This window comes from Pocillopora damicornis, chromosome 3, assembly GCF_964200805.1.
Source record: "Pocillopora damicornis chromosome 3, jaPocDami1.2, whole genome shotgun sequence".
Classification (NCBI taxonomy): domain Eukaryota; kingdom Metazoa; phylum Cnidaria; class Anthozoa; order Scleractinia; family Pocilloporidae; genus Pocillopora; species Pocillopora damicornis.
The window spans coordinates 1,593,635-1,733,207 of NC_142672.1; the positions used below are offsets into that span (position 1 = coordinate 1,593,635).

Genomic DNA, 139,573 nt, shown 5'->3' on the forward strand with positions numbered 1-139,573 from the left:
TATTAAGTTAGCGTAGCAATAGGAAAAAAATTAAAAGGACAGATGACGCAAATATATGGAACTCTGCTCGAAAATGAAGACAGAAATAATTGGAAGAGACTTAACGGAAAAGAAACTACTCTCCTGCACTGGTTCCGCTGTAGTCGAGGCTTAACGAATTACGAATAAATTAGCAATGGAAACAGGTTTTCCACGTATCCCTACTATTTAAGACCGTGAGGGAGGAAAGGGAGAGGCACTTATTTGATGGGGCACTTTATTGACATTATGGCCTAGGGAATGAGCGCTCATTCGGAGGGGGGGGCGCTTGTTGGAGCGAGGGCGCTTATTCGAGGAAATACGTTATTTCATTACTTATCATTTTATTTTTTGACGCTCGTATGATACGTATTAAGGCACTGAAACTTTAAAACTGCTTCTTTTTATGATGATCAGATCATGCATAGACACTGCAACGCTTACACCGCTTCCCTTAAGATAAAAACACGATGAATAGACACCGCAACTTTAAAACTGCTTCCTTGTTGACAACCACATGATGCTCAGACACCGCAACTTTTAAACTGCTTCCCTGTTGACAACCACATGATGCACAGACACCGCAACTTAAAAACTGTTCCCTTGTTGACAACCATATGATGCACAGACACCGCAACTTTTAAACGGCTTCCTTGTTGACAAACACACGATGCATAGAAACCGCAACTTTTGAACTGCTACCTTGTTGACAAACACATGATGCGTTGACACCGCAACTTTTAAGCTGCTTCTTTGTTGACAAACACGTGATGCACTGACACCGCAATTTTTAAACTGTTTCCTTGTTGAAAAACACATAATACATAGACACCAGAACTTTCAAACTGTTTCCTTGAAATGCTTTTCCTATAAAAGTTCGAAAGTAGAAGGTGGTTTCTTAAGCCAAACCTTACAAAGGAAACGGAGCAAATGTCTCATGTCACAGTTGCAGTCATTATAACCAATGCAAAGGGTGATATTTAGTTACAGCTTATATTTTCATTATATAACCGCCAAGATACGTGTATATTACATATTGTACAGTTTATACAAACTTCATGAAGAATCGTTTTATCTCATTCCATTCTTACCTGAACAGCTAAGCAGCACTCTTTGCATGTAGAGTTCTGTTGATCGGTTTCCTCCATTTCTGCCTTGAATACCACTGATTTGAGCAGATACTTGATTCCAATAATACTAAAATAAAACCCATACAGCCATTTGATAACAAATACGCACAGAGCAAACATTATACAATGTACATTCACTGTAGAGTCCTGATGTTTCCCGAGACGAAGTCGAGGGAAACGTCAGGATTCGAGGAAAAAACAAAACTAACTAGTTTCCCGAGGGATCATACATTAAGTGCTTTGCTATATATTTAGACTTTCCCTTAAATAATCATAGGGAAAAAAACGTGCTGTTGTATTCGGTGCGCGGGCAACAACTGCGCAATTGTATCCCGGTCGGGACACATGACCAAGAATCAACCAATCACAGTGCTCGTTTTGTTGAGTGAAAGTCTAGGTATATAACAATGCTAATTATGTGATAAGAACAATAACTGCACCAGTTTCATATATCTCAGCCGGCAGATAAAGTACCTGAGAACAAAATCGGTAGACCTGAGGTTTAACTCCCTCTTCAACTCCCTGTATTTCTGTTAAAAATAGCATGCATACATGGGTTTCTTTGTTTAAATTTGATTCGTTTGTTTCGATGTGATTTTTGTTTTCATTTTTTTTCACGTTTAATATTCGGCTTAAGATGATTTTGATTCTAATCTTTCTTATTTTCCGTAGATATACATTTCATAATTCTCAGCCAGTGTATATTCAAAATTCCAATTGCTTCTAATATCTTTACTTAAAGTTGATGTGTTTAGTGACTGAAACAGCTCAAACGTACTTCACGAATCGTCGATAACTCTAATTTATTTCTTACCTAAACAGTTAAGCAGCTCTTTTTATATTTAAAGCCCTTTTGGTTTGTCCACTAGATCGCTGACATGAAATCCAACTTCAATATATTTGCAGTTTGATTCCAGCAAAACAATAACTACATCTTTATCACCTGCTGATCACACACTCAAGAAGCAAACAAAATACAATGCTTAGTACGAGAAAACAATGACTGCACGAGATTTGACAGCAAAACACGTATATTGGAGGTTTGAATCCCCACAAGTGTCAACCAAAAGTTTTAATTTCCGCCTGTATTTTATACCGAAAATACACGGTATTATTTTTAATTCCTCCGTGAAAAGTCGACCCACATTTTTCTCAGCTCAGCTGGAAGAGCATTTTATACCAATATTGGAAAGTCTGAGGTTTGAATCCTCAGGTACATTTACCCAAAATGTTTCTTTCTAATAAATAAATAATTGACATTTAAACAGGGTGACCCCTTCAGTCACAAGACTGGTATCAACGGGGGCCCTGCTGTAAGGGCATTTCGTAGCAAAGTTGAATGAAATGAGATTTGAATCCTCACAAAGGTCGACCCGAATTTGTTGTTCTGCCCAGCAAGTAAAGCTGATGGCGAAGTTTAAGGTGTAAGGTTTTAATCCTAACAGACGTTTATCCAGATGTTTTTTTTTATTCTGCTCAGCTAATAAAGTAATGGGCAGTTTTCTTGGGAAATACTTTGGATTAAGATATCATAGACAATTAGTTCTTATGGTCCCTCTCAAGCTAAGCTCTGGAAGCTTCAGTCGCCATTATTGAGTTCTACTGAGACCAATTTGTCTCATTGTTCAGTTAAGAAAGTATTCCCCTGACTTTGAATGCCAAATGTGCCGGAGAAAAGAGAAAATACAATCCCTGCTTGAATACAGACACTGTCCTCTGGTGGTTACAGCCGACACCTGAAATGGGTCAAGACCTCCGGGTTTGAGACCTATGTATCGACTATTCTCGTTTCATCAAAAACAAAAAACAAAAAAAGGAAAAAAATGATACGAGCTTACGCCGAGGTACCAGAGGGCGAGACCGAAGTATGGGCAATCTGCACTGCACCTCTCCTCGGGACGCGAAAATAAACAAGCACTGAGTGGAGTGCACGAAACTCTCCACCCAATTGGGATCGCCTTATTTGGGCTGACTGCTTGAGGTTCGAATCCTCAAAAGGGACTCAGATTAAAATATTTCTTTTTCACAATCCTATATATGGTACCATTTGATTTCTGCGCTCCTAATTGTCCCCTGGCAGTGAAATGTCTTTCCCTGGAACATGATCCTCCAGCTGGAAAAGATAAAACATATGAATAAATTACTAGGAATTTATAAGAGAGGGAAAATCTATTCACAGGAAATCACATCATGTAGCACATTAACTTGACATCAGTCTAAAGGGCTGATCACTTCGAAGCTTTAACCTCCCCCCTTCCTCCCAGGTAGCCCACGGACATTTCAACATCGTCTGTGTCGGGGGGTGGGGGATTTGAAACTGAAGTGTTACGTCTTTCCAGCGCAATACAAGTGTTATGTTTTTTAATCTAAAGCTGTTTTAGGTAAATAGCTCACTTTCGCGAGTAAATGGCTCAGAAGAAAAAGTCTATTCGGTCCAGTCTGGGTTTTAAGGCTTTGTCCATAAGTAGAATGTCATGATCGCTGACTTTGCCTTTTACAAAAATATTGACCATTAAATCCTGCACTTTGGTGGAGTATTTAAACACAATTTTTGCCCTAAGGGAGGGGGGTACGGGAATTTTAACTGACCAATCGGTAAAAGTTATGATGCCTGGGGGTGCCATGGGGGTTGTTGAAGCTTTGAATTGATTAACGCATAAACGATGCTTTATTTGTTCAGTAAAGTGCAACTAAGATTAATTCCATCAAAATGATTTGCAAATATTACTCTGCTAACTGAACAAGGGTTTTGACTTTTATTGTTTCAATTTTTCCATGATTTCTCGAGAAACGCTTTGTGTGTATTTACATTTCATTATTGCCTCTGACAAAGTTGCAGTCCTCCATCAGTTTATATAGAAAAATTTTGCAGGTTTCTAAGGCTAGCTTCTCCTTCAAAAAAAAAGGTACTTTGGAGTCTGTTTGGATTTATTTTAGAGCATATTTCATCGTTGGGTCCCAATCTTACTCTTGAATTTCATAACTTCCAAAATTCCCACCTAAAAATAAATAGCACATCTATGTCAGGAAGGAATAAAACCCCGGCCCTTTTCGAACATGTTGTTCGAATGGCCAGGAACATTTACCTTGGTCACTGCCTTTCCAAATTAGGAGTGTCCGCCTTTGTAATCACGCACAAGTTCAGCGACTCTGTTTCAATTAGAACTGGCTATGTCCTACCTCTGGTAACCTTGAACAAAATGGAAAAAGTATTAACTGTATAAATAAGAAATATCTCTTTACACATCAAAATTATGGATTTTCGTAAAATGTCGAAAGCATTGGTAATAGAAAAGACACATAGAGAATAATGCATGGACGCGCGTAGATAGGAAACGGAATTCCTCTTCGAGTGTTTAACTCGATAACGTGTGAGTGAGAAGTCGGGTTGAACACGAGAAAAGAAATTCCATGTCTACAAGCAACAATGTATTATTCTGTTTATCACATAAACCCAATAGCCCTCTACGTACAAGAATAACCGACTTCATTAATGAATGAAAATAAATGAGTCGACAATCCCCGAATAACAATCGTAAATTGCGTTGGCGCTAACTCTTAAGATGGAAAAATGCACTGAATCACGATTATAAAAACAACAATGGTCGTAATTTTCAATATACAAAATTCTCAGTTATTGAATTACACCTTACCGACAGAAGAAATCTTTTAGGTACACGGCCAAAATCGACCGGGGCCAGTTGTCGATTTTCATTCTCAGCCGCGAGAAACGCCATCACCAGAGCCACTGAATACGTAACTTTCGGCTTTTCTTTTCTATATTTTTTTCTTCCACTTTTAGGAAGGTTTGAACCTCACTGTCTGTCGGTGATATGGATTTTTTAGCGTTCTAGCCGCCATAATCCGAGAAAGTTCCGACAAACTACCTTGTATTGAGAATCGTGAAGGCTTTGACGTTGATTCAGCAACCTGACCGAGTGGCGCGAAAAGCGAGTGACGTGTGAGCAGTTGATTGGTGATATCAAATACACGTTGTGACAGCTTTTCTCAACGCTGAAAAACTTTGTATAACTTACTATCCATCACGCCTATGTGGCACATAGGGCAGCAACGAAATCCTTCTAACCCTGCCTATCTTTAGCCAGTTTTTCAATGGTGCTCCAGCTGTAATTGAGCCCCCTTAGTCTCTTCTCTACTGTCCTCCGCCAAGTTGTTTTCGGGCGCCCTCTGCTTCGTTTGCCTTCAGGTGTCCAGTGCATTGCAATTCTGGCTATGTAGTTACTGGCCTTCCGCATCACATGACCGATCCACCTCCATCTTCTCCTGTTGACAAGTGTACGAATATCCTCCTGCTTAGTTTGCCTCAGTAGCTGGTCGTTTGATATTTTCTGAGGCCAGAAGATTCTCAGAATCTTCCTGAGGTTAGCTGTGTGGAAGGATGCTAGTTTTGAGAGGTCCTGTTCTATCATTCGTCAGCATTCCGAGCCGTAAAGGAGAGTTGACAATACGCAGCTCTGATAGATTCTAAGCTTCGTCTTTGTGCTGTAGCTTGCTGACCTCCACACTGATCTTAAGCTCATAAAGGCATTTCTTGCTTTGTTCAATCTACTTTGTATATCTACACTAGTACCCCCATCTTGGCAGAGCACACTTCCGAGGTATGTGAACTTGTTGGTGTATGGAATTTCCTGTCCTCTTACCCTGATTTTTGTTGGGGAAGGGAATTAACACACATGGCCTCCGTCTTCTTCAAGCTAATTCTCAAGCCGACCTGGTTGCTGAACATGCTGAGCCGGTTTGTCTTTTCCTGAATGTGCTGTCGTGTGTGGGAAAATAGGGCTAAATCCTCTGCGAAGTCGAGGTCTTCGAGTATAGTAAAGGGGGTCCATCTTTTGCCTCTTCGCTGATCTTCCATTGTTCGACAAAGGACCCAGTCGATAGCAATATTGAATAGCATGGACGACATGACACATGGCACAATCTGCCAAAGACTGTCCCTGTGAATGCTGTCAAACGCTTTCTCATAGTCGATGAAATTTACATACAACTCCCTGTTCCACTCAGTACATTGCTCAAGTATGTTCCGCAGTGTGAAAATATGATGCGTACATCCACGCCCCTTGCGAAATCCAGATTGCTCGTTCCGCAGGAGGTCGTCAACAGCTTGGGTGATGCGCTGACCTTGCAAAAGATTTTACTCGGCACAGACAAAAGGGTAATTCCTCGCCAGTTGTTATAATCACTTAGAGACCCTTTCTTTGGTATCTTGATTATCACTCCTCTGCTCCAATCTGTCGGAATTTCCTCCTGCTCCCAGATCTTTGTAAACAAGGGGGTCAGAATGGTTGCAGCAAGCTCAGGGTCTGCTTTAAACAGCTCGGCATTAAGATTTTCATGGCCAGAAGCTTTTCCATTCTTCAGGGAATTAATGGCTTGGATGATTTCCCTCCTAGTTGGAACGTCTGTGCTTTACAATCACGTTGGTTGTATGGCATTTACCTGTTATGATCATGGTGACCTTAAATATTGTTCCTTGCTCATTGCGTGCAGCTGCCTCCTCTGCCTGTGGTGCAAGTTTCTCTATGTACTTCCGTTTATCTGCTCTAGTTCGGCGTTTCACCTCTTTGTTCGCTGCCCGATACATCTCTTGATGTCTTTCTTTAAGCCGTTGGGATTTTTAGTCCATAACTTTCTTCTTTAATCTCCGTCTACTTTCAATTACTTTCCAGATATCAGATGACATCCATTCCTTTGGCCTCCGCTGCCTGCAGCCTAGACATGTCTTGCTTCTATCATTGTAAGCAGTAACAATTTTCTCCCAGTTCTTGTTCACCCCTTCATCGTTAATATCCTCCCTTCCGTCTAGTTCCGCAAGAGCCTCGAATCTGTTGCGCACCTCCAGGATAAAAGATTTTCGCACATTTGGGTGTTTCAGTTGGCTCACATCGAAACGGCTGCGCCCCTTGGTTAGACGCTCTGCACTCTTTAATTTCAGTTTAAGGCAGGCTGTTACAAGATGATGGTCACTTCCAATGTCAGCTCCTCTCCTCACCTTGACATCCCGAAGGGATCTCCGCCATTTTCCATTGATCAACAGGTGGTCAATTTGATTTCTATCCCTGCCATTCAGGGAACACCATGTGATTTTATGGATCTCTCGGTGTGGAAAAAGGGTGCCCCCTATCACCAGATTATTAGTTGTGCAAAACTCAACAAGCCCTTCTCCCTTTTCATTGATGATGCCACTCCCGTGTCTTCCCATCACTCTGTCACTGCCTGAGTTATCGGCACCAACTTTGGCATTTAGATCCCCCATGATGATGATAAGATCTTGCATTGGGACCTGCTCAATCTCTGCCTGGAGCCTGAGATAGAAATTGTCTTTCATATCATCTTCACTATCATTGGTCGGAGCGTAACATTGAATCAGGGTCAAGTTATTTTGCTTTCCTTTCAGCCTGGCCTTTATGAGGCGACTATTAATAGGTTTCCATTCCAACAGCGATCTATCTGCTCCTTACTTCAGAATAATTGCCACGCCTTCACGATGTAACTTATCATCCCGCCCAGAATACAAACCGTCTCGCCTGACAACGTCTTTAATCTCCCTGTCCCTGTCCATCTGCTTTCACTTACGCCCAATACATGCAAGTTATACCGTCTCATTTCTGTTGTAACCTGTGCAAGCTTCCCAGTTTCATACATGGTACCTACATTCCAAAAACCAATCCTGGTCTTGGTTTTTGCACTCATCATTTCCAACTTCATGCCAATAGTTTCCTTCTGGCTTTCACCACTGGTAGTCATACGGTTCGAAGACCTTGGAAGGTCTGCGTGCAGGATATTGGTTGTCTTCGTTGCTGTTTCTGTAACAAATTCTTTTTACAGGATAAGGTTGTTAGCCTTAAGCCTAACCCCCATGCCTGGAGGGCCGTGGGACTGTCTTTAGTCTGGACCCTACGCCTTGACCTTTCCGGCTTAGGAGGCCCTACTAGGGGTGTAAACACCCCCGCCGGCATAACTCTTGGAGTCGCTGGGACGCACAAGCCACTCAGCCACGACGAGGCAACAGTCCCAGTGAGTGGTCTTTGTATAACACCGTAGTTTATATGATAAAGTTTATATGATGTTACATCATTCATTTACATCTACTCTGTTTTTATATAAAATATAATATGTAATTTTGTTTAAAATTAGATATAGGTAACGTGATGTTTCTAATAACATCGAAATCTACGAAACGTTGTTTGAGCACATTAATATGCATTCCGCGAAAACAATTGAATCGTATAAAGTCGGTGTGGAAACTTTCTGCCCATCTACGTCCCGCACTTGTTTGCTATTCCTTTGGTGTGACATTTTAACACACAGCAACTTTCTGATAACAAATTGTTTCATTTACCGTGTTGTAACCTGGAGTTCCAATACTAACAAACGCTTCAAACTAGCCCAATGCTGTTGGAAGTTGTGAACTTTTGGTGAAGTTTGAATTTGAAGCGTGATCAGTTCGCAAGAGTTTTATCATAAAAGTTTTGACAAAACTCGTCCAAGTCTCGCATCTTGGCTGTTAAAAGAACTGCAAGATGTTTTTAGCTATCGTCCACCAGGAATGATAAAGACAGTCATCAAATGTAATGGTGACATGAAGGATATCTAATAAATCCGTCCTTTTCCAGCGTCATAAAATAAACAGTCACCGTTAAAAAATTCAAAAATTACCATTTTGGATGAGGTGCGCATGACAGTAAAAAAAACTTAGTGGAATTCAAGTAGTTTTACGTTCAAAGGCGCAAAATATTCGCACGCACTAATGATCGCTAATTATTTCAAATTCTACCTCTGCAACACGTTTTTGTTCCCTTTTCGCATTTGCATAGCGGTGAAAAATTTCTCCCCCTCTTTGACCCGAGTGACATGTTTTTTTTTTCTTTTTAGCAAAGACGGCTTCATTTGAATGATGCCAAGGGTCTAAGAAAGTCAACCGCTTAATGCAAGCTGGGGCGTGGAGGGGGGTGGGGTGCGGTTGTAATTTAATACATGATTTTAAGTTTCCGTTTCAGTTCATAGAACAGTGGACGCAAAAAAATTATGCGTTCTGGCCTTGTCTTATATTTATCAGCACTCCAAAGCCCCAATCGCAAGCTACGTGTACTAACTTAGTAGACTTCTGAAACATTTCATGGTCCTCTCATTTTAAACCAAAACATCCGTCTTAACCCAGACACCATTTTTTAGGTTACGTCGAGTGTATCGATACCATCTATCTTGTAATTGATTTCCTCAGATTTACTTAACAACAGGCAGCTAGAGAATACATAAGAGAGCCTTATTGAAGGTTCAGGTAGATTTAATCACGACAGAGCCAAAATCCTCCAACTCCCCCTCCCGACAAAGGGAGGGGGAGTTGTCCCAGGCGACAAACTGAGCTTCACCTTGTAAAACATCTGGCCTCGAATGTGCGAAGGTTGTAAAACGCTATCCATAGGATAAATCTCTATCCGTTGGATAAAGCTATTCGTCTATCACTTATCCGCCGGAAAGCAATTTATCCGTTGGATAACGTTATCCGCCCTTCATACAACTGGACCCTGAAGACCCTCAAAATTAGTAAAAATATTGATACTAATAGTAATTTGGCAAAGATGACTTCTTGATAAATGATAAGCCTTGTAATGAATGACTTAAATGAGGAGTTTAAACCAGATCTGACTACTCCATCGACGAACAAAGAGAACAATCAATACAACTGACCAATCACATTGCCTTACTCATTTCTAATTTATGATTCGTTTGAAAGGTTATCTGCTAGGTAAATTCAATGCTGTTTCTGCGCATTCCCACGCAGTATTTTTGTCGAGAAATGGGAAACGTGTTTCGAATAAGTGAGAAATTTTAGCTTATATAGGAGATAAACGGATTTCATGGTGACTTAGTGCTTTCTATTGTAACACTGAAGTTGACTTGGCGATTGATCGTTCTTTTCAAGTGCGTAGCAACCTTCGTTAGCAACTGAACAGCTCGATTGACAACACTTGAGGATTTCATAAAATCTGAACCAGGAATGAGATCATAGGTACCTTGATCCAGCGAAATGTCTTTTTATCTGGCTTTCAAGGTATTTTGTCGTTGGATTACACCCTTATAAAAATACAATTTTGAGCTTTCGGACGAGCCCCGTTGTGTCTTCGAGTTGAGTGGTCCAGCTCGGCTTATGTAAACATGGATGAATTTGATGAAAATGGTTGGGCTCATGTACATCACGCAGCTTGCAATGGCTATTACAAGAGTGTTAGTCGTTTCATAAAATCCAGAGAGGATCAATTAGAGCTTGAGACTCAAGATGGACAACAGCTGACTCCATTTCTACTAGCGTGTATGAACGGCCATGTTGACACCGTACAACTTCTGGCGGAAGAGTTGGGTGCTAATCTCAAGGCTAAAGATCGAAAACTGTTTGGCGCTGTGGAGCTTGCAGCATTGAAGGATCACATTGGCGTTTTGGAGTATCTTTTAAAGTTGGACAGTCCAGATCTCGAAGTGTGGAAAAATCTTATTCGTGGTCTGTCGGTAAGTGATCTGGAGACATCGTGCGCTAAAGCACTAGTGGAACTTACGAGTGAGGGAAACTCTGATCATTTAGAATCGTTTTTAAATGCTGGAGGAGTCCAAGCTCTCTTAGGATTATTGAAAAATTCATTATCCAGCGTAGAGTCAAATATATTTGCTCTTTCTGTGTTGCTGAATCTTGTTAAGGACGAAAGAGGTAAGGAACAACTTTCTAAAAGCAAAGCTGTTCCTCCAATTATTTTACAACTTACCGACACCCCACGAGATGTTTATCTTCCTGCTACAAGGCTGCTTGAGGCCTTGGCATATAATGATGACAACAAAGAGGCTACAGTTAACAATGGTGGAATAGAATCATTGGTGAGGTTACTCCAGCACACCGAGGACGAAGAGGTGGTGGAATCAGCCCTAAGTACATTAAGAGTGTTATCCATCTCAAATTCTGAGGTACAAGCAACTGTGGGGAGTAATAATGAAATATGGAACTCGCTGGTCAGCTTGCTAACAACAGTGAAAAACAAACATGTGCTAGCTGCTGTGGCGAAAACAGTGGGTGCTATTGTCAAGGGAAACATGGCTAATCAAAATGCATTTGTGGCTAAAAATGGAGTTCAGCCATTGATGGAATTGATGCGGTTGCGATCAAGAGAATGTCAATTTGCTTCAGTTGAAGGAATTCATGCACTAGCAGAAGGTAATGAGGGCAATCAGAGAATTGTAACAGAACATGGATGCGTTATGATGCTGATGCGACTGTTGAAGCGATCCAGAGCAGCTGATTTAAGAACCCTCACAGCAGGAGCACTCTGGGCAATTGCTGGGGAAAAGAATGCACAGAGACGGTCCATTGCAGCAGAAATTGGGATTAACCTCCTCATTGAATTTCTATCTGAGAATTTACCTCAGAGCTTACACTTCATTGGCTCAGAAGCTCTTGGTGTTCTTGCAGAGGGAGTCAGAAACAAAAGGGATGAAATTGCCCAAGCAAATGGTGTGATGCCATTGGTTCGTCTTTTGGGGAAATCCAACACACCAGCATACATTATCCTAAGTGTGCTACAGACATTACGCGCACTGTGTCTCTGCCTTAGCTTCAGACCTCATATCCAAAATCAAGATGCTGTTACCAGGGAAGGGGGCCTGAAATTTCTGATCAGATACATGGTGCAAGCAAGACAGGACATTATCAAAGCAGAAGCTGCCTATACTCTTGGCTGTGTTTGTTTGAGAAACTCTACCAACATGAAAGCAACACTGGATCATAAGGACTTCAGCTTTGTTCATATTTTGCGACAGCTTTATGATGATGATGAAGAGGTGCACCTTCTTGCTGGAGCTGCACTCTCTGTTTTTGCTTACAATAATGTGGCCAACCAAAGAAATATTGCAGTGTCTGGGGGAGTAAGGTACCACAGCTTTGTCCCATTCTTGGAGCAGAAAAATGAAAGGTTAGCTACCTATACAGCATTTCAAATGGTGGTTTTATCCCGGATCATTCCAGATGAGGACCAATCTTTGACCTCAGCAACTGGAATTAAAATGTTGGTGTCACTTCTTGACTCAACTACAGAAGACATCCAATGTGCTGCTGCAAATTTTATTGGAGGACTTGCTCATTCAAGAGCAGGAATTCCAGGTGCCATTATCTCCATAGGAACTATCCCCATACTGGGCAAACTGTTGACATCACAGTATGAAACTGTGCAGGCAGCAGCTGCAGTTGCCCTGGGTTACTTGAGCTATGACAGTATTGGGGAAAGACAGCTTCTAAGTTTGTGCCGGCATGATCCTTTTCTTTATGAAGTTATTCAGTTTCATGCAGGAAAAGTGAAACTGTCTCGACAATTTGTTGAGAGATGGCAACACTGCAAGAGAATTGGTCTTCCTCCCATAATGTGAGTGAAACTATTTTTTGAGTGTACCACTGATCTATGTAGTTTATGTGCATGTCCTATATGATTGTTTCATGTAGAAATTGCAGTGAAACAGGGCTGTTCTTGTGCTCCAGTCATGAACCCAAGTCTCACAGACTTCTAACTTTTACTTTTAAGCAACCTGTTTGATTACTTGTACACCCTAATTTGTATTAAAGCTTTCTTGAACAAGGAACCCCCAAAGCTTTTAAGCAAGAGTCTTCAGGCACCCAGTGATTCTTAATAGAGCACAGCTTTGTAACTGTTGAACATGCATGTTTTTTAAATTACTCTCAACTGGTTATTTTCATTTATTTCCAAATCAAAACTTCAAACTGGCAGGGAATTCTTCTTATTGGTCAATTTTTCACAGAATTTTTGAAATGTCAACCTTACAGCTTTTCCTTTGCTAAGGTAGCTTAAGTTTTATTCTGAAACAGTTATTGCAGCCAAGCCCAGCAGAATTAAATAATGTTTCTAAGAAATTATAATGAGACAATAACAGTGTACATAAACGCAATTCATCTCGTCTTTTTAATGTAAACTTTTTCATCCAATGTCTATCATTTTTGTTGGTAAGAAATGAGCAAATTCACATATTTGTATCAGAAATATGTGTAGTTTAAGTGATTCACATCGAGAGATACAATTACAATGATATTTAGAAAATTATTATTTGGCTGATTAATGTTTTATTTCTTTTTTCTTTCAGGAAAAAGCCTGATCCATTTCTGTCTGTGGGTCAGAAGATGGTAACAGCTCATTTTGCACTGGATGCTGAGCAAACATTTACAGTTGCCAGCACTAATGATTCACCAGTGGTTGCCTCAGATGGATTGCCGGAACGGAAATTATCTGCCACAACCAGTATGAGAACTGGTACAATTTTGAGACTTCCAATAGCATAAAAACTGGTTATATTGATAGTAGGATGAAAAAAAAACTGTGCTTGAAATGTGGTCAAATAGTTTTCTGTAAGTTAAGAATATATTCAATGCTGAAAGCCTTCTATAACTACCTCATGTATCAATTCAAAAAATTATATTATCTTAGGACATTAAGATATTCACTATAGTACTGGGATTCCATAGAAATTAGCATAAACTTTAAAGGATTTTGTGAAACCGTGGTGCTGCATCAAATGAGTTGATAGCGCATAAAGAGTTTTAAAGCTGATGTTTCAAGAGTTATCTCTTTGCCATTTGCTCTGAGGAAGGGCGAACACTCCAAACATCAGCTTTGAAACTCTTTACAGCAGCCAACTTACGTTATCAACTAAGTTGATAATACTAAATTAACCTGTTAACTGTGGCTACAATCAGGAAGTGCATTGTTGTTCTGAAAGTCATATTGTGTCGTGTAAGCTGCAGGATATGATATGAATACAAACCCAAGAGAAGTGCTGTATTTGAGCTTCTGATTCTTTTTCCAGTTTCTTATACATCCCAAGTGCTTCTAAACAGTTGACATTAATCCACAGCCCCCTGAGTTGTGCATACTTGCACAGTTAATTTAGAGACCATAGATGATTTCTCAAGCTTTTAAGTCAAACAGATTAGCTGATATTGTAATTTTATGATGTTGTAGTACTTTTGTTAATAACTAACTTCTTTGGACCAATGCCAGTAGGCCAATTTCTGCAGAATCTCTCCATGTTGAACATTATTGTGCATTAATTAAGAACAATTTGATGTCCTCTTTGTTATTCATTTTCATTTATTCAGTATCATTAGAGAGTGTGTTGTGTTTGTAGTGATTCCAGAGAAAGAAAAAAAATTTTAGACAATGAGGTTTTCAGTGAATTTTCATTCTTAAGCTTTGTTTAAGTGCTGCATTTTTTGTGTGAACAACGGTTCCTCATACTTATTTGACTATGAAGATATTTTAAGTGGTTTAACAATTTACAGAACTTTGATCATAGTCTTTAAGTAATACAACTTATTTATTCTGATATCTTGTACATGTATTATATATTTAAATCTGATTAACTGCGGCTAAATAGCCTTTTCAAACATAAAACATTCTTTGTACATACATGAGCAAGTAAATGTGGTTCATACATTTTGCAAACTGAGATTGTTACATGTACAGTGTATGTAAGGATTTAAAAGTTCTTAATTTGTAACTCTCATACCATTGAGTTAGTAGTGCAAGTATTAATGAGCTTTTTCAACATGACTTTTTCATAAAGTGTTATGTACAACGATAAGAGTATGTCTTATAATAAAAAGAGACGTTAGATATACAGCCTGTGACTACTCCTCCCTATTCCCTATAGTCAACAAAGGTAAAGTGGTTGGTTTATTATCTTTTAATCAGACTAGGTAGATTGCTTGCTGTACAAAATTGACTTAGAATTAAAACCCAGCTGTAGTTTCCATTTTAAACATAATAGGTTTTTGTATTTTATTCATTAAATTTGGGGGACAGTACAGGGGAAAAATAACAATATGCACATTGACCCTCAGTTAGCTGTTAATTTAATCCCCCCCTCCAATTCTGCCCACCATGATAAGCCCCTGTCTAGGGGTGGGTGAAATCTTTCCTTTTCTTTGGGTGAAAGGACTAGACCAAACAACAGCTGTATCCTACATGTAGGATGTTTGGGATAACCTGTCTTGTGCCACTGTTTATTAAATCAAGCCACAGCATTACTAGCAGCATAGTGAACCTCTGCTTTCACTGAATGTTTTAAAATTTGAAGTAAATGGAGAGTGAGGAACTTCTGTTTGGGTGTGCCAACATCATGAAAGTCTAGTGTTCCCACAGTACTGTAATACTTTCCAAATCAGATGGAGTTCACACATTTAAGCTGATTGTCAGGCAAATACATGTAGATTGTATTTTTAGCTGCCACCCTTCGCAGCAAACTGTGAAACGCTGACTAACTGCCTAGATTATCCCTCAGTGCAATTTTTGCAGCCATATACAGTTTGTTCCCATTACAAATATTATAAGCCACCTCAGTGACGCACTGTGAGGCACTGATTTACAACTTCCAACAAATGAGTGTTTTCCAAAGCTGCAGCAACTCGTTCTTTATCAGCCAGCTGCTTGTTTACTGAAGAAGAAACAAAGGAACAAGGGAATGCATGGTAACAACACAAACATCAAAATAGTGAACCATGATTCCCACTTGCTTGAGGGGAACGTTGCTAAAATGTCGTCATAGAAAAACAGCAAAAAAAGGAAGAGAGAAAAGATAAATAGGAATTAATAAGCATATAAATCCCCTTCACACGATCTAAATCTGTTGTTACAATTTCCACCTGCTAGAGATGGTTAACACATTAAAGTAAATTTTAACTAATTTATGATTTTTTCCTTTCCTTTTTACCTATTTTTGAATCAGTGGAAACATCATTAATAAAGGGTTAGTCCTGGCATGGGAGAAAAAGATTTTCTTAATCAGTTTGTATGTCATTAGTTTTTGCTGTTTCATTTCTGTCTTTTTCTTTGACATTGTTAGTGTAACAAGGTATGCAAAGTTTTAAGGGGGTAAGTTTCCAAAGAAACTGTGGTGCTGCATTTGTGGGAGAGTATTGCTCTGACAAAGGGCTAACACTTGAAATGTCAACTTTTTTACTCTTTACAGTGGCCAGTTTATGTTTTCAACCCAGTTGTTAACACTAAATTACATGCTATGCAAATTTTTATTTGAGTTCAATTGGGGATAAGCGCAGGTGGTCATTACATCTGTCTGTTACCTCTTAAGTTTACACCCTAGCATCAGTATGTATATTGTCTACATTTTCTAACTGGTGCTTATAAGGAGAATTTGTTTAACAGTCAACAGCTTTTTCAGTTGATGACCATTTCCTTTATTTTCATGACCATAATGTGAGATTCAAGGGCAATATTGTAAGGAGAAATAAGATGCTAGTCACTATCAGAGGTCAGATGGTTGACTCTTTAAAACCTAACATCAGTATGCATATTCTCCATACTGTTCTCTATACATTTTCTTAAGTGCTGCCAAGGAGAATTTGTTTAACAATTTAAGCTTCTTTAGCTGGTGATCATTTCTTCTATTCTCCTGACATTAGTGTTAGATTCAAGGGGAATATTACTAAGAGAAATTGGATGCTAGTCATTCCTTGGGGTTAAATGGGTTAAAGGAGTTTACACTGAATAAACATAGAAAAAAAATCCATTACCTGCATCTTCTGAAGCATGGGCACCAGGGGTTATGTTGATATCAACCTGGAAAATAACAAGTTCAAAAATATTACTAAACTAAAAGTAAATGACCATGACTCTTGAATACTACCTGTCTAAAGAAGTACTCATCAGTGCCTGGTGAGTAAGAGAACTTTTACTTGAGAAATGTTTAAATCAAATATCACGAATACCAAAAAAGAAATAGGTAGCAGGGTACAGCATCATTGGATTTATTCCTGAAATTGACATACTTTCTTAAAAAAATTTGTTTTGTCTTTTCTCTTATTTCCTAAGAAATCATCAAGAACGAGTTTCAATATCAAGGTAAATGCAGAATAAGCTTGGTTACCAGGGGTTGAGTACAAATTTAGTGCTGTAGAGCAAACATTCCTTTTCAGAGATATATAATTTCTCTATTGATGTCACCAGTAAGTTCCTCACAGGGAGCTTTTGACTTCAGAATACAATCAGGTTGAGATCACAGGGATTTAAACACAAACAGGAGAAATCTGTTGTTACAATATGGATTAAATTAGCACAGCGTGAGATCTACTAAATAAAGTATATTGTACCTTGAATCGTTCAGGCAGTGATCTTAAAAGCTGGACTCTTATTGCCAGACCAATCAGGGTTGCCATGCTACAGTGAGGAATTGTTGGGGTGAACTGAACTTTCACATAATTATTTTCATCATCCACCTCTACTAAAGACTGCTCCACAACATTCAGCTGCTCCAGAGTAAGAGGATGTTCAGGATCATTGATAGAACGAATCAGATGTTCCTTCAGTAAAGGTAAATAGGAATTTATCATTGTGGCCAGATCACTTAAATTTTTTGCCAGGTCACATCCACGTCAACCTATTCACACCTTGTTTAACACTTCTGTCATGCTAGTGACAGTAGAAAATTAGAGCATATACAAACAAGGGCACTCAGAGCTATTTACTGCAACAGATCATCAAGTTATGATAAATTACTGAATACAGCTAATCTATGCACCCTGCATAACAGATAGTTACAGGATATAGCTGTTCTTATGTACAAGACAAAAAACAACATTTGCCTAAAATATATTGCAGACCTTTTCCAAATGGCAAACACCACATTTTCACTGAGAAACAAAGAGTTTGCCATGCCTAGATTCAATACAACTACACATGGAAAGTATTCCATCAGATACATTGGCCCAAAGGTGTGGAGTCTAATACCTCAAAATATAAGAGACCTTCCTGCACTATTTGTATTTAGGCAGCGTATTAGAAAGCTTGATTTAAATCCTTACTGGCCGATGCTCAATGTTCTGATTGTATTTTATGTCGTACTTAATAGACACTTTAGTATTTCATTAAGTCTATGCACATGTAAATAATGTCATCCACTACATACTCGTTTTGTCAATTGTAAACAGTGTTATCAATTTTAATTAAAGAGGTATAATAACTGATATTTTAATTTCAATTTATTCATGGTGTCCCCATTTAGTGATTTTTTACTGCTATTTCAGTTTGACACTTAAATAAAGGTATTCATTCATTCCTTCATTCATTCAAGTCAACAGTTTTAGACAAATACAAGTTCTAGTTAGCACAGGGGGTCATCTTACTTTCTCTTTCCGACAATTTGCTTGTAGTTGGCATTTAACTTCTGTGGTTTTCTAGCACTTAGCATCATTTTATGTCGACTGTCAGTAACTGATTCATTGTTGCATGTCTACGATAAATTGTTTTATAACAAGAACCATAGTTAGTAGAGGAGACTACTAGCTATGCAAGAACTGAACATTAACTATTAATTTTGAGAGAGAGTGTCTCCACAGCTGTTCGGTCACGAACCAAAAAGAGACTAGCTGGCTTGTGAAAATTTTTGGACTAAAAAACAAACTCTTGATTGACCAAAAATCCTTGACGTACATGTATAACAATCAAATGGCACTGTCACTTTTAAGCGTGACAGTTCAGGCGATAGAACGAAAGCATTAAAATAACGGATCAAATTATGAGAGAAGCCCGTTGTTAAAGGATATCAAATACTTCTCGTTCATCGATCTTGTCCACAACATCCTCATTTTCTTCGTCAGGGAGAACTTCCCGCTCTGTTTTCTGCAGGAAAATAGTCGGGTTTGCGTTTTCTAAAGTTGTCGCCATTTTGAATACCGCTTCCCATTGAATGATGGGACTGTTCTTGCACTAATGACGCCTGTTTGGATTTAGCTCATCCACAGGACTAGCTATGCCAGACAAACGTATTTATATTTATGAAGCAAAGGAGATCTCTCTGATTGACCTTCGCGAGGTAAAGTTGTAAAATTTGTACTTCTTATCTAGCCTGCGAACGAGCCCTTATTACGAGTACTACAGACCGCGCGTTTCTCCGCCCGCGGGAATTTCGAATTTGTGGTGAAGTCTGGGGAGAGATTTGTCGGGATCTAGCACATCAGTAATAGCTGTGGTTCCCTTGCAAACTCGCGTTGCTCAAAGCATCATACTTTCATGATGGCGAAAAACGCTCTTGCCGAACACTCATAACGAAGACCTGCGTGCGGGCTGTGTATTATGTGGAGATCACTTTCTTCTCGAATTGTATGCGACCGTAGAGAGAACATGGCAGGAAATCTTACAGTATGTTTAATTCAAGTAAGATGTTTTATGTGGTGGTAATACGTTTTACAAAAATCTCTGAGAAAATCAGGTTGATACATGCTTAGATCCAAATCTATGTCACCATGTTTGAGCTTAGGAAATTACCTTACATCAGTAACACAGTTAGCCCTAGACGGCTGGCTTATTTATTAGACTCAAGTGAAACAGTGTTGGATTTTTTATACTGACGTAAGACTCTTCTAGTACTCCAGCGATGTACCTTTATGATCCTGTACGGTAAAAAATTTCTTTTTCAAAGTTGGTGCATTTACACTTCCATACTTGCATTAAATTTTATATATTTTGTTTTTATCTCAGTCAAATTATGTGTGAATGACACAACTACAGCTATAAGTATTTTTCATCAAAAGCTCAGACCAATTTTTTTTTAATTAATTTGTTATGGCAAGCATATTGTTAATCTTCCACTCTACTCAATTACTTTTTTTTCTCGTTTTCCATCTGCCTTCTCTCGCATTATCTCTCTCTCCCTCTCTGTCTCTCTCGTACTTCTTCTTTCATTTCCTTCTTTGAAAACAGCAAAATGTGACTGAGTCAGTCAGATAGTAGGGTGAATGGAAAATAAAAAAAATGGCCGTATCTCTTTGTTATTTGAAATTAAAATAATTATACCACACTGCATTATTTATTTATCAGCAATATTCCCTTTTGAGCTAGGCGGACATGTTTGGCACTGTGGAGTCGGCGGAGGTGGGTATGGTATTTTTGACAGAGGACTCTCAGGTCTCTTCGCATCATTCTCATGCCCCTTGTAATCACCATCGATAGGCTGGTTGTCCTGTGGAGCTGTAGGAATCTTGTGTAACAGGTAGCCTTATAGGATATTTGCGTGATTGGAGAGCTTTAGTAATCTTTGGTTGCTCACAGACTTCCCACTGGTACAAAACAATTTTGGGAAAAAAGAGATCTTCAGTCACCGCGCTTGATTTTCTAAAATAGTTAGGTGTTCCGGGTCGACTTTCCGGAAATTTGCACGAAACTAAAACCCTTGCTGGTGGACCTTTACGGGCCAAATATTGTCTTTGCTGGTCGAAGAGATCGACGTTTTTCAAACCACTTGCTTGGGTTTCTCTTCTCTTTCTTGTTTTTCTCTCTGGTGTGTTAGGCTCTTTCTTCTTTACTTCGGCGCTTTGCGGTTTCTTCTTCGAATGGACGCTTAAGAGCCTTTCTCCATCAGTCTCGGGTATTCTTTCCAGAGACGAGTGGAAGGCGTACCGAGAGAGGTCGATGTTCGCTGTCGCTAAGTTAGCAGTTGTACATGCAGGTTCATAGATGAGATAGTCTGCACAATTGATGACTGGCTCCCTTTTGAATTTATCACCAGTGTTTTCGCGTGGAGAGAGAGCAATGTTTGCCACGTTTAAAAAACCGGTTGGGTCGGGTGAACTAATCGTTCTTTCAAGTGGAGGGACGGCGGTGGATTTTTTCTGTAACTTGGGAAGATTCACGCCGTTGCACGAACTGTTGTACCTCTTCTCGGTCCTTTGCCCTGATCTCTCTCTTTTGCATTCGTTGACGCCCTTGTCACCACAGAAAAGGGGAAGACGATCAGAGACCCTGTTGTTGTTCTCAGGAATTGAATCAAGTATGTCGATGACCTGTGATGACTTTTTGTAATCATTTATTTTATCCCCAAACGAGGGCAAAATGCTTCTCTCACGCATTCTCAAGGTGTTTATAAACAAATCACGAAGTGAACAAGGATTTTTTTGTAATGAGTTGAACTGCCTCTTCAACTTTCGCTTCTTTCCAAGTGTTCCGTAAGAATGTCTTTCTTTTGCGAAATCGTCTGGCTGTTATTATCTGTTTGAAACTCAGATAATATTACTATTTTATCACTCTTCCTTCTTTGCTTTTATTTTTGATCTGCGAAGTAAACAAAAATGTCTCCGGTTCAACATGGAATTTAATTCCCGTGAGAAAATGCAACTGAGATGGGTAACATCGTTGACTCAAACTCTGAATTAAATTGGGTATCTGGTTGCTGTAACTTGTTTTGTATAGAAGGTTTGTAGATAGCTTGTGGTGAAACATGATTCCTCATTTGTATGCCAATAATTTACATTTCTAACATCTAAAACTTACATTAATATCCAAAAAAACGAAGAAATTTACCACCAGTGGGTAGTAGAAATACGTCGAAGTGTGAGAGGTTTGCGTCGAGTTTAAAACACTCTCAGCTCTAGCTCTAGCTCTTGCTCTTGTTGTGTACAATGTTGTGTTGTTGTGATTCACCTTAAGTTTATCCGCAAAATCAGGCCCACCACTGAGAAGTTGACTTGTTTCATAAACATTTTAGAGCAGGTGATATTTTGATCTGTTTATTAAATCTCAAGTATTCTTGGTCAAGTGTATTTGTAAGTTCTGAGTTCGTTTTTTGTTCAATTAGCATATGTACACATCTTTATGTGTCATTCACACTGAATAATTTGTCTATACTGCTAAGGTAAAAAATAAGGGTGACATAAACAAGACCTCATATTGATACAAATAGTAAATAAAGAATCTCACAAAAAGGTAGCTCTATTTACTGTCCTGCTCTTAAAAGTCGAAAGATTGTTTTTTTTTTGTTCGTTATACAATTAGATAAATAAGATAAATCGGAAGTGTACAGAACGATAACATTCTTGACGAACTTGTTATTTTCGATGCTTTAAGCAAACACCAAGTTTCTTTAAACCGTGCTTTTATCTTCAAGCTGTTTTCAAATTTGTCAATAACCCCGGCAGCAAACAGCGCAGTCAGCGCAGTGAGACGCCAAGTTTCAACACTTAACAATTAGACTGTTTACGTATCTATGTCTTTTTTCTCTTTTCGGTATCTCTAAGTAAAAAATGTATTCTTGACATGATTATGAAAACACATCAATCAAAAACACCAAAATAATCTGCAAACAATAATGTTCGACGCCTTCAGTTTTTTTAGAGGAATGAAATATTTTGGAGGGCATTTTGAAGATGGAATTACTCAGAAATTCCCATCCAGAGTGAAATTCATTCGGTGTTTATCGACAGATATGAGCTAATGGCTTTTGTTTCCTCCTTTTATTCTAACCTTTTGATGAAGAATTTAAAAGATGGGCTATCTTAAAGGTAGCTCTAAACGTTTGTGCGCAAAAGCGGGTTAATTCCTGCGAGCTTGAGAAACAAAGACTTTTAATCATGTCGCCAGAAAAGGTGAAAGAAATAATTAGCTTTCATAGATTCATCACCTGCATGGCTATCGACACTGGTTTTGTTATTGTTTACTCCAGTTTTTTCCATTTTTGTTTCGTTCCTCTACATCTTTCCCCATGCTATGCAGTCAGAAATGATCGGAATATATTTCAGCCATAAAAAAACAGAGACCTCTTTACTTTACTTAAACTTGAAAACGAACTTCACGAAGCTACGTTTCGTCATTCGTCAGGAAATTGTCGTAAAGAAAAATCAGAAAATCAGTTGAAGGAGAAGAAACTTTCGCTTGAGAGTGTTTCGGTTTCTAGAACTCTCGCCGAGTCACTTAATTGATTACTGTGGCGAGTAAGAACTGACTGAATTAGCGTCTCAAAAATGCGCTGTTTTCGATGGCGCAGTAAACAGCTCAATGATTCGAGATGTTTCGATGCCTGATTGGAGAACTGGGTCGACCTATGGAGTACAGGTGTGCTAATTAATTAAGCTCTCGAGAAAAACAAATTTGAAATTTAAAATAAAATGGCGAAGTTTCCTCTTCTCGTTCGTCTGGTGTTTTCTTGTTCGATCGATGTCGCATAGTAAGAAAGAAGACGATCCGAAAAAAATAAAATCACCGCCAAGGCTCTAGTTCAGTGCACGCGGAGGCTTCAAGAACTGGTCAAAAACATGCGAAAACACAGTGTGAGAAGCAAAACACCTTTAACATGCTTCTTCGATGTTTTTCACATGTCTTTCTCATGACAAATTTCATGTACATATGAGTGAAATATCCATGTGAAAGAATTACAAAAACCGTATGGAGACCGCGCCTAAACTTTACCTTTACGAGAACCCGAGTACACGCAGATATAAGTTTGGTTTCTACAGATGTTTCGCAAGAGGCATCGCTCGTGTTATAAAGCCAGTTTCCCAGGCCTCACATCCAAAACCGATGCGTTATGGCTTCGGTTTTAAAGAACATGTGCTTTATCCATTCATTGCCTCTTTTTCCTTTTTTCCTAGATCGCTCGTAAAGAAATTCGAGGCTTTTAGAGATTTCAGTTATGTACACGCATACGTTTTTCATGTAAGCCATGAGTAATGGAATAGATTTTCAAGTTAGCAATTGTATTGACAAATGTGCGCCACAGAGGGATAAGGACGGAAAGGGAGGGGAACGTAGGGGGAGGCGGGGAAGAGGAGCGTCTAACTATCTCCGACTCTGGAAGAGAATTTATCTCCGCAGGTGAGCTGTAATTGAAGGAATTGCAGAAAAGAAGCCTGAAAAAATTCAGGCTTCGATGGGATTCGAACCTTCACCTCCAGAAACTAGTTGGGCGCCATTAGCGATTGAGCTACGAACTATATTCTTTATTGAAATATTACAAACAATAGTTTATTTCCAACCTGAGTTGGAACTTCTGCCTTCTGTCTTTAGTATTCTCCAATTTTATGGCCAATGTCCAATACTTTATATAAACATCACTGCATTATACAAACTGTTTGTATAGTGCGGCGCACTTCAACTGAGTAAGTTGTTAGTTGATTTGAGAATACCAATAAACAGTCGCGTGCTCTCTAAGACTAAAATGGTCTTAATAACGTGAGTACCCAAGATGTATCATGGCTCATCCTTTTTCACATTAACTTTTGAACTGTTCATATCGTCACGCTGTAAAGTAATTCTCATTTCAGTTTTCTTAACTATAATGACTATTTCTGTGGATCTGTAAGAACTATTTCGTATTCTCAAGATCTGATTAGAATTTTTCCTTTTTTGTTGAAAATAATTTTTGTGTCATATCAGGATAACTCCCTGAAGTTGATGAGTTTCTCAGCGTTTTCTCAACATTTACTTGCTTTGGATATAATTTCTGATTCTGAAAGGATTAGATCTACGCTTTCCGCCTCTGAGAGTTACAATGCTGGTGAAGTGAAGTCAGTTACAAAAGTCGCCATGTAGAAGGGTTAACAAAAAAGAAGCACGTTCAAGTATTTTGGCCGTCATGAAGTGTCCTCCTCATCGTCCGAGTTAGACATTGAAGGCGGAGGGACTGGTGACCCGTAATCATAAGAAGTCAATTCATTAAGGTGTACTTGAAGTTCAAAGGGAGATATCATTCCGTTTCGAGCTCGTTGGTTTCTTTTAGGGCTCGCGCTGTGAGTCTTATCGACTTTTCTGAGTGATTGCGAGGGAGTTTGCCGAATATCTAGCTGAGGAAGACGTCCATCGTTTTTAATTTGTCGAATGCCCTCGCGAGGCAGTGCACTCTTGGCGCGTTCATACGTGGCCCTCGTATCCGAGTTTGAGCCGCCCGCAGCTCTGCATGAAGAACAGAGAGGATTCTGCGGGTTAAACGAGTTGTTCTGCGCATGTTCACATCCAAGCCATGCTCGATTAACATTATTTAGTTTCCTTCCCGTCACAACAACGCTATCGCTGACCGATGAAATTGGGCGAGTGTGGGCTCTCTCAGTCCTTGAGCCTGCAAACTCGGGCAGTGACCTCGTGTTAAACTGGCTTGGCCTGTCTAAACTGTCTCTTTCCCCCGTTGTCTTGACAACCTTTGAAACGGGTGCCAAAATTACAGGACCCTTTACGCTTAAAGCAATTTCTCCCTTCGTGGGTCGGGCATAAGCTGCTATTGGTCGAGTCGGCGGAATGTGGGTTCGGGATGCCTCGAAAGGATCCTTTAATCTTCGAGTCAAACATTTGATGAGGTTTTGAACGTAATCATCCCGTTGCTTATCTTCCTTTTCTTGCATTACAATAATATCATCAGACAACATGGCGTCTTGTTCTCCTTTCTCGTTTCCGCCAACAGTTTCCAAACTAGATGTACTGTTATTTTCCCCAATCGTTTCATCGTCGGACATGCGGGGTGTCTCAATCATAACTCCTATTGTCGCCCCAGCCCTCCCCGCTGATGTCACCTTGTTTCGCTCAAGAGTCTTTCTTATTTGAACTTTTGTGACAAAAGGAGTCATGTCAATGCCCTTCTTTTTATTTAACTCCCTTTCCAAGTTACTTTTTCCGTATTTAAGGCGTATTTGTCTTGCTTTATCATCCACTTGTTTGGCTTTAACTGACATTTTGTTACATTGCAAAATTGAATTTTTACTGGCTGCTTTCTGGGATGGTGCAGGACTACGATAATGTCTCATCTGACTAGAACGCCCCTGGTTTCGTTCCCAGCCTGTTTGGAGCCATGCTTGGTCCTTCCGTGAGATCGTAGCCATGGAAAGGTGGCAGATGTACAGGTCTGGAAAAAATGAGAAAGTTGTTATCGCAAGTTCTAACTTACATCTGAGTCTATATGAATTGGAATTAGCCGAATGTTATCTATTAATAGGAATTCGTTATGTTATTCGCCAGTTTCAAGTCTGTACAGATTTTTCGCGACATCGGTAGTTCTCAAAATGGCCAATTCATGTCTATCAACCCGTGCATTTTCCGCGAGAATCGCCCGAGGAGGTCTAAATTGTTGTTGTTGTCACTGGTTCCCTAAAGGAGTGCGGTTCTTAAAACGCGGAATGTATATGGAAGAGCCGCCGTGAAGTGCTGCAACCTTTTCAAGCGTACTTTCTTCTGCAGGGCTAAAATTATCTCGTTATCTCACCAATTGAGCGAGTCTTGTGAAATTATTTTGATGTGAGTCAGAATTATTCATAATTAGTCGAAAGTGGTCCCGTGTAGCTCTGCGTACAGTGAATATTTTACCTCTTCAATATTGCAGTTGTACGATTCACACTTGTACGAGCGACTTTCCGCTTGCACGTATCAAAACACTTTAAAAGTTCATAATGCCCTTGCTAGTTGGTTATCAGACAGTAATGTATGTTTAATTATTTATTCGAAAAAAAGAACTTTATCCGGTTATAAATTTGCGCAGTTTTTTAATTAACACGATCGAATCTGATCGACGATTAGGCGCAAAGAAGTTTGTTAAAGGACAAATGCATACATTGTTAGTTAAGTGGATTTACTTTGTACTCAATTTCCTATAGAAAGGATTTCCTATGTAAATGAACGTAATAAAGAACAGGAAAGTACAAGATTATTTGTCGAACAATCCGTGGATGCAGTTCATGAATTACCGTCAAGTGGTTTAGCTCGTCTGATCAATGAGAGGTGTTCCTAAAGCTCTTTATACAGGTGGATTTTTAGGCTTTGTGTGCGAGCATGATTAAAAGGAAAAAGCCGATATGATTTTCACCTCTATTTCAGATTCTATTTCAGCAATTCTATTTGCATTTCTTGATTAAAAACCCTAATTGCGCTCAGCAAGTTTTGACTTTGAATTCAACCAGCAAAACTAGATTACACGAAAAATGGAAATCTCTAGTTGATTGGTTATCGGTTTTTCTCTTGTTACCACAAAATGTTAATGGAAAAAAAAAGTTTCGCGGGATTTCAATTTTTTTTGTATTGTGGATAAAATTAGCAACATAAAACAAAGATACTATCAATCTGTGTTACGAATATTGTTCTTAGTATAACCATTTGTATACCTTTAATAAACAGTGTTTATTTCTAGTGAACTTTCTTCAAATTTCGCAGTCTAATGCTTGAGTATACGTTGGCTTCAACCTGGTTTCATATGGTCATACAATATTCAATTTCGCTCCATATTTATCAGATTGCCAGAAATTGTAAAACAGCATTTGTTTCTGAATTCCCTTTCAAGCACCGATTTGGCAAAGTTCGCGATTTAAGATGAAACTTCAAGAAAAGTTTCAATATCATTTCACAGCCACCTGCAGAGATGTAACCTTGGAGATTGTCAATGTAAAAATTTCAATCGAACTTGCCGGCCAGTCACTGTTATCCAGCGAAAATCCCTGTTCCGACATAATCTTTTCAAATTTGTTTCTTGTTTCATTAATATTCCCCTGAATGAATTTTCTGTTTCTTTTTTCGTTTCTTAGAAACAGAAGTTATATAGATTCCTTTATACACAACCTGCTTGGGACTCGAGGCAACCCTATCACAATAAAATATCATAGATGTTTTTCTTCCTATTAGTTAAAAAGTGCTGTAGAAACAAACTGTCCGCCCATAATGCTTAGATTCGGTAATATTTTTTCAAGATACCCCAGTAATTGTATGCGCCGTAACGATAATAATCGTTCTATTACAGAAGCTATCAAATTCAAACATTTGCTTATCATGAAATCAGCTGAAAAATTGAGATAAATGGAATAAACGGGAAACTGCTCATCAAACATCGACGGAAAATAATGTACGCAAGTGTATAACAATACAAAAAGCATAAAAGTTTGGGGCTTGTATTCGGTATTATTTATAAAAGAAGCAATCTTTCAAAATTTTTCTGCCTTCAGATTGTGATAGAAAAGTAGCTGGTTAAAGGAAAATTACCTACCTTGTAGTCAGAACGTCGCGCGCGAAATATAAACCCGTCAACTTTGTTTGCCAGAAGTCAATTAAAATTTTGAAGTCAAAAACTTAAAATTCAAACGAACCTAATGCCTCATGTACACCTGCACTTAGTGAATTTACGTCTATATTACATATTAAATAGTTCCGTTCAAAACATCTTACCCCCTATGCATTAGGGATGAAAACAACACTTGCGATTGGCGTTGTCAAGCCTTCTAAATCATTAATCACTTTTTTTTTACCCTGCAATTCTAATGGAAACCTTGTCTACTTTTATATACAGCCGGTCGATTTAAAACGAATCATTTGAATTCTTATTTCTATGGCCTTCTGTGCGTAAACGAAACGTAAAGTGCGCTTGCAAAAATCGACACTGAAATATTCAACATCAATATTCATTGTTTATCGCTATAAACACGAAAACCAATTTCGGCATTTTTCCTTCTCAGGACAACAAAGTCCACCACGGGAGTTTTCTTTTACCTTCGCTCCAAGAGAACTTACCTTTCCAGTCCAAAGGAAAAACATAGTTATTTTTAGAAACTGAAAATTTTCATTAAGCTAAGGAGACTGCCTTCGTCCGCGTATTGGTTGTCATGGAGATACGATTGATAATCATGAATCACAATTCGGTGGGTTTTACACAGGGTTCATTTTTATAAGGAAATAAAACCCTTTTGAAACTCGCTAGCGAATTGTGGTTTGTTCATCTTCTGTTAAGTCACTTCTCTTTAAAAATGTTATAACCATTTTCAGTCGGCTAGATCTTTCTGTATTTATGTAAAGTAGTGGAAAATAAGAAAAAAATATTTTTTTCTTTACATCTGGATTAAAAGAAACCTGCTGGACAAGAAAATTAACACAGTTCTCTGCTTGATGCGACTAAGAATCGCCATCTCACCCCCACCCCTCCCCCGCTCCTTGCACGCCGTGGATCCCTATCTCATTCAACATTTTAAGTCAGACTTCTTTACCGAAAAACCTATCGATAACAAGTTGTACCCAGTAATTTAGAACTCAAGATTCTGACTCGTGAACGATTTCGAGTTCGAGATACTGCGCTTTATGGCGGGAAAAAACGCAGCAACCGTCAATATTATAGGTTAAAGTTTAGTGAAAATGGCAAAGGTAAAAATGAACACTACCAATACCCCAGTGGGTTTAGAGTTTCTCCCAATGTCAGTGCTAAAGGTTATAGTGATGCTTGGTGAGGTGCTTCGATTCTCGCTGTCGAGCTCGTTCTAGAAGACCTGGGTACGAATTCGGAGACTCAAACCACAAGGATCGACGAAGGAGATTAGAGGCAAAACCAAAGGGTACAAATAGCGATGCGATTAACTGAAAATACATGGTATACTTTGGCAATTCGAAACATGGCTAAGCACACTCGCAATCAACTCGTTTTAGGTTTGTGTCTGTTACTTGAAGGTTGGATTTCGGTTGTATATGTATTTACCTCGTATTTTAAAATAAGTGTTCAGCCATTATTTTTATCTCTTATGCTTATCTACTGCATTGCAAGAACCTCGAATGAGTCAGTTTTCATTCAACAACGCACAGTGTTCTTTTCACTTTGAAGTAATGGTCGACCTACCGTGGTGCGAGGGAAGCCATATTTGTGTTGTTGTTTCGACGTGAGTTTAAGAATGCCAGTCCAGTTCTTTATTGATGAACTGCGAAGTAACTGTTGTCCTTGATATTAAAGCCTTTCCTGTGAACAGAAAAATATTAAGATAAATTTCGAAGAGACGAAAATATCTCTTCTTCCGTTAAGTACCTGTTGGTCAGTTCCAAAACTGCCATGGCGAACACGTTTACATCGAGTCACGAAATTTCTATCTCCTTCCAAAAAATCTGCTTCGAAGCACAAATGTGTGAATGATAACTTCTTACAATGCTTCAAATCTTCAGGTTTATGTTTGACTGCTCAATAATTTTCACCATCTCAACCGAGTCCGTTCCATGTTGTTTTAATTCTCGGCTTATTTAATGACTTCTATTTTCATTTCGTGCACAAACTATGGTGCACAAAAGCCAGTCGCGATCGGATTATTGCTTTTGTTATTAAAACGGTCCCCTGTTTGTCATTACCTTTTTGTAATTTGTCTCGTTAATTTGGATATCATTTTCCGACAGAAAACAAAGGTCCATCAAACATGGCTATTGAAAACGAAGAACTATAAGAACTACTGCACTTTTTTATGTCGAACGAATTGGAACACAAGTTGTCGTGATGAAATAAGAGTTAATTTGATAGGTTTTCGCGCAGAATCAGGAATTTTATCACTACGCTCGGCTGATTTGGCAGCAAAGTAGGTATGTTCTACTTTATTCGTCTGATTGCATCACAAATGTTGTGGAAATAAGTTAAATTTCAGCAATTTGTTGAAACTTATGAGATCGATACGGTTTTAGTACTAGCAGTGAATGTGTTTATATTATCTAATAACAAGTGCCATTTAAGTTACTTTTACAGCATAATCAGATTAAGTCCTTTGAAGGAAGATAAATTTCAATATTTGAAATAATTTTGAACGTAGCCTTCGAAGCAAAGTAAATACACACAGTTAGGAATGTCACATGGAATTTCAGTTCTGTTATGGAGTGAACAAGTGTCTTCGAGGCGGACTCTTACATTTCTTCGACCATTCTTTATCCTAAACTTACTAGTGGAGGTATTGTTCAAATCAACGCTTCTAAAAAATCAACGGTTCCAAATAATTTAGAATACTGCACTGATGTAACATATATTCCAAGGAAATTTTTGCATGCATATCTTGAGATTAATACGATGCAGTCAGACTGCACAACGATTTTGGCTTGCAAACTAGACGTTGAAACTGAAGAACTCACGCGTTCTCCAGACTGGCTGAATAAAAAGCTCAGTCCAGAACAATCATGTTTCATTGAACAGATACGCAGTAAACATTATTATTATTACATATTATCCTGTTGCTAAGCTTTCGATTTAAGAAATGCAAAAATTTAGGTAGGTCTCCAAACCGTTACAACGAAACGTTCTCTAGTTACCTTGCAGATGCAGACATCTCTGTTTAGTGATCGACTTTTTCCTCGGTAACAAACACAGCAGCTGATTCTAGCTTAGATGTTATGTTATGTGCCTATTGTGAGTCGTCTGCTGTTTATGTTTCCTTGATGATGAATCGTTCAAGCTTGGCTGCTTTTCTTAATCGAACGCGGCGCATGTCACGAGATCATTAATTAGAATTTGTTGTGCGAACTTGAATAAAAATGCACAATAGCACCTGTCTCGAGTTCAAACAGCTAAATTTATCCTTCAACACGTACACGTCGACGAAGCTTCTATGTTGGTTTGGAATACGATAAGACTGAATCTGAGATTCTTCCTTTGAAATTTCCCATCACATAAGTTTAACAGAAGAAACAAAAAATTATTTCGAAACAAGATATGTTAGGAAAAGCATGCGACGAATTCCATGAATAGTGAAACATTACAGAAATTGATGAATACAAAATCGTAAAGATGCCTCGCGACTTTTTTAATTAACCAATTTTCCTCGCAAATGTTTTGTCCTAAGTCGGCTTATGAAATTTGTCCGTGAGAAAATGTTTTGGAACTAGTTTTTGAAGCCTTCTCGCCATGAACGCTCTCCAACATGCAGCCAGAAAGCGGAAGCTCTGAGCCTATAGCTCTCATTATTGTGTTCAAAGGCTCTCACTTAATCATATAAATTTTCATCTTTCTTTATCATACCTGTTTTGCATTTGGAAAGGCAAATGCTTTAACATGATTATGATCCAACAGTTGTGTATCTGAATAAAGGTGAAGTGAAAAGGTCTGTGTCAATATTGGCACCATTTCTGCAAAGGTACCTGCTAAAGTAAGAGCACGGTACGATCTGGACAGCGGATTCCCACGTGACGCTCGCTCAAAAATCTGCTATCTAAGTCACTCAATTTATCAGATCAGAATTATCACCAAAAATGGATAGAGAGAGAGAGAGAGAGGGAACCCAATTTCTAAAGGTTAGTATTTGTTGCAGATAACTCGCAAAAATGCTTCTAGATTTTCCGTTTTGCGTTAGGGGGTGTCTAAGATAACTTGAATCGGTCGACAAAGGATCTTCCTTTAACTTGAAAAGAAAAAGAATTGGCACAAATAGTAATTTCTTGTTCATTTCTTCACGCAATCTGTTAACTGAATCTCAGAAGATCATAATTATTTGGAGCAAAAAAGTCAAGGCCATCTTATTTCCAACTGAGTTATCCCACATCAATTTATTACAGCAATCGTCACAAAATAATTTTGTTGCGTTTTTTTCTCTGTTTCTTCACGCAATCTGTAAACTAAATCTCGGAAGATCATAATTATTTGGAGCAAAAAAGTCAAGGCCATCTTATTTCCAACTGAGTTGTCCCACATCAATTTTTTACAGCAATCATCACAATATAATTTTATTGAGTTTTTCTCTCTGTTAGAATTTGATGTATCACAAGACATGCAAGTGTCTAGGGAACAGCCTGCGCAGAAAAGATGCGCGTTAGTAATGGTCTTGAAAGGTCAAGCATGCACTCTCTAAGTGACTGAAACACCTCCAGGCAAGCGTCAGCAACATGAAAGAGGACTACAGAGGACGAGTTTGAAGTCGGAGAAGAAAAAAGGGCCTATTTTCACTCGATTTTCATGAAAATCAGTTTATGTTCTTCTCCCCCGTGAGATTTGGAGAGCGCGCTGTTCGTCACTATTACGAAGTTCTCACGTAACAAAGGAAATAAACTCATTTCTTCAATGCTGCTCTTAGAAACTGTTTGTGAGTTTGTTTCTGTGCCAAAATCATAGATATTTGCGCTGATTTTCGCGAGTGGTGTCCTGAAAATCAAAAAATGCGTCAATGCGGAGAATTTCTCCAGTCAAATAGTATAGAAGAGGGAAAAACCACCGCGATATATCGAGAATTGAGGATAGAAGGCTCTGCTGAGAAGAAAATTACCTTGCCGAACATCCAACCTACAGTGATTCAGTCGCTGCCAAGTTGTCAGCAGACCTTACCTAGCTTATGACCCACGGAGAAGTTTGAGAAGTCTGCCCACCATACCACCAAAGGCGAAGAACGCGCCAACAAGACCTAAGTCTTCAGTAAAGAGAATGCTACCAAGTAATCCCACAGCGGAAAACGTAGCCCTGTCGTGTATCAAAGCAAACGTAGCTACCTCAGTGCACCAGCTTTTACCGACTCTTCCATCCATTGGAAAGCGAGATGCTTCGTCATTCGAGAAACCGCAAACAAAGGTGAAATCGACGGTGAAACGATTACTGCCGAACATCCCCATGCCGGAGAGGCTCTCTCTGCCAAGAATTGAGCCGACTGTGGTGAAGGCACAGCTGAAAGGCTGTTCGCGACGACAACGTTTCTTGCCGAGTGTTCCTGTGCTTCCAACGATTAAGGGACAGCTATCGCCAGTCCTTGAAGAAATGGAGGCAACCATGGAAGGTGTTCATACGGCGGAGGGCGAACAGACAAAAGGAGTTCATCCTGTAGAGATTGCTAAGTCAAAAGTTCACAGTCCCGCGGAAGGGAACATGTTGCAAAGTCGTGAGATGAAACAGAAAGATAACAGTCTGTTCGATCCGAATGAGGAGGTGGAGGCACCAAAGGCTGCATTGGAGTCAGCGGGAGAGGAAAGACCTCCGAACCAGAATGATTATTTGCCAGAAAATTACAGAACAAAGAGGATAGAAACGAAACAAAAACCAAAGAAGATTAAAAAAGGGAACCAGAAATGTCTTGAGGAACAAATGTTTCCAAGTCTTAAACCGATTGACAAAACATTTTTGGAAAACCCTAAGACAGCACTGGAACACCATCCGGGATTTTTGGTAGCCAGGAAGACTGCAATAATTAGGCCAAGGGATAAAGCGCATCTGGCGTTCTTTCACCCAACAAAAGAGCTGCCTCACAGAATCCCTAAACTGCCATTGAAAAAGCCATTGCCTAGCTTTAGGCAGACACTAGATGAGTTCCCTAGTCGCCAGCCAAGTATAGAAAAAGATAGCTCAGGATTCACTGGGAACCGGCAGGCCAAGAGCCAACAAATTTTACGAACAGAGGGACTGCGTAGACTGCAACATACAATGGGATACATAGGTGCTTTGGTAGCCAGGGAAATGAAATCAAGTCTGCTTGGAATTTCGGGGGAGCAACCTCAGACGAAAGATCAAGAGACAGCAGGGGCGCCAAGAAAGACAACATTCAAGTCTTTCAGCCCACAAAATGTATTGGTAGAAAACAAGTTTTCAAGAACTTCAGCGTACAGGGGAACGGAAATTTCGGTAGAGCAGGGTGAAGCGCTATCACGTCTCCAACTTCCACTAGAAAATATTCCTTCAAAACCTTTACAAAAGCAAGCTAGGCGAAGCCAGATAGCTACAGAAACAGGATTGATACCTAACGTGAAGCCCCGTCAAAAAGAAACGCCATTGAGCTTTCAACCAAAACCAGGAGGTTATGCCTTTCGTAACATTAAACACGGAGAGTTCGAACAGCTACACCGTCTACGACTTGTGGCAAAACGAAACTGGGAAAAAGAGGGAGAGTCTGGGGGCATCTTGACCGTAAAACCAGCTTTACCCGGCATTCAGTCAGACAAAGAAAACGTGACGAAGGCAAGACCTCATCTATCACAACCCACGATAGAGAAAGGCCCTACAAGTGCTCAACCGAGCGCCAAAATACAGCAGTCTAAGTGGCGAACGAAGGCGTGGCGAAATCCTCCAAGCCTACAACCGACCGTCAAACAAGTCCTGCCCAGCTCCTCAAATTACGAATTATGGTAAAGCAGCCTTTGCCAAGTGTACAGCTGAAGGAAAATCACACTGTCATACAACAAGATTTTCAACCAATAATTAAGGGGAGAAAGCAGATATCCCAAACAGGACATTTGTCGGAAGATGAATGAGAAATGTGATAAATATTACTATGACCAAATGTTACTTTTTGTATAATTTTCTGATACGCTTGTTTGACGCTTTCGAGCAAAGTTCACCACCTTTTATTGTATATAGAAATTGTTGAGAGATCAGGACGTTAACAAACGAAAGTTATATCTCCGAGCCTCTAAGAGAGGCTCAAAAAAATAAGTTCATTTGCAACACCTAACCTTCTTATAGAGTATAACAGGGTAATTCATGGTGTTATTAACTGAGTTGATAACGTAAATTGGCCACCGTCAAGAGTTTAAAAGCTGACATTTCGAGCGTTAGCCCTTCATTAGAGCGAATAACGAAGGGCTAACGCTCGAAAGGTCAGCTTTTAAACTCTTTACGGTGGTCAATTTACGTAATTAACTCAGATGATGATACTTAATGACCCTGTCTGTAAATTTAACCAACATGATTTTTCGAAGGGGCTAAGAAATGCAAGTGGATAGAACTAACAAAGCCGGAAAAGCTGGTCAACTTATTGCCATCATCACTTGTTCAAACTAAATACATTTAAAATATTACAGAAAATATCATAACTTGGAAAAAAAGGTACTCTAACAATATAAGTGTAACTAGATTGGTTGAATATTTGTGGCATCTCTAAGACAAGTATAATAGTTTCCGACCCGTCCACGTCGAAATGAGGATCAGCTTTGATAGTCACAGGTTCAAATCCGCTCAAATGCCGTAATTTTTTCAGTTTGCGGCGATTTGCATTTCACCGAATAAATTATTACATGTATACGGCATTTCTTTTGAGCGAAGAAAAATCAACAAACGAATTGGATTTTAGGACAAAGTACATATTTCAACAAGTCACTATGCAGACCTAAACGTAACAACATACAAATAAATATATTTTTTCAAAAAGATAAAAGGATCCTCTGCTAGCACACAAAAGCAGGATTTCATCGCATCGTGACGTACGAAGTTGCATAATTTTTCATTGATTTACGGGGGGGAGGGACGACGGCCATCTGGGCGTATTTTGAACTTTTAGATTTTTGGTGAAAGCAAAGCGCGATCGATCTTTTTTTATATACTTTGTGAAGAAGGTTTATTCGTAAAAACTCCGTTTTCATTGGTGTGCTTTATTTAATCCTCATTGCGGTTTTACGAAAGTCAGTTGTCGGTGGCCGAGATGGCGAAGAATTCACCGCGTAATCTTCTCTAGTCAAAATCTAGTGATCAACAAGCGTTCTGTCTTAATTAAAAACCGTACAGCCACTTTTGTGTCATTCTTTCTTCATTTTTGCTCTTTTTTTTAATGTTACTAATTACAAAGGATTTAAATTGGTTATACAGTTTTTTTCTCCCTTTAATTGGCGTCTGTCAATATTTCAATTACATTTGACGACAGTTCTTGGAAAAAGAACAGGGATCTGCATTCTCAATTCCGCCGGTTCGCTACTAACAAACTCTGTGTAATAATTAGACAGTAATTTATGTTCCCGCGGAACCCAGACCAGAAAATGTCTTAATACTCCTTTCAATTCCCATATTTGGCATCTGTCAAGATTTTAATTACCATTTGACGGTTTTTGAACAAATCACAAATCTAAATTTTTAAATTGATTTAATTGGGAACATGACTTAGCTTTTAATTGGCTTGTATTGGGAGTAAGATCGGAGATTTCCTGTGTGATCTTAATTGTAGTAAACAGATCGTTACGTTTTGCGTAGGTCTCAGGAGGCAGAATATAAACCCTTCTTCTTTAACAAAGGCGAAAGGCGGAAGTTCAAACATACCATTTTCTCATTGTAGGAGAAGTTTCACGTACTTTCTTTACTATCAAGTTTCCTTTTTCGGCTCAAGAAACGGCATTCTTAAATTATCAAATCAAATTATTCACTCTGCAGATTTACAGAACATTATCACGAAAAAGATCTGTTATATCGTTCAACTATCCATCGATGGATAAAACCCATCGTGATCTAAACGTAAACTAATGGATATCAACAATAAATGTAATAATGTAATGAAATTCTTGAGATAAACTTTTGTTCATACTCATTGACTCCATATATGGTCTTTTTTTTTCTCATGTTTATATTTTGGGCTTGAATTATAATTCCAGCTGCAAGCTAAGTGTCTTATCAACTTTTTAAAAGGAAACCGAGAATGCACCTCAAGTCGAGTCTCAGATCGGCCGAAGTTTGAAATTGAAATTAATTTTTCAAATCTCTAAGAAATATATTCTGAAACATATACCGCGATTAAAATTATTCTTTACATCCTTGTCAAGACATTTATACACTCAAGATGATAAACAAATTGTCTTCTAAAAAGCATGAACTATGATGAGTGATACGACAGAATTATTTATTGCGGGTCGAAAATAATGCTCGTCTGGAAAAACTGAATATAAATCTAAATTTTGCAATTAACAAGCTCCACTTATTTGAGAGAATCTCAACGCGTACCATTGTTAAAGCCTAAGTTTTCTTCCATGAAAACGTTTCTTTAATTAGGTATAGAAAACGCTATTACTATCAATTCCACGGGTTTAAAAGTTGAAAATAAAATCGCCAGAATCGACTCTAGACGCTCGGAAGATTATGCCGGAAATGCTAAAAAATAAAAACTGGATTTTGGTGAGCAACTCCAGTATTTAACAATAATAAAAATTAATGATACATCAACAACAACAGCAAAAAAGCGGTATTGGTGTCACGTCGCATTTTGGGCGCCATATTGAATCGTAAAAAATGTTGTATTCTGTCTGTCAGGCTTAAAAGTCTTTTGGGATTAAAAAAAAAAGGACGGCATATCCATGGAAATCGTTAAATTAATAAAATCACTTCAAATAGGGCTCTTCTGCCGGCAAACTTTCATTCGTTGTTGCCTGGTTTATGACGGCCTCAACTTCATCTATACTTGCTTGAAAGTGAGGCTGTATAATGACTTGGTGGTAACATTATTTGGTACCAGTTGTCTCATTCACAGGTCGGCTGTCGGTGTTTCTAAACAAACTTGCGTAAATTGAGCGTGGTCACTTACAGGAACTTTCGTTCACCGCCAAATTGACGATCACCGAACAAAGCGACGATCTAAAGGTAAGATCGACTAGGTAAAGTCAAAACAATACTTATAAGTCTATCATTTAAACCGCATCCAGCTTGCCATAGCACAAAAATTTTCGATCTCTCTTAAAGTAACATCGTTTACTGTTACAAACAACATTTTCCATTACAGTTCTTCATGTATCAACGCGAAATGTGTTTTCATCCCCTTTAGATTATTATACAGACACAATAATTCCTAACGTCTTTTCTTGGAATTAATGAAATAGAGAACGAAAATTAAAAAAGCGCGAAAAAACCTTTCGAGTCGCTCCCATCGGGCGGTTTAGACGCCAAACTAAGAGGTGTCTCGGAGAAACGAATTTGCGTTTTGCCTTTGAATTGATAAAACACTTAATGGCTATCACCTGGCGTTGCGATTCGCAGATTAAAACTTGAACAAAACTTGAGACAGACTCCCTAATGATCCATTCACTTTTAAGAAAGCCTGAGCGCTGTATGCGCGAAGTTTTATTTTTGAACAGTGAGTGTTCTAATTACGATTGGCCCGTTCATGTTGTATGCTTGAAATCGCAGCATGTGTTTTTTCCCTTTGCTATACAACTCTTAAATGGATTTTGTAGCGTGTGCTGATATTTCCATTTGTAGCCGTATGTTTTCCTTCTCATATCCAAGATCAATGAAAACGATTTATGCTGTTTGAAGTTGCGCGCGAGCGTTCGCTCACATAATTCTATTCGATTAGTATGAAAAATGAATCTATTGCTTCATAATGTCGGAGCGGGCTTGTTGCAACGAATACATCCGATGAATCCATCGCGCTGTGATGTTTTTTTTACCTCCCGAGTACAGTTGTGAACAACAATAATGACGAAACATCTTCCTTAAGTTTCATCACGCGAAACATAAAAGTAATGTAATATCATCAGTTTTTGTGTTTCTCAAGTAGTTCTGTCTCTCTTTTCCCGGGTACATTTGATAAAAAAAAAAAACAAAAATAACCGGAAAATCTAAATTTATGATTGTTGACTTCGCTGCTGAATTTAAAAGCCGTTTCTACTTGTTGTGAAAAGAGAACCTATCTTTAATTAATCTTTCTTCCGTCCGAAGTGGACTAAATTCCCCGCAAAAATTGCCTTAATGAATTAACCCTTTGGAAATGCAAAGCAACTGCGCTCGAACAAATTACCTTCATTCATCAAACAAGGAAAACGTCAAATATTCCATCGGCTTTTAATATATTTTAGCCTTTATTAGAAAGTTAATTTAGCCGGAAACTGCAAGGATATTCTTTCTCTGTGGCACAAGATACAAAGCTTAGTTCTTGTTTAAGCACATTTGAGTTTTAGCACTACAAAACACACGCAGCGCGCAGTGTTATTCAACGACTGCTCCGTGGGGCAAAGTGTGTGGGCGACTCGGCCTGTTGTCATCATTGAGAAAGACTTGACGATTGCAGCTGTTTTTGTGGGCGGCATCGATCGTCACGGACGGAAAAAAAGCAAATTCACGTGATTTATAACCAAAATATTACCTCTAAGAAAACCACAACATACATCGAATCCAATTGGAAACTTAACTTGGCAGATGAAAAAGCTGAAACCCTGAATACTCTGTGCTTTTCTTTTCGCGTGTACAAGCACCAATCGCCAATATATAGGTGATTGGTTTCAAAACAGAAAAGTTCTTCAACGCTCGTCTGTTGCCCAAGGCAACCATTTATAGCGGCGTCTATGCAAAAGAGAGTAGTTTTTAACTATAGTTTGACAGATTTGAAATCAATATCTATGAAGATTATGTATGTTGCTTCGTACGCAAAACGGAAAGAAAATAGTTTTTGTTGATGAAAATCTGAGATAAAGACGATTCCGATTATGCGGCATACGTTTGAAAAGCTTAGCCTTTGTATAAATATTTTGTTTTATCATAGGAACCCAACTTGACTGAGACCAATAGTGGGTTGTAAGAAAGCATCTTCAATGCTTTTAAACATGACCTAAAGTGAATTTCACACAGCGCAATGTTTTCATCTCTTGGGGCTTGTTTCGGGAAGTTGAGGTTTCGAGCTTTTGTGAATATAAAGATTTGGCCCAAGGAAACCGTCAAGCACCGAAAAATCTTCGACACTGATTAAAAACGATCAGAAAACAAATCGAATGAAGCTTTTTACATTTTTTATATTCTTATTATTTTTGTATGGCCGCAACAAGCATTTCAGCGGAAAATCGATATGCAGTAAAGCCATGAAATTATAAAAAATACACAAGAATAACAAGAACTACAAGGCTGAACTAGGTAACTTTTCAATATAATTATGTCACGTCTCCAGTTAGTTGTCTCTACGTCTATCCTACAGCCGTTATTGGAGTTCAATTTGAAACATGTTATAGCCCGTTTTGTATCATAACTCTGTTTTTGACCCCCCATTTGTGATAAGTTATAAGTATTGGCTGTGCTTGCAAAAATCGTGCAAAAATCGCGCAAAAATCGCAAATATAATTCCCGCACTATGCCAGGACGGCTTCTTTAGTCTGAGGAGAACTTGCAATTCAAAAGCGTGGACTAAAAGGTGAAGGAAATTGATTTCCAGCGTCAGAAATTACGCGTGCATATCTGTCTTCCCCATGTAGGAGCTAAATGAGGCGGTGTAACGGAAGCGCGCTTTTCTTCGGGCGAGGAGGTTCGGAACTGAGCCTTAACTGGGCTCACTGTGTTGTTGTCTTGTACAGGAAACTTAATTTCACACGGCCTACGTCAACAAGAGAGTATAAATGAATACCATCAGACTGTTAGGGAAGGGTTCGAGTTAAGGTCTGGATGAGAACCACTGGGAATACTCCTAATCGTATCACGCTGCGGAAAAAGTGGTCAGCTCATGAATTCATAGTCTCCTTTGGCCCTTAACAAATTATGTCAATGGTGCTTGGATTGTACAATTTAGAGAGATGGCGGAAAAAAATTATCACTGAAAGCGCGTGCCCCATGCGAGTGACGCGAAAGAGCGCGTTTAGCTGCAAGGAGAAACATATTCTCTCTTTTGCTTTTAAGGACTTTGTGCCCATGAAGAAGGTTTCATCGATTGTGTAATAAATGAAAATGCTGCGTGGTCAGTGACATTCCTCTCGACGGAAATCCAGTCCAAGATTCTCTCTTTGTGCACTTGACCACTCAAGGGTGCTTAGTCATGAGAATGTTGGCATTACATCAAAATTCTGGAGAAAATCTGCCATTAAAAAGATTACCAAAAATACTAAATAGATAGTAGAAATAGTCTGGCCGAGTGATAATTTGTAAAAAAGGAATAAATGAAATAACCGTATGATTTTGCAGTAGTCAGAGGATTCCAGGATCGCACGGTAAAGAAGATAGGGTGGGTGCTTAGCTAAGCCAATCAAAACTCTAAAGTGTTATCATGCATTAATCCAGTTTTTGATTATCAGTGATCGTTAAGGAACAGAAGTCGTTTCTTGAGGCAGAGCAGACTTACAGAGTAGCTGAGTGTACTCAGTAATCTAAGCAGTTATTGAATTAAGCACTGATTTAGTTAATCTTCCATAGGATATAAAACGAAATCCTACGTACACTACTCTCACGTCCTGTATGATTGTAATCAACGTACCCGAGATTTTCAGAACTTAAAGTTCTATTACAACCGATCTAACCATTTAAAGGGCTCTCTTGTATTTATGAGAACTGTGAGTCAGAAATATTTGCAGAACGTTCACTTTTACGGTTTTTTGAACGATGCTGTCACCACATGAAAATATCTTGCCTCTTAACTTAAAGAGAACTTAGATAAATATGTCGAATTACTTGATGATTATAACATAGAAAACTAATTAGATTTTCTTATCTTCTTAGAAGCGAAGAGAAGAAGTTGCTAGATTCCTTGGTTAACACAACTGGCCTTCTTCCAAAATTCTTTATAAGATTATACAGATTTCCATTTAAACTCTGCTCATGTAACAGACTTAGATAATCTCTTTTTGGCTTCGTTTGTCCATGCTTTTCTAGTCTAGACTGGTCTGGCTGAAGAATAAAAAAAAAAACAAAAATAACAACATCCAAACAAAAGTTAATAAATGAAAAATAAGAACAATCAAAATACTCTACAAACGCCAGCTCGCTTTCTTGACTTTTTTTAAACATTGTCCTCTCTTTTCGCTTTTATTACGACCGGTTCAAGGAAGAGGAGTTTTTTATATTAAAAATAAATCAAATACTCGAGTTTCCGGAGAGAGGCGTGAAAGACTGGGATCGGAAAATTACTCGATTCATACTAAGAAGTTTACGCGCATAGGTCATTAACAAAAATAATGCCAGGTACTTCAAACTGCCAACCCACGCGGAATGAAACAAATACGACTGATGTTTAACCGACATCGAGAAAGAGGGTCAAATTTTTTAAACGAAAGGTACTCTCATATTAAAATCAACCGATATTAAATTCTTATCGAAAACCTTCTCTAAGCGTGGGAACTTCACACAATATCTTCGCCAGTCACGCGTTTAAAAGGTAATCATGTGTTTCTTTGGCAGCCACTTCACTGCTTTAGTTTTCGCCCACGGGAGAAAACTGCTTAAAGCAGTCTGTCTATTGACGACGACTGAATGTTTTGTTTTGCCACGCACAAAACTGGTCTCAGCGTGTGAAGTGATACATGCATTTTTTTATATACCGGTTTGAGCATAGCTTGTCTTTCAGATCTTGCGGTGATTCTTTCAGGTAAGCGTGAATTAAGTTTTTCCCTCTTGATTTTGTGCGAAGTCTTTCTGAGTAGGAACGTTGACTCGACACAAATTCAGGCATGTTTTGTTATTTCGAAGATTTCTTCGAGACATAAACTTTATAGACATGTGTACTTTTGCTTTTGTCAATGATGTCATTTTGAACGTCAGAGTGAATTGCGCCTAATTTAGAGAGTGGAAACTCAAATTATGCGTTTTCTTCGGCACAAAAACATCCACGAGGCAAGCGTAACGTACGGCCGGAAGATAAGGAAGTCAAATCAGATATGAAAACTGGCTTAGTTCAGGTTTTTAGAGAAGGACAAATTGCGTCATAGCTCTAAGGATTATCTGGAGGAAGGCTATACCAGCCAAAGTGACATAGAATCGATTAAAGATAAGTTAGAAAGCGCTTCGAATTCTCACCTGAGATCTCGTTTGTCGCATCTTTAGACTAACTGAATTTTACGTGTAGATTTATTCCGTTACCCAATTGACAGTCCGTTCCAGGATTCTTAATCGTAGTTTTGTCAGCACTTGTACCCGTCAAATTTCTTCGTTATTAGCTTGTATATTGTGTTTTGTTGTCGTTTGTAAAATGGAGTTCAACTTCGCCATGACACGTCTCTTCCTGATTCAGTCACTCTGTTGTAACGTGACACTTTCATTCAACACTCACATGTAACGTCACGTTACTTCCGCTGGATCGTGACAGTTGTCTCATGACGTCTGTGCGATATCCCGTATGACGACGAACTAGAGCTGATCTTTAATATTAATACTTACTCACTCGAAACCAAAACAAAAGTTTTGAGAATTCAAATGACAGCTGCCGGAGAAATCGGGACACTGCGGCTCTCCATATGTTAGTTATATCTGGTTAGTAATCGTTATTTCTACATGTGTGTAGAATTCTTGATCGAGCATTTGTCGGTCTCTTAGCTAATTACGATTTCGAGCTATGGTGATCGAGTTACAAACTTGCGCACTTTATTTATTAGGTCTGACAATGCTCTGTTCCATATACTGGCATTTTCGGTATGTTTAACATTCCTTTGATAAGCTGTTCTTTCCTCCAGATTTTTCTACATTTATCAATTGTTCATTTTTTTGGCTGTATTTTTTTTCAATATATACTATGGTGGTTTCCAAATTGCTTTTTGACGTCTGTTAGTTCAAGCTCATACAATTGTTAGGTCGAGTAGTAGTTTGTTTGTGTTTAGATCTGTATTCCTGATAGTCGACTAGAATCGCGTATCTATAAAGTAATTGCATTACGGCACGATTCCCTTTAGCAAATTCAGGGTTCTCAGACAACACGGCGGGTGTTTCAAGTACGATGATGGCCCCTATTCAATATAATCTTTGCGGGCGTGCCAAACATTTAAACTACTTCCTTTGGGGCGAAGTATTGCGGTTTTTTCTGACCAAAAATGTTACCAAGGGAACAAAAGAATTGAAAATTGTTGGGATGAGCCTTTTTTTATGACATTACGAAAAGTATTGCGCATTTGTACCAGAACGCTGCACTTTCAACAAGAAAACAGCGAGGGAATTCAAGTCCTGGTCTATTTGAAAAGAAAGCGAATAACTTCGTTTTCGTCTAGAGGAAGAGGAAAAGAGACTAAAAATATCGCTGAATTTTCCGAATGAGTAGAAGTCAGTTCTACCGACTTGATTCTTAAACATTACGATGTACGAGTAAAAAACCGTAAAATTTGAAAATGATATCGGGCGCTTGAGACTTGCAGCCGAAAACTGAAACGCATTAAGAGTTTCACCTTCTGTTGCTGTCTCTAAACAAAAATTGTTCAGAATTAGCGCATAATTTATATAAGTTTATAAACCACTAATAAGTATAAGCGAAGAAATCATTATTTTTCTCGATGAGCAAGACCACTTCTCACTGCTTGGCTTAGCAGTTTATGGTGATAACTGGCCGATCTCTTCATCTATTGACCACGAATTCTCCCACCTTCATCGGAAAGTTATCAGCCCATCAGCTTACTGCGTCAAAGGCTTTTCAGACTTGTGAAATTGTGCTCCACTTTTTTCTAAAAGCATTTCAAGCATATCTGCTTCTTGTTAGAGTTTTCAGATAAGCATCTCTTGTTTTCCAACCCGAAACAAAGTTGAATTTTAACGCGAGATGCGTTTTATTGTTTTGGAGACTACGGCTGCGTTGTTATGGGAAAAAAATGCCTTGTTGCGTACTATCAAATTTAAGCTTATCCTCAATGATTTACTTACATGAGAGGTTTTACACGCGGATACATCGAAATAGTCATACAGCCCGAGAGTGACGCTCTTCGAACAGTGCAGCTGAAAGATGGAAAGTTGCGATGAAGCTGCGCCAACGCACCCAACCAAAGTGCCTTGGCTGTTCATATGCATGGATGCTTTGATTTTCTTGCCAATGTTTTGATCTTAACTGTTTTGTTTATAAACGGCTAAAAAACCTAGAATAAGAAATAAGCAAACCAAAAATAATTCGAGCAACTTGTAATGGACTCGCGGTGCATGAGACTCAGCTCGCCTTCCATCAGTGTGGTCAACCGCGTTTGTTGCTCTCCTTGTCCTTTCCTACATCCATGAAAATCAACACCTAAAACTGCACAAATATTGACTGCATCTTGGTACACTTACGAGTTCTCGTGATTTTCCATTCCGTTGCATAATCAAACGCTCGCAGCTCCATGTGTAACGACTATCTTGTTAAAGAAACATATAACAGATGTCACTCGGTTCAATATCAATACTCTGGCTCAAAAAAGTTTGTCACATTTCTTATTTTTATCCTATCAGCTTCCTTTTTTCCTACTGCATACTTCTACTTTACTCAGTTTCCAAACTGATTGGACAAGTTCTTTGAAAGCCGAGTCTTCCAGAACCACTTCATTGCTTTTCCCGTTACATCACAGTTGAGACACTACTAGCAGTACTTACTTCAAGTACCCATTTCCGAGACGTTTTTCCCTCAAAGGCAATATGAATTGCACATATGGGCCTTGGTATTCCTTTACTTGGACAAAAGCTGTCTTTCCGTAAGAAAAGTCGAGCCGTTTTATCTCATTAAGAATTTCGATGATGACCTCTTAATTGACAAAATTCTGAATTAGTAATTTACGGCGGCCTTTAATCGTTAATCTTGTCTAAAACCACAACTTAGTCGGAGATTCAAACCGCACTTATTTACGAAGTACTTTTTCTAGAAAACACGCTTTAAGTGTGTTTTTATCTCTCTGACGTGAAACAGTCTAAGGAAACAGAATATTAGAAAAATTGGAAGAGAAACTTGTGGGTGACGATTGTTACACAGGAAACTGGAAAGACTGGATCGAGAAGTACAGTGAGTGTAAATTCATCTCAGTTGTAAGTGATCACTGAATTGAACCTGATCATCATATTGAAAAGCTTCTTAATTTTCTTTTAGCACCAAGAATCAAGGTGCTAATCTCCGTTCTGAACGGTGACAAAAATACCTTTAAATGAAATGGAGGTGCCAAAAGGCGAGGGAAGTCAACATTTTTCATTCCTTTCCCGATCTGTTTTCGATCAAAATCTCCGATGTTGATTTGCCGGCTATGTGAGTTTACAACCTGGTGACATATCGCTAAAAGATTCTGCCGCCATATGTTTTTAGTCACTTTGTTCAAGTCCTCAAAGAGAGACAAACTTCAGATATTTTTTGTTGATATGATTCACCGGCAGATAATTCTTGGCAAATGAAGTTCCCAGATACATTTTCAAGATGCGCGCGTTTGATAAGTGGAACGTCGAGGTATTTCATTCGTTCATCTTACTTATGTATCGATAATATGGGTCTCAAAAATTACTGCGCACAATTCTTTTGCCAATAATTGCCATGAGGTATGTAGTTTTGATAAGTAAAGCCCTCAAGCTGCCATGCTCGCCTTTGTTTAAGTTTGTGGTTTTGACATCTCTCTAAAGACGCAAATTTTTCTCCTCATCGTAATCTAGATAGTATAAATTTAATACATATTCCTGAAATACTCGGCTTATTGAAGCCTTGGGTTCTATATTTCAACGTTGCTAAATTTAATGCGTATGATTTATCAGATATCATTCCAATATCATTTATCGATCGTTGCGTGTCTCGATCTTTTGTAAAAACTTCAATTTAGCGACGCAAAGCGATACTTCGGGACGTTTTTCGATGAATATTATTTCCTGTTCTGAGCGTAAATTTGTCAATTGATGATACTACCAAGTAGAAATTTGTTTTAATTTGCCATCGACCGCGTCTTTTGTTGTATGTAAATTAAGTCAGTGATAACATGTCACGTGACTTGATCACAGACTGTGATATGTGTGGGATTAATCGGAAGGTGTATTTTCCCTTTGTAGAAAAGAAATAGTTCTGCTTCCGTACGTTTAGTGGGATATCCTTGTACACCACGTGAAAACTGACACTCCTATACCCCTACGCGACGAAAGGAATCCTGGAATTCCAAGGTAAAGATTGGGAGACTTCGGTGAACTCATGTTGAAAACGTGAGGGTAGAAGAGGATCGAAAGCGAACTACAAACCGCCATAATTATGGGCGACAACGCAGACAGCGAAGGCAACTTGATTCACTTGATACTGAACGATTTAAAGGTGAGAATTCTCTCTGATCTTGAAAACTTAATTGATGCTCAATTTTCCTAGACAAGCTCAGTTTTAATATTTCAATTTCATCCAGTCTAGCGCCCCTGTTTGGGAAGATTTCGTCGGCAAAGCAAGCAAACTACACTCGGCGCTCAAGTACGTCTCGTATAATTTGGGGTGATTTTTTTTTATCTACATTTAGATCACTCATCTTTTTGCCTTAGGGAATAAAGAGGGTTATTGGTTTTGATATTTATTTGTTCAGGGCAACAGTTGTAGCTGCTGACGCTTTTTTGGACGCTTTTCAGCGAATTGCGGATCTCGCAAATTCATCACGAGGTCAGTTTACCTCTCTTACACTATACTCTCATTTTGCCGCGTATACTTAAACTTTCATTTGCTTTAGAATCTTAGTTATTCAGAAAGAACTCTGCCAAGGTATTCAAGAAGCTTTTCAACAAGATATTTTCTCTGAATTTTTTTTCCGAAAATGAAAAACTACACAAGTCAAAAGCACATGTTGTAGTGAACCATGTCACTCGACGGTTTGGGTTCATTGGGTCACAGTCTGAGCTCAAGATATTTTTAGTCGTTGTTTATTTTGGCAAGGTTTACTTTTTGTGAAAGAATTTCGTGTTCATGTTTGGCTAGTGAGCCATTTTCTCTTTTAAGAACACTCGATAGTTAAATTTTGAAAGTTTTTATCTAGTATTCTCTGAAATCCTCCACGAAAACGCGATCGATAAGGGAATTTACAAATCCTTTTATAATTTTATTGTAATTCAAAGAAATGCGACGGCATGTTGTTTAGTTCTGCTTCTTAGATAGGTAAAATGACTGGATAACAGGCAAATTTGATGTTGAATTGCGCTAAACAGAGTTATTGGCTCTACGAATAAGCGATCCAGTGAATTTGAAATGAAAAATCCAAGAATGAATACAATTGAGGACGTTTGCGCATACAACGATTGCTTTGTTGTTGTTCGGTTGAGAAATATGACACGGTTATGGCGACGTTGCAAACTTGAAATAAACCAGGGACGTTCAGGAAATTCGTACTTGAAATTATTACCATAGCTTCAGCTGTTTGCTCGAAAAAAACATCTGAGAGTACAGCTTCAAGCCATGGTCCGTTAAAAATTTTGGCGCGAGAAAAATCGTATTTTACCGCGCAATTTTGTTCCGCGCCATTTAAATTTTTACGATATTTGCTTGTGTTTACTGAGGGAAATTTTTGTGTTGTTTTTCTTTCTTTCGGCGCATGAAAATATTTTTTCTTTACTATGCTTTCACTGTAAGCAATCGTGATTTTTTCTGCCGTCTTATCAATTTCCCTGCTTCAAATTTGCGGTTTGGTTTCGTTGCATTATTTCCGTCATAAATCCTCGGCCACCTGTTCTGTATTTCTGGGTGCTAATTGAGTTTATGGAGTCTTGAAAATCCGCGTTGTTGAAAAAACACTCTACAGAATTTTGCAAAGAATCGATTGACTTCAGATAGACGAAGCAAAAACAGGAAATGTATGTCAGCCGAGCTCGGAGGTCTATTTTCAAAAAGGAAGCTCTACCGATTAAATATTGTCAAACTGCCAGAACAAATATCTTTTTTCCGTATTTATAATACAACTGCGCGAGTTTTTTTTAAAATCTTGTTTCGATGCGAAAAATGTCGTGCAAAATTTGAAGTTTTTGCCATGATACTGATTTTTTAGAACGAAATGTGTTCACCAATCATCTCCTCTTACGGAAACAGTTAATGTAACTAATCGACCTCAAGATTCTGCGGTGAATTCCTTATTCTGTGTGTTTTTAGAAGATATTTGAAGTTGTTGGAAATGCTTTGTACGAGCCAAAGTTCCTACATTTTATATCACGTAATTTTTTGTCAAAAGTACTTACATTACACCAAGCAATTTTGTTATAAAATTGTCATATAAGTAAGTACCGTGAAATTTTGAATGTGCTCTGAATGTTACTTGCACAGATGTGGAGGTCTGTTTTAACACGACGAAGTATCCCCTCTATTTGACTTTTAAATCAATCACTTGTTTACTACAGCAGATTGATTTTTGCCAAATTTATTTTCCTGTTGGGTGTCTCAGGAAAATTATAACAGTATTGCATCCTGCTGGGAATTTTGTTATTATGTTGATTTGTAAAAAGGACAGGTACTGAAATATACCTTTTTAATTTAATTTTTATAATGGTTGGATTATGAAAGCAGTTACAAATTTGAAAGGCAGGCACAGAGTAATACATACCCCTTAGAACATATGCAGCAAAATAATAATAATAATAATAATAAAAATTTGATTCACTTACATTACCAAAAGGCTAAGGAGAGAATTAATTTATTATTTAGGAATGGACAAATTCTGTTCTGCATATCTTTCGTGTGAAGTTTGTGCAAGGAATTTTATATCTTTGACCAAGCTTTGGTATCTAACAGCAGACATTTGGAAGAGATGTCAAATTAGTTTGTCATAAGTATGAGAGGAAATGAAAATAGAATGTGCATTGAGATGATATCACCAAATTTGTCTTTGGGTGAGTTATCCAAATAAGCTTTGATTAATTGTAAAATTTTGGATTAAAAACTAATTATTTTGATTATCAACTGAAGATTAGAAAATACAGCAAAAAGGAAGCACTCTGTTGTCAAATCGGTTCATTTTTTTTTTTTAAGATTGTTATGTGGGGAAATAGTTAAGAAATAAAGCTGTCTCTGTATCTTGTCTGTTCATAAGGGGACACAAATTTTTATAGAAAATTTGAAAGATAAGAACTTTCTCATTTTATTTCTACCCAGTGTTGCCATATTGGAAGACATAGCTACTTTTAGCAATGACTATCCTCTCATTAACCAAGATGTCACCTTTCCTCTACATGGGGCTGTTGTGCTTAATTAAATACCTCAACTTCCTTTTGATAAGTCCTAGGTTTAAAGAGCCATTAATTTACTGGCACACCTTTGAATCTGTAGTGTTTTTGACCCTCCTGAATTAATTGCGAAAACAGAAATGTTTTGAAACAAAGTTGGCTTGACAGTCATGTCAAAGTGTACTTTTTATCAAGAGACATTTTCAGCTTTGAGTAAAACAGGTATATTGACTTTGGGCATTTATAATTTTACACTTAGATAACTTATGCTTCAACAAATAAGCTATTATCACAGACAAAATGTTAAAAATGCTGTTTATTTCTGTTTAAATGGTCAATTATTCATATCAGAATTAACTAGATTGCGGCTCATATGCAGATACAATCGTGCTATTAGGCTGTATTACACAATGTTGCAAGAAATATTTCCAGTTTGTCTCTTAGAGAAGATTTCTAGTCAGGAAGGAGGGGGTTCCTTTTACTTATCACAAACAAAAAAATATTTTTTTATTCATTTCTACTATACCTAAAACAAAGAATGTCATTCTATGTAAATATTTCTTTGTTCCTGTCTCTGACTTTAAAATTTTAAAATGATGTCATCATAGTACATTCCTTTCCAGTTCACTGATGATGAATGGAGCACTTTGCCAATCATAAATTATTGCTGTCAGTTCTAATTACACTTTTAAAAATTATATTTTTAGACCAAACATTGGTTTCACATGAGTCATTCTGTGAATTGAAAAAGAATGTCCTTTTTTATCCTCACAATGTGACTGGCCAGCGGGTAACTGAAAAACTATTAATTACAGCCTGTACACAATTTTCCCTTATATTTAATCTTGTTATCACTGTGTTGAATGAAAGCAGAAAAACCTTCAGAAAGGTTTTTTTCCTGTGTTCTTAATTAAATTTTCTTTATCATGGCAAAATTGTTTAAGAAATGTTCATTCTAATGATAACAATATGTATGGTTTTAGTCATGCATGCTATGCATAAGGTATGGAGGAGATTTTTTTTTTGTTTGTCGTTTAAGTCACTGAAGTATTCCTCTATGCCTTATTTTGCAAGCAAATTTTAGAATTTCAGCTTTGTATTCAATTTGCCTTGGCTCCAGATTGGATAGAAATAGTTTGTGTTACTTAAAAACCTTTACATGGAATGCCAGACTTGTGGTCACTTAATGGAGCTAAGATGATTGACAACCCATTTGTTTGGTGTCTTATACATTAATCTAGGCAAACAGTGTTTTCTAGAATCACCAGCGGCTGCCCTTTTGTCTGCTTCTTGTTTTTGAAGCGCCAGTTACTTCATCAAAACAAAATAGTCAAAGACCAGTCTTTATCAGAAATAACTTTAGTCTTTGCTTACTCTGTGTAGTACCAAAAAATATTGATTAAAACTGAAAAGAAAGCAGTCAATTAAAGCAAGTGAAATAGATGTTAAAGAAATAGGTGCTTATGTTCTTAAGGGCACTGACTTGTATACTGCCTGCTACTATTAAAAAATTTTTTGATGGCTGGTAACTCCAAAATCTCCAGAGAACAGTGGGCAAATCTTTGTTGTTGCCCTTATTTACCAGTAGCATACATGTATAAACTTGTATGGATCAGAATTGTGTTAAGTGAACAAAATTGTCAGTTCCTAATGTGCCTTATACCCAGTGAAATATTACTGAGCAAAAAATAAAAAATATCCATGTTTTTAAAGTGCTTTGTTTATAGAATTTCAAGCTTAATATATTTCATCAGACAAGGATTACCAATATTCTGGGCCTGAAACTCAGGGCATGTTGGCAGTGCTGTGATCTCAACATTTTCAAAAGTTGGTTGTGATCTGTAAAGAATTATAGAGGAGTTCATGTAGATAGTTGTTACTTTCCATGTAATTACAAAATTTTGTCCATGGTTCATGGACAAGACCAATCTTTGGAGATTGTCATTGACTTATTTTTATAATTAGTGGACTGATTTCACTGGTCAATAACAATTATTAATCATCAATTATTGTACGCCAGGATGCTGCAAAGACATTGGAGGCTCTCTCACAAAAATGGTGATAAGACATCGCAGTGTGGATGGTAAACTCAAAGGATTTGCTGGGTATGTTCATAGGAAATACATGGAACTTAAGAGATTTTTAACTTTGAAATTTGGTAGCTCTGCTTCTTAAGTCAAGAGCAGCTCAGCTTTGTAGCTTTGTAGCTTTGTACCTCATGTAAGGATGAACATAGACTCCCTGAGACTCCTGTGACTTAGGTATCACTTAGGTTATGGATTTTTCAAGTCATTCAGATTGAAAGTGTCATACTATTCAGAGTGGCCTCACAATTAGGCTCAGTTTTTTTACTGGTGACTTGTCACTTAAAAGTCAAAGACTTGCAAGGATAAATTTCAATCTGAAGTTCACTGATTTATTATCCATTTTTGATGACATTTTCAGATTGCTAAATGAGTCACTGATATTTCCTCTGCAAGAGAGGCTGGATGATTGGAAAAAGTCTGTTGTGCAGACAGACAAAGATCATGCAAAAGGTAGTTTTTTCCCTAAAACTCTACAAAATAATTGTTTAATATTTAATGCTCTCAATATAGTTTGTTAAAGAGATATATTATTCTGCTTTCCATAACGTGCTGAAATGACTTGCCATCAAGACATCCCACTACTATTAAAATTTCTTTATCTTGTTAGTTACACTAGTGTCCCTTTTTCACTTACTGACAGACTGGCTTTGCACAGTCTTTGATGGATTCTCTTTTAATTTTTATGTGGTTTTTATTTTTTAAGAATATAAGAAAGCCAAACAGGAACTAAAAAAGGCCACAGCAGAGACAAGTAAATGGCAAAAGAAGGTTAAAAAAGGTGAGTTAGGTGAGCAAAGCCTTTGAATTCAGTTTAGTGTCTTAAAGTATTCAAGCAAAGGACACACCCTCAGAGGATAGCTTTCTGGCCATAAGTCAAGTTGACCATTAGAGGGTGATTTACAAATCCTTGCTTAGTAAGTCACAAAGTTTGTCAAGTGCTAGCTCTTTCTTTTGGTCCTCAGCACTCTTTGTCACAGAAAGAACATAAGATTTTTCAGTCCATGGCTGTCACTCTTAATTGCTGATGAGTAATTTTCTCTCAATTTTGATGATCACTAATTTTTTCTTTTTCTCCTGATTTTCTTTGTTCTATTAGGAAAATCAGAGCACCAAGAAAAGTTGGATGCTGCCATGAAGGTTAGAACTAATATAGCATGTATTTGGTATCAATATTTACAAATTGTTATCTCTGGTTTTTATTAGGCTTCTTAACTCATCACACCCCAACATCAGCATTCCCATTCTCCACACTGTTCTCTTTACATTTCCTATGTTACTAACAAGAAGAATTTGTGTGACATTCAAGAGCTTCTTAAATTGGTGATCGTTTCCTTTTTTTTTGTGACCTTGACTTTTGACTCAAGGGTCATAGGTCAAGGGTGATAGGTCAAGGAGAAATTAGATGCCAATCTCTCTTTTAAAGGGTTAATTGAGTGCCTTTGGCATTTTGATATAGAATTTCCACTGAGTTGAATCCACTTGAATCTTTTTTCGTTTTTCTAAGCAACAATTTGTTTGGCATATAGTTTTCAGTAGTGCTCATTAGAATCTACTCGTACACATAATTTATATATTTGGCATAGTTCTCCTAGAACACAGATTTCAGTGTTGTGAATTTATTAATTCTGTTGCTTGATTTTACAGCAAGCAAGTTATCAACAAGCTCTTTTTGAAGACCAGGAAAAGCGATTCCTTCAGAGAGCGTTGATTGAGGAAAGGACCAGATACTGCATGCTGTCAACTTGTTTTAGGCCAGTTGTGGTAGGTCCGATTATTAGGCCATAGAAAAGCAAATCATCTTTGTTTCCTTGTTTGACTTGTAAGTGCACCAAAAAATGAACGCCGAAATTATGCTTTCGGTCAACTACAAAGTTGAAAATAACCAAAGTTGAGCGCATTTCATGGTAAGTTCTGGAACGTCTGCGCATGGGCCATGAACGGGTTTGGGAAAAAAATTATTGAGGTGGAAAAGTGTTAAGTGACTTACTGGCATCTTACGCGAAACATGTTTTGACATGTTTCGCTGTTAACACATAATTTGAAAGAATCAGGAGATTTAAACTCTTATTTGCCCACAAGAGTTGAGAACAGGTAGCAACAAGTAGCGAAGGATTTTGGCCGCAAAAAATAACCTAATTGGCCACTTGCAGTGGATATGGTAACTGCGAAACATTTTTAAGGAAAGTACAGTAAACTTTGGGACTAATATTCTCTCTTTTTGTCATTCACTCTTGTGGACAGCTGCTATTTTAAATGCAAACTTTATTCCAACTACTTTTACGGTTGATCATGTTTTACGTTTGGGCAAATTAATGTAATATGGTTTTGTTCTCTTTTAGGAGCACGAGATGTCCATGTTAGGGGAACTAGAACACCTTCAGTCTGTTCTCGAGGACATCGTTAAACAAACAAAAAATCCCACCGTTCTGCCACCAGCGGGAGAAGATCTGGTGCGAGAATTCAGATTGTCGGATCATCATAATTACGATGATCAGGTAAAATAAGCGGCGATTAAGTTTTAAATCTGATTGTCACTTCCGCTCAAGTTGAAAAATATCCAGTCACTGCCACCGAGAATAGTCCTTTGCGGGGCTACCCTCGCGTAGACTATTATACCGTATAATCAAATGAGAAAATCAGAATTAAATGCCTGCTGCACATTCGCAGAGAATCAAATGCCTGCCAGTCATACTGTAGACCCTTATAGTCTATAGTTGATAACACCGGCTTGCGCTCAGCATTTCGCTGAGTAGGTGAACCCCCTGAAGTGATGAACACGTAGTTTCTTCTTGCAATACCAGCTAACCATCCAAGCAACTTCTGATGAAAATTGAACAACTTGTCTGTTGGGGTCAGTAACATGATCCGTTAATAATAAATAGTAAATTGTAAATAATAATAATCAAATTAAGGATAATAGGTAAATATTTTATTGTACTGTAACAGTAATGTAAAATCATAATTTAGTATTATCAACTGAGTTGATAACATATATAGGCCACCGTAAAGAATTTCAAAGCTGACGTTTCGAGTGTCAGCCCTTCGTCAGAGTAAATGCTAAGCAAAGTTGTTAGTACTGTATTACTCTGTTATAATCTCCCACCGGCGCAGCACCACAGTTTCTTTAGAAACTTACCACCTTAATATAATTGTCATTATCCTAACTTTTCTCACATCATGTTGTAATTCATTTTTCTCCTCTTTTATTTTAAACTTAAGTCTCCTCCACCGAGTCCAACAGCAACTCTGACGAGAGCTGCAAGTCCGCTGCATACCGGCCGGGACCCCCCTACCACCCCTCCTCCGCCGCCTCCCTCGGAAACGGACCCCTACTACAACGCTTTCAGCCGGCATTATTCATTCTCCGTCAAACACACTCAAACGCGGAACAAGGTCATTGGATCGGTGACACCCACCACCTCTCCTAAGAAAGTCGCGCCTCCGCGGATCTGCGCACGCTCTACCAGTTTTAGTGTTTCTTCGACCTCCTCGCACTCTTCAATGTCATCTTTAGGCTCGTCTATTGGGTCGCCGTCAATTGAGAGCTTCCCGCAGCCGCCAACCCCGCTGCTATCGCCCGGTTACTCGGGAGACTTGCAGAGCGAACCATTACCCCCTCCACCCTTTCCTGGAGCAGTGCCCACCTTACCCCATCCAGGCAAGTCAAGTATTGTAATTGTTTTTGTCAAACTCGATTGGTTGATGATAGACACTGCAACGAAAGGTTCGGTTGTCAATCTTGTGTTGTGTTTACAAGGACTACAAACTTCGAAGGTTTTAAGCGTTCCAGCTCTCTCTGCCGAGGAATAAAACTCTGTACCAGCAAACTACCAGAGAAACCTGTCAAGTATCCCAAGTGAAGGTAGTTTCTGTGTCCTTTGAGCCAAGGATAGAGAGCGGGTCCATTGGGAGTCGTACCAGGGCCAGGTACGAAAGAGAGCCAAAAAAAACCGAGGGTTTCTCTATCTTTGACTGGTGTTTTTTTTTTTTTTTTCGCTGTTTATTGACTTTTTGTGGCTTATTCGTCATGGAGACAGGGATCACTGATTAGTTATGGGTAAAATTAAAGATGTCAGGGTAATACTCAGCAGTTTCTCATTTGGTTTCTTTTCCTTCCTTGAAGGCGACAGAACATCTTGGACAACGTCTACGGACTCCGGGTGTTATTCGTCTTCCTCAGGGGAAAGGTCACCTTCTGCCTCGCTTGCACAAGTATATCTTCCCTCCTCGATCGCGGAACACCCGAGATCCAACGAGCTTTCAGGAAGGAATACCCAGGGCCCTCAATACGCCACGCCTTACGCTGTTAGCAGCACTCGATCACGGTGTATGAGTGAATCGGCTTCCGCTATGTCGCCTTACTACCAAGGAATTGCGCATCGACGTAGCGACAGTGAGACTTCCTCGCAAAGCAGCTATTCAGGCAACGGCGAGGTGCCGGCTGGTGGCATGAACAGCAGCGATTCTGGATATTTTAGTTATGGAGGACGTTACCATCGCTCGAATCCGGAAAGTATACAAGAAAACTCAGGCGGTTGGGCGCCCCAGCAGAAAGCGAAGTCCACGTACAATAGGAGTCAAAGTGTATCAGGGCGACCGTCTGCAGCTCAACAGGCGCATCTGGCAGCTCTGGCAAGTCATGCCGCGCGAAGCAGAAGTGCACCAATGCCTCCCGCAAGGAAATCATCTGTTCCACCGCCGTGTCCGGAGAGAAGGACTGGACTTTCTGATGGTGAACTGAACAAGGAGGATCAGGAACTGGGTGAAGGCGCTCACTCGGATGAAGAAGGGCTAAGTATGCTACAGAAACAAATTCGGCGTCAGAAAAAGCTGATCGAGGCCAAGGCGAAAGACAAAGGCGAGCAGTCTTGATATCAATGAAACTGTTAGAGCTACTAACTTAATCTAAAAAATTACTTTGACGTTTAAGTTGCCATCCGTATCTTCAATAATCAATTTGATTATCTCGCCATGTGAACTTTGTGATTGAAAGGTGATGATATTCACATGCTGCGGAAACAAGTGAAGTGGGATGGTGAAATGACTATTATATAATTACCATATTTACGATAGCGTGTATGCTGTCAATATGGTGCCATATAATGGTTTACATAAAAGGACTAAGGAGACAATGTACGTATGTAAGTAGATATAAGCGGTGGGGGCTTTTGTCAAACCGCGTGATCAGAAAAAGGTTAAATTGTTAAGTGTTAGGTTGGCCATAATCGGCCATGCTAAAGGTTTTATAGTATTTAAAGACGTGCGGCGCGTTTTAAAAAAGTTATCATGTTAATAGTTTGCATAATGTTTCCATTAATAGAGCTCTAAAGCTTTTGTAATGAAATGAATGCTGCGCTAACCTTCCGAGATTTTTAATATATATACTGAGAGCTTTGGGTAGAGATTTCACCAACGGCGCTTATATCAGGGCCAAAAAAAATCATCTTGTCCTGTATTTATAACAACGATAAGAACGCGGTCGCTTAGTTTAACGCCATTATTCCTTTTTACGAACTCTGGTTGTGTTAGATTTGTTTTAAGTTTAGGATGGGTGTTGAAATGCTTCTCTAAAGTGTCAATAGATTTGTCAGTTTGGACGACATTTTTTGTTCAATCGTAATTTAAAGTTAATTTGAACAGTGCCCATGGAAATGAGATTGTTATGTTCAAACGGCTGGTGCTGTTTCTTCTTGACGTAAAGCTAATCGGAGTGGACGAGAACCTTATTCAACGCTGTCCTACAAGTTAGTGGCAGTAATGAAAGCGCAGGCGCCTTCCAAGGTTGACAGGTCTCGCCCAGTCTATCGCTATTCATTTCCATGGATCACTTTTATTTGTCATTTTTTACTTAATTTGAGGCATCAACGATTCAAAAAGATAATTGTTGACCTTTTTGCTATGGAGATGTAGCACCCTTTTCCTAGAAGCCTATGCGAAACGCACTTCACATAATGGAAGGGCACATGCTGTAAATAAGCAAAGATAGAAATTTATATATGCAGGAACAGTTTGCCGCTATACGAGGGCTATGTTGCGCTCTATGATTCTCCAAAACTTGATAATTTTTTTTGGTGGTTCGTCACTTAGAATCCGGGTTGATTTTTTTTCCATTCTCGAACTCCCCTTTTTCTCTCTCGTTGATTCGTGTTTTTTTTTTTTTTTTTTTTGTTGGTGTACACCAGTACACCAACATTTCCTAATCTCCTTCAGCTTATTAGGTTCAATTGTTAGTGACGGAAAAGTTGCCTTAACATTGTGTAACTTGGCCCTCTTATTGTCAGAATTGATCACATTACTGTTCAAATTTTGTGTTCGATTAAATTGATAAAGCGGAAGATTTATCTCATAGTTAAACGGTAGTTCCGGTTGTTCTGATCTATGCGGTTCGTTATGTAATTTCGTACCTGTGCTTGTTCATCGACTTTCTTTTTGTGTAATCGTTCTCAAATAATTCAAGTTTAAGTCGAACCTTCTGCACTTGTTATAAAAAAATAAGGATAGCAAACTTATATTACCGGCCATTGTATCTTAAAGTCTGGAGTTAGACTAAGTGGTTCCAATAAAATAGAGATATCCAGTTTGTTACAGGGAGTTACCTGCCGTAAAAATCTTTTATTACTTCTGTTCAGCCTTTCAACAGAACATACACCTCTGCATACAGCCTTAAATTATCATTAATGCACGTAGCGGCGTGGGCGTCGACTAGCGCAACAGCTTATGCTTGGAAAGTGGGGCTACACGTAATTGCGTGCTGATAAATCTGTCACATAGAAACCTCCCTAGAGTAGGATTCCGTAGGCACTTTAATGGTTATAACTCGTCCTTTACATCTGCTGGTCTATCGTAGTCCAAGCCGTAGACCTCTTTTAGCCGTTGTTTAAACGCTTCCATGGCATGACCAGGTACAGGCAAACTGTCCAGGATTGCCTTTCTTTTCTCTTTAAAATCTTCTGAACGCATCGCGTACTCGTAAAATTGAACTGTCTTCCTAATAGCTTTGTCGAGTGTGTGCGGATTCCAGCGAAGATAATTCCACGCCATTTTAATATCTACCGGTCCGCGCGTCACCGAGGGGTAATAATACGTTCCTCGCTCGCTAGACTTGTCAAATTCTACGTCAGAAACACCAAGATGCTTCGCCGTAATTTGGAGAAATTCCTCCAGCGTTGCAGTCTCGCGGAAGGCTAGGTTGTAAGCGAAGTTGTATACGTTCTCGTCGTACTCGGGTAGGACAATCAAGAGATTTGCGACATCTTCGGCAAAGACGAAACTGAGCGGCTTGTTTTGGAGACTCTTTGGCAGTTCTAAAGGTTTGTCAAAGATGTCGTGGAAACGCATCCAAAGGAGATAGCGCCAGAAGCGATCGGTGTTGTCTCGCATTCCAATGACGTCAGGAAGGCGAATAATCATAAAAGGAATGTTCCATAGTTCGTGTTCTCTTCTGAGAACCTCTTCACCTAGGAGACAAATTCGTCTGCGTTCAGACAATACTTTGAGCTTGTAGAGACGTAGTTAGGGGAATTATGTGCATGCAGGAAGGTTAATGAGACCGCGCGCCGGCTTGCGCGCGGTGCTGTCAAACTTTCTAGCTCGCGAAGAAACATTTGTACCGAAGCGCTTTTGATGAAGGCCTGCTCGCACATTAGGATACTTTTTTAAGTACATACAAATTTATATTTCACATGATAAAAGCGCGCGAATTCGAAGAATCTGTTCCGCACAAATCTTTTCCAGATACTCTATGGCAGACCTTATTTTCCACATGAATACAGCACGCGAAGATTCGTATCCAATACCCCACCTCTCTCTTTAAAAAATCATAGCTACGTCTGGCTTTTAAGTCTGAAGGTTATAATTGAGAAGCCTACTGATGCGAAACACTTAAGGTTGACTAAGCCAGCGAGCAGACCCTTATTGTCAGTGCTTTGGCACAAGCGTTTCTTCGCCTGCGGGAAAGTACGAGGCTGTGAGCAACGCGAGCCATAGAGACGTCCTGTAGGGGTTCCGTACTGATAGTGCCAGACCCTCAGCGAGCTTCTCCCCGATTCGTCTCAAATCTTCCCGCAGGTGGAGAAACGCACGTCCTTTAACGCTCACAATGGCGGCTGGCTCGCCGGCAAGGTTCACTTTGCAAATTGGGTTCACAGATTTAGTACAGACGACACTCAGCAAGTTTCCATAACAATAGGCAATTGTGCAAACGGTTGACGACATTATTATAGCCAACAAATCGACCTAACAGATCGAAACTAACCGATAACAATTTGCGTAAGCTACATAACCTTTATTTTAAGAGGGAAGAGAAGTCAGTAATATCATAGAAAACTGACCAATCGGTTCTTTTTGCTTTTTTTAAGATTAAGACTTGTACCCAAAAAGATGCTTGAAATAGCAAGCAGGTTAAATGTACTCACACTCCAGCTTTGCACTTCCATAAGGGTCCTTCTGACTATAGGCCTCCCTTGTCTTCGGATCCTCTGGGCGCTTGGCATCGTCCTCACGCGTGGGTCCCTCGTGGGAAGGTTCCTCGCAAACCTCATACACAGAATCAGTGCTGATGTAAATGTAACGACGAATCCTGCTACGCATCTTGAGCATAAAATCCTGAGGATGTTAAACAAAATCTAAGAAAGTAGAAATTCACGGTGGGAAGGGTAGAGGGGGGAGGACAGAAACCTTTTCCATATAATTGTCCCAATCTTCAATCTTTACCGTGCCCAACTGGAGGTAGCTGAATTAAGTGTATTAGTTAGTGCTTGCCGAAAAGAGCTCTTAAACAAGGACGGATTGATTCAAAATCAAGACTACTGCAGAGAGACATCCATTTGATATCATTTCAGTAAACATTCGTTACCTGGAATCTTAAATTTTTTAACGTCTAATTTCACTGAGTTCGTTTTAACAAGTGCCAAGCGTCACACATGCGCATGATTTCTGTTAAAAGCACTTTGATTCACCGATTCTGTTACCTTAATGTTCGGCCGCGAGGAAGTTGTCACGCAACGGTAGCTGTAACAGATCACAGTGAAATGTGACAAAGAAATGCACTCCTGTAAGAGCCATGTATCGTTTATGTGCGTGAATTCTGACACGAGCGCTTGCACGGATTATAAAGGATAAGAATACAAGGCCTTAACTCGTTGAATTTTTTAAATTTCATTAACGTTACATTTACGCTATCGTAGAAGAACGCACTCCGTAAAGACCCGTAGAACGCACCGACAGGTTATGTTGCGTTTACAAACAAACAAATTGTTGACAATAAACATCGATATTACATTGTAACAAAGGGTGACTGTTTACCTTAATATCACTAGGTCTGTAACCACTAAAGTCGAACACCACATCAAACATGCCTTTCTCTTGTGTAACATCTCCAAGTCTTTCAGCGCAATCGTTAAACTTAGCTCGATCGCACGGCACGAATTTGACCCAAGGTTTGATTCTAAGAGCAGAGTCCCAGTACCACGTCCCTCGATGCGCGATTGTGATGTCGTGTCCTCTCAGCTTCAACCGAGCCACCGTCTCGCTTCCTAGCATTCCGTCACCTCCGAGAACAAGAATTCGCTGTCGATAACGTGATTGTGCTCCACTGGATGAAGTGAAGCATAAGCACAGTAAAGTCGAGGCCAGTAGAAGATACATGGCCGTGGAGGTCGAACACTTTATGATGGCTGCACTGGTATTAACAAGCGGAGCTTCACAGAAGGGTCTTTGTGAGGTGGCATTTCTTTTACTGTCACGCAACATCCGGTGTGCCTGTCACACGAGCAATCATGAATTCGTTCAAAAATACGCAGAATATTGCTGTATTTAAGAATTTATACACAAAGTAGGAGATCGGATGAAATATGTTATGACCTGCAGACTTATTAGGTCCGTTGCTAAAAAAGTGCATTTCAAACGAAGCTCGGAATAACTCGAACGAACCTTCGCACAGAAGGGGATCATTTTCAGATAAGAGAAAAAACAAAAGTATAATTCATCAATTTTGCTCTGAGTAAAAAAATTAAGATTTGGACAGCCAGAAATTGCATTTTTGAAAGGCGAGTGATTTATTGTCAGAGGAAAAAATTACGATAAAATGATATTAATATTTCGTGACCTTTATCCAGTAGAAACGATTCACTCATTGGGGTGTTGCTGAACAGAAAGTTCGAGGGCTCTAATGAGCTTTGTTCTTCTCCAAACGCGTCTCAAACTTAAGGATGCTGCAAACTTGAAAGAATTTTGCAATTGCATCACATTAGCTTTTTCACCTGCGAAAATCCCCTCTGGAGACGCTGCAGCTATGTGACATGTTGTTCTCTAGTGCACATTGGTATCTTGTCAGAGCTGTAAATAGAGGCAATGGCAGCTATTTGGCCAGATGTCTAACAGGGGTAAGTCAAAATATTGGGTTCACCACGGTTTTATGGTGGATGTTTTCTCGATTTTGTCATAATTATTTCACTTAGCTCTATTATTTTGACTCTGATGCTTTCGTTGTTCTATGTCATTCGTTAACTCGCCAGGGTCCCTCTCCGAGTATGAGTTGAGATATTTCAACTGAAATTACGTTAACTTTGTGTGAACGTAAATGACAGCTGTAGTTCTCCTCCCCTAACATAAAACAAGTTTTCCCAAAATCTTATAATTCATTTCCCTACCTGTTACAATCATAATATTTTGGTGGCCAATATGAAAAGACTGAATCAACTTGAAAATTCCTATCAGTCTTAAAAACAAGGTTATCAAGTTGAATGATTTGGGAACAAACTGCTCAAGGTTGGGGCAAACTTGTTTTAAGTTAAGGGATGAATTCAAAAAAGTGGTCAGGGGCAAGCTTGCATCTGGGCAAACTTACCAGCTACCTATCAATCAGATGCTTCAACCTTCAGCCACTGCATACTACTGATCTGCTTGCCCAGTAATTGTCAATAATTTGTGTGGTCCTTCCAATCACAATATCACAGTGGCATGTTAATGAGAGAAGTACCTTTGGTCAGAATTTGGACATTACCTTAACTTAAGGAAGAAGAAGTCATTAAATGCAAATTGGTTATGAAATATGAGGGACTGTTCAGTTATAGTTGTCTGCTGGGTTTTTGGTACACAATGTTTAGTAGTGTGCCAATCATTTTGAACTAACTGACCAATTATTGAATTCTCTCATTGATCTATTTGTTCACAATGTGTGAGAACAAGAACAGAGAATTGTGTGTGACCAGAAAGCTTCCAAGCAAAACTGCAGCACTGTTGTTTTCTTCTTTGATTTTTGCAGGCCTTATGGAAATGTGAATTTTTTATGTCAGAAGCAGTGTCTGTGACAATAAATTGTGAACCCTTTTACAACCTATCATTCTCAGAGGGAAGTAGGGGTGGGGGTAGGGTGCAGATTAGAAAATAATGTTCTCACTCTCCTCTGCTCTAAAATATATGCAGTACTTAACTTATTAAACAATTCTTAGGGCACTGTCCATGCAACAGTAATATTCAATGTACCTGACAAAAACGTAACCAAAAAGATTGAAGGTAAGAAACTTGTTCTGTTTGGATTGTGTCCACATTTAAAGCTACAGTTGAAATTGCATAATAAAATTGGGCGTTAGATATCATTGAGAATAATTTCTCTGTTTTGGTCTTCTCTTAGTTGTACAGAATGACTTGACAAAGGAAAACGTGGATGCAATTGTGAATGCTGCAAACTCCTGGTTGAAACATGGTGGAGGAGTAAGTTGTTGATCAATTCATTGTTACTGTAAATGGGGTAAGTTTCTAAAGAAACTGTGGTGTTGCATTGGGGGTGGGGGGGGGAGTGTAACAAGACAATTTTTGTTTTATCAACTGAGTTGATAGTGTAAATTGGCCACCATAAAGAATTTAAAATCTGCTGTTTGAGTATTAGCCCTTCATCAGACCAAATGAACCATTGGTTGCGGTAGTTAAGTAAAGAATGCAGAGATGAAAGTGGAGGTTAATTTTACGAATTCCCTTAATTCCAATATGTAAAAAGTGTTTTCATATTAATGTTACCAAGATTTCTTGAATGTTTGAAAATGGTCTAAAATGTGTTTTTTCTATTCTGACAGCCTCCAAAGGCTACAGGTTTGGGACTAGAGACTCCACCTGATCATCTGTAGATATAATTTCATTAATTCCCACTTCTCCACTCCCTCCACCTCCCCTCAGGCCTTAAATAAGCTATGTCACTCCCACTTTACCCAGAATTCATTTAGCCATACAGTTTGTAAAACTACTGTAATTCACTTCTTAATGATAAGTTTCAATGACCCTCTCATTGTGCCAGGTAGCTGGAGCAATTGTCAAAAATGGTGGAGATCAAATTCAAAACGAAAGTGATGAATACGTAGCTAAATATGGTCCCATAAAGACCGGAGGGATTGCTGTTACCAGACCTGGAAGTCTTCCATGTAGTATTTTAATCCATGCAGTAGGTAAGTTCAGTTGTATACATATGTTTAAATATGTATTGCTTTTTCCCGTCTCCATTTTCGTTATCATGTTGTAATTATTCAAAGGTTATGATTTTTGAAATGGAGGGAAGAAAAATAAAAAGATAAATAAACAAGTAATTAAAAAGTGTAGTTGTATGCTTGGAATGGAGTGTTGATTTATTTATTTCAAGTTAAGGTGAGTTCAAAACAGTGGGATTATATGTAAACACCAACTCTATGTTGAAGTAATGCTTCCAAAATTTCATTCATTCCCTTGAGAAAGGTGTAAAAGAAATTCCCCTTAATTTCCCTTATACTTAAAGACACCTGCTTTGAAACTGTTTGGGTTCGATTTTACACTATAAAATAGGTTTAAACTGTAGATTGGAAATCGTAAATTTAAATCTGCTTAAAATGATTTTTTTCTGTTCAAAGAACACTGTGTAATCAAAATATGACAACAGGAAACTCACTGGAAAAATTATTGCATTCTTAAAACTTGCTTAAGACCTTGGGTTTAATCTAAACGAAAATGTCTTTTTAAGTTACTCTCGGTTACGGATCCTTGGGTCTCCATTACCACTGGGAGAACCCTCATTCCAGTTTTCTTTATTGTTAAGTTCTCCTACAAGGTCCTGATACTTGCTAACCTTCTGCGCTTCTTTTGCTCATATCCCCGAGTCGACGGCTGAGACTGTGACGTGACGTACTTGACAGGTCTGCGCAATTTTTTTTTTTTTTTTTTTTTCAACCGCCGGATTATTATCATCATCATTGTTATCAAATGTTATAAGTGTTTTTATACTTCGTTATCATTCTTGATTGATACTGCTATCATTTTTTTCTAATTTTTAGGTCCGGTTTGGATGGGAGGGCAAAAAGATGAAGACAGCAGTCTTCACTCAGCCATGTACAACTCTTTGTCCGAGTGTCATTCAAGGCTTCTGAGCAGTGTAGCTGTCCCCGCCATTAGTAGCGGTATTTTTGGATTTCCTAAGGCAAGATGCGCGAAGATTCTGTTCTCGGCTGTGTTGGAATTCTTCCGCGCTGAGCCCAAGAGCTCTGTTAATCTCGTGCGTCTTACAAACTTTGATAAACCAACTGTATAAATTTTTAAGGACGCTGCAGCTGATTTAAACGAAGAACCCGATATAAGAGTGGAGCTAGGCCAAGCGTCATGAAATTTAGTTCTTTTTAATAACTCTACGCTTAACTTCAAAGCAAACTATATTTAACAATTACTCACCAAAGTGGAGATAAATATCCACCACTTTCACCGACACTTTGGTGAATAAATTTTTTAGTGTAAACCACGCTGATACCAAAAACTTAGTTTATTTCTTTCAATATATCGTAAAATGGTGAGAAATTAATTACGGGCATAAGGCGTCAAGTACAACTTCTCGCTCGTGCAATTCTATGTCGCCATTTTTGCGCCTTTTTTCTGAGTATTTGCGAAACCAAAAGCTTCGCTGCGTTGAAAAGAGGACAATTCTGCTTTTTTCTCATGAGCCTAGAAATAGTTGGATCGTAAATCCGTGGTGTAAAAATGTCATTTAGTTTCGTATGTTTTTATGTTCATAAGGCTGCAGTTGTTAAACTCAAATTTGAGAGATACGTGCCATACGTTTTTTTGGGTAAAAGTTTCGCATGTTCACGCGTACTTACGAACTTTAAATTGGTTAGTAGGGGGACTGAAATGCACGGGGTGGTTTCGGAAAATGGTGTGATGTATTTTTGCATGCGCTTTCTAATTTTTCAAATTGCCATATTTTATTGGCATACTTTAGGGTTTCGTGGGCGCTCAGTAAATACTTATTTTTTAGATACTTCCCCTCAGGTCTCGCCCACGTTGGGCAGGTGTTCAGGAAGACATGTGAGTCGGTATAAAGAAAGATACCATGAGATTAAAAAGCGAAATTGGAAAATGTTTCACGGAACAAACCAAAATTTTCTTTCTGACCATGAATAATTTTGTGTCGCTTTTTACTCTACTTCATTTCGTTCTTTTTTGCTCCTTTAATTTAAGGGCCTTACAGTTTTGTTTTTGTCCATGTAGGCGTAGGGAAAAATTAATTTCAGCTTTATTGATATACTAATCATTTAAGCTTTATGAACGTCCTCGATGAAAGAACTGTATTATTACAAACTGTCAGTAGCTTCTATCCATATGTTTATTTTCAATTCTTCGGCGGTTGGAGAGTCTCTTAAATTGTGTTCCCTTTAAGTAGAGCGCGTTATCGCAAAAAATTGTAATACGGGTGATCGTAAATATTCATCTTGTCCATTACGGTGACTAAGATAGACTAAACCATTTTTGCCTGGCATAGTTGCAAATTATTCAATTCGCAAAATACCATCGATTTGGCTTGAGTGTAACAGCCAAACGATTGCTGCAATATATTTATTCATTCTTTCATTTAAAGTAATCTTCCCCAATATAGTTAAATTAGCTCTTTTGATGGAAAGGTACAATAATACTGACATTTTTGTCGTAAAAATTGCAAGAAAAAGGAAATAATTCTTACTGCATTTAGAATTTGCCAGCAAGTAAAAATCAGCCAGCAGCAACGTTATCTTTTTCGTTGGGCTTGTATCCTAGTTTATTTTCAAACATTTCGTTTTGTGTGGAACAAGGCTAGGCTGTTGATGTTTAGGTGTCTAAAGGTCGTAACTGGACGTTGTAAAAATTTTTTGCTGCACAGCTTTAAAACCTAGGATTAATGCCTCGTTTTTTTATCTTAAAGATCGCAGAAAAGTGAATTGAAATGTCTTCTGCTTTAGCAAAATGCGTGTTTGCTAGATTGTTCCCACATATATTGTTATGGAAATGAAAGAGATATGACAGACACTGCAACAAAGTGTCACTTTTCGGTTGTGTTTTTGCCAGTCATTTTGACTAAAACACCCGACAAATCTGATTAAAAAGGAGACTTCGGAGAAAGGTTTCAAAAGTTGAGTTCTTTCAATAAAATTAATCGTTTTTAAAATGCTTCGTTTCTAGTGTGGACAAATAATAAAAGCGGTAGCTTTTTAAAAAGATGATTTTTCGCTTCCTATCAACATCATCTGGGGTTTCGTTGAACGATAGGCGAAAACTGACGTATTAAAACATGCGCGTTTTCAAAAACGCGCTACTGTGGACATTTAGGAGCAAAACAATAAACTTCACGGTGGTTAAAAAAAATTTGCTTCTTTTTGTTGGTTGAAACTCAGATGGATTCTCAAGAAGAGGATTAGTGTGGTCCAGGCCTTACTCGTCGCTTAGTCAATCGTTGGTCTGTAATTTTGTGAAGGTTCCTGTGTGATCAAGAGGAAATAATGCGACCTTACCTTCACTTGGCCATTTAAGTGGTCTAACTGACTGCATGTGGCAGTTTTCTGTTATCAAAGAAAAAAGGCTGAAGCAAGGGCTGGGCTGCATTGGAACGAATTCAAATATTTTGTAATTTTTCGCGTGGAAAAAAATTGCAGAATATTAAATCCACAATTTCAAAATTTCGGAGGTGGACGCACGAGATCTGTAGCTTTTAACCAAAATTTGTTAGTATGGGTAGATATGTCAATCTCAAAGTAAACGCTTTGGAGGAGCTAAAACATTTTTCGAGGTAAAAATTAGGCAAGAATGAATCGTATTTAAGTCGCTTTCGGCTGTTGTGAAAAATTACTTCAGTAGCCTTATAGATTATAGTTTCTTGGCCTTAAAAAACAACAGCGTTCTCAGTATCGTGGATGCACGATCAGTGGGCTTTTCTGTGGGTAGCTTCCGCTTTTCACTGACAGTTTCCCGATATGCTCTCTAAAGTTCGAAAGTTGAATGGATAAAACAGCATGATTGCTTGATTTGCAAAAATTTGGAAGCCTCCGAGGCAAGATCTCGGCTCCTTTGAAATTTGGCGAAATTTTGTTTCTGCGCAAAAAAATGGGCAAATTTTTGTAAACTCTGGGTCACACTTATTTCACATGACTTGTTGACAAATATTAACAGCTATATACCCAAAAGTCTTAGCCCGGGCCTCATCTAAGGGCGGTCTTTGAACTCAATCGGTTACCATGATCGTACACGAGCCAAAAACAAGTTATCTTAAATTAGAGTCGGAGGAAAAAATTTTTAGGAAACAAAAAAATTAAAGAAAGCAAACAGTCACAAATCTTGGCCTAGCGTCACGCCCCGACGGCGCCGAAGTGATTGGTAGATCTTTCTGAAAGATCTTTCCTTCGATCCCTTTCCAGAAAAGTTGCTCATGTGAAGGGTTTTGTCCATATATAGCAACAAATATGGATTCAAACGAAGGAAAGTAAAATTCAAGAGCGCTCTAGCCTTACAGGAAGTGTTTTTCAGCGTTTAAATTCCGGAATTTTGCCGTGTAGTATATTCAATTAATGTTTGTGTGTGCAGTATCAGCATCAAACAATTTTATTTTACAATATCACCACGTCGTTGATGCCTTTTTATGGTCAAAGGTTAACATTGCGGCTATTTTCTTTCAATATCATGCGTTTTCACTTATGAACTCGAGTTATATCACACTTGCTTTATATTAAATACGTTAAAAATAGCGCAATAATATTTCTTCGTCTCTTGACGCATCATTGGCCTAAAGCTGAGTCATGCCCTTAGCAGAAACTATATTTCAAAACACTCAATTCCCCTGAAAACAAAGCTATTACATGGACCCATCTGGACATGTTATGAATTAAAGATTAGCTGATTTCCTAGACTTGTTGTTTCTCGTAGGACTTCATAAATTTCGCATTTATTAGCCAATTGTTAATTTTACTTCACTTTTCCGCGACGAATAATTGTTGAAGACGCGGCTTTCAGCGAAGTGATAACGCGAAAAGTTTAATACCCATGAAGCCCTGTTTTCCTCAACAGCCCGTGAAATTATTTCCCAGTCGAGAACAAAATAATTTAAACCTCAAGTACTTTGTTTTGAACGAAGTCAAGTTGTTTTTAAGGCCATATGTTTTTGTAGATGTCATTTCCGCAACGTCCTTCTATCGTCACACGCAAACTAAAGATTAAGCCTTCGCTTGCTTCAGCGAATTTCATTGGCTTTCTCTAAAACTCCGTTATTAAAAGCCTGAGCCAAACAAATGCAACTGAAAGTTAGAGAAAGCTCGAACTGCACAATTTTATAGTATTATGCTTTAAAAACAAACTTGCTCGCGTGCGGACAGATTTGTTGTGATATTCCGCGGACTTTGGTCGATCTCGTAAATTAGAACCAGACTGAACAAAAACCTGAAGACAGTCTGTCGGTGTGCGCAAGCAGTTCTGCAGGAGTAAGATGTTGAGATCAGCAGCATTCACCGCAGAAAGTTTACTATCTTGCAGTACAAACAATACAATTGTTTTCGATTAGAAACTTACTTGTTTTGCAAAGAACAGCAATTATATGGGAGTGGTTACCTTACGCTTCGGGCAAATGTTAAAGTTACATAGTTGAAACACGAGAGCATGAAAATAGAAACCGGAGATATTTAAATAGGCTTTTACCATGCACTTTTGAGTTGTTCAAACGCGCTTGATCGTGCTCTACCATATTAAATATATTACACTGATGATGTAAAAACCCTGTAGCACACGGTTCATCGCGTGATTTTCGATTGAAAATTTCGGCATTCAGACAGTGTGATATTCTGTCTGTCGAACAAAGAATATCAATCGTAGTAGATATTGTTGTTTTTTTTATTAATTATTGCAAACGTGCTGAAATTTTTCCTGAATGATTCAGCGTGACGGCTTGTTGCTATCTGTTGGCGCGCCGAAGCACTGGAACGAGCGTCTACACTGCCCTCACAACACGACAAATAGCCTGCGAGGTTGAAAAACAATAGCGCGAATCGATGACAAACAACTAGCGTAATTTTCAAAAGGTTTCGACCGGTACAGCGTGGAAAGCGATGTTTCTCTAACAGCTCCATTTATCCTGACTCAAGCGGACTGAATCGCTGAGATTATTTGTGTTACTTTTTTTCGTTTTCTTGGACGCGTGTGTGAAATATTTTGGAAGATGAAAGTGACCATGGCAAGTTACGTCGAGGATTTGGTAAAGTGCGGGTTTCTTGAAATGAAGCTTCCGCGGAAACAGAGAAAGCTCACACACAAGGCAAGTCTGACTTTGATTGTGATTTCTTATTCTCCTTAAAGTATCTGCTAACTGAGCTTTTTAACAAGAAGTCAAACGAGTATTTTAATATATTCTGTGCACGTATGGGGTGAATAATGACTGCATAACTAATAGTAGTGTTTACTCTGATTTGTGTGAGATATATTCTGTTTTCTTCGCCACATCTGATTGAATACTATTTCAGGTTAATAACCAGAACACACAGATGAATACTTGTCATTAAGCAGGAGCAGGAATTGCCAAATTCGGCGACATTTTCAAACCCTCATTCGAAACCTTACTTTAGTAAACAAGTTGTTCAGCTGCTAGGAAAAGTATTGTAAATTCATCGCCATTTGAAACCTAATAGTGCTAGTTTTTCGTTTGATTGGTTAAGTGTACTTTTGTCTAAGCTCGAAAATGAAACGATTTGAAATTTGTGCGAACAAAAAGAGGTTTCTTGAGAATTTTTTGACAGCAAAATTATCAATTTCATTTCGCGCATGAATTAAAAATCAAATGAAATAGCTATGAAATTGATGCGTTAACGATGTGTCTGCTGTCGTAAAGAACAATCACTCAAACCCCCTTAGTTTTTTCACGTTTGTGGCACATGGATTCGTTTTCTTCCTTCCGCCGTTTCAAAAGCGATGAGTTTTGGCCCGTCTTTGTACACAAGTGTCAACAGATAAAATTATCCATCTAAGCTGTCACAGGTCGCCGGCCTCAACGTGGAACGATATCAAAAACATTCTTGGCAAGGAAAAGAAACGTTATGTCTTTAAAGATGGAGCAGACTAATGCTATTACAACGGCTAGCCGTTTGCTATTAAAGTTGTTTTTCTTATTGTGTCGAGAAAACCTGCAACTGACATTATCGTTGGAGATGAAATATGCATGTGATTTTGAACAATAGCTAAGGGCGAATTACCCATGGAACGCGTAAACACCGAAAAAGTAGAGTACACTTAACGCATATTGGCCTTCTGGAGTAATCCCTGTATTACGTACAAGAAGCACCTCTGCTTGAATCTTACGCACACGAAGTAAATTGAAGCTTGCATTGCAGTGGAAACATATCTTTTGTATTGTGATAAAATTCAAGAAACGGGATTCAAGTGCCTCATTTGCTATTTACCGTCAGCTCTATCATTTTTTTTTGTCTCAAAGAAGTGCGAAAAACATGAAATAGTGAAAAAAGTACTTAGTAATTGCACATCATTGTAAACAACCATGGCTCTCCTGGTCGGTTTTTAATGTCTGAAATTTTCGCAGAAGTGAAATTGTATTACATGTGTAATATCCTTTAATTGGTGGGGGGCAACAAAACAACTTTGAACAAACAGAACAACACTAAATGCAATATTTATAGAAAGCATGTTATGTGATGGCAATAACTTGGTATCATTTAACGCCGCATGCCTTGTTCTTTCAAGCAAGACTTTATCCTTTAGAAGAAGAGTCGTTGATCAGTCAAAAGCTTCCAGATTTTAATTCTTGTTTTTTAAGGTTGAAAATAATAACAACCAATATGTCCTCTTGACATATTTACATTGTCACACACGGAGGGCTGACAAGACTTAGATGCTTATAAACTTGGAAATGTCAACTTGGAAGAGGTTCAAAATTCTTCGCATAGAAATTCACAAGGAATGCACCAGAAGTCAGCCGCAAAAAAAAAGTAAAAAAAATTTGTGCTTCAACCTTAAATTGACGTAATTAATTGAATTAAAGGTGCAGAGGAACAACAACATCTTTGGTTGAAAATTGTATCTCTCCCATTGGTAGTTCAGTCAAGTTGTTGTTTACTGTGGACAGGTTATCGGCAGGTGTTATTTTAATGTTTTTCATCCTACAGCTGGCAGCTATTACAAGGTTGGCGAGCTGCCATGCATGCACATGATTATTGCTTTGTATGAGACCAGTCTGACATCTGTAGTTCAAGCTGGTTGGATTGTCTGATATCCCAAGATATTTGATTGGTGTAAATTTGACTCTCAGTGGAACTAATCAGGCTCACAGATTAACAATATGGAAAAAACAGCAAAACAATTATTATTGGGGAAACTAATTAGTTTGTAGAAAGAATTTATGGATCTTTCGTCTTCACCTTTCGTCTTCATGTGGCCCTAAGGGGTTTTATAAAATTGGTTCCCACCTACCAGCGCCATTAGTTACGGTGTGGTATTTTTCTCTTTTCTTTCTATCTGTATCTACTCCCATGTTGTCTTACAGCTAACTTGCCTTCATCAGTCTGAGAGTATGTGTGGTCTAAGGCTTCATCTCCAGAAGTCACTGTAAATTAGCAGCTGGAAGCCAGAGTTTGAAGTTTAAACCTAAGGAATTGTAGTGCAGACCTAAGCCAACTAACCAGTCGATCCTGAGTCATGCAGACTTAAGCCAACTAATCAGTCAATCCTGAGTCGTGCAAACCTAAACCAACTAACCAGTCGATCCTGTGTCGTGCAGACCTAAGCCAACTAACCAGTCGATCCTGTGTCATTTCTTTATTTTTTATTGTTCAAAACATTTTAGAATTTATTAACATCTTGATTTTGAACACAAGCATGATAACCTAAGAACAGCGTTTTAGGGTAAGCAACCAGTAAAATCTTGAGAAATGGGTATGATACAAACATTTGCATCATTTTAAGGTTTACTGTCTGGATATCGCAGATCAAAAACATCCTCAGCAACTGCATCGAGATATATTAAAATCTCAAATCAAAAGTGCAGCAGTATAGAAAAAAATTGAAGAGGTTTATAGCAGAGACCCCTCGGGACACAAAAACTAAAATTTAAAAAAGTGGTCTAAGTTTTTCAAGGTGTGCAATTACATACACGTGGCTCGCAAAATGCAGTTCTGCAGTCATCCATCTCCTTTGGATGTCTTCACGGAGGGTAATTCTTTCTTATCTACCCACTCTTTTTTTTTTAATTCTCTTTTGCCAAGTCAGGTCACGCACCTTGCTTTTTGCACATTTCAAACATCTGTATGAGATATAAGAGGAATGAGAAAAAGTAGATTTCCTTTATCTTTCATATCTCAAACCCTTGCAACAGAAATGTCTTTGCCAGCAATTTATGATTTTCTGCTCCAATTTGTTAAGCTAGATCTTGGGCAGTGTTTTGGATTCTTATCTTGTTAAAGCTCTCTATTATTCTTTGGCTAATACATTAAAGTGAGGTCAACTTATTTTAAATTCTTTGAGATCACATTGTTTTGAGAAGGTGATATATATTAAAGAAGTGACATAAGAGCAACTTTTAAGTGCTCCGCAAAGTTTTTTTCTGCTTTCAAGAAGTGCAATGGATCTTTCTACTTTATGAGCATCAATGAGCTATTTGGTGGAGGTAAGATTTTAAAAATCTTGAGATTTGACAAAATTTTCTTTTGGTATAATATGAACCAGTTTGTGTTGTACTAAGACAATTATCTACCTCTATATGGGTAAATATTGTTGTTAGATATTAGATATTTCAAGCCCTCATGTTTATTTTTGGTATTTGAAAGCTGGATAACAAGAAAATGGTAAGTCTTGGAAAAATGAGATGATCTGTAAAATTTGATGTATTTCTTCTTTGTTTAGATTTGGAAAAGAAAATGGTTTGTTCTGCGAAGGAAATCTCCGCGGGGACAACCTCGTTTAGAGTATTATCTAACAGAGAAAGCATGCTCTGAGGGTAGACATCGTACAAGTATTTCATTGGAAGATTTAACATCTGTCTCGCATGCTCATTCAAGGACACATAATCACAGTTTTTTACTTGTGGGTATGGAAATCAAACTTTTTCTGAGTGCGGATACTGAAAAAGAGTCACTTGAGTGGATTCAGCTTATTAAAGAACTTGTACTCCCAGAACCAAAGCTGTATCCCTCTGTTCAAGCTGGTGACATTTATGGTGAGTGTTAATACTATTTAACCTTGCTTTTGTGTGACTTGAAGGAGGCAAAGGATGCCTGAAGGCTCTTGTTTCAGCTTGACTATCTCATAGATGTTCTAATCAACTGGCTTGACAAAAAGCATGTTGTGGAGGGACATCAAGAATTATTGCATGAGCCACCAGACTGATTCCCTTATTTGGGCTTGTTTGTTGATTACAATACAACCATGCCCACTTGATCTAAGCCCCTGAGAATGGAGAAATCTTGGCAAAGGAGCCTCTTATAAGTTGACCCTCTTACTGACATGAAGTTTTGTCTGGCCATTTTTTATCTTTTAGTATCTGTTTAAAGAATTTGGCATTTTCCATATAGAAGTATTTGTAATTTCAGAAGAAAATGCTCACAGTAGTAGGAATATTTGAAAACTGGTGTGTTGGTACTTTCAAAAGAGGGATGGGAGCATTATCATTATTTTTTTGATGCAATTTGAAATGAACAATACTGGAGAAAATTTACCGCATTCGGTTTTAGATGTAACTTAAAATTCTCCTACTAAAGAGGGGTAATGGGAGGGTGCAGGACTGGCTCCATGTGGGAAGATTCTGGAGTTTGAAATCACTGTATGACCTGTTTCTGTCAGATTTGTTCATGAATGCACATGAATACATTATTAATGCTCTAATAAGCCGATGTCCTTCTCTATAACTCCCATCCTAAATAAACCTGCTTGTAGCTTCAGATTCTTAAAAAGCCCTTCTGTCTAGCAAGTATTCCATCTTTCTCATCCCTCTTCCTTGCATTAAAAAAAGTTTGCTAAAAACTGCAATATATGTACATTCGGGGATTGTACTGTAGGATTTCACTCTTAATGTTTTCTTTTATTTGAAAATATTAGTCAGTTTTCATTCAAGGTTTTGTAGATTGCCTAACCTACTGCATATGCAGCTTATTAAAGCCAATCAACAGTTTGAGGAAATGAGAGGTTGCCTTGGCAATTTTGCTGTCATTATTAAATTTTAAACAAGACCCCTGTCTGATCAGAAAGTTTATTAGAGCATTTACCATAAAGCAATTCAGAATATTCAGTGAGTATTGAAGATCAGAGAATTCAATTACTACACAGCATTTTCTGTCTGAATTTTGACAGCTCAAGCTGCTTTTTTTTTCCTTTTTTTTTCGGTTACATGAGAACCCTGTTAGTTTGGTCATCCATCCTTAATTCCCCCTTTTTACCGGTGCTCTAAAGAGACAATTACTGTCTGGCTTCAGTACAAATTTGTATGGGTACTTATATTTGCCCTTCTGAGGTGAACGATTATCGCATTTAAGACATCAATGCTGACAAAATGGAATGCACACAAATAGTAACCCTTTGACATTCAAGACCTTTCTTCAAGTGATTATTGTCTGAATTCTTTGTGTTGATATCGTATTTGAAACCGTAGATTAAGTCTGCGAGCCAGAACCTCCTTCAAATATACTCGTGTATTGTGACGACATGTCAAAAGAGTTGAGAGTTTGTGGCTGGTACCACTCGGCCAAGAGATATGTCAGATACCAAACTTAGAGATACATTTACTAGAATTTGTTACACATTAGTTGAGGGTTAAGGGTTTGTTTGCCAATTTTTTAACATATCTGAGGAGTACCTTGGTCGAGAGGAAACGCTGCTTGACACAAGCCAAGAATTATTTGTTCACAGACACTTGACTGACCTTAATCTTTATGTGATTAAGAGACATTTTCAGGATCTACCTGAAAATTTATTGAAATAATTACCCTTTCTTTTCAGGGCTTTATGAGGTAAATGTAATTCCTACAGAGGATTCTGATAGACTTGAACTTACAGGAAACTATCTTATGACAGTTCGTAAGGAATACTTATGCCTTCATAGCGCAAAAACAGGAGAAAGAGTTTTAGAATGGGAACTAGATCATCTTCCACGATTTCGACTGCAAAGACTGTCACATCTTCAAGATTTAGACAAAGTTTTAACATTTCAAGCGGGAAGGTAAGAAAATAAAGTCATTGGTTTGTTGAGAAACTTTTCTGCTGCGTCAGCGGGCAAGTTTATAATTAGCTAGCACTTGGTTGACGTTAAACTAGAAGTCAAGCGCTAATTTTTGGTCGCATCAGAGTGCTCCGACAAAAAACTAGCGCTCGATATGTCGGCTTTTTGAAATCTGATTCGCGGCTCCGTTTTGTTTTCCTTCATGAACTTCTGTTCCATATTTATTGAAGTGTTTTGATTTTAAGATGTAGAATGAGCCCTGCTTTTGTCTTATATACGTGCACTAGCAAAGGATTGATTACATACTGGAAAATATTAGCCTGCTCGCGGGCTCTAGCTTGCGTTTCGTGTACTGGCTCGAAACCCAGAAGCCTCACAACTCATGCCGCAGCGGTATAAACGAGAACTTGCTCGCTGGCTCTCATGAGCACAGTCAAGACAAAGTTCTGATATTATCTTTTACACTTGCTATGTCGGTTACTCAAATTTTTTACTGCCTCGTCATTCCTGGTCAATATGCCCTCGTTCGAAGTTAGTTCACTTGCCTACATCTTTGGCTGGTTAACCTTCATTATGATAGAGGGGGTAAGTTTCTAAAGAAACTGTGGTGCTGCGTCGGTGGGAGAGTATAATAGGTTAATTTAGTATTATCAACTGAGTTGATAGCGTAAATTGGCCACCGTAAAGAGTTTAAAAGCAGACGTTTCGACCATTCGTCCTTAGTCAGAGCGTTGGAGTGACAAAGGGCTAACGCTCGAAACGTCAGCTTTTAAACTCTTTTCGATAGCCAATTTCCGTTATCAATTCAGTTGATAATCCTATATTACCCTTCATTAGTATATGCCACTTAGGTGAATAATTCTTTTCGCGAGAGCTGATTGGCTAGTTCGGACGTGATAAGTAAGCATTATCCACCTCAAAGCAGCGGAAGAAACAAACCGCGTGTCAAGAGTTTAATTTCCTACCATTTATTGGCATAGTCAGAAATAAACTAATTTTTTGGTTTCTTGCGTAGTAAATACTAAAACAATTGTTCACCTCAGTATCGGTGAAAGTGGTGGATATTTACCCCACTTCGGTGAATAATTGTGAATTATTTTGTCAAATGACATTATTAAATGAGACTCCCGTCGGTGCTTTTTTTTGTTTGTTTGTTTGTTTTTCAAAGAACGAATCCAGTTGATGAAATTCACAATTCAAGTCATTTCCCATCGCGATCTAGCTCTGCCTTTGGTCTTCACTTGACTTGTGTCCAGTTTCTTATAGCCCTCATTAACAGCGCTTCGACGGGGGCACCAGCTTTTCTACGCCCGCGGGAAAGTACGAGGCCTTGAGTAAATCTGCAAGGGGTCTGGCACTGAGAATGTTAGACCCCCGAAAAACCTCTCCCCAACCCTTCTCGAATCTTCTCGCAGGCGAAGAAATGTGAATCCTACGGCGCCTGCTCGCATGCTGTTGTAATCCACGTCCTGCGCGAGATTTGAGATTGGATTTAATAGGACACGCAGCAAAGTGCGAAATCCGTAACTAAATCGACTGTGGGCAAATCAATCCATATCAAAGGGCAGCCCGTCTCTTGGGGAAAATGACCGAATACCTTAACCTGCTACTAGAAAAGTATACCGGTAACTTGATCTATAAGAGCGCCTCTCACAGTTATCTTATTCAACAGATTGACTAGCTTTTCTTGTGATCTATTTTTAGGGGCTGTAAAACAGGCGAGGGACATTTTCAATTCCTGACCCAACGAGGGCGAGAAATTTTGGACTGTGTGAAACTGCAAACTCAAAAGCTTGCCAACATGCGGCAACCTCTTCCCCACGAAAGACACAGAAGACCTTCAATAGACTCTGTTCCCTGCACAAGATCGTCTGAAAATGAGACTGTGGATAGTCTGACGAGCAACTCATTTTCTTGATAGTTATTTCATTGGAGCATTTCAGTCAACTTTCGATGTGATGATATCGTTTGCGCTCCTCGCGTTCTCAAGAAATCGACAGATTTTGAGCACTGTTTGTTGCCTTTGTTTTCCTAAGGTGGACAGCGAAATGTACCAAACCGAAATATTCAACGCACCCTCCGAGCTTGAAAGGTTCTTGTGGACAATCGACAAAGGGACTGAGAACTATTATCGCCGAGAGGGGTCGGAGGATTTTGGTTGTGTCACAATGAAATATACCTGATTTCCCCCTTAAGGCTCTGTAGTATTCGAATGATTTCTTCCCCCCCCCCCCCTCCCACTGGCAGTCAACTTTTTATAGCATCCCCTCCCTTTTTATACTCTGTTAAGAACGACTGTCTCTTCCACCCCCCACCCCTTTCTGATGATGATGTGACCCACCCAAAATACTGCGGGCTCCTACCCCTCCGGTCCTTAAATAATTTCAGTCGTTGCCATGGTTTTCTCAAGGTCCTTGGCACTTAAGTACTTCAGCCCTTGACGGAAAGGTTCCAGTGCTATGTGAGACTTGTGCGAGAAATTGTGTGTTGATGAAAGGACGATATGGTTTAGAAGGACAACGAAAAAATGATTCTCATAAGTGTGCGATATGCACTCAGAATTGAGTTGCAAATGGGGCTTAAAAATCCAACCACCTAAAGTGAAATTGCGAAACGTATTGTCTCAAAAATAATTTTCTAATAACAAAGAAACTATCATTTGTGATTATAAATATGATGCTTACATGATATTGATCAACTCCATGGCTCCAATGTAGTCGTGGATAATTCTTTCTCCTTACTTATCTCTCTTGACTTGTGTCGCCTTCCCAGATTTATCTCAACTTTATTTTTTCACATTGAGACACTAATTTGCTTGTGGTGTTTTACGCTTTTTCACTCGACTCTTGGGTTTTCCAAACCTTTTGTTGTGTATGGAACGCACTGTGTTGCTGTGCGTTGTTATGTATGATTGATATGAAGAAATTATTTTCACAAAATAAAAAGTTAAGATACGATCCCTGAGTTACAATTTTGTTTGTAGTTATTTCCTAGAGCGTTTTCAAGGACTTGAGATAACTGCTTTAGTAGGTACAAACCCCAGCCTTTTGGGAAATTCCGCGCAATGACAGACTGTAAATTACGATTATATATAGTCTAAGGTGTGTAAGGCTCTGGTGTCTAGATACTGCTGCTGCGCGGAAATATCTGTTCGCACTTAGCAAATATACAGACTGCTGAATGGATCCTTTGACCGTTCATCGGCTTCTCGCTATGATCTCAATGGTTCAGTAAACTAAATATGATTCTCACGCCAGGGGTTTATCGGGCCTGTCAGCCAGGAGGGCTGTTAGTAAATGACGCAGACTAATAGAGGCTGTCTGAATATGAAATATCCTGTAGATTTCCCCCCTTCTTAGCAACGACAACAGCGCATTCTGCAAAACGCCATCAATCAATCAATCTTCCAATTAGTCAATCAAAATTCTTCACTCGATCTTAATCGAGTTGCACGACTTTCACTAAAATCTTGGGGACGTGCAGTCTAGTCAAGAATAGGATGATTCACCATGGTTCAGTAGAAAATTTCTTGTTACCAGTCAGCCTATGTAGCTCACGGGGCTTTTCAGCATTTGAGAGCAAAGAAAATTAGAGCTGCAGAGCCATGCAAACGAGTGATGAAACTACGAGAGGAAAGAGGCGGATGAAACTTATCTCTTATCATGGCTTCAGCCTTTCAGTCAACCGATTGCTCGCAAAACTGTCAGTAACGCAGACGAGGTACAGTCATTAATTTGGATAATGAGAGTGTTGATATAAGGGACTGAAATCTCCTTTCAGCGCTTCTTATCAAGGTAACCCAACGTCAGCTTACCCCGTCCTGTGCTACAAATCATGCTTTAGTACGTAGACATTCCACACAGCATGCGCTTGTTCTCTGGCTAGGAATTGCAGCAAACCTAAGTAACAATGTTTTCGGGAGACAGACACGTTAAATCTTAAAAAAATTACTTAAGGGAGATTACCTTTAATTTGGAAAACACAGCGGTCAAACGTTGGGCACAATTCCCCACGCAAAATTTCATAGGAAGACATTTGCATATGCGTAGACGTTTGACCGCAGCGTTTCTTTGATCCTCCAATCTGCGGATTCAAAACCTGACTGAGCCCTTAATTTAGACAGACTTGCTAAGATATAATGCTGTCAACACAGCGGTTAACTTTTAGGGCATGTGCGAGGGATTAATTTTGGCCGCCGGCGCGCCGATTTCCCGCGCAAATTTTCAAAGGAAGAGAAAACAAAGTAAGCGAAAGAAAGTTGAAACAACAAGTCGGCGAGAATATGTGGTTGATATAATACTTCCCAAAAATTCCCACATGTCTTGAATACATGAAGTTTCCATCTTAAGTTAAGGAGATAAGACTTGCTCCGATGCTGATATATTCCGTTTCCTGATCTTTACGTGTACGTTCACCACCCAGACTCCATAAAATCAACACATGCCGGGTAAATTATGTATAAAAACTCCTTCTAGTCACAAGAGGCTATCTGAGTATCACTGTCTTTGATTAAAGCTATGACAGATCTTCGGGGTCGCTCTTTTCGTAGGCTTTCGTCTTCCGCCGTTTTCTCGAGTCCTTTGCAGAAAGTTGCCTTCGAGAAAATCCTCATTATCATTAGCGCTGCAGGACACGCGTTACTCCGCCCGCGGGAAGATTTGAGACGAGTTGGGGAGAAGTTTGCCGGGGGTCTGGCACTAGCAATTATTATAGTGCTAGTGCTTAAGACCACTTGCAGACCTCCTGCCGGCTAGTCAGGCTAGTGTCATTCAAGGCCTCATGCAGTTCCCGAGAGTAAAGAAAACACTCGTGCCGAAGCGCTGATACTGATGAGGGCCTGTTTGTAGGCTACTGGGTAAGGGGAAGGGTTTTTAAGACCAGTTCTTCCACGAACACTGAAAACCGTAGTCCTGATTCAAGTTTTTAGAGTCTAAACCAGATGTCTGACTTTCGCTTTTGTGTTACTCACACTTTTGCTTCATTACGTAATCACCTATTGTTGACGGGAATATCAAAGACTTACTACTGTGCAAAGTTCTTTAGTAACACTCATCAAAAGTAAACCACTTTGGTAAATAGGATCAAATTTATCCAGTACGTGACGGCCTCTACTGTTTCCGGAAATGTCACTATTACACTAACCCAGATAACGGTTTGAAGCTTGGCCTCGTGAACATGGTATGAAGGTTAGAAATGGAAGGAAGTTGTTCATTCTGATATTGAGAAATAAGTAATTTTTCAAAGCCTTCTTCTGCAAACCCATTATTTTTTCATGTGTTGCAACTTGGCTACAACGAATATCAATTTATTGTGGTTCTCTCCACAATCTTAGATTTTTTTTTTGTCTTTAAAACGGTCATAGATTGCGACGACTTGACATAGCTGTCACCATGTTTGAATATCGGGACCCTTGTGCTTGGTTTACAAGCCGTAGAGAATATTTCTGGATCGGCCCCGTTTGATCCGCTGTAATTAAAAATGCAGTTCTTTATTTATATATACTCCTTTTGGCAACGTCAGGCACAACAGTTAATAGTCCTTAGCGATTAAATTTGTTCCATCGGTTTACCTCTCAATTAATTTATTTTCGTGTTTTATCGCAACTCGATCAATAATGGTTGAAAGTCGGAAAATCACGATATGAGAGTATCATGACGACTCCGTCACCACCTCAGGTGGCTCTCAGACGAATTTGTAGTCGTCTAGTCGGCAAAGCCAGTCGGGACTCGAGCCTAACGGGAGAACTTTGTCCGCAAGTTCGTGACAAATTTAACAACCACCTTAATTTTCACCCTTTGTTTAACCGTCAGACTTTGGCCGACGACAAGAGCCTGAGAGAGCGATATTCTTTGGCTATCAAAGAGAACAAACTATAAAAGTAATACTCAATGACACTTCTCACATAAAGAGTGCTCTTTCAAGTCTCCCCAAACGACAAGTGGGCGCCAATGATCACACCCTTCGGTTTTGACATGAAACGTTACAAGAGAGAACTTAAAAATTCTTTGTAACAAAACTTTACTTTTGTTTAACCAATATTTTAAGTTTTAAAATAATTAAGTCTCAACAACTATTTTTCAAAACAGGAAAGCTGAGCTTATTACGTTAAATAACGGTTGTGATGCCGAGGCAATAAATAATAATCTGTGTTCCGAAAACGAACTAAGAGTGTGTGCAGAAAGCTTATCTAGAAAGTTCAGTAGAAAACGTCCCTTATAAATAACACGACATTATTTGTAGAAACACTATATCAACATCTTAAAAAGTGAATACCATTTCGATATCTTATAAAGGAAAAAAATTAATAGTGGGCTACAAAAGAGTAGTAATATTGTTGACCATTATGTTGGTATCAAGATTAGTTTGGGCTCTAAAGAATTTCACAGCATCATCAACCACTGCATTCTAAAACTTTAGTCGAATCCTACAACTACTTTCTAGCTTATCGTTTAAGAATTGATGTAAAACTTGGCTAAGAATATAAGAGTTATCTAGTCTCTACGAGAAAAATGCTTTTAATTTACGAAATTAATTTACGGACAGCAAATTCATTTTACATCATAAATACTTTTGGGTTGTAGAGTGAAATTTTCGAATGAAATTTCATTTCATTTGTAAAATTTCGCCTGTAATGTACTAAGTTGCTATTTACAATTAACGATAACGATTGATTTTAAAATATTCGTGTCACTGGAGTGCTTTAATTAAAAATTTCCCAATGAAATTCGTCCGAGTCAGTCTTCCAATTGTAACTGTGGAAGTGGCCGGCGATTTACAACAGGAGGTAAGCTTTCTGGTGAAGCGCTCTTCGTCTTTTTCTTTTTCTTCTTCTTCGGAATTGGAGCATCTACAGTGTCTTGTCCTTTCGCTACATCTTCCGGTTTAATATCTTTCGTGATAACCCCAACAAGTTCACATTCCTCATTATTACTTGTCTGTGAATTCACTCCTTCACGAACTTTCCGTTTTTTCCTCTTCCTGGGACTTAGTACCAGTTCCTCGCCTTCATCATCATCGGCAAAAGTCATCCCACTAGGCCCCGGTCGGGCTGATGCTGTGTCAGTACCGTATTGGTCGACAACAATTTCCGCAGGTTGCTCTAGCTTAGAGGTCATGTTTGCGATTGCCGGCTGATTAATTGCAACCCGTGGGGTAGTGGATGTGATTTCCTTCAAGGATTCCTCTGAACCTGAAGGCTCCGTCATGCCCAGTGGCGAATAATCTTTGATTACTGAGGGTTGTTTAGACACTAATTCCTGGTCTTGTGATTGTTTATGGTCAACACTGGATCTGTGATGTTTAGCAGCAGCCTGAAGTGATTAAAACAGTAACAGTAAGAATAAACTGAAAAGAGAGGGTAGTTTTAATGTCGGTACCAGAGACTTTCTGTTAATATACCAAATAGACGTAAGAAATTAAACTTCTGACGCGCGATTCTATCTCATGAGCTGCACAGAGGTAAATAGAACTCGCCACTCACTTCCGAACTAACCAATCAGCGCGCGCGTAAAGCACGATGCCCTTGTGTACTAATAATGGTTACGATAATGGTTACAGTGGAGGCAACGACCAGAGTTGAAAAAAATATTCAGTACACCTCACAACTGGCTAAGTTGAACCGATAGTGTAAATGGGAACTTATTCAGTTCTGATTGGCCAAAAAGGAATGAACTTCTCATTAAACAATGACATAGCAAAAAAGTGAACTGAACGAAGTCTCTGAATTTCTTTTGGAATCCAAAAACCCCTCATGACAGATCGCGAAATCGGTATTCTTTTGTGCTCAGACCAAATAATTTTGTGCTATTCAGACTAATTCTCCCTAAAACAGAAATGTTTGACCTCATTCTCTAGGTTGGAATAGGGTCTATTAGGCATACCAAGCACATCTACTCACTTTCTGGCAAACAAATCGGATACACACCTTAGAACTGACTTCACTTATGAACTTGACAGTTGTCTCAACAGGAAGAGAATCCTCTGATACCTCGGACCTGCCATGATCACTTATTTCAATCCTTAAAATATTAAAGAAGACAAAAAAAATATCACTCTGTTGTAGGAGAATTCCAGTACACAGTTACAGTGTCAAAAAGATCTAGGCCTATGATATACATCTGTTGAAACCTCTTTCCTGCAATACTTTAAGACAACTTTGCTATAGAATCTCAACTGTCAAAGGTCCCTAACATCTGAAAGCACTCTTAGGGAAATTGCAAAATGCAATTGTTGTTTGCATTAACCCTTTAACCCCTAAGAGTGATTAGTATCTAATTTCTCCTTAAAATATCATCCCTGAATCACACATTTAGGATACAAGAATAAAGGAAATGATCAAAAACTAAAGCTCTTGATTGTTAAACAAATTCTCCTTGTCAGCCCCTTAGGAAATGTAAAGAGCATAGTATGGAGAGTTTGCATACTGATGTTAGGGTGTAAAGGGTTAACTTGATGAGACTCACCTTGGAGGTTCTGCATTCTCCCTCCTGTCTTCTTCAGGTTTCACTTTATTCTGTGAATTAAAAATACAAGAAAATCAACTGAACAATCTCACAACCAGAAAGGAAAGAAGAATACCCAATGATTTCACCTCAACAACAATGACACTTGGGAAGGCAGGACACTTCATTTACTGCTACATGTGAATGTTTTGAGTAAATGAGAAAAAAAAACCAATGAAAAAAAAAAAACCGCTGTACAGATAAAAGGTTGGAAAAAGAGGGAGAGGTCAATTAGGTGTGTTAATTCAAGTCATGAAGTAGTTCTTCCCACCCTTAGCAGCCGTGTTTTATTTCTTTTTTCAAATGATCAACACAGTTTTTTTTATATTCCCAAAATGCTCCCACATCAATACATAATATGTTGACTTATAACTGACTTGTACAAGAAGATGACTCAACTTGAGTCTAACAGAATAATGCAAAAGTACAGGTAAAACTCTCAGCTCTTAATTACCAAGACCTATTAGAAACTGCCAGATATGGCTTGCATAACTGGAAAGTTAGCAAATATGAGACAAAGCAGTGTTAAAATACCTTAAATAATTTTCTATTTGATGGTGACTTTGCGCCTGCTTCAACATCAGTGACACCAGCTTGGCTATCTCTTGAATTAATAATGAACTCGTATGTGGATATTCTATGACACACTGTTGAAGAGCACAAAGCAAATGGTTCAAAACCAATACATAACTTTGTCATTACTAGAGAAGTCTGTGAAATGAAACATACCCCAATAATGCACATAAGCTGACAGGGCAATCACTAGGCATTAGATGACAGAGAACTTTAAAGAAATCTCAATGGACTCCAGATCTGGTTCTCATTTAAGTGTGGAGAATATTTACATAACTTGATGACCATGCCGTAAACTTCCCTTAATAATATTAAATGTCAATTTCAACTTGGCATTCAACAATATAGTTGAGCATGGAAGTTATTATCAACAATATATGGGTTTGATCAAGTTGCAATCAGATGTCATGTTCAAAGCAAATCAACAACACATCTTTATCTTTTTTGCTTCATAGCATTGTATGTTGTATTAATAGGTTTGTAACAATGCTGATGAATGTCCTGTCAATGCTCCATATAACATCCATCTGTCAATATTCTGAAACAACAAACTTATCTTTTGCAATCACTGTTTTAACAGTCTCACTGCAAACTTAAAAAAAAAATTAGGAACTTGAAAGTCAGTTATTCCCAGCCCAAAATTTAACAGTAAGCCATTACTTGTTGTACTCTTTCCTGGTTTTCTGGCTCACATCTTAATTTCCTGAATTTTCCCCAATGCATAAAACACCTAACCAGTAGTGGGGCTTGATAGAATGCATGTTCCCTTAATGGAATAACCTTGCATATATTTTGAACCTTGTTAATTGCTATTTTCAACCAGTGGGATGCTATGTAATCACAGGTTGTTGTATCAGTTATTAATTGCTTCCTTACTTAAATAAATATGAAATCCAAGCAGGTGTCCAAGAAGAGCTATGGTAAGCAACAGTAGACCCAATATAACACCAAGGAATGCAACAAATACTTCATCAGAAGAGACTTCAACAAATACTTTGAACTGACCTCCTGAAAGACAAACACAGTGGTTGCTTTAAGTCACTTAAACAATACTTTCATTGGCACCTAGCAGTGAAAAAAAAAAAAACAAACAAAACCCAAGATTAAATTCCCAGGGGAGGGGGTGAGCAAAACTAAAGGTTTAGTAACTTAGTGTTACAGTCAATGGTTTCAACCTGGGGGTAACATATGATTGTGTGGTCTGATCATCTGGGTGAGTGTAGTCCTGAGAAGGACTGTTGGAGGGTAGTAGCAACTGACGTTTTGCAACTGGCCAATCAGGACTGACTTACACCACGTGAGTCTTACAGCCCATAACATAATGGCTAAATGACCAATAAGTTTACAAAAACTGGACATAGTGCATTCGACTAACAACAACTGGTCACTTGACTCTAATGATCACCTCTGCTCAGGTTGTCAAAACATCAGTCACTACTACTGCTGATGTAGGGCAATCAAAAGGCATTGGGTCACTACTACTACAGTTGTTCTCTGGACTACACTTAACTGGACAATCAGACCAAACTAGTAATACACTCTCCCACCAACACAGTACCACATTTTCTTTAAAAACTTACCCTCTAAACTATAACTCATTGTTGTCACCACTACAGTTAAGATAATCATAGGGTAATGTAATATTATCAGCCCAGTTAATAACATAAGTTGGCCACTATAGAGTAAAAAAGCTGATGTTTCCAGCATTAGCACTTCATCAACTGCTCTGACAAGGGGCTAACGCTCAAAACATCAGCTTTTAAACTCTTTATGGTGGCCAATTTACACTATCAACTCAGTTAATAATACTAAATTACCCTGTCATACCCTCCCACCAATGCAGCACCACAGTTTCTTTAGAAACTTACCCCCTTTAAGATTATCATAGTTGCATCCTTAATTACAAGATACTTCTCCCTGGTAACAAACACATTGTGGGATTACCATAGGAGTGAACATGAAAGTAACTTGTTCACAGCACAAATTTAATGGTAGTGGGATAATTTTGGTAGTTATTTCCTCATAAACGCTGTACAACACCATAGTTACAGATAAAAACAACCAAATTGTTTAAATGTACCTGTTAATGACTTAATGCCTTCTTTGTCCACAAAGTACATTACAAAGATGTAAAAATTAATCGTGAATACTGTTAATGCCAGAACAAAGGCACTAGAAACACAGCCAATAAACAATCTGTGGATTAAAGAACAATTCAAAGCATTAATATTTACTAACAATGAAAACATCTTGTCACAAACAATATTGAAAAAAATCATATCATAACAATTACAAACATAAGGCTTACTATTCTGGATAAAAGGCAAGCTGTTGAATGAACTTACATGCAAGACAAGAGTTGAATTAGCATACCTATAATTCTGTCCTCCTACACAGTTATTCAGCCATTTGCAATGATGGTCAAAATCAGATACACATTTGTTGCACACAGAGCAATGTTTGCTTTTGGGTCCACTGTTGAAATCGGAAACATTTCACTTATTACTTGTTATTTGTTGCAATTTGCATGACCAACAACACTGTCTTGTACAAATCTTCCAAAGTAATGGTTGCAATGAGATGATTTTTAACAAATCTTTCTAGATTCTTATCATCCAACCACAAAATTCACTTGTCCAGTATTATAAGGCCTGGCCTAACCCCTTTTTACATACCAGTAGTTATATCATTTATCATTTTCACAATCTCATGTATATTCAACAAAACAATATTTAGCTTAGCAACAAACATGTTCAGATTATGGTATAGACCTCCGTCCAAAACTTTGAAAGATGTTTATTTCATATTTTACACTAAAACAGTGGATAGCATTGAAGGCATGCACAGAGTGACTCCTCAAACTCTAAATATCCTTATTGTCATTCACCTCCAAGCAACTTGCACAGGAGTTGTGCCCAAAAACATTAAAAACAGCAGAATAAATGAGTCAAATTATCTTTTTGTTCCATAGTATCTCACTGTTTTAGTATATAGTAAAACAGCTTTTCATCTCTGTGTCAATGGCTGGCAGTCAATCTTTACATCGCCATATCCACCTCTAACCACCTTCACTTCTCTTAATGTCCACTAGCTTTAAGCACAAACTTGACCCTTTCTGTCATTCAGTAGAACTGTCCATAAGTTTTCTACAAATCCCTCCAAAACTTAGCAACTTCCCAGCAGAGTCTGAGAAGTTCCTGAATAGATGTTTCTACAAATGTCAAAAGTCTGCAAAAATCTAACTGGCTCTTTTCATAATTCTATAGTTTTCTCATTATCTTAAGGAAACATATTTATAAAAAGTAATATCGATAGAAGAGCTTACACATCAGCTTGGCAGATATAACAGTGGGAGTTTTCAATAACATGTTCATGCTGGCTCCTATCAAAGATTGCTTTGCCCTTTTGTGTATCACCTCTGATGTTAGGATCAGCTGGGTCTAAGGTCAGTGCCATCAAATGAAAAATGATGTGAACAACACAAAAACCACCTGGAATCTGAACACATTGGTTAAGGAAAAATGCCTTAATAATAGAGTTAACCAATCACAGTAGAGCATCGCAGTTTGGTGACATGTAGGCCAAACATAGTTCATGTCATAAAATGTGTGTGACTGCATTGTCAGACAAGTACAAACATATGTATCATAAATATTGTGGCTTCTTAAAAAAACAACAAAACTAAATGTGTTCTGTGAAGTTTATATGAAATAATTCATATTTGTACTGCGGTTGTAGATGAAAGTGAAATGTGATCATCGCAGTAAATTTTCCAATTTAAGCAATTGGAAAGAAGAAGCCTGAAAAAAATCAGGGCTTCAACGGGATTTGAACCCGTGACCTCCGCGATACCGGTGCGATGCTCTACCAACTGAGCTATGAAGCCACACATTGGGAGCGAGGTCAATTTATTGAGTTCATATCTTCCCGTGCAGTGAAATGATGTGAAGTTTATATGAAATAATTCATATTTGTACTGCGGTTGTAGATGAAAGTGAAATGTGATCATCGCAGTAAATTTTCCAATTTAAGCAATTGGAAAGAAGAAGCCTGAAAAAAATCAGGGCTTCAACGGGATTCGAACCCGTGACCTCCGCGATACCGGTGCGATGCTCTACCAACTGAGCTGGTATATAAACTTCACATCATTTCACTGCACGGGAAGATATGAACTCAATAAATTGACCTCGCTCCCAATGTGTGGCTTCATAGCTCAGTTGGTAGAGCATCGCACCGGTATCGCGGAGGTCACGGGTTCGAATCCCGTTGAAGCCCTGATTTTTTTCAGGCTTCTTCTTTCCAATTGCTTAAATTGGAAAATTTACTGCGATGATCACATTTCACTTTTAAATGTGTTCTCAGAGTAATAATATACATGAAAAAATTCCATGCTTCTAATAAGCTGAAAGCAAGTGTATTCTCATGTAACACAAGTATAAAGTTCTAACACAAATGCAAATTACAAATAGTATGCGCATGCCTTTTGAAGTTTGTCTGTCTTGCCTTCCTGTGATGATTGTCATGTAAATTATTAATGAGTGGTGACATGATTTGTCTTGCAATTTGGAGTAATAAGCTCTTTTAAATTTTTCAAAGATTACAGTTTGCACTTACCATATGGGCTTGTGCAATTTTGTTGTCTTCAAACAATTTACTTGTGCTTGTTAACACCAAATTGCACTGCAAATCATGTTATTACCTTTCCAAAAACTTTTCTGTAGCAGACATATATGAAGACTACTCTATCGAGCTCTGTTCTAAATTTTTCACAACCCAAACCTAAATATTTCTCTGCACTCACTGCCATATGTCTTTGATAAATTTACTTCTGAGAATTTGGTGTTATAAAAAACTTTATCCCCAATATGATGTTTCCTTTCTTACCATGACCTTCCTACTTGTAAATATATCAATGAAAAAAGAATCCTGGAAATGAAAGGGTTAAAACTCCTCTGAATCAGAACTCTAAAAGACAAGTACTCTGATTTTCAACTTAGGTAACTTTAACAAAAAACTACTTTCTTCAGCTTTACTCGTAAGTGATATATTCTAGACAATTGTTACAATAGCGGAAGCGAAGGTATAATTAAGACATTATGACACTTAATATATATTGTTCTTGCATGCAGAAGTCATTATTATGATGAAGAACATTTCCTATCTCCTACTTCTTCAACATTATTAGAGCTTTAGGGGCTGTCAGAACTATAAATTTGTCCATGCAATAACCAACTTAAAATTCGCTGCAGTGTAAAAAAAAAAAAACTATTTTCACAATTACAAGTTAATGAAGTCGTAACATAAATTTCTCCAAAAATTCAAGTTTGTTCCCATTTGCGTTAAACGCGAGGAAATTACAAAACTTCGAAGTAAATTTTTCATGGTTTACCACTTAGTAAAGGAATTATCATTGTAGCTGAAACTGAAGAACAACGGAGAAAATTTAATTATGACTATCCACAAAATCATAAGTTTGGAAATTCATTTCCTCCTCGGCAATAACTGTTTCTGTAAGCTTGATATCAGCCCGACTACTATTTAAAATTTAGGGTTAGATATGTTCAGGGAAAGTAGAAAAAAGATAAAAGTTAAACGTGTACACGAACTCTCATCACTCTTTGCTATAAAAACTCAAGTCATTAACAGACAGTCATTAGACATAAAATTACGTGATAAACACTTCATTCTCGCGCTTGAGTCGTATAATTTGTAGATTTCACCTTTTAGCGTTGTGCATACATTGATCTATATGAGTAAAAAAGACTACATCTTCCTGATTTTACGCATAACATTGAAGGAAAGCTCTAGAAGTCAACATCACCAAAGGATACAATGAATCCAGCTGCCTTCCATTCTTCAGGGAGGTAAAACACGAAGACACCAAAATAACAAACGGAGAAAAAGAAAATGAAAAACCACGCGACGAATTGAAGAGGATGCCATGGGCAAGACCAGCCATTTATTCTTTCCTTCTGGTTCATCGTCACAGTCGACGAAGCCCTCGACGAAGTTGCCGTACCGTCCGCTCCGTGAACAGGAATCATCCTAAGAAATCTGTACAAAGGAATAGGAAATGTGTGTTCAAACGATCGTTCCTCTGTGAACACAAACTTCACTGCAAAAACAGGAGGCTTGTAAGATTATAATACGTGCAACAAGGTTTTGAATTTTCCACTTTGACTCACAAAAAATTAAAAGATTAATGCTCGCAATCGTCCACAAAAATTAACTTTTCCTCGCCGAATGAATCAGACTCCATATCGCCATTGTCAACAATAGCTGTTTGCTGAGAAAGAAGGGGACGAGGGAGAATAAGCCCGATTGTCGCCATGGAGATTAATAAATAGGAGATTATGACGTATAAGGTGTGACACAGGCCAACTGGCTCGAGTCTCTTCGGGATTTCCCGCAATGCACCCGAGAAGAAATAAATTTCAACAGTGAACCTTTGAGGAGTCGCAAAACACAGCAGCTGCGAGTCTAAAAGATTCAAAAGAACATCTGAAGAAAGAAACAAACTTATTGATGGCGGCGGAATAAATTGGGACCTGTATTTCCTGTTCTCAAAAAGGAAAAACAGATAATTTCCACGCTGGCTACAAACGTCAACTTTATTTCTCATGATCATGTAATAAACAATCTCACCACACTACAAGTGACGAAAAGAATATCGTACACATTTGTAATTCGGCAGCTGTACAAACACAAACGACTCACTTCATTTACCTATTTCAACTTTTTTTCATAAAATGATCCTCAGAGTAAATTATACTTATTTAGAGCCACTCCTCTTCTTTTTCCTTTACGAGCAACTCTCGAGGCAAAGCAATATTCAAATATTTTCACACTAAAAAAAAACCTGACTGCGCATGAAGATTCAACTGAGAAATTAAGCGCAGTTCCTGTAATTCTCGCTTCAAGAGTATTTGTCTTCTTCTGGTCATGATCATGTGGAAACGAGTGGCTCCTGGGCCAAGAATTCTACCAGAGTCACCCATTTTCCTGACTAAGTGAACAGAAGAAACGAGGATTCCAGAGGGCACTAAGAACGAAGGCAAAGAAGGCGTAAAACAAGCGGCACGGACAAAGGGGCATTGGAGACGAGGAAATCGCGTTCCCTCTCTCATAGACTACCAGCTAGAGAGGCTAGGCAACAAAGCTTTGAATTTGTTGTGGTCGTCCTGACATAGCGTCGAATTTTTCGCGGTTATGGGGAAAAAAGCGCTGAATTGCATTAGAGCATGTTCGTATGTGTATAGAGAATGCGTTGTACAGATGCATCATTATCGCCATATGAATCCATTACCACCACAAATACATCGTTATCATTATCAGGAACAATCAAGGCCGTTCTCCAAAATCGTACCTAAGAGGCAAACCACTTAACATTTAACAACAGGTGAAGTCTATGATAACCATTTCATTATTTAATTTAATTTAAATTTTTCCAGTTACTGTGTATCCAGTGTACTGACAATCGATCCGTCAGTGAACGCAATCGAAAAAAAGGGCAGACAAAATGGTAGGTGTGTCATCTTAAGCTCACTGGCTTTTTGTTCGTCTCTTCTGACCTTCGCCGCCGTAATGTGAGCTTTCCATGTGACACGCCTCCTCAAGCTGAGAACATGTAATACTACTGAGAAAAAAATTATAATACTATGATATTTTGATGGATGGGCCGTGAAAATTAATGAAATAAAGATATGCCGATTCTCGCACATCGACCGTGTAGTTTCTCCTTCATGCTAGAGTAAAGTCTTTTGACCAGCAAGAATGTACGGTAATTGTAATAAAAGTCCTATTAAGATTTGTGATTGCATGAGTTCATAACGAATGCAACGAAAGTATCCTATAGAACCTTCAGTCGTTTTGAAGGATGTTTGAGTTCCTCGCCATCAAATTTAATTTGCGAGAGTGCCGTAAAGGAACAACGCCTTAGATACAGTTCTTTATAGGCGACTCGGTGTCTCCTCCAACCGAGCAAATGATATAAAAAATACATCTATAAAAATACTCAAACAACGCCAACGTAACCTAGTTTACGACTTCAACTATAATAACATTTAGCAGAGCAAACAGCGAACAGAAGTTTGTGGCTTATGACATCACAAAGTAGTGTTAAGGTAAACCTGTAAGACTTGCAACTATTTTAATACATATCTTACATAACTGTAACCCTAATTTCAGAGATTTAAATAGAATTTTTGCTCCTGTTAACCCTGGGCTGCTGCTTTAGCGAATGCACTAAGAATGCGCCGTGTAAATGCCTTGAATTAAGACGTTCATTCATTTAGAGTTACAAGGTAAATCCAGATTCTGGGAAATTTTACATGAGTCGACTTGTCAGTATTGTAACATTTTGGAATTAAGTGACCTGACGAGGTAGTAACTCTACGATATCTCTTGGTGTTCACTAAGTTTGGTAGGTTCACTTTTCAAGACCTACATACCATAAAGCCTATTTTTCAGGCATGATTTAATGCTTTTTAAACGTGAAAATCCAGTGTGTCACTTTGATGAGAGATACGAAGCGAAAAACGTATATTAATCGTAACCTTTAAAAGCAGGCTTTTACTTGATCACTTTTGTGTGTGTCAGTAGTCACCACTACCAGCAGAAATTCGTCAATTTTTTGCCGAAAATTTAAAAATCTAGCTTTAGATGACTCGGGAAAAAGAAGAGGATTTTCTCAGTGATCACCGTTGAACTAAGGTCTGACACCGTTGACTTGTGCTTTTGAGAACTGAATGCGAGAAACTAAGCCGGCGCATGCCGGTTATTTTAGAATAAAGATTCGGACTGTTAAGATTTTGCGGATGCAATTTTTCTATGCGATTTTTATATTCTTTGCTAAAAGGAAAAAAATGCTCATGGTGGATTGAAAATTGAAAAATTGGTCTACATTTTGAGATAGCCTTTCCGAATTCACCGGGAGGTGACAAGATAGAGAAATTAAAATGAAAACATCTTTTTGTGTTATTTACTATTTATTGAAAGTTCATTTTCGTGTCTACGTTTGAATTATTCAAGCCTACATTTCGCTTAAGGATTAAAATTATTAACACCAAAGAGAAATGTTTTAAATAAGCTCTTGGTGAGTTTTTCAATCAGCCCAAATTCATATATAATACCTCGTTTGCTCAAAGCTTCAATTTCTTTGGGGAATTAACTCTCAGTTAACTCGGTATAAATCTTCTAGTAAAGAAAGAAATCAACCGAACAAGTTATTATTTCTTTTCTCCATACGCAATTAATTATTGAAAAGAGTTATTTAGAAGCCACCAAAAAGCTTTTACAGTGAAAAGGGTTCCCTCTAGGGAAAATGAAAAGATTCGAATTAAATAAGAAACAAGTAACTCCTGGTTGGATGGTCGTACGCAGATAACAATTTTAAGTGAACAACAAACAAAACAGACAACATATTAGATTTTTACTTATCGGCAGGTGAAACTAATAAGAATTTCCTTTTTCATCGAGTCCGCTAACCAAATCCGAGGGCGTCAATTATTGTAAACACAACCTTTCGAAGTTTTTGCTAAGCTCTAGTCCCTTGGTTTTCTATTTTACTTTATCAGTTAAACATTTTTCGTGAAAGTTCCTTCTATTTTTTCTTTTTTGATTCTTTTTTCGGCCTTCGACCAGACGTAATATCGTAGGCTTCGCTAACGATTATGATAAAAATAACCTGTTTTTTTTAATCGACAAGGTGTCAAACGTAGAAAATTGCTCGAGAGGCAGTTACATGGTCTGGTGACAGGTTGACAAGGGGAAATCAACTTAATAAAACCTGAATTAGCAGTGAAATTAAATGGGCATGAAACTTACAGGATCCTTAGATCGAAGCAAAAAAGGACAGATCACTCTTTCGACAAGCAAACCCTAAGGGTAAGTTATTTAGTTTACGAATAATCCCCTGAAAGTATAAAGAGCATAAAAATTATTTACGTCTGACCCTATTCCTTTGTAAGAACCGCAACGAAGTACTGAGTTTATTTCACCATATTTAAACGATTTGAATTTTTATTCGATAGTATGCTTTTAGCGTTGACTGTATGTCGAATCAGTTAACTGCGGCAGTGTTGTTCAACATAGCTCAAACACAGGAATTTTTTATTTTTTAGTGTCTTTTACCTTGCTAGAATTTTTTTTTACACTCGTCTGTGTCATTTGAAATTAGCTTTAAGGTCGAATTGAGCTGGCATCAGCTTTGAGGTTAAATGCAGACTAGAGAGAGCTTTTTAATTTCAAAATTAAATCTCTTAGTTTTGTTTAAGTCCCCGAATGTAAGCTATGGACAATTGATATTTTCGCGGAAAGGAAAAGGTATTTTTCGTTATGCATATCGCTATCTCAACTAGTTGCCCTTGTGTATCATCCTAATGTTCCCTTTGCCACCTCTTTTGTAAAGGTAAGGCGCTTTCTTTTAAAGGAACCGTGGAAACCTTCTTCGAGTTTCACCAGCTATCGAATGTTCAGGTGAATTTATCCAAGGTTACTAGAGCTGAATGAAAAGAGCTAAAATAAAGCTATTGCGGAATACCTGAACCCGGTGGCTGTTTGTTCAAAACCATTTAACCACTTTCACAGGAAACAAATAACGTTACGTATTAGTTACAGTTCGTTGTCAATCTGTCAGCAGCTGAATAAATTTTGAATCATCGTATACGCCAAATTGAAATTGATCAAAAATCCGAGCTATCTTGACTAGAAGAAACTGTAAATGAAAAATTATATAGTGTGATCTAAGGTGAACGCCCTGATTGCCCTGTATTAGAAACGTGTTCTGTAGGTGAGCTTTTGTGCAGGAGAGGTGTGAATTCAAATTGCCTCTTCATTACTCGGCGGCAAATGGTGAAAATTCCAATAGTTTTTATCCGGCGAATGAAGTTCCGATGAAGTTATCCAATGTTTAAAAGCGTTTTTGCCTTTGATAACAACATGTATCAGTAAATTCACTCTCAGATCAACTAGACTTTCTTTCATTTCATTTTCCATTTGTTTCAAAGCATTAGTAAATCCCGCGGCGGCCATCTTGAAATTAATCTATCAGACACCGACGCCCTACGCGGGATTCGAGGCGCAGTCAAACCTAAACCAATCAGAACACACTTCTCTTCATAGAATCACCCGCGAGTTATTATTATACAAGGTCTCTCATCCATTAATCTATTTATAATCAATTATGCTATTTTTCGTTAGATACTGGAACTGTAGGAATAAAAAATGTACTTCAAGATTTAACTGATGATGCGCGTGATAAACAATGTTACCAGCACAACCACAGAAGTAGTCAATTGCTTAAGGGAAAAGAAATGTTTGGTAGTAATATTGCCGACGGATAGTTGCGTAATGCAAAAAGCAGTACCATTTGAATCTTTTTAATTTTGATCTTTTTTTTAAAAACAAATTGGTGGTCTTTTGAAAGATAGCGATATGTCACCGGCTTTTTTCAACCTGAATATATAGATTAAAATCATTGCCGATGGAAATGACAAGGACTGGTCGGCGATTCGTCTAAAAGATGTCCTTTGTACAAATTGTATTTTCAATCATTTAGTCCATTTGACAGCAACGTACACAATTCAAAGCCAACAAAACTTGTTAGCTTTATGAAAAATGTTATTTTGACTCTCAAAATCAGACGTTTGGAATCGATCTGCGTGGGTATGTTTGTATGGGTTGCAAAAGAAAAAAAGAGAAAAAAACCGACATCATTTGACTTGCCTTACTTTTCGAAATGTCATTGTACTCGGATAATGAGTTTCAAAGTTAATGATGTTTACGATAAAAGCCGGAATATAAGATGTAACAATTTCAACTCATACTTTCAGCGCTTTGACTAAGTAAAAGCGGCAATTAAAATTAGTCGGATGGGTTCATTGATACACATTGAGCGCACAGGAAATGTTATTGTCGGAAAATCCAGCAGAAGAAAAACAAAACTACCATGTTTATTATGTCTTTGGATTTTTTCAATGATATAACCCTAAACTTCGTAATTCTGTACTTAGTTTAAACCGTTTCTTACTGAAGCATCTTACGCAAAAGGTAGTCATTGAAACAAAAGGCGTTAGAGGGAAAAAAAGGTCACCAGCTTGAAAAAGGCCAAAATCATACGGTTAGTAAAGTTTATGTACGTCTTCCTTCTTTTACCAGTGTGACATCTGACCAGACATTATATTCTTTTTTACGTCCAGAATCCTTTTTTCTTACTAGTTTACCATTGTACAGAATTTTCTAATGGCTTAAAAAATAGGATTTTGACCCAAAAATCAATGAAAAAAGAATTACGAACTCAAAAGGAACGAGAAGGACTCAACTCAAACAAGGAATTCATCCTCAAGTAACCAAAGATGTAACAGAAATATATACCGAATGTGTCACATCTGGGTAAAGATGTGAGAAAAATGAAAACCTCAAAAAGTTAAGTTGAAATCACTTAGGAATGATCACTGAAATAGAGAGGTAAAGAACGAGGGTACGACGCAACAAAAACCCAAACAAAAGCCAAAAAAATTGAAAAAAAAACGTTGCAAATGTTAGAGGATTAAACCAACCAACTCAGATTTTAATTTGAGTCGTTTTTAGTCAAAATTCTTAGCCTGAAATCGACTATCTAGACTCAGTGCTATTGATGCGTCATTAATGTACTAATGCACTCGTCGTTATGAACATTTGACATTTGATCTGTTAAGAACTCAAAGTTCTCAGAGTGAAATTTAGCAAGAAGTTTAGCAAGAAGTTTAATAAAATTATCCTAATATAACTGAAAATTAAATATTTGGATTTAGAACTTAGGGCTTCGCATTTACTTTCAAGACTATTTGATTCCGTGTTTATGACATTTTTTCAATTTGAACTTTGGGAAACAGCCTTCTAGAACATGATGATCGATTGCAACATTTAAAAAACGACTTAAGAATGGCTAAAGTAAGGTTATCACGGAAATTTAGGACATTTCTTAAAATGTCCCTAATTTCTGCAATTAACCCTAAAAATCCTCGCGCTCAAGGGCATGTTCACCGCTGAGAGTACTAGCCAGTTATTGTTAGTGGAAAGTTGGCAGAAAACGTTATTAACTCCAATTTTAAGGATTGCACGTAGCGTTCATATCCTCTAACGAAATCTTGATAAGCTCTGATCTGAGGCATACGGTCGGTGGCTTTAATATTATTTTATGACTCCTTTGAACGGCAGGTGAATTACACGCCACTCTTTCACAGTTACCTTCGCAGGTACACAGTAATTAAAAAAATTGCACTGAGAAGAGAAGCCTGAATTAATTGTGACTAGATTAAATTGATTGATTATAAGAAAGATTTCTCTAGGGAACGAAAAAGCTGTCGGAGATTTGTCTTATTTTCGACCTGTGACTTCGTTGCTCAGTTAGTAACAGCACCTTTCTAGAATCTTTACGGCAAAGGTTTGATTCCTGTTAACAGTTCAATTTTTTCAGACTTCTTTTCTGCTATTTCTTTAACTGCCGCTTACCGAAGATCGCCTCTTTTATTGGTTTACACGTCTTTCATTTGTTTACCTGGACGAGGAGTCACATCACATGAGGCGTTTTGCCTCGTCCACTGAAAGCTCTTCGTGGGTCACGTGATTAGCCTACCTTCTCCTACCTTTACGACAGATGAATCGATCACTTTTTGTTAGTACAAGTCGACGTAAGTTTACCCAATTCCTTTAAACAGTTCCCGAAATAATAGGATATCTGTGCAAATCATCTGAAATGATTCGTATATTTCAATTACCCTATAGCTACCCGTGGAAAAACTGTTTTGGTAATTTTGCTACAAGATGTTGGCTCGTTCCAGTCTTCTCATGGCCTGTGTCATCCTCGTCCTGTTACTGGGCTTGGAGGCCGAGCATTTGCGTGGGTTTCCTGACATAGATGAGGACAGCGACGTAAACAAAGGCCAGGGAGACTTCTTTCCCGAAAAGCGTAACAAAGAATCTGAGGAGAAAAGACTCCACCGACGATTTCAGTACGAAAGGCGGTTTAGATCACGAAAGGGATGCAAAGACAGGTTTATACCACTTTGCGGATGAAATCGAGACTGATTCAATATAACATTTGACGGATATTTGTAGGAATCAAAAAACTGACCTGTCCATAACCTCAAAAGTGATGTAATTAAAACAATAGAGAAAAAATTGCCCAAAGCAATGGTAACTTGTAAGATATTGGGAGATTAATCAGACCGGGGAGAGAAAAGAAGCCTTTACCAGGTTTTCTTCTAAAGAACGAAAATTTCGTTCCAATTGGCGCATGATAATACTTTAATAAAACATTAGTCAGGTATGTATGGATTAGCAATCTTTTGTTATTTATTCGTTTCTTTTTTATTGTTTACAAATGTTCTAACCAAGGCAACAACGAGCTTTGTTTACTAAATGCTTTAAGGAATTTTTTACAAGACTTTCAGATCGGAAAGAAACATCTTTCAAATTTTTAACTTTGTGGATGTCGAAGACTTCTCTCACCTCCAAGCTGCTGAAGAAGCTTTGATCAACAGCGTCCTAGGTTGACGGAAAAATGCAGTTTTTTCGCTTATCTTGGGCCATTTGAATATTCAAGTATATTTGAAATGGAAGCAAGCTTTCCTTTTAATTTTCGACGAGAATTTGAAGAATTTGAGAATTTGAAGATGTGAAGGTCCCACAGTACCAAGGGTAGATTTTCTTGTGGCCGTTTCGAATAAGTGTGTAAGGGCCTTAGAGAGCTTAAGTCAACAAAGTCATTAAGTTGAATCAAACACTGGAAATTTTCGATGCACTTAAGAGTAAATTCAGATCATCTGAATTTACATGGACATCAGTGCTTTAAGCGAAGTCAGACCCTATCCAACCAGACAGTGGATAAGAAAATTTGCGGAAAGTTGAATATTCAAGTATATTTGAAATGGAAGCAAGCTTTCCTTTTTAACTCGTGAATTGCGCGCATGCGTAAGAGCGAGTTATAGATACGATGTGGGGAATGGCATTCGCTCGCTCGCTCGCTCGCTCGCTCGATTGGTCGATTCCTGTAAACTTTTTTTAGATTTTAGGCTTTTGAGTGCATTTGATAGTTTTTGGCGAGCAATAAACAGACGAAATGGCGACCTTTGTCGCTAAGAATAGTGGTGGGGTGAAAAAGAAGCCAATGATAATCTTAAAAAACTTTTTTTTTTTCGTTTAAGTTTCAACTAGCGGCGCCAGCGACTGGCAGGCATGCAAGGATTCACACTGAAATAACAGAACAACCTTCGTTTTTCATAAAATTGTAATTTACAATCCTTGAACTTGAAAACAATCCGAAGATTCGTTGAAAATATCACTTACTGCGAAGCGCTCGGAGTTTACAGATGTTCAAAAGCTTTTTCTGTTATAGCGTGAGATTGAGGACAAAATTGATCATTACGTTTCATCGCGTGTGTTTTTCCTGTGTGCAACAACAAAAGATGCCGGCGACTGACGAAATAACAAGTTAACAAGAAAATCAAATAACACCTAAACAAACAATTTTAGCTGCCGATTTTCAGTGGATTTTTAAAGAACAATTTTCTTTTAAGTTTCAAGACAATTTGAAGATTCAACATACATACAACGTACTAAAATGCGAAAGTTACACACCACAAAATTAATAAATAGGCCTGAAATGAAATTCTATCGTGTTATTGATTATACGTTGAATGTTGTGCCGCGTAGCACTGGGAACACAAATGGTGAAACAGAGAATTAACTCTGAAGTGTAAATTAAAGTGCTATTTAAACCCATGAATAACCCACAGGGCGTTAGCCCTAATAAAGGGAAACAGGGAACCACACGAGGCAAAGAAAAAATCTTTTGACCTCGGTGGGAATCGAACCCACGACCTCCGGATTAGATCTACCGTTACTCTGCCGACTGAGCTACGAGGTCGCACAGAGAAAGTCGGGGACGATTTTAAATCGTCCCCGACTTTCTCTGTGCGACCTCGTAGCTCAGTCGGCAGAGTAACGGTAGATCTAATCCGGAGGTCGTGGGTTCGATTCCCACCGAGGTCAAAAGATTTTTTCTTTGCCTCGTGTGGTTCCCTGTTTCCCTTTATTAGGGCTAACGCCCTGTGGGTTATTCATGGGTTTAAATAGCACTTTAATTTACACTTCAGAGTTAATTCTCTGTTTCACCATTATTGATTATACGTTGCCAAGCACGTGACTTAAATCTACCCAGGCGGAGATCCAAAATGACGGTGGCAGGCTTGGCTTAGTTATATCACTCAAACCTCGTTCCCGTTTGTCTCATTTGATAAAGAGGGAATCGTTAATGTTTTCATTAAGACAGTATTGCCTTGATTTTCTAATATTTACAACGAAAGACAGTAAATTTCACTTTTCACCCACATTTACTTCCAACCTTTTCTTTTGAAACAAAAATGATAGATGTTTAAAACAGATGACATCATCCACCTTGTCAAATGTAATAGCATGATCATTTCAATTGTAATGCCTTCTTATCCCAACGTTACTTTGTTTCTTTGCTACATTAGCGAACACTGAACTACTGCTCGTACTCTAGATATGGCAATCAACCACAAAATTCCCTAAACCAGATAACATTAAACATAATCTAAAAAATCATGTGTCAAATCACGAGTTTGCTCACAGAGCACTTTGATTAATTTTATATCGTGTTCATCTGGACAAAAGTTTAAAGAGGAGTCTTTCGAGTCAAACTGTTATCTTCTTACTGATCACCATATGATATATTTAGCTTTGTTTGAATGTTTCGAGCTAAGAATAAATTTGCTTAAACAGTCACGTCAACGACGAGAAGAGCTGAGACTAATGGAGCTCAAAGCTTTTGATTTGACACTTTAAGAGGTTTTTCTAACAAACTTGACGGAAGTGCTTTCTATCTAAATGTATTAAGTAGCAGTGATTCTCTGCGGGCATACAAGACTGTCATGCGCTGTTCTGAGTTAAAAATTGTCTGAGAATTTGAAGATGTGAAGGTCCCACAGTGCCACGGGTAAATTTTCTTGAGGCCGTTTATCCGAATAAGTGTGAAAAAGGCCTTAGAGAGCTTTGGTCAACAAAGTCATTAAGGTGAATCAAACGCTGGAGATTTTCGATGTACTTAAGAGTAAATTCAGGTAATGTTCTTCATTCCATGGACATCAGTGCTTTAAGCGAAGTCAGACCGTATTCAACCCGACCGTCAATAAGAAAATTTGCGGAAAGTTTAACAAAATTGTTCGATAGCGTTTTTTCCCGAGAAATCACCTTAACTCAGACTGAATCCAACCTTTCTCGTCTGTAATGAAGTAAAATTTATTTTAAAGTGAACTTTAGGTTTATTCTGATTGGCACATGACACAATAAATGCACTTTTTTAAGAAAAATTAACTTAACCTAAAATGCCTTTCGAAAGTTAAATTACATTACTGTCTTTTTCAATAACTGATATTTGAAGCCTAAACATTACATCACGTCCGTGATGCAGTCATAGATAACCTCAATGGTTATTTTTTCTACAATTGTTATCCCAGTGGTGGATTTACAGGTACGTTTGACATTACTTTATTCCAATCTATGCCGATAATATCATGATTCACTAAATAACTTATAACTCTTTGACTGACAGCAATGGATAACTCTATTCGATAAGTGAAAACCAGAAAACGTCAAATGAAGTGATTCTTAATTCTTTGGTGGCCTGTTCGATCCAGAATTTCATGCTCCATTTTCGTTAGCTTCTGCCCTCTGAGTCTGTGCACGCATAGGTCCTGAGTCCATTACGCGACTTCTGAGTACCGACGCCATCTGAAGTTTTCGCTGTAGCTGTGATTAATAACGCAAAAAAAAAAACTTTAACGTAATTTAATGAAAAAATGGTATACGTATCATTTTAAAAAACATATATCATGTCTACTGAAATATTCAATATAGATATCAAACAAATGAGACCGATTTTCCATGATGCTCTTGCGCTTGAGACGAACAGGAAAATTAATATAATTTAGGCACCAAGCGAAGCTCTTCAAAGTCTTAGAACACTTCTCAGAGGTTGCCATCAGTCAATCTATTACTTCAGACGAACCTTTCAATTCTTGGTTGACCGAAAGACATTTTATGAAAACAGTTGAGTTCCCTTGTGTACAAAACATTATATAACAAATATTTACCTTGAACGTTCTTTTACCGACTTTGTTAGTGACGTAAGCTTCTTCGCGCGTGAACAAAGACAAAAAGATGGAAAAATAAAGTATTACGCATATAAACTTTAAATGCGCCATAGATCTCTAAACTTGGATCTCAAAATAAGAGTTATGATAGGCTGTAGTGACGAGACTGACTAGAATGTATGGTGTTTCGTGTTCAAATATAAGCCCTCTGTACAATGATTCTGCAAACTTACCAACACCCCTAGCTTCAGCAAAGCTGTCACATTTGTCGTTCGCTGATTGGTCAAGACGAGCTTTGTACTTAAAACCACGCTGTGAGAACACAGCTGTCGAAACATGACTTCGCACTCCAGGTTTCTTCAGCTGCTCTTCTAATTCACGAGTTCCTCCGGAAATATTATAATATCTCAAGCAGGAAATTCGCAAGGAAATTGATGAATCTTCCTCGTTCATTTATTGTTTTGAGTATCAACCGCTTTCTAGTTTCTTATGACAAATTAAATAGAACGCGTCAACACGAGTAACAGAAATTAAAGTTTCTGGCAGAAAGAGGTTTTTAAATAAGCCTCTATATGTAAAGGTTCAATTCTCGGCCAAAGACTGATGTTGCTTACGGACGAATACTTTGCCAAAGTACCCCAAAATAGATGGCTTTAAGTCATTGAAACACGCTTTAGAATGCGGAAACTTAGAGAATGATTGTGAAAGAAGCACTTTTGCCAAGTTTTGAAGAAAACCTCTCTAAGTTTTGATTCAAAAGCTTTGAGCCCAATTAGTCTCAGCTATGTTCATCGTTGACTTGACTATGCAAATTTATTCTGAGCTCGAAACATTTAAACAAAGCTGAATTTATCATATGACTGATGATCAGTAAATAGATAAAAGTTTTGTTCGAAATACTCCTCTTTAAACTTTTGTTCAGACGAACACGATAGAAAAGGAAAAAGGAAAGCTTGCTCCATTTCAAATACACTCGAGTGTTCACCGAGCACTATGACTGCTGCGATCAGCCACTGCCATTGGCCACTCCTTGAAGTGTAGGCGCATGGCTGACGTCATGGATTAGTATTATTTTTGATGCTTTGTGCAAACTGAGTAAAGCATTTTGCAAATTTTCTCGACAAATTTCCAAATTTACCTTCTAAACACTTCTAAAAGATGTATTCGAGAGCATTTTGTAAGTACGAAAAAGAAATCAAAGTCCTAATAACGGGGTTCGCTCTGACGAAGGGCTAACGCTCGAAACGTCAGCTTTTTTACCCTTTACGGTGGCTAATTTACGTTTTCAACCCAGTTGTTAACACTAAATTACCTCCTAATAACGGGAACGGTTTAGGGTTTAATGAAATAAAAAAGTTTGAAAACTGACAGAATTATTTCATGGTTTTCATCTTAGCTTTAACAGCATTATTATATCTGGTCATCACTTGGCATATTTACACAACGTGTAATTGACTTGACCCACTGTACATTTCATCAAGGTTACATGTTTTTTGAATGTTATCTATTTCCTGCTTCCACAAAACCGATTACATTTGACAATCCACCACTTTTCACTTTTTATAGTACTCTTTATTCATATAACCAAAATTCTTAAACAAAAATTTTATTAAGGAGTCAAAATTTCTAACAAAGTACGTCTTCACTGTCTACGATTCAACCCTATCTGTTATCTACGAAACATTTTGAAAGCTTCATCAGCTTAATTTTAATTATGCGTAGTATCAAATTATATTTCCGGATGTGGTTGCACTATCAGAGGGATCATTTTTTACCATCCTCTTTTAAATCCAAGTAAAGAGTGTCCTTCGTCATCATGATCTCCATTCTCAACAGCAGCTGATCATATGATGGCCTCTCATTTGGATCCTCCTGGTCAAGCACCAATTCCTAGTCAAGCGCCAGCTCGTACTTGATAAGAAAAATATACATTGTATCTTTGTAAAATAACAACGCTGAAAACAAAACGAAATCAAAGGGATATGAACAAAAAAGGCGATATTGCTCGGCTTGCATATAATAATTGTGCACAAAGTGCACTTATTTTTCCATAAGAAAAATGAATGCATTTAAAAGAAAAATTTCAAATTGCCTGTGGGAAAATAAAATAAAAGTAAATAATAATTTGCTCATACTCACAATCACTTTTGCCAACATAGAGGCGCCCATATTCGATATAAGTAAAAACTCAGACCCTGAGCACGTACACTTTAAAATATCTCTTTGGGCTTTTGATACCTCTGCGCTTAAGATGTCACTGGGTAAGCCGAAGACAAGGGATCTTTATTGAGCCTCAATGCATCTCATGCTAATTATTATCTTATATCAGATCTTGAAGAGAATTTTCGAGCAAGCTGAAAACAAAACACGCACTTGTCGGCGTTGAGCTCTGTAAACAATTCGTCTCGCTCCGCCAAGATGACAGCAAAATGCGAATATAGCAATCGTATCCTTCTTTTAGTTTTAAATACTATTTCTTTGAGCGTTTTCTTTAGAAAGACAATCCAGTTTATTTTGTTTCGATGTTTTTCATAACGAAACTTAAATTTATGTTCCATCATAAATACAACTCAGTGTTTTGAAAAGTCCGACAAGTCTAAATTTAATTGTTCCTTCCTCATTTCGCCGGCAGGTCTTTGAAACTAGCCGCATGCGATACTTTTTTTTTTTTTGGAAAGATTTTGGGTGCGGTAGTTTTGTGACATCAATTCATGTCAAGAATTTAAGAACTTAGAAACTGGCTCACTTTTTTTTACAAATGAATATGCCTTGTGCTCTGTTATAACGCGTTCTTAAGTTAGAATTGGTGTTCTATAGAGGCTGCATATTCGAGACTGCATAGTAATATACAGATTTAGCCAAGCCTAAAAGCGGAGCTCACATTTTTTTTCCCGCATGTCTCAAGGGCACAACGCCTTGTCCCGGCCAGCACTAGAACCCAGGTCGTCCGACACTGACCACTGGACTACTGGACAAAGCCGTGGCGTTGGCGTGCCCGCGGTACAGTTGACCACGCATGTTAAAAGTAGCACCTTGTACGGACGCCCGTACGGTCATAAGTCCAAATTTTTTCGGCTTGATGGATTACTACTACCATTTGGTATAATTATGGAGTTACGCTCTGCGAGCTCCGCTATCAAGTTGGCGTATTGACTGCATTTAATATGCTTCACTCTCTACATCTGTTTTGATTTTTTCGTTGAAATTCTGCCTGAATCTTAGTTCACTTTGACTTCCATAAGTTTTTTCGATTTGAAATCGGTCTTAAAAATTCTCACAAGAATGATATGATCAGAAGATAAAAGTCGTGAATCATTCACTGAAGGCGTTTATATTCTTTTGCGTTGCAAACTTATTATTCTAGGTAGATAATCGCATACGTTTATAAACTAGGTATCAAAATAGGTATCACACTTTCGAAACTGTATGAAACTATGTAAGCACTGCTTTTTAAGGCATCGTGACACATATTCCAGTCTGAAGTGGAGATTTTAGCGGGAGAAAATGTATTTTTGGACTTTTTTTTTTTGGTCAATTTTTTTCAATTCTTATTTTCTCGATGCCCGCCTGAGTAATTCTGCCAGTATTTTATTTTGTGTCCTTGGGCATAAATTTGTTAGGCGTCGTCTCAGGGCATAACTTAACCAACGACTTGGGCAAAAATGAGTCTGAATCAGGCTTAAACATATTTAGGCGCGCGAACATGGACTCTATTGTTTTATTTCTCGAATAATGAAAGCGCTGATTGTTTCCAAGTCATCCCGAAACATACTACTACATTAGATGAGGTTTGCATTTGGTTTACTGTGTTACTCCGAATCCCAGCAGTATTTCACTATAGAGCTGAGCACTACAAATGCAAATTATCTCCGAGAATGCAAAATTCGTGAAATAAGTGTTTGGTGCATCTTACGCACAACCTTAAAAAGATCGCTAAAAATTTCTAGTCTTTGAACATTTCAATGACATCTTTTTTCTCTGGTCTGTATACGATGATCTGAATTACTCAGTGCTTCTTCGGCCTAGAAAATTTTGTTGTTAGCCGTCGCTTCGACCGAAAGTACCAAACGGAGTTTGAGGATGTTTTAATTAGTATACATATGGGTTTGAAAATTAAACTTTGAGCAAAACTTTCATATGACAATCCCAAACAAAAAACATGTCGACCAGATGGTTATTACTTTCCCAGTCGTTCTTATCGCGTGATCTTAAGCTGTCTAAAGGACACCTTTAGATACGACTCAAGCAGGCTATTCCCGGGCGATTTACAGACATTTGAAATTTGCGTTTGAATGCCAAATTGAATTACTGAGAGAATCATTCATTAGCAAAAGTAGGTCGAAAAAAAAGCAAATGCAATCATGCACACTTATAACATAGCTAGTAAATTTGTCTACTCAAATTCAATTGCGCGAGCGTGCTTCATATTCCTATTGTGCACGCTCATGACGTCAGCAAACAAATCCCTCGAAAAAAAAACAATTTCCATCGGGTTGAAATGTTATAAAACAATTGATTCATACATCAACTGTGCGTTCATCGAGATATGAAGCACTTGGAAAGTTTGGAGAGCACTCAAGAGGCTAGAGTTGTTCTCGGCTACGCCTCGAGCAACTCTTACGCATCTTTGGTGCTCTCCAAACTTCCCGCGTGCTTCATATCTAGATGAACGCACGCTGCAGTATGACCCAATTGTTAATTAACTCCGCTGAAGAAGCTTTGATCAACAGCGTCCTAGGTTGACGGAAAAATGCAGTTTTTTTAGCTTATCTTGGGCCATTTGAATATTCAAGTATATTTGAAATGGAAGCAAGCTTTCCTTTTAATTTTCGACGATCGTGTTCATCTGAACAAAGTTTAAAGAGGAGTCTTTCGAGCCAAACTGTTATCTATTTACTGATCACCAGTCATTTGATAGATTTAGCTTTGTTAAATGTTTCGAGCTAAGAATAAATTTGCATAAAAAGTCACGTCAAAGACGAGAAGAGCTGAGACTAATGGAGTTCAAAGCTTTTGATTTAACACTTAGAGAGGTATTTCTCACTAACTTGACGGAAGTGCTCTATCTAAATGTATTAAGTAGCAGTGATTCTGTGCGGGTATACATGACTGTCATGCGCTGTTCTGAGTTAAAAAATTGTCTGAGAATTTGAAGATGTGAAGGTCCCACAGTGCCAAGGGTAAATTTTCTTGTGGCCGTTTCGAATAAGTGAGAAAAGGGCCTTAGAGAGCTTTGGTCAACAAAGTCATTAAGGTGAATCAAACACTGGAGATTTTCGATATACTTAAGAGTAAATTCAGGAAATGTTCTCCATTCCATGGACATCAGTGCTTTAAGCGTAGTCAGACCCTATCCAACCAGATCGTCAATAGGAAAATTTGCGGAAAGTTTAACAAAATTGTTCGATAGCGTTTTTTCCCGAGAAATCACCTTAACTCAGACTGAATCCAACCTTTCTCGACTGTAATGAAGTAAAATTTATTTTTAAGTGAACGTTAGGTTTATTCTGATCGGCACATGACACAATAAATGCATTTTTTTTAAAAAAATTAACTTAACCTAACATGTCTTTCGAAAGCTAAATTACATTACTGTCTTTTTCAATAACTGATATTTGAAGCCTAAACATTACATCACGTCGGTGATGCAGTCATAGATAACCACAATGATTATTTTTTCTAAAAAATTGTTATCTCAATGGTGGATTTACAGGTAAGTTTAACATTACTCTATTCCAATCTATGCCGATAATATCATGATTCACTAAATAACCTATAACTCTTTGACTGACAGCAATGGATAACTCTATTCGATAAGTAAAAACCAGCAAACGTCAAATGAAGTGATTCTCAATTCTTTGGCGGCCTGGTCGATCCAGAATTTCATGCTCCATTTTCGTTAGCTTCTGCCCCCTGAGTCTGCGCACGCCTAGGTCCTGAGTCCATTACGCGACTTCTGAGTACCGACGCCATCTGAAGTTTACGCTGTAGCTGTGATCAATAACGCAAAAAAAAACTTTAACGTAATTTAATGAAAAAATGGTATACGTATCATTTTAAAAAAGATATATCATGTCTAATCAATATTCAATATAGATATCAAACAAATGAGGCCGATTATCAATGAAGCTCTTACGCTTGAGACAAGAAAATCAATATGCTTTCAGCTTCAAAGTCTTAGAGTACTTGTCAGAGGTTGCCATCAGTCAATCTATTACTTCAGACGAACCTTTCAATTCTTGGTTGATTGAAAAACATTTAATGAAATCAGTTTCCTAGTTAGACGTTCGAGTTCCCTTGTGTACAAAACATTATATAGCAAATATTTACCTTGAATGTTCTTTTACCGACTTCGTTAATGACGTAAGCTTCTTCGCGCGTGAACAAACACAAAAAGATGGAAAAATAAAGTATTACGCAGATAAACTTTAAATGCGCCATAGATTTCTAAACTTGGATCTCAAAATCAGAGTTATGAAAGGCTGTAGTGACGAGACTGACTAGAATGTATGGTGTTTCGTGTTCAAATATAAGTCCTCTATACAATGATTCTGCAAACTTACCAACACCCCTAGCTTCAGCAAAGCTGTCACATTTGTCGTTCCCTGATTGGTCAAGATGAGCTTTGTACTTAAAACCACGCTGTGAGAACACAGCTGTCGAAACATGACTTCGCACTCCAGGTTTCTTCAGCTGCTCTTCTAATTCACGAGTTCCTCCGGAAATATTATAATATCTCAAGCAGGAAATTGGCAAGGAAATCGATGAATAACAGAAAGTTTCTAGCAGAAAAGAGGTTTTTAAATAAGCCTTTATATGTAAAGGTTCCATTCTCGGCCAAAGACTGATGTTGCTTACGGACGAATACTTTGCCAAAGTACCCCAACATAAATAGCTTTACGTCATTGAAACACGTTTTAGAATGTGGAAACTTGGAGAATGATTGTGAAATGTCATACTATCGTTTCCCTCTACTGAAAGAGATAATGATTTATTGGTACTGCTGATTTTCATTGACTTTTTGAAGTCAGCATTTGGGTAAAGAAAAAGGCTCCTTATCTCTTACATTTAGATAGAAGCACTTTTGCCAAGTTTTGAAGAAAACCTCTTTAGGTCTTGATTCAAAAGCTTTGAGCCCAATTAGTCCCAGCTATGTTCATCGTTGACGTGACTATGCAAATTTATTCTGAGCTCGAAACATTTAAACAAAGCTCAATTTATCATATGACTGGTGATCAGTAAATAGATAAAAGTTTTGCTGGAAATGCTCCTCTTTAAACTTTTTTTCCAAATGAACACGATAGAAAAGGAAAAGGAAAGCTTGCTTCCATATCAAATACACCTGAGTATTCACCGAGCACTATGACTGCTGTAATCAGCCACTGCCAATGGCCACTCAAAGTGTAGGCGCATGGTTGACGTCATGGATTAGTATTATTTTTTTATGTTTTGTGCAAACTGAGTAAAACATTTTGAAAATTTTCTCAAGAACTTTCCAGATTTACCTTCTAAACACTTCTAAAAGATGTATTCGAGAGCATTTTGTAAGTACAAAAAAGAAATCAAAGTCCTAATAACGGGAACAGTTTAGGGTTTAATGAAATAAAAAAGTTTGAAAACTGACAAAATCATTTCATGGTTTTAATCTTAGCTTTAACAGCATTATTATATCTGGTCATCACTTTGCATATTTACACAACGTGTAATTGACTTGGCCTACTGTACTTTTCATCAAGCCTACAACGGTTTTTCGAATGTTATCTAATTCCTCTTTTTCCTGCTTCCACAAAACCGATTGCATTTGACAATCCACCACTTTTAACTTTTTATAGTACTCTTTATTCAAATAACCAAAATTCTTTAACAAAACTTTAGTAAAGGTGATCGCTGATTGTTTTCAAGTCATCCCGAAACATACTACTACATTAGATGAGGTTTGCATTTGGTTTACTGTGTTACTCCGAATCCCAGCAGTATTTCAATATAGAGCTGAGCACTACAAATGCAAATTATCTCCGAGAATGCAAAATTCGTGAAATAAGTGTTTGGTGCATCTTACGCACAACCTTAAAAGATCGCTAAAATTTCTCGTCTTTGAACATTTCAATGACACCTTTTTTCTCTGGTCTGTTTACGACGATCTGAATTACTCAGTGCTTCTTCGGCCTTGAAAAATTTTGTTGTTGGCCGTCGCTTCGACTGAAAGCACCAAACGAAGTTTGAGGATGTTTTAATTAGAAAACATATGGGTAAAAGTAAAACTTTTGAGTAAAACTTTCGACAACAATCATATCATCCCAAACAAAGAACATGTCGACCAGATGGTTATTCATTCCCGGACGTTCTTATCGCGTGATCTTAAGCTGTCTAAAGGACACCTTTAGATACGACTCAAGTAGGCTATTCCCGAGCGATTTACAGACATTTGAAATTTGCCTTTGAATACCAAAATGAATTACTATAGAATCAATCATGCAATCATGCGCGCTTAAAGGGTAAGGTGGTTTAATACAGTTTCAGCTGTCCTTGCGAGTCAAATAATAGCCATTTTCAATAGTTTTTCTTTTAGAATAAAACCAACATTTCAAGAAAATTGATCCAATATTATAAGTATAGATCCCAACTGACAGATCGCTTATTTTGCTTCGCCAAAAAAGTTGAACCGCCATTGTTTTTTGTTTGTTCTATATTCTTTGCTAGTACAAAAGAAAAGTGAGATAGTTTGCCCTTTGCAAATGTACAGAATAAGAAAAGCAGACATTTACACACTTAACGAGTGTATCTATGTACCTACTTTTTTAATAATCATGGAGATTTATATATAGTTATCCTCTTTTCCTAAGACATCAAATAGCAATTTGCGGAGAACTCTTTTGAAAGCTTTCTTTGGAATATCCGTCCTATACCGACAGAGAGGAAATTTTAATGAATAAGTTGTTTTATGTAGCTATAACGTGAATTCCACTTTGATAAGAAAAAAGAGCTGAATAAACTAATTAGTATTTATAGTTCTTTCATGCGTTATAACTATCGCGACATAAAAAGACGAATTCGAAATACCTTGTTGATGACTCAGTCGAGAATATACCTTCAATTATCTCGGACATCAGATCATCATAGCATTCATAATTTTGAACTGTCATTTGCAAGCTTTTTCTTGATAATAGAATATCATCTTAAGTTGTCTTGCATCAAAAATTCATAGAAATTTTGATAGAATTTATGATAAAAAATATTAATGATAATAATAATAATAATAATAGTAGAGGCAAATGAAAATTCGAACTAACGCTCGAAACGTCAGCTTTGAAACTCTTTACAGTGGCCAATTTACATTATCAACTCGGTTGATAAAACCAAAGTTATCATAGTTGCAGCAGTTCTGTTGATAAGCTCTGGCATAATGACAAATACTGCATTTTTGTTCAGTTTCAAAATCTGCAATGGGACCCAACCGTCCCGAGACATATGAGAGAAATTCAACATGATTCGAAATTAACTCTAAATAATAAATGGGTGTTTTAATGGACAAAGCAATGTCTGGAAAGTTTGAAAATAATGGAATAAGCTATTAATCTCCTAAGTCAGATGTTTCACCAAAGAATTGTTAAGAATCCTTAAGGACGTGTCCACATGATTCATATTTAAGAGCGACGGTCAGGAAATATCGACCATTGAGTGGCAAGAGTTGAAAATTAATTTCGCTTATTTTCTGTCTATAAAAAGCTACTAAGAATAGAAGAAATTTCATGTATTTCTTTTTCTTCCGGAGCGCTTTAATTCTGAGAAAACTGAGAAAAACGAATTTGACCCGCGACGATCCCGAAAGGTCCCGCAAGCAAGTGTGAAATTGATATTTTAAACTGACGTTTGGTCTTCAAGGAAAAACGATTCAAAGGATCATGACACCGAATTTTGATAGAGTGAGTGCCGTACTTTCCCAGAAACTATATGATTTATCTTTATTGTTGTTCATAAATAGCAAACAACGCGCAGGAAAGTGCTGTATTTTCAAACGTGAAAAATCCCGCAAATACCTCCTTAATTCATATGTTTTTTTCACTATGTGATATAATTCAGATTTTCCTTTTAACTATGTCGTTAGAGGGATTTAAGGTTTTCCTTGATAATATGTTAGAATCAGCATGGGTTTTCTTTACAGCGCCTCACGCGAAGGTTTTGAAATGACAGTAATTCATTCAAATTTTTTTACAACGGCTGAGTAAACAATTCTTGTTGCGTGACCGTAACGTCAAGCGGAGTTTTTACACAGCAACACGAAAGCGTACTGAAAACGATTCTGGTGTGAGCTTTTCGTCCTTTTTTATTGAAAAAAAGGTAATCGGCCAAAGAGAGGTTATTTTTTCTCATTGTTAAGGTGGAAGTTTTCCTTTTCAGTGAAAGATGTTTCCCTGATAAATATCAGGATGAAATTTGATTAGCTCTCGGCTAACCTGTTTAACTTTTATACTTGTTTTTTCCGCTTCCTTTGGTTTCAGAAGAATCGGAACAGAAAGACAAAAATCATAGATTCTTTTTTAAATTGATATTTTCTTCAATTGTGAGGATTCATTTCTATTATTTGTTGAAGAAATGACAGAGTTGGCTAAAGCTCGAAGCAGTTTACTTGCCATAGTAAATTGAATTAGTCAATTAAATGCAAAGAGGGAATATTTAATTAGCGAAATTGGAGTGAATTTGTTTTGCTAGTTTTGTGTCATCATGGACGTTAAGTGCTCTTTTAGCTCCTTAGTCGGCGGTTCTTGCTCTTCTGACCCCAGAGATAGGAGCAGATCAACTGAGGTTATTCCATTTCTGAACTGCAAAAGAGACATCGCGGTTCATAAGTCTTCCTTGTCAATAAGTGACGTAGAAACTGAAATCGAACTTATTTTGGGAAGAGTATCTACATCCTTTTCTTCGGAGTTAGACCTTTCGGAATTAACGATTTGTCCCCGGCACCGCTCATCCCTTGGTATTGGGTGGCGTCGAGGATCGAATCTGTGCTGAGTTCCTTCGCTAATCTCGAAGCACGGCGGACAAGCCCAAAAAACGCAAAGGCAGAACGAGGACTTGGCAAAAGTGCTTCTTATTTGATATAGAAGAAACTGGGAATTTTTATTCCAGTTGGTTCAGGTATGTATACATCATTTTTCATCTTTTTCAACCAAACAGACCAGCTCTAAAATGGCGGTCCAATCTGACACTTCAATTAAAGCACTTTGAAAGCACTTTTCTTTTTTTTTTTTTTTTGACTTTTTCAATAATTAAGTAGCCGTGACGGTCGCAAATTCAATAGCCTTTGTTTATTTACGTGTTTCTTTTCCTTTCATTATTCTAACATTTTATATTAGAAGCAAAAAGGTAAATTTAGAAGCCTTCACCGGACTCCTAAAATTACAGCTTTTTAAAGCAGATTCCCTGATGGCTTATAGATAGTTACAGGGAGGCTCAGCCCCTAAAGGGTACCTTTATCAGGCTTCAGGTATATCAAAGGGTAGGGAATTGAAGAGTTGAAGTATATGAAAGGGCAGGAAAATCTATCATTTAAGTTTTTTAAAACAGGTTCCCTTACTTGTGTAAATTAAGACCGTAGTTGTTCAGAATAGTGATTATTTCGTATCAGCAAAAACCTGCATTTTCCATCGATTCACTCAACAGGTATTTGTCGCAACTGCCGGGTTAATCTTGACATGCAGAAAATAGGGGAGCTGCCCACAAAGCTTCCGGAGACCAAGAACCTTTCTTACGAGGAAACTGAAACCATTGAGACATCTGTAAGTTCTGAACTGGCACTCAATGGAAATAGTGTTACTAACAATGGCACCAAACAAGGCCCGCGGGGCAAAAAAGATTAAAAAAAAATGGATAGGGACCTTATCATCACAAAATCTGCATGAGCGGGCCCCGTTTCCTTAATGCCTTTCCTTGAAATGTAACGAATAGGGATAGAAAGCACAAATTAACCGATTTCGTGGACCTCAGACTGTGTGCTGGTATCCAAGAAAACAATGCCATATGCTTATTTTGTGCCTTCTACGTCAGTTTTTCCTGAGTTCCGCAGATAATGAAGAGGTTTAATACCCCGTGCATTTTATGTCGCCCTTGCGTCTGCACACAGTTGAAATTTATTTAGCGGATTTTCTATTTTTATTCTCACCAAAATCTGAGAACTTGAAGCAATGGCAACAAGTTAAAGACCACGTAGTCCGCGATGGTAAGCTGAGGCCAAATTGGTCTTTTAAGAATAAAGGGTTCATTTAAAAAAAACTGCATTTTTGCTTCCAATTGCCCCCACCTACACACACGCATCCCTCCACCTTATACCGCCTGGGATACGAGTTCATGTGATTTTCTCAAGGTTAAGAATACGGTGAATAACGCCCAGAAAAACGTTTCGGGTTTCCAATATACCACTCCGGGTTCCTTTACTACTCGCTTTAAAGTTCGTACTTATTTGTCATAATGAAAGGTATTTTATGTAATAAATTAGGCACTTTTTATCATAAATTAAGACAGCAAAAAAGGTTTTATTTTTAGTCCATAATAAAGGCAACAAAGATCAGGAGGGATTATTGATCTTTGTCTAAGTGTTGGTTAACTTTGATAATTATGTACCCAATTAATTTTTTTTTAATACAGTTTACGTTATATTTATTTTGCGTCCTTGTCTAGGGCGTGATGTGTAACCTTCCAATTGCTGCAAGTAGTCCTTGTTCGGTGGTAGCACATGACTTACTAGAGCAAGAAACGTCATTATATTTACCAGCAACCCTCCTAGAAGAAACCGAGACAAACACTACAGGAATGAAGTTGGAAGAACCTATTGACCACCTTAGCGCAAAGCCAAGCAAGCGGTTTCAGCTGTTCTTGGTGAAATAGCGCCTAATGATCTAGATCTTCTCTGGGAATCTATTATGTCCTCAAAACAAAATGAAACTGGAAATTACACTTGTTCTAGTGGTTTGGATAAAGAATTGATGTACACGCCACTCAAGCTTTGAGCACCAAACCCAGCGACTTTTCCTAAAAATCATCTGGGGACATGTTAAAGTCGTCGTGACTTGTACGTCAGCATTGACGTTACCATGGCAACCGACTTTTGAGAGCCATATTTTCCAAAACTTGCTGTTTTACTCATTCAATTATACCCTTACACTGTTCTCATACGACGTCAAGAAATACATTGTTAATATTGTGATTCCGTGACTGATCGACTCCCCAATATCACGTTTAGTCACGAAACAAAGAGTTTAGCGTTTCAAAATGGCCAAAACTCACCCAGTTTGGCTTTTCTATCTCACTCTTTAAGTAGAAACACAACTTTGCAACTGTAAAACCTACAAGGATTAAGAAAAATGAGTATTTGGGGATCAAATATCCACTTTCATGGATTTCGAAACTGGAAGTGTTTACACAATTACCGTCGACCCACCATGAAAATTCCTTAACTTCGATACCGCCTTATAGAGATTTCCTTCAATAACCCAAGCTAATTCCCAGGTATATTTTAGATGTATGTCTAAATGTGGGATTTAACTAGAATGAAGTCAATTTGGAGTTATACCACATGTGCAATATTGCCGTCGAAAATCAATAACAAAACGGAGTTTTTGTTATTCATAAAACCTATTCCTCATTTTTAAATAATTTCTGCTCGGTGAGTGTCGCTTTTGCTCTAAAAGAATCTTCTAATAAAAGAAGAACAGTGATTCTGTTGGAATAAAGTGTCCAAATTTCTCCGTACGACTTTGTTTGCGAACGAGAGGCAAGTTGATGTATGCAAATTTCACGTAAATGATTAGCCAATTTTGTGACTCCGACCACAAAAACCGATATTCTAATTTTTCTAAAAAATAAAAAGCTTTTGGCAGGAACAATCCACATCAGGTATCTTATCTACCTAAAAGCTACTTATGGGCAAAAAACGAAAGAAAGCGATTTTTCAACTCTTGCCACGAAATTAAGATTTTGGTCGATATTTCCTGACCGTCGCTCTTAAGTTCCATTGCCTCTTCTTTTTCCTTTTGGTTTTTATCACTTGCTTATTCCGTACTTTAACTATTCGTGTTTATTTAGCTCAGTGGCCGATTCGTGTTGTGAAAAGCTTCTTGGCTCTTCGCTGCTGCCTCCTTGATGGACATAATATGTACAAGTGAACAACGCAGACGAGAAAGGATTATAGGTGGAACGACTAAGTACAAGCTGATCCTTGGTAATTACTCAGGTAATTGGATACTTCTCTTTCATCTTGCGATAGACTCGCGGTTAAAGAAGATCCATAAAGGTGACAAGGAACGAAACAAGAAGGGAAAGCAAATCTTTCTCACCGCATGACACTCATTAACTGGATGGTTAGATGATCTATGCTAAGCATGGGGCAGGCAATGCTTTGGAAACCGGATGAATTTGTTTTAAGGCCACTTTTCCATCTACTATCTCCTCTTTTGTTAGTTTAATGTTTCAGGAAATGCTGGTGACGCTCTTGCTTGGTGTTGCAATTTATCATCTAACACCAGATATTACGATAATGATATTGACATAAACCGCAACTGCGCCGTTAAATTCAAAGGAGACTAGTGGTTCACCAAGTGTCACCCCTCGACTCTGAATGGCTTGTATCCTCGTGGGCACCACTCCCTCGTAGGTACTGGTGTGAACTGGGTTGGATGAAAGGGTGTGCGTTACTCTTTGAAGAAGGCGGAGATGAAAGTTCGATGATTGGATCTCTAGGTACTGAGCACTGCGAGGTCCGCAAGTCATGAGCGAAAGACCTAAAGCAAACTACCTTCCCATCTACCCATACTATCCAGTCAATGATGTGCATTGAAGCGAATGGTTCCTTTGAAGTCGAAAATTGCTTCAAAAATGCGCATGAGTAATTCTAAAAGCGCAAAAGAACGAAGATTAACATAGCTAAGCATGGAAATGCTGGGCTCAAAGAGATTACTCCAGGATATTGTTCTAGAGGCAAAGTACACGCCTAAGTGTTGAGAGAAACGAAACAGAAACATTCTGGAGGGAAATTTGGGGATAACAGTCAGCCCGGCTCCGTCACATTTGTCTTAATTAATTCGCTTACCCAACGGATTGGATAGAGTCATTGAAGGTTATCAAAATCACCATTTTAGAGGTAAAAGGGTTACCACTCATATTGAATGAGAAGTGAAACAGGCAGTGCACGAGTCGCATAAGTACCCTTGTAACACAGCAGTCAAACGTCCACACAAGTGCAAACGTTGCAATCGCTCGGTGGGGCGGTTTTAGACTGTTAGACGGGCTACAAACAACCACACAAGCCAGTAAGTCACGGTCATTTGAAAGCGTATGACTTTTTCGGTAAAGCTCAAAATACCATGGTAAATCAACAAGATAACCGTATTTGAATAAGCTTTGCGTTCGGAAAGTGTCGAGATTTCCTTTGCCCTAATTATGTAATCCTTCGCTTATTTTGCGAATAAGCGGTTGTTTCTTATGTTTTCCTCTGAAATTTAGCGCGGGGAATTAGCGCATAGCCGGCCAAAATTGATCCCTTTGAAATTGGCCACTCCCCTACGTTTGACCACTTACCCGACCACTTTTTCTCTGAAAAAACTCTGAAGCAAGATGTATCAAACCAATACAACTTTGTACAGGGTAATTAATATTATCAACTAAGTTGATAACGTAAATTGGCCACTGTACAGAGTTTCAAAGCTGACGTTTCGAGCGTTAACTCTTCGTCAGAGCGAATGAGGAAGGGATAACGGACGAAATGTCAGCTTTTAAACTCTTTACGGTGACCAATTTATATTAACACCTCAATTGATAATACTAAATTACCCTGTTATACTCTCCCAACGACGCAGCACCACAGTCTCTTTAGAAACTTTCCTCATTAAGCTCCTGCCTCCTCAGAACAACTGTGAACTCAATTTGAGACGAAAGAGGAAATTTAATGTTCCTCTGGCTAAGACGAAGAGACTCATGAATACATTCATATATAGTAATTTTAGTTAATCTGTGTACATTTTTTTTATACTTTTCTCATACTTTTATTAGATTTTATTATTGTAACGATTAATCTAATCCAGCTTTTGGCTGCGATTTTAATCAGAATTAACTATCTACAATCTACAATCTACAATCCTTTATTTATTCAAATTTGTGCTGATTAGGAGATGGTTTTCTCGAGTCTGTTTAATTTACTCATGTCACTCTCAAGGGCGAACTCTTATCTAAAAAGACCCTCTCGGTCTACTATGGGATTCAAATGCTTGCGGTGTATGGTGTGTAAAATATGATCGGAAATATGATGATTATGGCACGATCATCATATTTCCGATGAAACTTTTTGCATTTCTGGGTTTTTTTCAAGAACACTGCCATCTTGAGAACGCATCCCAGAGGAAAATACATGTTTCTATATTTTTAACCGTAAAAGCTTCCACAAATGTGTCATCTTATCTTACTATAAATTGCGCAAAATTTGAAAGCTATTTCCGTATTTGGAAGGACATCGTGATGACCCTAAAAACTTCTCATGAAACGAATAACTCCAGGGACATATTCAAACGATGAGTAGAAGGCAAAATATGTGTTGAATCCCCTAGGTTTCAAATCAATAGACATATGGAATCCTGGTGATGATTGGTTTTGAGAAAAACTAGAGTCTTTCCAACTTTATGTCACTCCAAACTTCTTTTTATCATGCCTTTGGCCCTCTGATAATTACACTAATTATAAGAGGCAGTTGGCTAATTGTTAAATACCGGTCTTATAACAGCAACGCTACAAAATAGCCGCTAGGGGTGTTTGATTTTGATCGGGGTTTTGAAGATCGATCGAGCTAACAAGTAACTGAGCTATATTGCACTGCTTCAACCATAGGCGGCCCAAGCTCACGTCTCGAGAAAAAGCCAACGATGAATTCATGAACGCGTCACGCGTTGTGTGACTCGGTGTTAAGTTACGGGAGGAACCGTTGAAAATTAGAACACGTTATAAGGCATAGTACGGGGAACGAAATATGGTCGATTTATAACGATAAATATTTCGAAATCTGAATATTTTACACGTAAAATCAATAAAAACTTACTCATGCCCTGTGTATCCGTCGAAGTTTCTAGCGATTTCTGCTGTTTTAAGCTTGCTTTACCATCACTGTTAACCATGTCAAAAGACGAAGTCAAGGCTGCACACTCCGATTTCGACCTTGGTCCACGCGGAGGTGGTTTGCGCCCCGAAAATCCTCCCGATCGGCATTTTTCTCAGCCACACTTTACGATCTAAGATCGCTGCACCCTGGGACATGTCTCAGTACCAAAACTTCACGCGCATTTCGCTGGAAACGAGTGTTTTCTACCTGAATTTCCAAGTTCGCTTCTTTCTGGTTAAGCTTTGAACACGAAGACTGGACACGGCCGCGAAAGAGACTTGGGTACGAGGTCAATTTTCTCTCTACCGCGAGTGGTACGGTCGATTAATGTACAATACTTACCCCATCTCCACAGAGGCAACTAGCCTTAACCTATTGTCCTAATCAACCAATCAGACAGCGAGTCGAAAGTAAAACAGATAAACAACGTACAAAATTTGAATATTCTGCGGGGTTTTCTGTGAGCATCTAAGCTTCGATTATTTTCGCGAAAATGCTATCGAAGAGGAAGAGATGCGGTGAAATTGACGGCGAAGCGAATCAGAAGAGAGTAAAGAGTGGCAAAGTTTCAAGTTTGCACTATTGGAAATTTTGGTGAGTCGAAATCCGAACGCTTTCTTTGATATACAAATTGAATGTCCGCATGTGTAGTTTATTTCAGTATCCATTCAATTCAGTTTAAAATATATAATTTTCCTTCGTTGCAGGTTCATTTCAAATTATGAATATGCTGAAGGTAGCCTTACCTTTGCTAGGGACGTGATCAGCCACAGTGTGGCTGACAAAGAGAATAGCGAATCGTTAACTTCGTTTTCGAAAATTACGTTAGGCGAAATCATAAAAGATCTCTGGGGTGAAAGAGTCAAGCACGTGAAACGTGGACCACGAAGCGATCGCAAAGCTGCGTACTTAAATATTAGAAGGTCCGAAGGTGGTATCGGAAAATCGTTGGGTTTCACTCTGGAAGAAATTTCAATTCCCCAAACCTGGACAAGGGAATGTGTCGCCCCAGGACATTACATTTTTTCTAGACGTGAAAAAATGGACTACAATTCTCAGCGTCTGACCCTGGAATTGTCGGTGAAGTTCCAGAGTGAAAGATTTCGCCTAACGTAATTTTCGAAAACGAAGTTAACGATTCGCTATTCTCTTTGTCAGCCACACTATGGCTGATCACGTCCCTAGCAAAGGTAAGGCTACCTTCAGCATATTCATAATTTGAAATGAACCTGCAACGAAGGAAAATTATATATTTTAAACTGAATTGAATGGATACTGAAATAAACTACACATGCGGACATTCAATTTGTATACCAAAGAAAGCGTTCGGATTTCGACTCACCAAAATTTCCAATAGTGCAAACTTGAAACTTTGCCACTCTTTACTCTCTTCTGATTCGCTTCGCCGTCAATTTCACCGCATCTCTTCCTCTTCGATAGCATTTTCGCGAAAATAATCGAAGCTTAGATGCTCACAGAAAACCCCGCAGAATATTCAAATTTTGTACGTTGTTTATCTGTTTTACTTTCGACTCGCTGTCTGATTGGTTGATTAGGACAATAGGTTAAGGCTAGTTGCCTCTGTGGAGATGGGGTAAGTATTGTACATTAATCGACCGTACCACTCGCGGTAGAGAGAAAATTGACCTCGTACCCAAGTCTCTTTCGCGGCCGTGTCCAGTCTTCGTGTTCAAAGCTTAACCAGAAAGAAGCGAACTTGGAAATTCAGGTAGAAAACACTCGTTTCCAGCGAAATGCGCGTGAAGTTTTGGTACTGAGACATGTCCCAGGGTGCAGCGATCTTAGATCGTAAAGTGTGGCTGAGAAAAATGCCGATCGGGAGGATTTTCGGGGCGCAAACCACCTCCGCGTGGACCAAGGTCGAAATCGGAGTGTGCAGCCTTGACTTCGTCTTTTGACATGGATAACAGTGATGGTAAAGCAAGCTTAAAACAGCAGAAATCGCTAGAAACTACGACGGATACACAGGGCATGAGTAAGTTTTTATTGATTTTACGTGTAAAATATTCAGATTTCGAAATATTTATCGTTGTAAATCGACCATATGTCGTTCCCCATACTATGCTTTATAACGTGTTCAAATTTTCAACGGTTCCTCCCGTAACTTAACACCGAGTCACACAACGCGTGACGCGTTCATGAATTCATCGTTGGCTTTTTCTCGAGACGTGAGCTTGGGCCGCCTGTGCTTCAACATATTGCTTCTCTATTTGTTCAAGAGAAGAAAAAACGTGCTGTCTTGATTACCTATCTCATGGTCTCGGCGGACTGTTAGAAAGAAAAAAAAAAAAAAAAAAAGGAAATGACAGGTAAATACACTCCGTTTATAATCGCCACACCCTGATTAAATATCGGTTTCACATAAGCGTTGGGTTCACCGGGATTAGTTTGAAATAAAATCCACAACCTAAGCTGTTCCAGGCGTTCAGTTAGTAAAAAGAAGCGCGATATTAGATGGCGCAAAAAACGGAGGAGTGTTAAAATAAGGGAGGCTTGTGTCAAGGCTCCGACCCAAGCCTCCCACGCCTTTTCACTTCGCCGATTCTAACTTTTTCCCTAAGCGGCAGCCGATTGTATAATATGCGACTGTGCCGCAAGGTGAAACCAAAACACGAAAGCCTGCTCGCAAGGTAAATATAAGGCGGTGAGAGATCTCTAGGTGGCGAGAGACCGCCGGTAAGCGGCGTTTATTGTAACTACCGCTACTTCCGCGTCGGTAACTTTTTCGCTCCTTTTTCCAACTGAACCCTTGGAACAGGCTAGCCACGACCATTTGATCGAGATAGCACGGCAAATTCAAAGCACTGAAACACAAAATTTCTGTATCCTGCAGGAAGGGAGTCACGTTTTCGTTGGTCAGATGGTTGTACCGTCACGTGTCACGTGCTTTCCGTCTCGCGTGAGTTTCCCTCATTTAACCCTCCCATTTCCCCTCCCCCCTTTATAGAAAAAAAAAATTAAAAGGAATTTCCATTGCCCGAAGCTCTTGTCGGGTGTCTGTGGTATTCGATCAGCTGAAGTAAGCCACGATCAGTAATTCATTGGTCTTATTTTCATCTCGGTTCTCTTCAAGGAGTAATAATGTCCCCTCCAGTGGCGCCAGTTCACACCACGACCATGGGGGGAGTCACTGCCACGGTGATAAAAGCCATTCAGGTTCGAATGGTGACATCTGCTGTACCACCAGGCTCCTTCGTACAAAATAGCACAGTTACAGCTGCACTGATCATTATCTTGATCTCTGGTGGAGAAGGGCTGATTTCTATGCCAGTTAAGAGAGTCGCCAGCATTTCCTGAGACATAAAATAAACAAACAGTTACCTCACCGAAATTACTTATCACCGGAGTAGTCCGCTGCCTAATGTTGATTAAGCACTATAACATAAATGTGTAAAGTACGGACGGATCCTAAACTTTATTAAATTATAAATTCCCACAGAGATTATAGGCTCAAAACACAAATGGGTTACAATTTGGAAATGCATTTAAGTTGGGAATAAGATTTTCCTGTTCTAATTTCTATCAAAATTACAAACCTGCAATTGAACTGACAGATCACGCTCTAAGCCAGGAAATTTGTTACACCGTATACTTGAAGAGAGCGAGCAAAGAAATCAACCAAATTTCCCCTAAATACCTGCGTAAAACCCAAATTTATATTTTTTGCTTCAAGGAACTGGCACCAATTAAGTAGCGGAAAACTTCATTCAGAATTTTTTGTCATAAATAGGATTTTGTTAGTGTGTACGATTTGAGTTTTTATTTGGAAGTTCTTGCAGATCTATATATATTTTTAGTGCATCCTGTAAACTTAAATTAGTGAAAATGACCAAATTTTTCCTTACGCTTAGTGTGCTAAGTTTTATATTTCGTTTTCAAATTCGTTCTCTTCTCCCTTTTTGGAAGGGAGGGGGGGGGGGCTGGATTGTTTGCATGCAAATATAGGAAAGCAATAACAGAGAAGTGCAGAGAATTAGTGCAAGATTAAGAATTCGAAAGAATGATGTATACTTCTCTTGGAAATTATTTACTCTAACACCCCGCCAGGTTTTGATCGTTAGCTTTTTAGATTGTCTACACTAATCGACAACCGTGCAAAAGCTAAAAGGAAACAAGAGAACTGTTCAGTTGTAAAATATATTAAATCACCTGAGTAAGTACCATAGCTCAGCTTGTACTTGTCATCCTCGCTCATGACAGCAAACATGTCATATAGAGCATATGTAATATTCCCTTCAAAGTCTTCCAAGTCTACTCTTAGCATGTTGTTGCTATCTGAGGTCAAGCGGTAAATATTTTCCAGTCCCAGCCAAAATTCACCACTCAAATTGCCAAAGCTATGTATGTAGTCGTTCCAGTAGCGGTAGAAATCAACTGAGCCGTCCAGTCTCTTCTGAAACACTGTCCATCCTCCACCAGCTGTTGTTTGGTCACAAAACACCTCAAAAGCAGGCAAATTGTCAGGACTGATCTTGTACACACCGTCTCTTGTTTCCCCTGATCTCCAGATTTCAGCGCAGTTTCTGTAAACTAGCAAGCGGTAAAACACGATGTTCGGCATTTATATGGATTCGGTTATCATGACAACATTTAGAACTAAATTAGTCAATATCCCCTTTTACAGTGCATGGCACTAATTTATAAGAGGTTTGCTTCGGTGAGATATATGCCATAAGAAAATTATTTACCTCAGTGTCGGTGAAAGTAGTGGAATTTCTGTCACTTTTTACCTGCACTTCGGTGAAAAATTATTAAACATTGCATCGGAATATTTACCACTGGCTCGCCAGGAAATCATGACGCCTGCTATGCATGGTGCTAGGTGTATAAAGAATTATGAATTAACAAACGCATCTTTTGACAAACTTCTTTCACCTTTACTGCAGTATTCACCAGTGAATCCACGCTGACAGAGACATCGAAAACCTTTACTGGTGAATCCAGCTTGACAGGTGCCATTGTTTAAACATGGACTGCTGCTGCAGGGATTCTGGTTGAAAAAAATAAGTCAGTTCCCAGCAAACGAAATCTAGGCTCCAAACTCGTACATAGGCATCAACGTTTGTAATATTTTACCTCGATAGCGAAGAAGGTGTATGCTGATCTATTTTCAAGAGAGAACATAAACTGGTTTCCAACAGTGGCGTTGTTTAGCTCGCATCTGTGTTTCCCTCCCTCTGACGGCCCAACATTGATGGACACACAGTTTGGCTCTATATAACACATCACTCGGCAGCTCCTTGCATTAGTGACCTCTTCACTCTTGATCACATGACCTTCCATTGCCTTGCCTATTATTGGCTTTTTGAAAACAATGTTGCGACAATCGTTACCTGTAACGAAAATATAAAAGGCTTTTCACTAATAGTACATGCAATAGATCTTAAGCAATCAGTTGATCTTCAATTAAAAATACTTTCCAAGTAAAACCTTTCCCCCTCGAGCCCGATCGACATCTGAAACGCAAATATCCAATTCCTTCTTTTTCTTTCCAGGTTTAACTTTCTGCAATTACCACATTTAGTGCTTCACTGTTGAGAATCATTTTATTCTCATACAAAAGAGTCATCCATTTACTTTATTTATTGTAGTTATTGTTTTTATCATATCGAAATTTATTCCACACTCTCAGGCTACTCTACGAGTTATTTTGTTTTCATTTCAGCCACTAAATTCAATAAACGTCTTCTCTTGTTTCCCCATCTTGTAATTAATTTTGGCATTGTGAAATGCCGTAAAATGAAAATCTCAAACCAAAATACTGTAGAGGGTTTTAAATAAACATAATTGGATTTTTCTTTCACCATTTTTTAAATTTTTTTCATTTGCAATACACACAAAATACAATTCTAACATTATTAACAGCCTGGTGTTACTTACAAATTGACATACTTAAAATAAATTCAATTCATATTCTATGTACGATTGCGTCGGCGGTAGTGTTATTACAAAATGTGGTGCATCGGAGGCTTACGAAAGAAGCATGTTCGAGGTGATAACTTATGTTAAAGAAGCCGAAAACTGATTAAGTTTTTTCTTTGTCTTTCTTTACCTTGTTTTCTGAGCAGAGAATCACTCTAAAATATTTACCCGCTTTAGGGATAACATAGTTTTGGTTTAAATCTTAAAGGCTACATGGTGCATCTGAAATTAATCGATAGAGTTCGAATCGGACGTTCTTCACTTAAGGAAAACTTTGTAATGTCATACTCACCGCTGCAAGAATACAGAATGAAAATATTCCAAACCAAAATGTGGAGAAACTTATTCAAGGCCATCATTTCGATATCGAATTGAAAATTTATACAATAATGTGATTAGAAGAAACACACAGTGTGTCTCTCAATAGCAGCAGCTGCTAACATCAACATTCTCGTTCTCCTTGGGGCGTCTGTTGATCTCTCAGCGAATAGGAAGCATGCAGGAATTTTCTACACCACAAAACAGAATTTTATTCTTGCAGTTTCTGTAAAGAGAGACATTTGGTTATCGACATACCAAATACCCTTTCATTTCATGTACTGCAGATTGTAAGTTTGTAATATTTAACTTAACAAATTAAAGGGAAGACAAAGCCATTCCAAGGCTTAGATTGGCTTTATTTTTATTAGGTACATACGTTATTGTAGTCACACAGCGAGACGTCATTAATTATGCGGTATACAAATACCGTTTGTTTGGGCAGGTCTACCCAGCATGTATGCCATGCTGACTCAGAGGCGACTGCGCTGGCTCGGCCATGTATGCAGAATGGATGATGGACGCATCCCAAAGGACATTATATACGGTGAGCTCGCCACAGGGACGCGGCCAACAGGACGACCAACTCTGCGCTACAAGGATGTCTGCAAGCGTAACTTGAAGACCTGTAGCATCAGCCCTGGAAACCTTGAGTCAGCAACAGCCGACCGTAAACTCTGGCGATCGACTGTCAAGGCCGGCGTCAAACAAGCCGAGTTGAAGAGGGAGAGCCAGTAAGAGGTGAAGAGGACTCGCAGGCGACAGAGGCTCCAGTCTGCCCCCATTCCACCAACCCCCACAAATGACTTTACCTGCGCAAAATGCCAGCGGGTCTGCGGCTCCCGTATTGGGCTTCACAGCCACAGCCGGCGGTGCAGCTTGACGTGATTTTACTTCTTAGGTGCAGATTTCCATTGTCTTCCGAGACAGACGGTTGCCAACAACAACAACAACAACAAATACCGTTTCATTTGATGTACTGCAGATTGTAAGTTTGTCATATTTAACTTAACAAATGTTGTCTTCCCTCTTGGAATGGCTTTATTTTGGTTAGGTACTTACTTCAACCCCTACATTAACTTACGTTATTGTAGTCACACAGCGAGACGTAATTAGTTATGCTGTAAACGATCGACCATCTGAAACGGAAGCCATTACGTAAAATCAAAAATACTGAATACTGCTCACTGGGGTTACAAGAATACCAATTTACCTTTCTATCTCCTTTCTGAATTTTTATTCTTTTGTTGTGTTTTTTCTTATTGATTTTCTGTTTACCGACCGATTAATCGTGTCAATAAACGTTATTTACCTAACATATCTCATTCTATGATTAGGCAAACAGTATTGTGGCTACGGACATTATCAGTGGTGTACCTGAGGCTAACGAAGAAAAAATCTTTGTATTGAACATTAAGGCCGAAAATTGATTAATTTTTTTAATATTTGTCTTGGTTTTGCTGTGGAGAATAATTGGCAAATATAAATAGACTTCATGATACCTCTAAACTTAGTCGTGAGTTTTTATGTGTAAATGTTCCCCATATGAAGAAAACTTCCTTAAATATGATACTCACTAGTGCAAGAACAAGGTTTGAAATTAATCCCCACCAAAACAAAAAGGATGTTAGTCATGGCCGGTAACAACGACGCATTTTGTGAGAACCTAAGCATTTTGTCATTACGGTGGCAGCATTTTGGAAAAGCTATTTCAGCACTTTATGACAACAGCGAGCTACGCATTTTGTAAAATATCGTCGGTCTACGCAATTTGTAACAACATCATGTAGCAAATTTTAACATATTGACCAACAATACCCAACATAACTAAGAAAAAAATCACTAGTCAGTAAAAAATAATTCACTCTAGAATTTTGTTACAAAAAAATTTACAACCGGGGTATGAATAGTTCTCTCAGGAGAAATATCTACAGAAATGTCTACATAAATGCTTTAGATATGATAAGTAGGACTTCGAATATTTAACCGTGATTTTGCTGATCGATTTTGAAAGATTAATAGCAGACCTACATTCTTATAAGACTGTCATGCTGACAAGATTTAATTTCAAAACGTCGGGAGGGAAAGTAAAAACTGAATAACTGAAGCCAAGAGAATATAAACAGAGAATACAAAAAAGAGCCGTACATCAGCGGTCTTGCGAGAGAAATTTCTCATCAAAACGTGGTTAGATACTCACCAGTTAGAGCAATTGTTAATCACAGCCGAAAATCACGCTAACCCAAGTACATTAAACCTTAAACCAGTAAACCTTACTGCTTGGCCTCATAATGTATGATGCAGTCCTAGCTTTGCAATCTAACCTTTTTCAAACAAATAACTGTTAAGTTCTTTTTTCAAAGTGTTTCAGCGAACGAAAGATTCAAATACCTTATTTTTAAAACCATTGAGTTTAGGAGTTTTGTTCAATCAACCCTTTAATTCCTAGGTGTGACTAGCATCTAATCTCTCCTTGCACTGTCACCACTGAATGAAACAGCGAGGTCACAAGAATAGAGCAAATGATCACGAACTCAAGAAGTTCTTGATTGTTAGACAAATTCTCCTTGTCAGCACCCTAGTTAATGTATACAAAATAATATGGAGAATATGCATACTGGTTTAATATCCCAGAGAGATATTCACAGATCATATCGATTCATTCCGAAGCTGCTTAGAAATGTAAAATTGCTCGCTTTCACCGAAGCGTTTTTATTTTATACATATATTTTAACACTGCTTGTAATCTCTTGTGAGGAGGCGGCAACTTTGAAGTTTCGCTGAAGACCGTTCAAGCAAACGAAGTCTTAAATTTGAATTATAATACACGCGATATAACAGCCATAAAATTTCAAGGAAATTCAGTTTTGCTTCCAATCATGCCTCAATATTTTTTTAAGCATGAGCTAGGTTTAAAATCAGAAAAGTTGTGCAAGATTTATTCAGAAGGTTGCCATAACCGAAAAACCTCATTGTACCACAGGTGTTTTGTTATAATCAAAAACGAAGTTTTTTTTCCTGCTTTTGTCTTCGAGGAAAACGCAATTTTAGTCAGCACTTTCCAATACTTAGTTTCATATCCTGTGCGACAATCTTCATTGAAACTGCTCATTAAAATTCTCGCAGCGCTTTCACGTTATTACATTTTCATTTGCTCTACGCTCTGTTTAAACATTACTAGCTTTAAAATAAGACATTTCTGTCACTTTGTAAATGATATTTGTACTTTAGAGATTTATAATGAGAGCCGCAATATATTTGATATGTCAGTCCTTTTCGATGTCTGCTGTTACAAGTTAATTGTAGCTCCAGTTTAAAGTCCTGATGAAACGGGTTTTTCAAACTTGATCGAAAAGCGTCCACGTAATCGAAAATTTTAAGAAGAATCAAAATATGAACGTTCCCGCCGTCATTGCATTAACAGGAATTGTAACAGCCCTTCTTGTGGCTTCGTGTTGCTATGTTTGCAAGAAGCGCCACGTAGAACCGATTGAGATGGAACAACAAACTAACGAAGCAGATGCCGAGTAAATGGAGGATTTTACAAAAAGCCTAGCCCCATAGAAGCTTCTCAGATAATTCCACGTGCTTCTAGTGCTGACAGTGAAGAGGAAACAAATGTTTTTGTTATCAAGGTATTAAATTAATTACGATTCTGAAGTTGCTTCTCGATATACAACCCGACAAAGACCGTTTGTTTGGTACAACAGCTGACTTCCTTTTCAGTTACCATATTGCATCAATGGTCCAAGTCTCTTCCGGCAGATACAGACGAGAAGGGTAAAAGCCCGAATTGGTAATAGTTGTTTCAGTTTATAAAGCTGTCATTCATTGAAGGTGGCCGCTCCTAGTATCCCTGATCTAACTGACGATTCATTCCGTCTGTCAATGAAAGCGATTTTACTTCGAACGAACTAGCAACTTTATTCCGTTGACATTTAATTCAGCTGTTTTTAACAACGAAAATTCACGGAACTGTTGGCATAATATTCCGTTTTTAACTCACCTCGCAATTTTTTTGTTCACAGTCCAAACTGGCATCGTCAGTGTTACGGAGGCGCTTTGTAAAAAGATTCATTGCAAGTTCAAGCCATAAGCCGTGGAGGATATCATGATACAGACTCTCCCAAAAAAAATTAAATTTTCATCCGATTTATCTGGAACTAACCAACAGTCTTTACCGGGTGATCTGTCTGGTCTGTCAAGACTTCATCCTAGGAAAACATTACACTTCATGCAGCTTAAGTTTCAAATATAATTTATTTTGTTGAATCTGAAAGGTTCCGGAGTAGAATAGCCTTTCGATAATGTCCAAAGTAGTTGCGACGGCCTATTAAAATACAGACAAAGCCATTAAGAACTCTTCAAATAAGTAAACATGCACCAGTGCGCGCGAAAACGCGTGCAACCAAGTTAGGATAGACTTAGTACTGCATTTGATTATCTGAAGTGATTTGAGTTACTTGGACCAATCAAAGAGAGTATTATGGCAAATATAATTCAGTGGCAAATTGCTTTCCACACTGAACTAAGTTGGATTCCTGTTGGATTCTGAAGTTTTTTATTGAAAAGCTAAAACTGCAAAGTAAAATTCACTGTCATTTGAAAGTTTTCGTCCATGTTGAACTTGAACATAAACACACTGCATGCGTTCAGTCCGCGTGATAACCTTTCCAATGGCTCACCATTCCTTTTTCATGGCTTTCATTTAGAAAGAACGTTATCAACTTATTCACTTAAATGAATCTGTTTCGTAGATTCTGTTTTATGACCTTCCTTCCAACCACTGGGAAAAAGTTCATTCACCAGAGACCACTCCATTAAGATTCATCAGACGACGAGTCTGAATCACTTGAGTCTGAATAAGCTCCAAGTCCTGGTATAACCTGTTTTTCCTGCTTTTCTTGATTAATACCAGACTTTGTTTCACATTTCGAAGCACTGTCAGTTCTGTTTGCAAAAGGTCTTTTCTTCAGGTCGTCTTCTTCCGCACTCGCACTTGATTTCTCAGATCTAATGTTCCTCTCTTCGTGTGTCTCTGACGTTACTGTGTGGGGAATAAGATGGGATTTGAGCTCAAAAGCGTGTTCTGTTACTGAATATGACAACAAACTCCCAGATAAGGACTACGCACTGTTAGGTGCCTCTTTTTCTATAGAAGATGCAAAAGATTTCTTGAGTTGTTCACCCACTCTCAAAATAATAAAAATCACACGTCTTTAAGCCTTCAGAACAGGTGTCAATTTTCTGTATTTTCCAGACGGGAGCAGAGGTGAGCGTGAGGCGAAGTGAACGCGAGATAGACGCGAAGGGCTTCGCAGCGTGTCACTCGCCCGAAATTTTTTGAAATAACTGATTTTTTCATAGCAGTTGTAGAAGATCAAACCGTCTCAATTTTGCAAAATTCTTACTTTTCTCAAACTCGTTGGAAGCTTTTGACTTCTTTTCTGGAGACTCTTGACTACTGCTACTACTGCAAAGAAGAGAGGAAAGACATATTTATGCATTTGATTGGGAAATGCACATATTTAGACGCAATTGATTGCATGCTTGCATGTGACAATGTTTCCATGCATCAAAGCATATATGCATGCTGTAAGACCTTTTTGTGACAAATTTGATGAAACAAATGAGCTGATTCGTGCTCTCTTCTCTTATATGAAGTAGTATTCATACCTTTTTCTTTTAATGGCCCCCGCTATAAGTTGTAGTTGACTTTTTTTGGCCCCAGACTCCTGTGAGGACTTTCGTTGAGATACTGCTGACCCAGCTGGTTTGGTAGTTGTTGGCTCAGCTATTATGGCACTCTGAAACTGAGAAACTGCATCCTAAATCAACAAAAGAAAGAAAATTTGATGACTACTTCTGCCTACTTAAGCATAGTTTAGGTTCAAACTTTTCTTATCAAATTAGATTTGTATTGGAAATGATAAGTTGAAATTAATCAATTGAATATGTGGAATAAAGATTTTAATGACTTTCAATGCAACATCAGAATCTCCTTGGGACTCACAAGGAAATTTGAGTCACAAATGACTTAGGGTCAGACAGTGTGATTGCTTTCCTTCCTTATCAGCTCTAGACACAAAGACTAAGACCACAGAAAAAAAGATAAATGGAAACAATAACTATAATGTATACCCTATACTCTCTGATTTCTTGTGATTCTTCATCAAATCTGCGATTGGCTATCTCCTCTTGTTGCTTAGCAACCAGGTCAAGAAACACTGTCTCATCACCATCAAGGCCCTTTATCATATTTTCTAAACAAAAAAAGATAGTTCTCAAGATATAGAAGCAATATAAGGATATGATGTTTGGGCATCACCTTCAAAATTACATCTCAACATTTAGCCTATTAGTGCTTAGCATTTTGATATACTTTTCGTGGTGAGTCATTTATATCCAACATGGCACTAATTGAGAGTGTACTTAATGCTCAACTGGATTTCTGATTTACTCAACTGGACCTTTGTGGTTTAACCAACTTGTCCTCAATTCTTGCTGTAATAGTACACATTAATATTTCTTATAAAATATAGCTGAATGCAATATACATGTTGTGGTTCAATATTATCCTTGGTTCAAATTTTATTTTCCTTTGTTTCGAACTCATTAACATACATTACAATACCCAAAAAGAAAAGAAAATGAAATTTGAGCTAAGGACAAAATTGAACCACAACATACACACCTAAACATCATGAGCCATAGAGAAGTCAACCCAACAATCTTGTTGACATTGACGGTAGAATAACTTCATTTAGTTCATAATAAGTCACTTACTTTCCTCATTCTTGATGATAACCTTTTTTCATAATAAATTTTTTCTCACAGAAGAGATTGTAATGGATACTTCATTACTCACTGTTTGTAACTAGTTCTTGGTTATCATCTTTCACAGGAGTGCAGAATATTAACCAATTTTTTGGTCACATAATTTCAGATCAAATTTTTTTAATGAGACAACAATTTGGAGATGTTTATTCTATTCAGGGCAAAATACATCAAGATAGTCTGTTACAAAGAAAACTCTGAATAAAATTGTTTCTAATCAGGCTCAAAACCTATCCTGAAATACACTCAGCACTGAAAAAGAAACACAAGGTACTTACTCAACTGATGTTGTTCATCCCATTCATCCTGTTTTTTCTGTTTTTGTTCTTGTAGTCTTTCATACAAAGTCTTATTGTCATGAACTGGCTCAGGGCACTCTACCATTTGGAAATAAGGGTAGTTTGAAAATCTAGTGTTAAATTTGGTTTTGTGCTCAATGAGCACTGCAGGTGTTAACCCTTTAACTCCCAAGATCTCATAAGTAATTCTCCTTACTGTCTGCCACATGGTTGCTGTGATGTTAGTTTGGAGAATTTGGTATTGGATCAACTAATAATCCCCTTTTTAAGACTTTCCTTTATTCTCATCACTTGTCTGCTTGATATTGTATTGACATTGTTAGGAGAAATTATGTCTTGGTCACTTGTGGGAGTTAAAGGGTTAATACGCAGAGAAAAGTTCAGCATAGTTCACAGTTGCGATTCTGAAAAGCTTGCATACCTGGAACCCATTTACCCAGTAAATATAGTCATTATGCTGTCAGAAAGTTTGACCTGGGAACATTTAGGACAGTGTTCATTGTGCAAAGATCACAGCAAGCAAAGCTGGCTCTCATAATGGCTCATTTCATACAATACTGGGACAAAACTGAATAGCAAACTAAGCAAAACAGAGTCAGCTCAGCTGAATGGCTCAGCTCAAAAATTCACTCCTTAAAACACTAAGAAAGAAATCAATCACAAAGGCCAACCCAAACAAACTTTCACATTGTTAACAATTAATCCCAGACTGATTTACTATTTGTTACATAGAGATCAACAGAAATTTAGTTGATAAATGTTTCTCAGTAAAATTAGAACTGATGAAATTGACAGCATTGTTTGTTGAGTAAGGGGGATAAGTTTCTAATAAAAGAAACTGTGGTGCTGCATTGGTGGGAGAGTATAGTAGGCAATTTAGTTGTGAATATGGAGGTGATCTTTGTAGTAATAGAGCAGTAGTGAAAATAAGGCCTAATGTACAGGCCTGAATGCAATCTATAATTCAGCATATATACCATACAAAATCTCATAAATTGCTGTGGTTCCATTTTCAGATCCTTGATTCAAATTGTTAACATTGTTATTTTCTTTTTGGATATGGTTAATTAAAGAAAAATTAAAGAGGAAGGTAATCGAAGATTCAAAGGTTATTCAATTACATCAAAATATCACCCTTTGTATTTACTACGTACGAGAAGATCCTGGGGCGAGAGAGTGAAACTCAACACTTCACTTCACCACACGAAATTGTCTAGTCAACTATATTCGAAAAAAAAAACCTTAAAGGATCTGCATAATGAAAAGATAACTAGGCGCCGAATAATTCGTATTCGTAATAAAAATATTGCGCCTGATTAGCTCGACCTTCACCAGGAAATCTTCGACCAAACAATTTAGCTTACCGATTGGATCGCTTTCCTTTCTAACTTTCTCCCATTCTTCCTGTTTCTTTTTGCGTACATCCTCGATTTCGGTCTCTGATACAAATGATACACCACTCATGTTTAAAGATTCACGACGAAGCCTGAAACATTCTCTTTAAATTCTTTGTGCAGAGCCAAAGTGCTACACTCGACGCTCACGCTATCCTCTAAACAGTCCTGTAAACATTCAACTGAGTTTAAGGATCACGAGCCCGCGAGCATTGCTAACATGGATACAAAATGGCGGACAGAATTTTATTGAACGCGACCAAAGGAAAACCTAAGTCCCTCAGCATTTGTAACAAGAACTTACGGAACGTTCCACCAATAATTGGAAAAATAACTTCCCTTAAAACCGTAGACCTGAAAAACAATACCTTAACGGACCTTCCAGATGAATTTTCTTCTCTCAAACAGGTGACATCTTTACCAAGTCTTGCATGTTTACGTTTAAATTCAACTGAATACGATAAGCTAAAAGTTCGCGAAAACAAAAAAACTCTTCATTATTGTAGCAAGATAAAGGTTTTGAGGTAGAGAACTGAATACCAAACATTGTTCGTAGCACTATAGTCAACCTGAGTTATATGTAAGAAGATTGAAGTTTAAGTTTTGAATTCTTGTTCTGAAGTTACATACTTACAGCCGGTTTGTTTACGATTCGTTTCCTTAGCTCGAATCCTTAAACCTTGGGAACAACAAGTTAGAAGCTCTTCCAGAAGTCCTCTCTTTTTTAGCTGGCTTGCAGAAGCTACATTTGTTTAATAACAAGTTAAGAGAACTCAATTCTGTTGTCCTCAGTAAGTACTCTAAATACAAGCCGATAAATAAACATGAACATTTAAAGCAATGTCATATTAATTATATTTTTCGGAATTATACCAATTATTTCATGGAATCTTTTCAGGTGGGCTCCAAAAACTCACTTTTTTAAATCTGAATGGAAATCAGCTGAAAACATTGCCAAGTGAAATAAACAGGTATAAAATTAATTTGTTTCATATTCTCTTTTCTCAATATTTACTTCAGTCAATATTTTCCCTCATCAACTACTAATTGATGATCAATTAAATTTTAAACTTGGTGGCCAAAAAAATTCAACAGTGTTACCCACATTTGAGAACAAAAGTAGTTTTTTCAAGATGTGCTTGAAGTCAAATTATGGTTGTTAACAATCAAAGTTCATTCAAAATCATGCAGCATTTTATGACATTGTGATTGCCCCATTAACTCCAAAGATTTGAAATTTCAACTATCCCCATTAGCTGCTGCACATTTCCTTAAAAATTAGTTGCCAGAGTTTGGTGGTGGATCAAGGTAACTATTTCTACCTGATTAGTTTGAGTATTCTCATTACTGCTTTTCTGGATAATGTAATAATCACATCTGGGAGTTAAGGGGTTAAATGGGCTCATCATGTTAGTTTCAACAATGTTGAAGGATTATTTGCACCAACATTTTGGATTTGTTGTTGATTTTATTCATTCGTTTTCTTCATTTGTTACTATTTTATTTTATTTTTTTTCACAAATCTCAGGTTGGTGTCATTACAGTTTCTCAGTGTAGATCACAATGAGCTACTCAGTGTTCCTACAGAGATTTGTCACTTGATCAACCTCACAGAACTACATCTTGCTGATAATCAGATATCAAGGTACAATATATACCGTCTTTGTTTTTGGTTCTAAAGAAATTAATTCCTTTTTTTTCTACTTTGTTTTCCATTATTTATCATTGTAAGTGTCTCTCACATGAGGAAAATTGTGTAGGATAACAATTCCAAAAAGGCGTCTGTACTCACAGCCCACTTCATAGAGTAGATTTATTAATTGAGTGAGCTTTTTGTAAGCTGCAGTTTTCAAATGAGCTCATTGATCACCATGTGAACCTAGGTCTAGTTAAGTCTAGTGAATCTAAGTCTAATGTAGTTCTCGTGTTTTCTCCAACTTAGTCTTCCAGAAGACATGGCGTTTCTTAGGAATCTTACAAAACTCTATGTGTACAAAAACTTTATTGAAGAGTTGCCAGAGGTTTGTTAGTTACTTGACTGACCATTAGAACTAATGATTTGTTATAAAATGTTAATGTCTTACTACCAAGGACCCTTGTTGTACAGCATGCTACATTTATTGTTTTGTTTATTTGTACGAAACTAGCTGGTAGAATTCTTGAATTATTTTCAAAAGTAAAAATTTTGATAGTCCATATACTTTTAAGTTATTAAACAAACCATCCCAATTTTGTTTCAGTTTCAGCTGAGTAGGGTATCTTAAGTTTATTCATTGAGCATTTTTTTAGCTTTCAGTTGATATCACCCTTCTACTCTCAAGCCAGCTGTAGAACATGTTTGTACTGTAGGTTATGTGAAAAATGGTCAGCATTTGTGTATTTTGACAGGGTTTATCAAAGTGTACCCAGCTCAGAGTACTGGATGTGTCTGCCAATAGACTTAGAATATTCCCAGCTGAGGTTTGATAAAAGCTCTCCTTTTGTTTTGCCTAACCTGTGTACCATATGTATGAGAACCTTTGAATCTCTCTATGATTGATCCAGAAATGTCATGCAGTCCTTCTAACCAATCAGACCTATTGTGACTAATAGTCACTCCTGTTTACACATGCGTTGAGTTATTTCCGGCTTCCTGTGGTCAATAATTTTCCTTGTTCTGTTTGGCCATTGCCTTTTGCCCATTGCCCATCACCTTAGTATTGGTTTATGGGGTTATGACAACTTATTAAAATACAGTCTATCAGATTTATTTAAAGCATTGATCTTTTATTTTGTGGAATTTGACATGATGTCAAAAGCTACAAAAGTTGTTCACTGTTTTTAGTAATTTTACTTCATGCATCTTAATTGCATTGTCCAAAGCAAATTGTTTTATTTTACTATTTTAGTTGGCGCATCTTCCCCTTAAGGAACTTTATTGTGAAGAAAACAATCTTTTGCAACATATTCCCGTTCACTCTCAACAAGAAGATGAAGTTTTGACACTGAAGGTGAATAAATTAAATTTTAGATTAAATATGTAGTAGTAAACTGTTCTTTTAGCCATAAAAAGTTTAAATCTGCCCGTCTTGTCGTTTGCAAACTAAAGAACGTAATGAATTGAATTGACTCATACTCATACTTGCATACTTGCATACTTGCCTTTTTACCGAAAATTGTTTTTCCAGACTTATTCCGAAAAAAACAAGCATTAAGAAAGCACGACCATTCTAACATATCATTTGGTAAACACGGTAGAATAATTGAACGTGACCCTAACATTGATTGATTTGTTACTTAATAGGAGATTACAGCTCGCTCAGTGTTGAAGGATCTCAAAAATGGGTAAGTCAATCCACCTGTTGATTTCGTTGGGAAATATTTAGGTCAATGATATAGATAGATAAACAAAAAAATATTTAATATTTTTGATCTTGGAGGTAAAGAGGAAAAAGATTTTCAATTATTTTCAAAATGTGAAACAAAGAATACAAATCTAAGCTTTAGTAATTGTACTATCTAATCAGCTTTAGAGAACTCGCGCACGATTCCTCGCTGGCCGGAGTTGAAAAAGCTTGAATTCAGATCATCATTGTTGCCTCCATTTTTAATTTTTCCTCAAAGTCTCTGTTTCGTTCCATTTTATCTCAGACGATCGTTTGTAAAGCGTGCAATACGTCATTACCCAAAGGTACAGGAGATGTTACAATACGCCAGTGAATGTG

At 38.0% G+C, this 139,573-nt stretch overlaps 14 protein-coding genes, 4 long non-coding RNA genes and 1 pseudogene across 44 annotated transcripts in view; 9 read left to right on the plus strand and 10 right to left on the minus strand.

Moving 5' to 3' along the window:
- Positions 1–6,786: 6,786 nt before the first annotated feature.
- Positions 6,787–7,916, minus strand: LOC149047783 (uncharacterized). Its single transcript, XM_089198725.1, has 2 exons — positions 7,768–7,916; positions 6,787–7,474 (listed from the first exon to the last, which is right to left on the minus strand). The coding sequence occupies exons 1-2, from the start codon at positions 7,914–7,916 to the stop codon at positions 6,787–6,789; spliced, it is 837 nt and encodes a 278-aa protein (XP_089054851.1).
- Positions 7,917–9,884: 1,968 nt separating this feature from the next.
- LOC113665847 (ankyrin and armadillo repeat-containing protein) lies at positions 9,885–14,824 on the plus strand. The gene is made up of 2 exons (XM_027181580.2): positions 9,885–12,571; positions 13,302–14,824. Exons 1-2 carry the CDS (start codon positions 10,329–10,331, stop codon positions 13,495–13,497), a joined length of 2,439 nt encoding a protein of 812 aa, XP_027037381.2. The 5' UTR covers positions 9,885–10,328; the 3' UTR covers positions 13,498–14,824.
- Positions 14,825–14,885: 61 nt separating this feature from the next.
- LOC113665848 (cytosolic iron-sulfur assembly component 2B) lies at positions 14,886–18,932 on the minus strand. The gene is made up of 4 exons (XM_089201925.1): positions 18,773–18,932; positions 17,323–17,526; positions 16,747–16,792; positions 14,886–15,650 (listed from the first exon to the last, which is right to left on the minus strand). Exons 1-4 carry the CDS (start codon positions 18,893–18,895, stop codon positions 15,553–15,555), a joined length of 471 nt encoding a protein of 156 aa, XP_089058051.1. The 5' UTR covers positions 18,896–18,932; the 3' UTR covers positions 14,886–15,552.
- A 966-nt stretch (positions 18,933–19,898) lies between these two features.
- Positions 19,899–21,206, minus strand: LOC149047784 (uncharacterized; annotated as a pseudogene).
- Positions 21,207–23,909: 2,703 nt separating this feature from the next.
- LOC113665842 (uncharacterized) lies at positions 23,910–45,772 on the minus strand. Of its 6 annotated transcripts, XM_027181572.2 has the most exons (4): positions 45,330–45,772; positions 44,934–45,142; positions 29,562–29,678; positions 23,910–25,829 (listed from the first exon to the last, which is right to left on the minus strand). In XM_027181572.2, exon 4 carries the CDS (start codon positions 25,804–25,806, stop codon positions 24,571–24,573), a length of 1,236 nt encoding a protein of 411 aa, XP_027037373.2. In that variant the 5' UTR covers positions 25,807–25,829; positions 29,562–29,678; positions 44,934–45,142; positions 45,330–45,772; the 3' UTR covers positions 23,910–24,570. The 6 variants fall into 6 exon arrangements, with proteins under 6 accessions (XP_027037373.2, XP_027037372.2, XP_027037371.2 ...); XM_027181571.2 differs by lacking the exons at positions 44,934–45,142; positions 45,330–45,772 and adding an exon at positions 43,110–43,330; XM_027181570.2 differs by lacking the exons at positions 44,934–45,142; positions 45,330–45,772 and adding an exon at positions 31,704–31,837.
- On the plus strand, positions 32,711–34,898 carry LOC149047785 (uncharacterized). Its single transcript, XM_089201945.1, is given in 2 exon segments — positions 32,711–33,025; positions 33,027–34,898. Coding segments are annotated over 2 exon segments (1,950 nt in total). The 5' UTR covers positions 32,711–32,833; the 3' UTR covers positions 34,785–34,898.
- On the plus strand, positions 37,838–58,852 carry LOC113665840 (uncharacterized). 22 transcript variants are annotated; one of them, XM_089201928.1, is made up of 13 exons: positions 45,874–46,032; positions 46,395–46,464; positions 47,052–47,304; positions 47,390–47,451; positions 47,561–47,634; positions 52,195–52,279; positions 52,620–52,711; positions 52,965–53,048; positions 53,358–53,398; positions 53,906–54,022; positions 54,601–54,756; positions 55,481–55,919; positions 56,385–58,852. In XM_089201928.1, the coding sequence occupies exons 3-13, from the start codon at positions 47,245–47,247 to the stop codon at positions 57,131–57,133; spliced, it is 1,959 nt and encodes a 652-aa protein (XP_089058054.1). In that variant the 5' UTR covers positions 45,874–46,032; positions 46,395–46,464; positions 47,052–47,244; the 3' UTR covers positions 57,134–58,852. The 22 variants fall into 22 exon arrangements, with proteins under 22 accessions (XP_027037368.2, XP_027037363.2, XP_089058065.1 ...); XM_089201927.1 differs by having other exon boundaries at positions 45,988–46,032; positions 46,117–46,464; XM_089201934.1 differs by having other exon boundaries at positions 45,988–46,032; positions 46,117–46,464; positions 52,965–53,039.
- On the minus strand, positions 58,840–62,147 carry LOC113665841 (uncharacterized). The gene is made up of 3 exons (XM_027181568.2): positions 61,565–62,147; positions 60,676–60,865; positions 58,840–59,718 (listed from the first exon to the last, which is right to left on the minus strand). The coding sequence occupies exons 1-3, from the start codon at positions 62,009–62,011 to the stop codon at positions 59,072–59,074; spliced, it is 1,284 nt and encodes a 427-aa protein (XP_027037369.2). The 5' UTR covers positions 62,012–62,147; the 3' UTR covers positions 58,840–59,071.
- Positions 62,148–62,410: 263 nt separating this feature from the next.
- On the plus strand, positions 62,411–67,885 carry LOC113665860 (uncharacterized). The gene is made up of 5 exons (XM_027181591.2): positions 62,411–62,643; positions 63,712–63,775; positions 63,894–63,973; positions 64,551–64,698; positions 65,554–67,885. The coding sequence occupies exons 1-5, from the start codon at positions 62,560–62,562 to the stop codon at positions 65,805–65,807; spliced, it is 630 nt and encodes a 209-aa protein (XP_027037392.2). The 5' UTR covers positions 62,411–62,559; the 3' UTR covers positions 65,808–67,885.
- A 2,374-nt stretch (positions 67,886–70,259) lies between these two features.
- LOC113665855 (docking protein 6) lies at positions 70,260–79,669 on the plus strand. The gene is made up of 4 exons (XM_027181585.2): positions 70,260–70,814; positions 74,405–74,717; positions 76,493–76,712; positions 78,417–79,669. Exons 1-4 carry the CDS (start codon positions 70,719–70,721, stop codon positions 78,628–78,630), a joined length of 843 nt encoding a protein of 280 aa, XP_027037386.2. The 5' UTR covers positions 70,260–70,718; the 3' UTR covers positions 78,631–79,669.
- A 3,044-nt stretch (positions 79,670–82,713) lies between these two features.
- Positions 82,714–92,105, minus strand: LOC113665849 (uncharacterized). The gene is made up of 10 exons (XM_027181582.2): positions 91,972–92,105; positions 91,618–91,840; positions 89,112–89,284; positions 88,160–88,261; positions 87,867–87,982; positions 86,663–86,794; positions 85,748–85,860; positions 85,175–85,224; positions 84,637–84,730; positions 82,714–84,022 (listed from the first exon to the last, which is right to left on the minus strand). The coding sequence occupies exons 2-10, from the start codon at positions 91,828–91,830 to the stop codon at positions 83,447–83,449; spliced, it is 1,569 nt and encodes a 522-aa protein (XP_027037383.2). The 5' UTR covers positions 91,831–91,840; positions 91,972–92,105; the 3' UTR covers positions 82,714–83,446.
- A 5,549-nt stretch (positions 92,106–97,654) lies between these two features.
- Positions 97,655–100,094, plus strand: LOC113665839 (uncharacterized). Its single transcript, XR_016185317.1, has 2 exons — positions 97,655–97,904; positions 99,551–100,094. It is a non-coding gene; the product is annotated as an uncharacterized LOC113665839 (long non-coding RNA).
- Positions 100,095–103,068: 2,974 nt separating this feature from the next.
- On the minus strand, positions 103,069–104,210 carry LOC113665850 (uncharacterized). Its single transcript, XR_016185318.1, has 2 exons — positions 103,942–104,210; positions 103,069–103,597 (listed from the first exon to the last, which is right to left on the minus strand). It is a non-coding gene; the product is annotated as an uncharacterized LOC113665850 (long non-coding RNA).
- A 5,185-nt stretch (positions 104,211–109,395) lies between these two features.
- On the minus strand, positions 109,396–110,632 carry LOC149047786 (uncharacterized). The gene is made up of 2 exons (XR_016185319.1): positions 110,272–110,632; positions 109,396–109,932 (listed from the first exon to the last, which is right to left on the minus strand). It is a non-coding gene; the product is annotated as an uncharacterized LOC149047786 (long non-coding RNA).
- A 10,802-nt stretch (positions 110,633–121,434) lies between these two features.
- LOC149047787 (uncharacterized) lies at positions 121,435–122,221 on the plus strand. The gene is made up of 2 exons (XM_089202026.1): positions 121,435–121,672; positions 121,786–122,221. Exons 1-2 carry the CDS (start codon positions 121,572–121,574, stop codon positions 122,192–122,194), a joined length of 510 nt encoding a protein of 169 aa, XP_089058152.1. The 5' UTR covers positions 121,435–121,571; the 3' UTR covers positions 122,195–122,221.
- Positions 122,222–124,024: 1,803 nt separating this feature from the next.
- Positions 124,025–127,395, minus strand: LOC113665854 (microfibril-associated glycoprotein 4). Its single transcript, XM_027181584.2, has 5 exons — positions 127,314–127,395; positions 126,176–126,432; positions 125,975–126,089; positions 125,249–125,629; positions 124,025–124,392 (listed from the first exon to the last, which is right to left on the minus strand). Exons 1-5 carry the CDS (start codon positions 127,378–127,380, stop codon positions 124,130–124,132), a joined length of 1,083 nt encoding a protein of 360 aa, XP_027037385.2. The 5' UTR covers positions 127,381–127,395; the 3' UTR covers positions 124,025–124,129.
- Positions 127,396–130,607: 3,212 nt separating this feature from the next.
- Positions 130,608–131,944, plus strand: LOC149047788 (uncharacterized). The gene is made up of 2 exons (XR_016185320.1): positions 130,608–130,974; positions 131,368–131,944. It is a non-coding gene; the product is annotated as an uncharacterized LOC149047788 (long non-coding RNA).
- On the minus strand, positions 131,581–136,056 carry LOC113665857 (PSME3-interacting protein). The gene is made up of 6 exons (XM_027181587.2): positions 135,840–136,056; positions 134,455–134,553; positions 133,481–133,602; positions 133,016–133,167; positions 132,751–132,812; positions 131,581–132,386 (listed from the first exon to the last, which is right to left on the minus strand). The coding sequence occupies exons 1-6, from the start codon at positions 135,937–135,939 to the stop codon at positions 132,160–132,162; spliced, it is 762 nt and encodes a 253-aa protein (XP_027037388.2). The 5' UTR covers positions 135,940–136,056; the 3' UTR covers positions 131,581–132,159.
- A 9-nt stretch (positions 136,057–136,065) lies between these two features.
- The window catches only part of LOC113665856 (leucine-rich repeat-containing protein 69), a 5,779-nt gene continuing 2,271 nt past the window's right edge, over positions 136,066–139,573 (plus strand). The window contains exons 1-9 of the mRNA XM_027181586.2: positions 136,066–136,277; positions 136,534–136,660; positions 136,768–136,840; positions 137,398–137,514; positions 137,812–137,890; positions 138,258–138,329; positions 138,758–138,859; positions 139,153–139,193; positions 139,500–139,573. The exon at positions 139,500–139,573 is cut by the window's right edge and continues 65 nt beyond it. Of these exons, the coding sequence (XP_027037387.1) occupies positions 136,101–136,277; positions 136,534–136,660; positions 136,768–136,840; positions 137,398–137,514; positions 137,812–137,890; positions 138,258–138,329; positions 138,758–138,859; positions 139,153–139,193; positions 139,500–139,573 (862 nt within the window). The 5' untranslated portion in view covers positions 136,066–136,100. The remainder of the gene's footprint in view (positions 136,278–136,533; positions 136,661–136,767; positions 136,841–137,397; positions 137,515–137,811; positions 137,891–138,257; positions 138,330–138,757; positions 138,860–139,152; positions 139,194–139,499) is intronic.

Bases quoted from the DNA above. Each gene is read 5' to 3' on its own strand.
- LOC113665842 (XM_027181572.2), bottom strand. From the start codon at position 25,806: ATGGCTACGATCTCACGGAAGGACCAAGCATGGCTCCAAACAGGCTGG.
- LOC113665855 (XM_027181585.2), top strand. From the start codon at position 70,719: ATGAAAGTGACCATGGCAAGTTACGTCGAGGATTTGGTAAAGTGCGGG. The intron at 70,815-74,404 runs GCAAGTCTGACT...TTCTTTGTTTAG, and splicing joins AGAGAAAGCTCACACACAAG to ATTTGGAAAAGAAAATGGTT. The intron at 74,718-76,492 runs GTGAGTGTTAAT...CTTTCTTTTCAG, and splicing joins TCAAGCTGGTGACATTTATG to GGCTTTATGAGGTAAATGTA.
- LOC149047783 (XM_089198725.1), bottom strand. From the start codon at position 7,916: ATGACTACCAGTGGTGAAAGCCAGAAGGAAACTATTGGCATGAAGTTG. The intron at 7,475-7,767 runs GTATAACTTGCA...TTTCTATCTCAG, and splicing joins GTTACAACAGAAATGAGACG to GCTCCAGGCAGAGATTGAGC.
- LOC113665840 (XM_027181562.2), top strand. From the start codon at position 47,245: ATGGGCGACAACGCAGACAGCGAAGGCAACTTGATTCACTTGATACTG. The intron at 54,023-54,600 runs GTAGGTCCGATT...GTTCTCTTTTAG, and splicing joins CTTGTTTTAGGCCAGTTGTG to GAGCACGAGATGTCCATGTT. The intron at 54,757-55,480 runs GTAAAATAAGCG...TTTAAACTTAAG, and splicing joins ATCATAATTACGATGATCAG to TCTCCTCCACCGAGTCCAAC.
- LOC113665857 (XM_027181587.2), bottom strand. From the start codon at position 135,939: ATGAGTGGTGTATCATTTGTATCAGAGACCGAAATCGAGGATGTACGC. The intron at 133,603-134,454 runs GTAAGTACCTTG...TTTTTTGTTTAG, and splicing joins GGATGAACAACATCAGTTGA to AAAATATGATAAAGGGCCTT. The intron at 132,387-132,750 runs GTAAGAATTTTG...TTCCCCACACAG, and splicing joins TTCCAACGAGTTTGAGAAAA to TAACGTCAGAGACACACGAA.
- LOC113665860 (XM_027181591.2), top strand. From the start codon at position 62,560: ATGTTGTTCTCTAGTGCACATTGGTATCTTGTCAGAGCTGTAAATAGA. The intron at 62,644-63,711 runs GTAAGTCAAAAT...AACAATTCTTAG, and splicing joins TGGCCAGATGTCTAACAGGG to GGCACTGTCCATGCAACAGT. The intron at 64,699-65,553 runs GTAAGTTCAGTT...TCTAATTTTTAG, and splicing joins TATTTTAATCCATGCAGTAG to GTCCGGTTTGGATGGGAGGG.
- LOC113665841 (XM_027181568.2), bottom strand. From the start codon at position 62,011: ATGTTGCGTGACAGTAAAAGAAATGCCACCTCACAAAGACCCTTCTGT. The intron at 60,866-61,564 runs GTAAACAGTCAC...TAACATCCTCAG, and splicing joins ACAGACCTAGTGATATTAAG to GATTTTATGCTCAAGATGCG. The intron at 59,719-60,675 runs GTGAGTACATTT...TTTGTCTCCTAG, and splicing joins TGGAAGTGCAAAGCTGGAGT to GTGAAGAGGTTCTCAGAAGA.
- LOC113665848 (XM_089201925.1), bottom strand. From the start codon at position 18,895: ATGGCGACAACTTTAGAAAACGCAAACCCGACTATTTTCCTGCAGAAA. The intron at 17,527-18,772 runs ATCCTTTAACAA...CTGAAGGAACAT, and splicing joins ATGAACGAGAAGTATTTGAT to CTGATTCGTTCTATCAATGA. The intron at 15,651-16,746 runs GTAATGGATTTT...TTTCTTCTTCAG, and splicing joins CCATGCTTCAGAAGATGCAG to TAAACAAGCAGCTGGCTGAT.
- LOC113665847 (XM_027181580.2), top strand. From the start codon at position 10,329: ATGGATGAATTTGATGAAAATGGTTGGGCTCATGTACATCACGCAGCT. The intron at 12,572-13,301 runs GTGAGTGAAACT...TTTTTCTTTCAG, and splicing joins ATTGGTCTTCCTCCCATAAT to GAAAAAGCCTGATCCATTTC.
- LOC113665854 (XM_027181584.2), bottom strand. From the start codon at position 127,380: ATGATGGCCTTGAATAAGTTTCTCCACATTTTGGTTTGGAATATTTTC. The intron at 126,090-126,175 runs GTAAAATATTAC...TTTTTCAACCAG, and splicing joins ACACCTTCTTCGCTATCGAG to AATCCCTGCAGCAGCAGTCC. The intron at 125,630-125,974 runs GTGAAAGAAGTT...ACCGCTTGCTAG, and splicing joins TGGTGAATACTGCAGTAAAG to TTTACAGAAACTGCGCTGAA.
- LOC113665849 (XM_027181582.2), bottom strand. From the start codon at position 91,830: ATGATTCCTGTTCACGGAGCGGACGGTACGGCAACTTCGTCGAGGGCT. The intron at 87,983-88,159 runs GTATGCTAATTC...TTTAATCCACAG, and splicing joins GTAGGAGGACAGAATTATAG to ATTGTTTATTGGCTGTGTTT. The intron at 84,023-84,636 runs GTGTGTATCCGA...TAATCACTTCAG, and splicing joins TAAGTGAAGTCAGTTCTAAG to GCTGCTGCTAAACATCACAG.
- LOC149047787 (XM_089202026.1), top strand. From the start codon at position 121,572: ATGCTATCGAAGAGGAAGAGATGCGGTGAAATTGACGGCGAAGCGAAT. The intron at 121,673-121,785 runs GTGAGTCGAAAT...CCTTCGTTGCAG, and splicing joins TTGCACTATTGGAAATTTTG to GTTCATTTCAAATTATGAAT.